Source organism: Amblyomma maculatum, chromosome 1 (assembly GCF_055883805.1).
Source record: "Amblyomma maculatum isolate TAMU_Amacu chromosome 1, ASM5588380v1, whole genome shotgun sequence".
In the NCBI taxonomy this organism is placed as follows: Eukaryota; Metazoa; Arthropoda; class Arachnida; order Ixodida; family Ixodidae; genus Amblyomma; species Amblyomma maculatum.
In genome coordinates this window covers 83,979,055-84,114,414 of record NC_139344.1, presented here as the reverse complement: position 1 = coordinate 84,114,414, position 135,360 = coordinate 83,979,055, and the positions used below count along the sequence as shown (strand labels likewise).

Here is a 135,360-nt window from a genome sequence, read left to right as displayed (position 1 = left end):
CCCTGAGCTGCATCGCGAAAGTACACAAATTTGCACCGGTTAAGTACAGCACCGGATGCCGCCAGGCTACCGTGAGCGCTGCGGCCGACGGCACTCCGGTCGCGCGCTCCCTGGTCGTCACTAGGCCTTGTTTGTTCGCGACATCGAAGCCACGGTGGACGCCGTTTTGGAACTTCTCTTTAATTTGGCCATGGTGCCGATAGCGAAGAAGCTGGAAAGCATACCTGGAATTCGTCACGCACTCTACGCCGACAACATTACGGTGTGGACGACGACAGGATAAGCGGGAGAAAGACAAATTTCAAAGGGCACTGGAAGGCGTTGAAAAAAATTGCAAGAAGAAACAGAATGCAATGAGCCCCTGAAAAAGCCGATTTCATTAGAATACACACACAAAAAAACCTGCAAAGTAGAGCCGATTCAAATCCGACATCAAAACCAAGACGTAAAAACATTGAGGATACTAGGTATGTGGCTACAGAGCCACGGGGAAAGAACGCACGCAATCAAGCTACTGACTCGGGCAACTAGTCAGGTCTGCGGTATGGTCCGAAGAATAGCAAACAGGAACGGAGCGTTAAAGGAGAAGGATGCGATCAGAATAGTAACGGCGATGGTAATCCCCCGCTGGACATATAGCCTCCCGTACCACAACGTCACCAGAACGGAATTATAGAAAATTGAGGCGCTGCTTCGGAAAACTTATAAACTAGCACTCGGATTACCAAGCCATGCATCCAATGAGGCTTTTATGGCAATTGGCATCTCGGTCACCTACAAAGAACACAAAGAAGCAATCCATGGTCTCGCCAAGAACGCAGACTAGAACAAAGTAGGACTGTTAGACACCTGCTGAACATCATGGAACGACCCATCAACGAGAAAACTTATCCCCCAAGAGAAACACTCACTCCCGAAAGCAGAGCTGAATACCAGGTCCTTCCAATCCCCAAAAACATAGACCCGCTACACAACAGTGAAAGACGGCAAGCGAGACGTCGCCACATAGAAAACAACATCGTCAGAAACAATAGCGACCTACTCTATATAGACGCCAGTCCATATCTGGGAAGAAAACAACATCGTCAGAAACAATAGCGACCTACTCTATATAGACGCCAGTCCATATCTGGGAAGAAAAACGGCGGTAGCCACCACAGTTGACCACACTGGAAAAGATGTGACCAGCTGATCGGTCAAGATCAATAACTAAGTAAAAGATGCAGAGGAAATTGCAATCACCCTTGCAGTTAAACACGCCATCAACCAAGGAAGAAAATGCATAATACTCAGTGATTCCTAAAAGGCCGGTCGTGCCTTCCTCCTGAGACACGTATGCAAATAGGCACACCGAATAATATAGCAAGAAAAAAAAGACGGGCAACATGAAGCATACAATCATGTGAATACCGGGAATCGACGGCAACGAGGCTGCCGACAGGACAGCCCGAGGGCATACTTTCCGGGCACCTGCGCAAGCTGCCCCAGAGCCTTCAACCCCTCTCACGTATGGGGAAGTAATACAAAGTACCACGAAATCTGGCCCCCAAAATTCAAAAATAACATATGCACCGCATGCGGCGAAGTCTCGGACATCCTGAGCATGATATAGGACTGCAAAGAACAAATAGGGAAATATGAAGCTCGAACACTCAGCCAAGCAGAGTGGGAGGCACACGGGTCTCTCTGAGCCGCGCAGCCTGCTCACCAGGGGCCGGGAGGCAGTCCAAGCCAATAGGATCCTGGACTAAGGATACCACCCACGCAATTCCGTAAACCAATAAAAGTTCACTCTTTCTCTCTTGGAATCGGCCGCTTCACTGCCCCTCTAGCGCAGCTGCTCGCACGATTCTGTGCACCATTCTTGCGTGTAACTGCGGAAATCGGTGAAAACCTGTGCTGCCGAACTGCATGTGCCGAGGTGCTTTGCTGATGTTTTGCGCTGTCGATTCTGGCTCGGACGATGCTTACACATGAGCTAAAACACTGGTGCAAGTTACGTATTGGCACTTCCTAAACGATGTACGAAACGACTTTAAAAAAAAAAGGCAAAAAACTCTACACTATTTTTTTGTTATTCTCAATTTTTAAAATTGGTAGATGAGTAATTCGTGCTCACATGTTGCATATAAGAGGCATTTGCATGCAGAAAATGCATTGAAGCTTTGGTTAAGGTCTTTGAAAGTAACACGTCTTCAAAAGTGGATACCATATCAAATGATTCAAACAGTGCATGTTCAAATCATCTGTAAAATAGAATACGTTTACTTTTTCTAAGACCATTTTCTAAGTTGTTCAACCAATTGGTATTTGTATTCAGTTTGGTTTTCAATACTAGTCATATTTGATTCAGCAGCAAAACTATGCTACTCATAATAATATCGGTCGGCAAATTAAACTACAATTTGCATGCCTCCAGTATATAATACCACTTTATCCATCTCTGAGCTCAGCACTGCCTATAGTAACGAGCGTCTTCATATCAAGTCCAGCTTAAACTTTCTTTTCTTGATCTATGCCATTTGGTCTTCCTAGGTTTCATGTGTGTGCACTGCTTTTGTCCTTTCAGACACTGAGAGTAGCAAATCAAATCTGGGGATTGAGTGTTAGCATGCAACACAGCTGAAGCTACTCAGCAGCAGCATGTACTCTACCAGCCAAATTTCATGTGAAATATTTGCGCAGTTAGAGTTGGAGGGGGGGGGGGGGGAGCACAAATAAACAACATCTATGGCACAACTGTGCTGCTGCTGAGGAAGAGTTCACAAAGTTTTCGAACTATTGTACATTATGCAGTGGTGCATTGCATTGCATTATGCATTGCATAATATGCAATGACTATTCTCAGTACAAATACGTAACTATTTTATATTTTGTGTGGAATGAGTGTTTTGTTCCTCTGTTGTATCTTTATTTCAGTGTTTTTCATACTTAAAAACAATCCAGCTTCAGAGTAAGCCCTAAAAAGTTGCGACACTGCATGACAAAATAATGGTTCATGGCCGGAGTGGTCAGTTGCCACCAAAAAATATGAAGCCCCACTGCCTTGTATTAGCTAAGGATTCCTACTTGCAGAGATAAACTGACTAGGGGCTAATGATAAAACAGTGCTCAGGTGTATTGGCATGTCACTTAGTTGCTAGGCCAGCATGCAGACTTAATGAAATTTTGACTTGACTCTGCACGTGAAAATTAATACTTTCATGACTTGTGCACTTATTTATCCAACTCATTTTCTTTGTTTGCATAAATATGCAGCAAGCTCATACATCAAGTTCACCATAGAGTGAATACATAGGTCCCCAATACAATTCAAAGAACAGAGACCAATTGTAAGGGCATATAAACACACAGTCCAGTTCTCGAAAAGTCATGACAAAACTGCACCGTCTGGTAACAAATAAAAAATTTCTGAGAATTTAGAAATCCTCTTAGAAAGAAGACTGTACTTGGAACTGTCAAATGAAAGAAAAATGGAAGAAAACGAGTGTGTGTGTGGATGTTAGGAGTATGTACTTGCCACGGGAGGCTAAATGCCTTGCATACCCAGACGTTTTCTACTCGGTGGCTCGTATAAGAAGTAGCGAATGCTAAGATAAGACGCAGAGGCAAATAAAGCAGCATTGATCTGCAAGAGGTTTACAAGGTCAACATTATTATTGCATACAATGATAAAGCTGCTGGATAATCTTTTCAATCCAAGAAAATGCTTTTAGGGACTGTTTACAACCACCTTGCTTGTTTGAGCCTGATTAAAAAATTGCTGGCAATACCCTCCAGCGAACCATTTGAAATTATGGTTACGTTTTTTTATTTACACTTATTCCCTTAATCAAATGCAACTGACAGTGGTTTTTAAGGCGAAAGCCGTTATTGCCTCCTCGTTGTCGGCAGAAAGTTATCGACAGAAGGTTGTCATGATAAAACTGCACCTTCTGGTATGAAATAAAAAATCTCAGAATTCAAAACACCTCTGAGAAAGAAAACTGTGTTTCAACTGTGAACTGTGAAATAAAAGGGCAAAAAGGGCACGGCAGCAGGGCTTGTACGCAGATCGTTCATCTGTTCGTATTCTTTCCGCAGCTAAGAAGACGTTATGGAAAATGTTTTCGCTCCAGTGAGCGTTGTCTCGTCATGCAGCCGTGCCCTACGGTACTTCTCGGTTCTCTGTGTGATACAGTGTATCTTGCAAATTTACTATTGCTTGCCGGAGATGTAGAGCCCAATCCCGGGCCCGGCTTGTCAGACCTTGCCCAACAACTTAGTCAAATTGCCGCAGACAAAAAGAAAATAAAGGAAGAACGACTCACATCTATCGATAAAAAACTAGAACGCTTAGCATGCCTATTGAATAGAATGTTTCAGCCTGCACTGAACAAGTCGCTAGCTTGCAAAAAATTGCAAAAACTTCCTTAGAGCTAAGATTAGACGATCTAGAAAATCGAACCTCATTGTGTACGCGCCATACCGGAAGACGAGGAAGAAAATTACGAATCTCTGGAACGCGCAGTAAATGAAAGGGTCGTTAAGCATACCTTGCAACTAGAGGAAGTATATATTGAACGTATGCATAGGCTAGGAAAACCAATGGCAAACAAAACTAGGCCAGTAATCTTTAAACTGTTAGACTTCCGAGAGAAAACTAAAATTTTGCACAACTGTCGCAAACTAAAAGACAGTGCCTACACCATCAGCGAGGACTTTTCACCGCGCGTTCAAAGCATTAGGAAGAAGTAGTGGGAATATGGAAAACCAATTGGAAGCATTCTGGTGATAAGGAGTTATTAGTGTACGACGAACTAAAGATTAATAGTTGTCTTTATTTTTGGGATGAGGAAAAGAATGACGTGTCATCCATAACGTCAAATTCAAACAACACAAGAAACCAGGACATTGGTGCACGGACCCTCCGTCTGTGCTGTACATCATCATCATCATCAGCCTGATTATACCCACTGCAGAGCGAAGGCTTCTCCCATATTTCTCCAATTTACCCGGTTCTGTGCTAGCTGCATCCACTTGACCCCTGCGAACCTCTTAATCTCATCCGCCCACAACTCGGTTCCCTCGAATTAATATTAATAGCTTACGAACCGGCATTTATAGGCATAACAGAAACCTGGCTAAACAAGGACATCAAAGATTTAGAAATTAATCCCCCAAACTACGTCATTGTTCGCAAAGATCGATCAACGCGAGGCGGAGGCGTTGCTTTACTGGTAAAAAAAAGAAATCCCTTTCATTACACTGCCTGAGGTCGAAGGAGTTGAAGCCGTATTTTGCAAACTTTGCCTCACTAATAGCACCTTCATTGTGGGATGCATTTACCGTAGTTCTTCTGATTTGAATGTGCTATAATCATTGCACGTGTATATGCAGCAGTATGTGAAGGGAAACAAGGTGATACTATTAGGCGATTTCAATCTACCCGATATCAACTGGCACACACTACACCACCGCTCACCTTGCGCAGATATTTTGTTTGACATCATGCTCTTTTAATCTAACCCAGATAGTAACTGAACCCACTCGTGTACAAGGATCCAGCTGTAACGTTTTAGATCTAGTATTTTTAAGTGATCATTTTCCCAGTCATAAAGCTAATATCAAAGTGTCATCCGGCCTGTCAGACCACAAACTAGTATTATGTGCGGTACCATATCACGATTTGCTACCTTCACAATCAACAAATACATACAAAGACTACAGCAGAGCTGACGATACAAGCATCATTGATACACTCTCACTTGAACTGTCGTCATTCAATGAACTCTCACATGATGCGAACACAGACATAGAAATTTTATGGAAGCGGTTCAGATCAGTTGTTTCACATTGCATCGCTAACTTGAAGAATAAGAAAACGCATAAACACAACCCCTGGATAACTCGAACCGTTATCCACGCAAAAAGAAAAGTTCGCCGGCTCAGAAGAAACCAAAAACAAAACAAAAAAAGAACCATCCGCCGGAACGCACAGTACAAAAATTAACTTCCACCACTGACGACTTGAAATCAAAGATTAAGAGAGCCAAATTATACTACTTTACAAAAACACTTCCCAATTTCTGAAGAATGCTCCCCAAAAATTCTGGCGTTATTTAAACCCTAAAAAACGAGATGAAAGACAAACGTCTACCGAAGATAAAAAAAATACTGCGATTACTCTGAACAAGTACTTTTGCTCCATTTTTACAAGTTATAATGGAAAACTGCCCAGAATGTACTCTAGCACAGGCACGAAGATGGAACCTATAATTATAACAGAAACTGGAGTATTAATTCTCTTACTAAATTTAGACACTAAGAAAGGCCCAGGGCCAGATAACATTCTTAACATATTTCTGCATCGATATGCTGAGTGGGTGGCTAAATTCCTTGTTCTACAGTTTAACAAATCATTATTCACTTGCACCCTTCCCAGGGAATGGAAATCAGCAAAAATAACCCCCAGTACACAAATCGGGAAATAAATCTGATCCCTTGAATTTCAGACCAATATCATTAACCAACACAGTATGCAAGCTACTAGAGCATATTATCTTGAAACACATAAATGCCTTCCTAGAGGTAAATGATATTTTAACCCCCTGTCAACACGGTTTTCGTAAGGGCCTTTCCACCATTACTCAGTTATTGAATTAACACATGATATATCCTTGAGCATTAATAACCAGAAACAAATAGACCTCCTATTTCTAGACTTTTCTAAGGCATTTGACCGCGTATCACACACAAAACTTCTGGTAAAACTTGAGCTAACATTGGGAACTGGTCCTGTTCTAGATTGGATTAAAAATTATCTTAGTAATCGCACACAATTTGTCGAAATTAACAACGAGAAATCCGCTTTAACTACTGTTTCATCAGGAGTGCCCCGAGGAAGTGTCTAGTAGCCCCAGTATTATTCTTAATTGTTATAAATGACTTACCAGCTTATGCTTCACATAATAAACGTTTTGCTGATGATTGCGTTCTTTATCAGGAAATTAACTCCATTGATGATCATCTAACTTTAAACAACGCCATAGCAGCAGTATATCAGTGGTGCCAGGACTGGCAAATGAGTATCAATTTAAAAAAGTATGTTATCTATAACAAGAAAAAGCATACATCAGCATTTCAGTACACCCTTAACAACATTCCCCTTGGATCTGTTCATGAGCATAAGTATCTTGGTGTGACACTAACTTCTGACTTCCGGTGGAACTCTCACGTTAACAACGTCACGTCAACCGCCCTAAACCAGCTATTATTTATTAACAAGCGTCTTAAACTAGCACCACCTGAAACAAAGTTACTTGCATATAAAACACTTATCAGACCGATACTAGAATGCGCTAATACCGTTTGGTTCCCGTTTACTAAACAGCTCATTAAAAAACTGGAGGCAGTACAAAGAAAGGCACTAAGATTTATATATAATAAAAACTCCATTACAGACTCACCAACAGAATTACTCAAATGTGCAGAACTTCTAACCTTAGAAAACAGAGCCTATCTTGCAAGACTTAAAATCATATACCAGGTAATACACAATCAACTAAAATTCCTATTACAAAGTACATGCCGACGTCCTCGAACAGATTAACCCGTTATAACCTTACGCAACATTGGGCGAATTTTCATTTCATACTGATATTTTCAAATACTCATTTTTTCCAATGGCAACACGAGAATGAAACAATCTACACACGCGCATGACTAACAGCACGTCCTTAGCTTAGTTTTGTTCCCTTGTTGCAGATGAATTATACCCATTGCAGTAACAATCCGCCTTTTGCGCGAGGATGTGGCGCCATCATGCAGGAGCGGGCGGGAAACACATTGAGCGGCAGTGTAGCAGACGACGCGAGAGCGCACCATACGAAATGGCCACGCCAACGCTGGTAGAAAGCGAAAGCTTCCCCCCTTTTTTGGCCTCGTAGCGGAAAGTAGTGACAGTGATTGCAGCATATCATGTTCACGCAGTATGGGGGAAGGTAGAGCGTTTTCACAATCCACTCATAACGCACGTACGCATATACTATCTTCGTATTGTAAGAGCGTGTAGCGCGGGCCGTGTTCGACGTGACAGAATGAGACGCTCTCAGCGTGCAGGTTTTCGGCAGACAGGAGAGCGTGGGGGCAGAGAGAGAGAGAGAGGGATCTCAAAGGGCAAAGCAGCCAGGGGTTTGTTGATGCTGCAGAGCTAGGTGGAATCGTCTCCTGTGACTTTGAGCGGCGCATATGCGCGGGGTGTCTTGAGTTACCGAGCACAATGCGGTCACCACGGCGCCGGCATGGTGCAATGGGCGTCGCTTCCTCCTCGCGTCATCTACAACCGTGCAGCTATAGGATTTCATCCACGAAGATCGGCAGAGAGTCACATATACACACCCCGTGAAAAGGGCATTGTCCCGGCCGGAATGCACACCTGCAGGAAACGCGCTGCATTTTTCTGGCAATGGATGATTCAGAGCTGTAGCCGGTTTCTGGCCTCAGGAGTCAGAATGGATGTGGTCGCAGTGGTGAAAAGATTCTCGGTGCGCAGAGAATGGTCATTCTGTTGTGAAAGGATCTCCAACGTTCATTTCTGCCTCCGCCGCGATTTCTGCGGAATCAACAACTTGGTGACACATGTGAATCTCCTACATATCTGATGCTCATCTCGGTCAGGAACCAACCCTGTTCTACGCCCAGAGCGATCCACTCTGCAAGTGTACGAGCATGAACCCTCCAGGAGACTCATTTATTGTGCCGGGCGGTTTCCTTGACGTTGCAAACGGTTGGACGAAGACGACGATTATCAAGCTCCCTAACGAAGTGCATCTGATAATTCGTACACCAAAGGAACAAAATCCGGATGCTTTGGCGTGCACGAAGGCGAGCCTTTAATTAAAAAAAAAAAATACTGTGTGTCGTGCAAGTGTCAAGTGCGTCATATGCTCCGAGCGGCAAAAACACATACTACAGGTATGTATGCATCTAAGCGAAATAGACATGATGAAAAGTACCTACTGGAGTTTTCACCCAGGCTGTAGCGCACCAGTGATAGCTGCAATGAGGATTTCTTCGGTGCGTGATTGCTTCAGATGCACCGGGGCCTGAAGGCGATGTATTTTGTCCCTTCTTATCTTTATGTGCGAAAGGGCTAGGTAGCTTAGATATCACAGGCGGCTGTGTGCGCTAGGCCGTAATATTTAGCATGTTTTATCGTGACTGCCACCTCACTAACAAGAAAAAAAATACGGCGTTTTAATGCACTGCCGTTCGCGAGCCTCATGACCACCTCAACCACTCGGCTCGCTAACGGCGGTGCATCACAACAAACACCCTTTTTTTCTTCTTTTTAGTCAGGCGGCAGTCGCGATAAAACATGCTAAATATAACGGTATAGCGCACACAGCCACCTGTGATATCTGCGCTACCCGGCCCCTTCGCACATAAAGAAAACAAACGACAAAATACATCGCCATCAGACGCGCCGAACAAGTGCTCATTGCGGCTATCACTGGTGGGTTACAGGCTTGGTGCAAACTCCGGTAGATACTTTTCATCATGCACATTTCCTTTAGATGCATACATACCTGTAACGAAGTGTTTTTCGCACAGTCGAGAGCACGCAGTCGGCTGCCAAGGTCGCCCATTCACGTCTTGACGCTTGGTTGCCCTACTCCAAGCTTCACGCCGTTGCAGGTCGCGGCTCGCCGAAGGAAACCTAACAAAACGCGTCTTGCATCCCGGCACGCCTCGAGAGTGGCAGCCGTAAGCGGCACAGGTGGTTGGCATCGTTTTACCGAGGCTGTGAACGTACCGCACCTCCAGCCCCCGTGCGTTGGCTATGAGTGCGGCGACGAGAAGCGCCGTCGACGCCTCTCAATGTGTTTTCATCAGTCGCCGCTGGGGCTTCGCGCATGCGCAGAAAACTCGCGCAAAAGGCGGATTGTACCCCTATTTTGTGCTTCCTTGTTCTCTTGTTATTATTACTTGCCTGTTTGTGCCTGATTCAAGTTGTGAATTCATTATAATCGATTTTCTCCTTTTTTAGTATTTTAAACCTTGATTGTGCCTTGACAGTCAATTAGAACTAATACTGATCCCCTCGCTGACATTGCGACTGAGTTTTTTCTTGCCATAAGCCTTTTGTACTAGTTATCATCCGTAATCATGTAATTAATATATGTGATATACCCTGTGTTCTTCGATTGTTGTAAGCTGCATGTAACATTCTACACCATGTATTATTATGTATGCTTTTATGCTTTAGTGTAATATGCTCACAGCCCTTCTTGTTACAATCCCTGATGGGATTCACAGTATCAAATAAAAAAAAAGGAATATGGCAGAAAGCGAGTGTGTGTGGTGTCAGGAGCACATACTTGCCACGGGAGGCTAAATGCCTAGCAAACCGAGACGTTTTGTACTCGGGTGAAGTAACGAATGCTTAGATAAGATTCAGAGGCAAATAAAGCAGCATTGAATTGGAAGATGTTTACTAGGTCAACATTATTATTGCATATAATGAGGAAGCCGCTGGATAATCTTTTCAATCTAAGAAAAATGCATTTAGTGACTATTTAAACCTGGCTTGTTTGAGACTAATTTAAAGAATGCTGGTAACGTCCACCAGTGAACCGTTTGAAATCATGGTTGCATTTTGTACTTATTCTTCTAATAAACTGAAACTGACAGTGCTTTTTAAGGCGAAATCGTTTATAGCCTCATCGTTGTCGACAGAAAGTTGTCAGCTGAGGTGTCACGCTTTCGAGAGCGAAAGTTAAAAATAAATTATTCAACTTTCTCTCCACCGCCAACATAGAAAAAAAACCAGTTGGTTTTAGCTGGTTTCAGTTGGCTTCAGCTGGTTTCATATGGTCCCAGCTGGTAAGCAACTGGCCTTAGTTGGTTCCAGTTGGCGTTCAGCTGGGAGCCTATTGGTCCCAGTTGGTGGTGAAATTGAAGCAACCAGTTAGCTCCCAACTGGGAGTTATCTGGTCCCAGCTAGTAATCAACATCACCTGTGTGTCAATGGGTCCCAGTAGGCGGTCAAGGAAACCAACGGGTTGCAATCGGCATTTAGTTGGGTGGTTAGTTGAGCATTTTATAATTCGCAGCGCAAGCTCTAAAATTAGCGCCAAATGAGTAGTTAAAATTATGTTAACTTTTTTTTTTCAGCTGACGTAAACAACGTTATGTGATATAAAATGAGAGAAGATTGCCAGAGAGTTTCGAACGCAGTGAACAAAGCTGACAGCAACATGGCGTCGCACAGCTCCGGGCGTGCACACGTGCACGTCACGGCGCGTCGATTTGGTATATGTGTGCGTGAACGTTATTTTTTTTTTTTTCAAGAAACTCGAGTTATCGCTTATTATTCACCAACTATTGCTCTAAAGTCGAAATAGTTCATCAGTTGTTCTCTAGGCGAGAGGAATACAACACTTTGGATGTCATCGCATGGCGAAGGATACCTATCAGCACAGCAGCCCGAAGTGTGACCGCACTTGTGTGGTATATATATATATAGGTACTTATTTGTGTTCTTTATATCTGTCCTTTTCTGTAACCGGGAGAGGTTGTTTTATTTATTCGTTAGCTGTTTTATAGTTAAACGAACGCACACTGCCATATCAGCTACACATGACGCAATCAAGATTTCTGAAAAAGGTTTTAATCGCTCAGGTGTTTCCATGACGTTCGAGATTCTTGACCCTGCTTTCCACAGTTCATCTCGAGAGTCGTCCCCATGAAGATGAGTGCGGCCAAGAGCGGTACGGTGATTCAGGTATTCGAGGTCGTCGCGTGCACCTTGCTATGCGTAATGCCATTGCCGAGACCTTATTCATTCCTTTGTTGTCTCGAGTTTGTCAAATCACGAGTGCCGTAAAGGCTTGCGATTCATGTGTCCACGGCATCACCCACAAATATCGTCACTCTATCGTGGCATTAATTTTGCTGTGCAGTTCAAATACCATTTCATTTGCTTCAGCCGGGCGTTAAATTTATGCTGTATCCCTACGATGAGGTACACAGCATGAACTGAAGCAAAATAATTCCCCATCAAGCTAGTCCTCGGTCAACAACTGCAATAAATAAGATGAATCAGTGATCAAATTGTTCACATATGCCGTGCGTTGAACTTATAGGTGATGGTTAGGATGCTCTTAAGGTCGGCTTGTTGTGCATGTGATATGGTGAAAACTTGTGTTTTCTAATTTAATTACCCGCTTCACGAAATGATAGAGCTAAAGTTCTGGTGCGAGTAACATGTTTCGGCTGGTTTTATATTTCAGCTGTGCACTACTGAAAGGCTCCTTGATAGGTGTGGATGGAGTGGCGATGCTGGTAATGATTCCAAAGCTTCGAAGTATACGGCACTGAAGAAGCCACTGTTCTTGAAAGGTTGGTTGGTTTGTGGGGTTTAACGTCCCAAAGCAACTCAGGCTATGAGAGACGCCGTAGTGGAGGACTCCGGAAATTTGGACCACCTGAGGTTCTTTAACGTGCACTGACATCGCACAGCACACGGACGCCTTGCTTTTCGCCTCCATCGAAAAGCTGCCGCCGAGGCCGGGATTCGATCCCGCGTCCTTGAGAACAGTAGTCGAGCGTCGTAACCACTGCGCCACCCCGGCGGGGTTGTTCTTGAAAGGTGTACCTGTCGGTACGAAATAAATGTTTTTGGCGTCTTCAATATTGCTGCCAGTGTGCATGCTATGTTCAGTGTCACTGACTATTTTTTTGCACCTTTTGACGTGCGTCGCACATTAGAAATATACACACTGGCACAAAACCCACTGGCAGGCCCTACTGGTCCCAACTAGGACCAGTTCAACTGGTTTATGGAATAATTCCCAGTTGGGACCTGCTGACAGATGGTCTCAACTGGAACCAGCTGACAAATGGTTCCAGTTGGTCTAAATTTGGACCATCTACCAACTGGTCACCACACTAGGAATTATTCCATTACCCATCTGAACTGGTTCCAGCCGGGACCAGCTCGGACCTGTTGGATGTTTTTCATATGGGCGGGAATCGAACCTCCATCCCTTGGATCCCCGCCCAACTGCGCTCCGCCCTGGATCGTGAAACTCTCCACATAATTCCCGTTGTTTACCATGAGGATGATAGCGGGATTCCGCGAGTGACAGCTAATGCGCCTTTGCTTTACTGTAAATGAATTAAAGAACGCCGGTGAACTTTGGCGCGTTCAGTGAAATGCTGGTTGCGTTCTACAAGGGACGCGCGATGTACCGTCATGACAGGTAATAACGTCACCAGGTGATTCAGCATATACGAAGCTGGCCACGCCGGGCGTCCGATCCAGGCGTCTGTGCGGCGCCTTTCATCTGCCACCTCTTAGAATGCCGCACCACACAGCAAACAGAAGTAGACCCCGACGTCTAGGAGGCGTTAGTACAGCAGGCATCGGCGGCGTTTGAAATTGATTTACAGGATAGAAAATTCGCAGTATCTGTCACAATTCTCCGCGTACACATGTACCATGCCGTAAATGAAGGAAGGAAGGTGGGAGTGAAATAAGAGAGGGAATAGAGGTGTCGTAGTGGAGGGCTACGATCCATCGCGCTATAATGGCTTTCGCCTCATCGCAATTTAATGGCCCAAAGTGCCCTCGAAGTTTTTTTTCCTATACTGCGCCCATACTTAAAACATTCATCTAATATGTAGCTTTAGTGTTTTGGATTGCTCGTTCTCACTGGATGATTTACAGACACATGGAGGCTTCTGATCATTTTAAAATATCACCAATGTGCAGGTGTATCGTAAAGAACACATTGGGAGCTTTAGCCAACCACTGGAGGATCCTTCGTTAGGGAGTCTATCTCTACAAAAGCATGAATGTAAATGTATGGACCAGCATGCATATGTAAAAGCCATTTACAACTCATACATGTGTGCAATTTAGTAACTCAAATAGGATTTGCCTTGCAATGGAAACATGACGCTAGGATGCTGCATGTGTAGAAGTACTTGCTGTAGGGCTAGTTGATTCATACTGACCAATGAAACGGCGCAAGGACATACACGATCACAGGAAAAGAAGAATAGAAAGAGTGCCTTTCTATTCCTCTTATTTTCCTGTGATCGTGCTCCTGCACCATTTTATTGGTCATCTTATGCTGTGTTACAATTACTTAAATGTCTAACAGCGCCCTCACTTCACTGCAACTGGAAGGTTCGAGTTAGCGCCGGGTTCAATAGTCCTGGGTTTAGATCGCCCCACCAGATTTTACTCGCCTGTAGAGCTCATGCTTCATGACATGTGTTAGATGCATGTAGGTTTTTATATGCATTCATGATAGTAATCTTTTGTTTTTATTCTTTTGCCTGCGTCTCGATATTTCTGTTTAGGTGTTTCCAGGCTCGTGTACAAATTCCTGTGAAGCTTTGTGAATGCGTTCCTGTCTGCGCTGTAGTGTGCTCATTTCCTTCTCTTACATTGTCACTTTTGTACTTGTCATTTCCCTTCACTAACTCTCCAGGTGTTAGAGCTGCGTCCAATAACATTGGCCAGCACTACTTGTGCGCCTTTGCTTTTGTGCTTTTCGTTTCGACTTTGTTCCCCTTAAAACTGGATAGAAACTAGTCCATGCAGTTGCACACTTAGCAGAACCTGTCTGTTTTACTGCATAATCTGGTCGCAGCTTCTGGACAAACATGTTTCCCCTTTGAGCAGCGTGGATGACCATATTGTGTGGTTCTTTTCTATCACAAATTGAATAAATAGATGAGTTGTTGGCAAATCACTACTCTTGCTCATTCATTGCAATTGTGTTTCTTCACGCATGCAGCCTTGTACTGTCGTCTCACTCCTCCACACTTGTGAAATGTTGCATGTGCAGACAAGTTCTGTAGAATTTGCCATACAAAGGGGTCCTTGAAATGGCTGTGTAAACAGTGACAGTTTATTTAGGGGGCATATAAAAACAGGCCAGTGAGCTCAACAGGGAAAGAGAAGTACATTACTGTGAGTGGACACATAACATGCTCTCAGGTGCTGTGTTCCGGAGTCGTGAAGTGCACTAAGCTTTTGGTCGGCCAGAGATTGCTAATTAGGTGCATGCTGACGCAACTGCATGCATTGCCAGTTGACAGTCTATATCCGTGGGGTACTTGGAAGCACTCCAGTAAGCTTAGGCGTATGTAACTTGGCTTTCTGAAGTTTCTAAATTTATTACATTTCATACATTACTAAATTGCCAAACCGAAAACGTAACTTATTACATTACAAATTACTGGGAAAAGTAATTAAATTACAGTAATTTCTTTATTGCAATTCAATTACGGCCATTTCTGGTCCTAAGTGCCCTCTAGAATTTTTGGAGCGCAGCTCTTTGGCACCCGTTCCTGAGTTTCGCGTCATCGTCGTCGCCATCGTCGCTCTCAGCCCCTAGCTCAGCCCCCCTCTTCCCCCTTGGCACTAACCAGTACTAATGGCTTGTAGTCACTAACCACATCTACCTAATGATCAACTAGGCATTAACTACTTATTGGTCGTTAGTCATGACTAAATAATCATGAGTGATGACAGATGACTGACGCCATCACATGGTGACGTCATCAGCTGTGGCGTCATGACCGGATGTCACGTCATCATAATGTCAGGTCTGGCCATGTCTAGTAACAGGAAGTGATAATGGCGTCACATCCGGTCATGACGTCATGACTGGTGATGACGTCACCAGAATTGATTCACGCATAACGAAGATGACCCCGCCTAACGTTCGATTCAGGCGTCCGGGCGGCGCCTTTCATTTGGGGCTGCCTCGAGCGACGTACCTTAGAGCATATAGAAATAGACGCAGTACAGCAGGAATCGGCTTCGTTTAAAGTTGGTTGACAGCAAAGCGGTGCAGTATCTGTCAAAATCTGCGCGGACCCTTTAACTGAGCTGAAAAGAAAAGAATAAAGGTGGCAGTGGAAAAAGAGAGAAAGAAGTACCGGGTAGTGGATGGTTTCGGACGACCACATAGCTTCCTTCATGACAGAACTGTTAGTGGAGTGTTTCTTGAAAGATCATGTGTGAAAAATTAAAAAAAGTCTGTAATTGTACATACATGTCCTGCTCGAAATCTTTTCCTAAATCTATCAAAAGTTGAAACAGCTGATGAGCTGCGCTCAAATTTCGCATTAGGAAGTAGCGTAATCGTCGGCAAATTTTTTATACATGTGTTGTATCGGCCCATATTTCAACTTACTGAGTTCAACACAAAATAATTACAACTAAAAATGTTGAGAATGGTCACCTCCAGCACAGTGGCCACTTTTTCGTTGAAATGCAACTCTGCCTCTATATTCTTCCCACAACAGCCCTGGCCTAATTGCCCCAATACAAATTAAAGATGGCATCTTGAGTCTACTCATAACACCAACATGAGCTCAGAATTTTTTTGATAACTGAAAACAAACCATTTTTTGACAACATATAATTGCATGCTTCTTACCAGGCCTCTGCAAGACAGGGCCTAGAATAAGCCGAGGAAAACCTAAACAATGTCCCAATAAGCTCCCAAGATACCCCGAACATGCCCCACGGCGGTATTGTTTGGGAAATCCTGAAGAAATCACTTCTTGTTTCATTTGGGAGATTTTGGGGATTTTTCTGAGACTTCTCCGGGATTCCTTAGGACATCTAAATCTCCCATAATCGGAATCCTTTGGATGTCCCTGGGACGTCTGTGCATTGTCTAGGATGTTCACACCTTGTCGCACTGGATTAAGAGAATGGGGGCCAAGTACAGAGGAGTCCTGTTCTTTGCTCCCAACAAACTAGGAAAAGCTGGGGGAGGGGGGTTGAAAGAAAGCGTGAGTGGCGCAGAAGAAACGTGATCAATATTAAACCTTGAAAATCGGTATGTTCCTTGTAAAACCCGCATTGTAATAATGATAATACTATTATTTTCTATCATGGTGGTGGGGGAGGCGGGGAGAAAAAGACGAGAAATCGGCTTGACGAGCTCTATCACATCCCTCCGTCATGTAGCCTTACCTACATAGGCCATAAAGTTGCTACCCAGACAACACACTGATGTCCGAGGGACATCTCTGGCATTCCAATTATCGGAGATTGGGATGTCGTAAGGAAGTATGGAGAACTCCCACAAAAATCCTCAAAACATCCAAACTGAAACAAGAAGTCTGACTTCCTCAAGACGTGCGAAACAATACCACCGTGGGACATGTTTGGGGTATTTTGGGAGTTTATCAAGACATTGTTTAGAAAATTTTCCTCGGTTTGTTATTCTAGGCCCTGTCTTGAAGAGACCTTGTAAGAAGCATGTAATACCTCCCAAAAATGCTTTGTTTCCAGTTCTCAAAATTATTCTGAGTTCATGTTGGTTATGAGCAGACTCAAGATTCCATCTTTAATTTGTATTGGAACAATTAGGGCAGGCTTAGTGTGGGAGAAATATTGACGCAGGTTCAATGTCAATGGAAATGTGGCACCATGCTGGAGTTAACGATTCTGAACATTTCTAGTTAACATTATTTTATGTTGAACTCAGTAGTTGATATATGGGCGGATTCAACACATTTAATATTTGGCTAAAAATGCAGAAGCAGTATTCGAGGGCGGTGAAACTGCATGCTGCAGTAGGCTGTAACACCGCATATATGCCTTCAGACAATCTCCCTAGGGAATCTTACATACCATGTATAATACACACGCAGCAGAATCGTTTTTATTTATTTATTACCGGTTTATTGACAAAGTACACACTACAGACTGACGCACACATATTGCAAAGCACACAGGAGTCAACATCTTGAGAACACCATATTTCACTAGCACTTCTATATATACTCCTCCACATGGGTGTGCTTGTATGTGCAGGTACTAGACTGCATTTGAGCAAAGCTATATAAAATAATCTCTTGAATAGTTGTTTATTTTGTTTGCAGTGCAGTTGATCAGGGTCACATGCAACATTCTGTTAATTGATTCGCTTCATTTTTTTTGTCGACAATAAAAATAAAGCGATTAGTTAAAGCTATTTTGCGTTCTTCGGAGAAGTTGGGTGCCACGTGCTAGTTGGGAACCATGAAGTTGGACGAAACTGTTCACATTGAATCTCTTATATCATGGTAGGCTGCATGTAATGCAGCATATTTCGAGGCCGCCCTTTATATATTTTCAAAAGAAACCAATTCCCATGCACCAGCTTTGCAATTATGAGCTTACATTCGCTGTTCATATGCTCTCAAAAATCACAGAGTTGCAACCCCCCAACGTAGACCCTTGGAAAAGCGCAACCGAAATGTAGTCAGCAACTGTTGAGTATCGCAGCATGGACGGCGCAAATTTCTAGTAATAATTTCTAGTAGTAATAAAGGTTTCGCAAGGGCAGAGGAACTAGAGACCAAATTGCCAACCTTCGCTGGATCATGGAAAAAGCAAGAGAGTTCCAGAAACCCATCTACTTCTGCTTTATTGATTATGCGAAAGCGTTTGACTGCGTAGATCACAGCAGATTGTGGCAAGCTCTCCAAGAGATGGGAGTTCAAATTCACCTCATCTGTCTCCTAAGGAACCTGTATGAAGGGCAAGAGGCCACAGTCAGAACTGGGCATGGTCTTACTGATTGGTTTCCGATTGAGAAAGGAGTGAGGCAAGGCTGCATACTGTCGCCCTGCCTATTTAACCTATATGCAGAGTGCATCATGAGGAAGGCCGGCTTGGACGAGTCTTCAGCTGAAGTGAAGATAGCTGGAAAACGTATCAACAACCTTAGATATGCGGATGATACCACTTTAATGGCAGAAAGTGAAGTGGAACTCAAGAGACTTCTGATGCGCGTACAAGAAGAGAGTGAGAAGTTTGGGCTTAAACTGAACATTAAAAAGACAAAGATCATGGCGTCTTGCCCTATCAAGTCCTGGATCATCAATGGACAAGAAGTGGAAGCTGTGACAGATTTTCTCTTCTTGGGCTCCAAGATTACCTCGAAAGGAGACTGCAGCCATGAAATTAGGAGACGCCTGCTTCTGGGAAAGAGAGCAATGGTTAGCCTTGACCGCCTAGTAAAGAGCAGAGACATTAGTCTGCCAACCAAGATCCGTATAACTTGTGCTATGGTCTTTCCAGTTGTGATGTATGGATGCGAGAGTTGGACTGAAAAAGGCTGACCGCCGAAGAATTGACGCGTTTGAATTGTGGTGCTGGCGAAGACTCTTGAGAGTTCCTTGGACTGCCAGAAGATCAAATCAGTCGATATTATCGACCATAAACCCTGACTGCTCATTGGAGGGTCAAATTCTAAAGTTAAAACTCAGCTTCTTTGGTCATCTGATGAGAAGAGAGGAGTCTCTGGAGAAAGATTTGATGTTGGGAAAGGTTGAGGGTCGCCGGAGAAGGGTAGGCAGCGAACGCGATAGTTAGATGGCATCCTCGAGGCACTGCAGATGAAGTTATGTGATGTTAGGAAGATAGTGAGAGACCGGAAAGCGTGGCGTGACATGCTCCATAGGGTCACGAAGAGTCGGAAACGACTGAACGACTGAACTGAACTGAATGACGAGAAGTATGCCTTTTGTTTTTGACATTTCAAGCAAATTTGCGTGGTTCTCGTTCATCGCTTTTGTGTGACAGGGCACATTGATCCCTTACAACTGCCCTGGAATGTGTTTAGCATGGTCTTATAAAGGACAAATGAAACGTCCCAAGGAGATCCTTCATTGGAGGTTCGAACATAGCCCAGAAGGGAGATCGCGAGGACATCCTGCGGATTACCTGGTTGGGATGTGGGAGTTAGGGACTTAAACGGAACGTCCCTGGGAGTTGATGTGTTACTTGGGTAATTCCTTGAAAAAGAAAGATGCTAACGAAGCGAAGCATTGCTTCACATGTGAATGCACCCTGTTCTTAAATAATATACTGAAGCGATGTTTGTTTCTGCCGATTGGCGCACTAGACAAGTTGCTGGGGCATTTTTCATTTCTAAGAACAGTAGTGGGTGCGTGAGTATGCCATCTGTTACATTATCTCTTCGCGTAATGAAAATGCTACACAGTGGATTGATGTTCGGCATTCATGCTCGTACCTTTAAAGCGGGGTTTACCTTTTTACTAGTAATTCGTTACTATGAGCATGTACGCTGTTCTCGTTATATGTATATATGACGCGTTTACTTCCTAATAAATTGAGTGGTAAGTCCAGTGCCTGTCTCTCTGTCTCGTCTTTTTCTCCGTCTGTGTCATAGGTAGCGCTGTTGGACCACTAGCAACATAGGTCAGGCCAGTAATATAATGGCTTGTTAGAGCAAAACAAAAAGAAGAAAAAAGAAATCAGCATGGACTACGTTGCACTTGATGAAACGAATCTTATCTAGGGGTGGAAAGGCCCGGCCCGATATGGCAAGCGAACATGAAGGAAGAAAAAAAACTGAGGAGAGGCCATGACGTCACTTTTCGCGACGTCGGCCCGCGACCGGAAAATTCTGTGGCGCCACCTACACATGGGGCAGCTTTCCCCCTCGCACTCCTCTGTGACTGTGTGCCCTTCCCCGTCTGAGCGATTCTCCGCGCCATCCGACGCCGACAGCCATGCTGCCCCATTGCAACGCTGACGCTGTTGCTATTTGCCCCATACGAGGGGGTGCTGAGAAGTTCCTGGCTTTGCACATAAAGAATGTAGTTAGAGTTTTGAAAGTGCACATTTATTCAACATATTACCCACTGAGTCCGATATGCACTTGCTGCATCGTTCTTTCAGCTGTTATACTCCATTTTAAAAACAATTATGTGACATATGTCGTCAAACTAGCTTTCAGCAGCAAGTTTGTCGTCAGTAATGTCGTCGAAATGACGACCCTTCAGATGTTTCTTCAAGTTGGGGAACAGATTGTAGTCAGAAGGAGCAAGGTCAGGTGAATAGGGTGGACCAATTGGAAACCGAGGGCCTTCAGTGTGATAGCCACAACTTTGTGCGTGTGCGTGCAGGTGCATTGTCCTGCAACAAAAGGATTCCTTTGTTCAGCTTTCCCCGGTGTTTAGTCTTAACTGCTTCTTTCAGCGTGTCGAGGAGGCCGGCGTAATATTCTCCACTTATATTACAGCACTGAGGAAGGTATTCCACCAACAGAGCACCAGCTTTGACCCAGAAAATAGACGCCATGACGTTTTTGGCCGTTTTTTTTTTTTTTTTGGCGCGGAATTTCTTCGGTCGCGGGACACACTGTGGCGCCATTCTTTTGACTGTTCCTTGGTTTCGTGATCATAAATGTGGAGGCATGTTTCATCCTCAGTCAATAATCTATCCAAAAAAATCTTTTGCAGAATCAAAATGGGTTAAAACAGCTCTGGATTCCTCAGCTCGAGCCTCCTTCTGTTCACTGTTAAACATTTCGGCACCCACTTCGTTGAAAGCTTGCGCATGTCTAGGAATTTGGTAATAATAAAACCAACATGCTCCCGGAAGATGTGCAATATCTGGGCTATCGTTTTGGTGGATATTCGCCGATCCTCAAGAATCGGCTTATGGACAGAATCGCTTGTTGCCGGGTCTGTTGAGGTTGTGGGGCGCCCACTAGGAGGCTCATCTTCAACAGTGAAATTCCCAGTTTTGAAACGAACAACCCATGTTTTGACAGTGCTGTAGGAAGGGCACTTTTCCCCTAGTGTTTGTGACATCTCACTGTGAATGTCCTTTGCAGACTTTCCATTCAGAAACAAAAACTTCATCACGACCCGTAACTCCACAGGAGTGAAACTTGCTTGTGCCTCTGCCATCTCCCGTTCTACATAAAATAAAAATAGTTATAAAAATCAGAAACATCTGATACTCACGCAGTTACATAACAAGATATCATGCTTTTTTATGGTACCAAACTATTTTTTCAAATCGACATCAAAGAGGGCAAAGCCAGGAACTTCTCAGCACCCCTCGTATCTAGGCTAAAAAAAAAAAAAAAAGAACGTGGCTTCCGGAATGTTTTTCGCAATGCATCTGGGATACATGGGGCCTGTCCTCAGTTTTTTCCTTCCTCCATGCAAGCGAATATGTTTTATTGCCATCAAAAGTTTGCGGGACGCGAGCGTGCAGAAAAATAATTATTTCGGCTCACTTATGTATTCTATAGTCGCCTTGAATTTGTCAAGGTATGAGGGGATGCGTGTGATTTCCACTGCTGGCAATACGACACGGCTGGGTCGCTAGGAAGATCTGCAGTGATTGCGATAGTACGTGCAGTTCTTCAGCCCAGGATTCTCTGCCCAGCTCAGTCGTGTATTGACGAAACGACAGTGGTCGTCGTTAGTAAATATAAATAGCAGCCCAATGCGCACCATCATGACCTTGCCAAAACTTAAACCCCTCCCGATTCTTCAGGAACAGGTACGCAGTGACGCCGATTATTGATCAAGTGACATTACAGACACTCAAGATGATAGACCCCCTCCGAGAGCCTACATGGCGGTAACTACTAACAAGACTACTAAACTCCGTCATAAATTCCAGCCAAAAACATGACCAGCGGCGTAACGTGCATAAATTATACAGGCGCATACGTCATTGAAAGTGGTGGAACGGCAACTACACTAGCCCGACACTTCAGTGTTAATTACGCACCGGGAGTACGTAACAGACCACCCGGATTCGCTTGAATTAGAGCTTTATGTTATTCGTGGTGTGATTAAGTCTATAAATATAATTACGGCCGTCTGTAAGAGGAGCCCATATTTACACGAACTATTTATAGGCGATTAACCAATTCGGAAAAGTTACAAACACGCTAAGCAATAATTAGGAGATACATATGTTCTAAGAAAAAAAAAATTATGAAAGCACGCAGAATCAGAGGAAAGCTGACGTCCTTGCATACCCAGCCCCATTGCGGTGATTTTGTTTTTGTTTTTTTCTCGAAAAAAAAAAAACGCCGGTTTCTCTCTGACTGTGGGGCTTTAGACAATAAGCTCTTGTTGTTTCAAAAACTAATATGGCATCGCCTTCTCTACGGCTTCAAACATTTTTTTTGGTACTAGCAACCTAACTACTTTAATTAGGAAATTAATATATGATATGTATTTAGAAGGGTTTTGCAGAAAACTGTGTCCGCCGGGGCTGAGAGTTTGTTGCTGGAGATATTTTTTTCTACTTTGTTGAACTCCTTATCTTGAGGAATTTTTGAAAATATGTGCTGAAACACTCGGTACATTCTCATTAGCAACCGGCAGAGAACGACTGAGACTGACGTCACCGTGTTGGGACACTGCAGAACGATTTTGATCGTGGCGCAAGCGCATTACAGGGCCCTAATTGGCTCAGGCTTCGCTCGCGATGTGTTCATGTTTTTTTTTTGTTTTTTTTATGCTACCCCATTCATGCAGCTTTCCGATTGCGTGGTCGAATCTCGCGTCACGGTTCACAAAGAACAAAATGCTTGACTTGTACATATCTCCGCCGTATCATATCTCGCTTTGCCCTTTTTTTTACTCGTTTGCTATCAAAGGCTTATAGAAACATGCGTACATAGGTTAGCTTGTACCGGCCGGTCAGCTGGCCGGTGCCGAGTGCATCCTGACATAAGCGCGCTAAGCACGTGCGCGCCCGGTCGCGATGATAGGTGACCTCAGCTTGCACCGGTCGTGGGCGACCAGCGTCCATCTTTGGATGCGGATTTAAGCGAGATGGGATAAGATAGAGGGGAGGAACTGATAAGCAGGTCCCACGTCGCCGCCCATGCACCCCAAGCGGGTCAGCGATCTTCGCCCTTCCGCACTGGTCAAGTACAAACCAATCGAAGAGATATGAGAAAGGGAACGTTTCCTTCCCATGTATGCCTCTTCTTTTCTCGTACACGGCTTCTGTTACGTTTATGACTAGCATTTCGCCTTTGGCACTCCTTCCTGCTTTTTCCTAATGACATGCGGGCTTGGAACGTTGTCTCTATTGGTAGAAAATCCTGGCAAAATTATTGTTTGTTAGTTTTTTTTTTCGCATGCTTCTGTCCTTTCCGCCACGTGTCTAGTTCTCTTGTGCTCCTGGTGAATGCTTTTTGCGAGTATTTATGCAGTGGCGCGGCAGTTTTCTAGAATAAAGTTGATGTTCAGTGCTCATGTGGCGTCCTGTCTTCGTGTATCGTCTTGGTGTTGCTTCATGCTGCTGAAAAGATCAAACAAGCGATGTCGTGTGTAGTAGCTGAATGCTGCAGCCACTCAAGAATTGAAAAGTCAAGCATATAGAAGCTCTGTAGAGTCACCGAGCTCGAGATCATCAATTCACGGGCGAAATACGTGTTCCCTCCGACACCCACCATATGTGTCGTCACGGTCGAGTTCTTGAGACCCCGCGTCGAAGGGCTGGGCATAATTACGACATGATAGATATATCGCAATGGAAACGTGAACTCGGTGCCATCAGAGTGCGTTGTCCTGTGATAAACTGAGAGTGCGCGAGTACGGTCTGCACTGAAAGTGCCAACCCCATTCCTTTTCCTTGCGCGCACAGGCATTTCCTATATAGCAATCGTTTTCGACGCCATATCTGCCATTTGGGCTGGTGCTCGCGAAACTCGTGTCATCACCTCCGTCTCCAATGCTCCAATACCCAGTCGGTCCACTTTCTCAACCTCTTTAGTCGTATCCATATAGTAAAGAATTCCCCCCCCCTTTTTTTTATCACTCTCTCTTTGAGATTCCGCGTAATCTTTGGCAAGGGAATACAAATTTGAACCTCGAATGTATCGACTAGTATGGCAGCCGTTCTTTAATGGCAGCTATAGCCAGATAAGGGTCTTTCTCTGAGTTAGACCGTACCGGGGTCCTACATCCCAACCAAATACTCCATAGCTCACTTGCTGGCCGACACGAGTGCTATTCAGGAAGGGCCCGATTGAGTTATAAGGGACATGTGGTCATGTGGCAGCTATGGATATGGCTCAGGAGTGGGCGCACTCATAAGAAGGAAGGCGATGGGGGTTACCCTCATCGCAGCTGCCGTTGCCACTTCATTATCGCGAGATTAAAGTGAAAGCATTATGTGCCCCATTAGCAAGGAAGCTTGGCGTGGTCGGCCGTCTGGAAGGACGAACACGAGAAATCAGGAGCAGGTCAAAGATACTCGGATTAATACCAAATTCTTTCAGGATGGTTTCTGTGATCAAAGGAGAGGAATTGAGTTGGAAAGAAAATTCACCTAACTTGGTTAGGGTGGGAATTGAAGCCAGTAGCTTCAGATTACGAGGCGGGAACGATAACAACAGGACATGAAGAATCATCGGTCCACGCTGAAGAAAGGTGGACCTAGTGAATGCCCATTGCAGTCAGCAGTTGTGGTAGTTAATGATATCAGGTTGTATATTGACATTATATGACCATGGTCCTTCCCATCGGCCAGAAGGGTGTGTTGAAACGATAATAGCAGAAAATATCTGATGAGCGATGCAGTACGATGCAAATATATATGCCATACATGCTTTCGCATTCACAGCATGTAAGCAGGGCCAGCATTCTTAAGCAGCTTCAAGATTTAAGCAAAACTGTAGAATCAGAACCATTGGTCTGCTTATTCCCTATCTTTTACTTTTCGACCTAATCAAGTCCGTTTGTGTTCGCAAGAACATCAGCGAAATACCATAGTCGTCGCCGTTACCATCGTCGTCATTACCATCACTACCAGCATAGGCTACAACCATTACAGGAAAAAGGCCTCTTCTACTGATCACCAATTAACTCTGTCATGTGCCACGACATATATCCACACCAATTTCAGAATCTCATCTGCCCACGTCAGTCGCTACCAAAAAGTGCTATGTTTACCTATTCTAAGAATTCACATCGTTATCTATACAGCGGCCATCCCCGGTAAAAAGGCTCAGAAGAAAACAACGCCAGAGATTCGCTCTAGCAGCTGGCCTCAAGGTCTTGGAAGGAAAAGTAAGGGGCAGCACGTAAAATGACAAGACTCTATATAGTGCATCGTCCTGCAGTTACTCTTGCGCACGCTTGCTAACGACGGGCGTAATTTTACGGCGCTCCGAGTTCCGCGCGAGTTGGTTGTTTGTTGCATAACAACACGGATTCGAGGGCGGCTTTCTAGTTTGCTGGCACAACTGCGCCGACGAACGTAACTTACGAGCACGCCACTCGCATAGGGCATCCACTTAGATTTGACGAGAGCGATTGGCAAGGCATTTTCAAGAAGCCAAGGCGACTTCCCGAGTTTGCGTGGAAGGTGGTGCGTTGGCCGCGACATCAGCATGGACAGGCATGCTTAGCTATGTATACGAGGCGCCCGTTCGCTTCGCATTTTACGTCAAATTTTCACCGAAAAAAAAAAAAAAATCTCGTTCGGTGCAACGCTACAGAGAATGTCTGAATTACTTTATTTTACAGCGTTTTCGTTCTGCACGCAAAACAACTTAACCGTACAACCCCTCACAAAAGAAGCGCGAACTGTGGAGAAAGCGCAGACTGATATGCTGTCACAAATCCCCCGTTTAAAATAGCTGAGTGCTTCTGCACGCGATTGGTCGCAATAGTTTTGCGCATCACAGTTACTCAACGACATTTTCAGTGCTTTTTCGGCTGATTAACAGTCCTCGCTCCACGCCTCTCGTTTTACGGGCGCTGAAACCGTATATCCCTCCCATAGGATACCAGACAAAAAGGAGCACGTGCACACACGTTATCGATAGTTTGAAAGTGGTTTTTAAATGCTCGTATTATGCAGTGTAAAAAATATTAGTCCTCAAAGGCCAGCCGATAATTTACAAATAACATATTTTTAAAAATATTCACATATATATGTTGTTCGCGACGACATCATCTTCTGCCGGTTTCTTGAGACATCGCCGGGTGTGCGTGACTTCTGCGGTGAGAGGCCGCCATTGGCGCACCATGAAGCGCTATACGTCTCGTAATCTCGATCAAAATCCCAACGACATTTGCAAACGAAGCAGGCGAAATAAGTATGCGGGGAACAAAGACGAACTGAGGAAAAGGGTCATTTTCAATCTCCAATATCACTGCTGCTATATGTGTAAGATAGATGTTTTGTTGTTGTTGTTTTTTTTTTTTGAGGAAAATTAATGGGCGATTACGCATCTATCGGTCTTCCAATTTTCTTATATCCTCGGTGAAAACCATTTTAAGGGCCCTTTAAGCACGGCATCTAGCGCTTCATCGATATGCTTGAAACACAGCGATGCAAAGAAGCTAACCTATCATACACCGAATAAGGATACAGCGATACCACATAATGCACTCAACATGAAAGGTAATGGGTTCCGTTGGAGTGGTTTTGTACACGCTACGGAAAACAAGCAACTGATGACAATTGCTCCGTCTAGAATGTAACTGATTATAGCTGTCAATTACAGCCCCTGAAGAGTACAGCTGAACAAATGCAAAAAAGTATATATCCATTACTATTGCTCTGCATTACTTTCAGTGTTTTATTACACAAATTTTCCCTACTGAAATGAACTTGTGACTTGATATCTTCTTGGTGAGTACTCGGCAGTGGTGTTTTGTGCAAAGAAGCATTAACTACACTTACAAGTACAACCAACCAGTAAACTACCCAAGGAAGCTTTGATTGCATGCAGCGGGGTTCCACTGCTTTTGTATTAACAACCCGTAAAGGTCCTTACGTTTTGCTGTCGTTGACTGTGTAAAATGAGCATATCTTTTGCATCTTACGTGTGCTCCATGAATATACGTGTATGGAGGACCTTGTCCTTTTCTATAATGTGATTAAGCGGGAAGAACGATATGCTTATTGTCTGTGTATACACTGTAATCTAGCGCTCCTTTATATATTTCTCGCTAACGTATGATGCGCAGTCAGCTCCAGTAAAAAGGAATCAATCAATCAATTTGCAAAGAAGAACTAAGTCTATTGTTCAGCGCTGAAGTTGAAAATGCTTGAGGGTGCCATCCGTCCAGAGGAAGAGCATTTATATATATATACTCGTGGGTTCGGTCCCCACCGTCGGCACGTTGTTTTTTCTTCTACTTTGTGTTTAGTTATCTTTCCCCTAAACAGATTACATTACTAATTTCTGTGATTATCGAAGTAAACATTAACAAAAAAAAAAAGAAAAGACAAAGTACCATCCCCAACGCTTTGCTTGGCCTCGCCGACTGTTGGCTTCTTTCCTTCATGTATTATAACGAGCACCCTCATTTCCCCTAATTGATCATATATATATATATATATATATATATATATATAAAGAAGGAAAGAAGCCGACAGTCGGCGTGGCCAAGGAAAGCATTGGGGATTGTACTTTGTCCTTTTTTTTAATTTTTACTTCATAATCACGTAAATTAGTAATGTAATGTGCTTAAGGGAAAGATAAATAAACACAAAGTAGAAAGAAAAACAACGTGCCGATAATGAGAACCGAACCCACGACCTCCGAATAACGCGTCCGGTGCTATATATATATATATATATATATATATATATATATATATATATATATATATATATATATATATATATATATATATATATATATATATATATATATATATATATATATATATATATATATATATATATATAGCCCTGCTTTAGCCAAGCCGTAATTCAAATGGACAACCACAGTCTGAGTAACGGGATGTTTAACGTTATCGCGTTAACACCTGCTTTTTAGTCATAGCAATATGGCTGAATGATGGTAACGTGTTCCCTTACGTGTTGATAGATGCCAGTGTTGCGCCGCGCTACAGCACCGGGGACGCCACTGAGTGTATGAACCGTGAGCGTTCCTCATATATAGTGAGCTTTCACATCTGACGCTGCTTTTTTGGCACATGTTGGGCTTTCGATGAGACATCGCGTCACGCCCAGTTTATTACGGTTCGTCTACTTCGTGCGGGAAGGAGCTCCATGCAAACGCACTCAGTGTGTTGTTGCCGCGTGTGCAGCGCAGCTTTAGTGTCTGCGTCGTCTGTAGGTGCAGACAGCGCTGCTTTCGAGTGAACGAGACAAGGAGCTGAGCGCTCCCGCTTGGTAGGAGAGAGGGGCAGGTATACGTATGTATACGGGCAACCGTTCATAGCTGCGGCCGATGCGCGTCAGTGTGCCCAGGAAAAGGGGAGTGCGATGGGCCTCAAAGGGAGCAGCCACAGCCGCTCCAGCTGCTTCGGACGCAAAGTTTAGAAATTTAATAAATGTGGACGTTTCACGGCTGCTCCTATTCATTCAGAAACGCAACCCCAAAGTACGTGCTGAGTTAAAAATAGAAGAAGAAAAAATAAACGCTGGTTTTAGTATGAAGCATGACGCTGTCTCGCGCACGTTACTGCTAATACATTGTCCCATGCGAGACCGGAAAGCTTCCCTCCGCGATGCCGCGCATGAGTGCAATCACATCATAGCGGCATTGGTCATGCTTAGTTCTGGTACCACACTGCATTACGTGCGACAGTTTCGTTGAACACGCTCGCGGTTAAACACGCCGCTAAATATTGGCATTTAGCAGTCTAGCAGATTTGGCAGCGTCGACGGCGATAACTGTTCGTGCGTGTGTGTGCGTGCGAGCGATGAGTTCATGTTGCAAGTTCCCCTGAGTGAGGATATGCTATCGCGGGGCCATTGTGCGCAGAGATGATGGAGCACGCAGGGTTAATTGAATGCGCATTCAGCGAACAAACTTTATCGCATGGGCATGCCACACTGGGACAAAACTGTTGCTAGAACGCTGATAGAATGAATGCAAATAAAAAAAAAAAAAACCATGCACGCATTCCCGCAAGACCTGCCATCTGAAAACAGTTCGTTCTCTACAAAAACGCTTAGGTGACCTTGTCCGTTCCATTACTGGAGCGTAGCAGTAATTTTTGCTTTCGTTTCTATGCATGCGACACGACGTGGCAGTAAATTACAAGCGGGAGAAAACATCTAGCCCCCCACCCTTGCCCTCCCTCACTTGAAAACAAGAGTAACGTTCACCCTAATCCCCATGGCTCATTTATGCTATGCTACCATGTGTGCTTGAGAGGTTCAGGACACTGAAAAGGGGGGATCGCAGACCCTATACCTTTTTTCAATGAAACTTCCTCTCTATTCGGAGCCTTCTATCTCCGTGGTTCCGAGCAACGTCTGTGCAAAGCAAGAGGTGGTTTTAGAAAACAGTGAGTTTTGTTTGCAACTAGTTTGTACCACCAACGTTCCAGAGGAATCTAAACTATACGGGGTACCAGACTCTGCCTGTTCCTGCCAGGAATGACATCACACATCAGCTTGGAATGCCGACGAGCACTTGATGAGTATGCTGTTCCACAAAACAGAAGCTTGCAGTCACCAAGCAGCCTTCTACCTTAATCAAGCTCGTATCACAAGCTTCTCTTAAAAGCCCCTGAAGGTGGGTGAAGTGTTCTATCCTCTGCTCTCCAGCCGAAGCCGTAGGGATCTGGAGGGTGTAAGTAGGTGTGTGGGTAGTAGGCTCCTCTAATGGGATCTGGTGGGTAGAAGTTTCTGGATAACTGAGGTGGGGTAAGGAGGCAGGTGGCGGGGGAAGAAGTTTCTGGATAACTGAGGTGGGGTAAGGAGGCAGGTGGCGGGGGAACTCTTCGGAAGGGTGAACGCTTCACTCCTTTGCTCTCATAAGCCACAATAGAAATTTTCAGTTGTGAGCATGGGCAAGGGCAAGGAAGTAGTGCGAAGAGAGGATAACCGATGGTCGCGCAGGGGCAACAAATTGGATTTCAAGGCAATGAAAGCACAGCAAGGAGAGGCAGAAAGTCAGATGGGCGAATGAGGTTAAGAAGTTCGCGGGGGTCACGTCAGGACCGGGTTAATTGGAGTAATACGGGAGAGGCTTTCGCCCTGCAGTGGGTATAATCCGGCTGCTGCTGATGATGATGATGATGAATCTATTAAGTGAAAATACACAGGCGATCATACTGTGTGATGCGACAAATATACGTTAGCAGCGCACTTAGCTTTGACATTCATCGCCCTCTCATTCAGCATTTAAAAAGGCCTGAGCCATACATGGAGCCTACCTTGGGCTTTCGTGTGGATGATAGTCCTCTTTATTTGGCGATGGGTCCTGGGTGGAGGCTTCTGGATAAGAGATGCAACATCACCGGTGGGCGGTGAACACACACACACACACACACACACACACACACACACACACACACACACACACACACACACACACACACACACACACACACACACACACACACACCCACCCACACACACACACACACACACACACACACACACACACACACACGCGCACACACACACACACACACACACACACACACACACACACACACACACACACACACACACACACACACACACACACACACACACACACACACACGCGCGCGCATACGCGCGCGCGCGAACGGACGCACGCGCACGGACGCACGCACGTGCGTCTGGAGGGACTGCTTGCGGGCATTGACATTGGTTTTTCTTGAGTATCAGGAAGAGATGATCTGAGATGCATATTTGGTTGTTTTTTTGGACAAGTACGATTTCCACGGCTGCCAGACGGATGATGCTTATTGTAGTTACGGGCGAACAAGTCTTTCGCACATCAGCTGTGTTATGTCACAAAGATGCAGGTCTAAGATTTAATCGCAGGTAGCAAAGTGAGTGCTCGCCGCATGCATAGTTTGCAAGTGGGTTACATCTGAATGCGACGGCGTCGGAGGTACGTCAATATGTTTATAAGATTGTGTTACGTTGATAAGAACTATTGAGATGCTAATTGGGGTGTCAAATTGCGGTTTCGAGTGGAATATGGGGGGGGGGGGGGGTATGCCTGCGGTTTTCTTGCCTTAGGACCTCTTCCTGTACATTCACTTTCTGCGTGTTAAAAATTAAAACTTCTGGAATAAAATTGAATTGAACTGAATTGAGAAAAAAAACGATTTGCACTTCACAAGGCATAAAGGCATCAGCCATTTCTCGCATCGTAATTTCAGCGTCTGCTTAAATCCCTCCTTGTCGGTGTCAGTACACAGCCCAAAAGAATAGCTTATTTACATAGCACGCAGGCGTGCGAAGAGAAAGACCTACTGCAGAGTTGGCGCACCGAGCCAAAAGGGGTCCGGTCTTCTATTGCCGCGCGCGTGCGCTCCTGTTCCGAGAGCATTAGCCATGTTCATCGTACACGCATTTTTACAGCGAGCAAAAATACAATCAGAAGATTCCATTGCACTCCCTCCGCTGATATGCACGCGCTCATCTCTAACCGACAGCTGGCCGTATAAGACGAAGCTTGGCGCGTACGTATACAGATGCGGCGGGACAACCCTGGTGCGAAGAAGTAGTAAGCTTTTTAGTGAGGAAAACAAGAGTTTCTTGCTGAACGCCTGAGTGACAGTCCCTAGTCCAGGAGCCCATTGGAGATGGCTGCAGCCCGGCCACGCGCCACCAGGAAGCGTTGAGCTTCCAAGCAGTGCAGTAGAGCAGGTACTCCTCCCAGACTTCCTTGGTAGGGATGGGACAGGGGATGAGAAAGAGAATGGAGTGGCAGGGCACGAAGCTACGATGTGGAAGGTGTTGGCGAGGAGCTGCCAGTGCGAAAGGTTACCGACTGTGGAGGGGCCAGCGGGAAGCAGACGGGGTCCATGAGCTTTACCGCGCTTTATGAGCGGGCGAGGGTTCGCGTATGCCGGAGGGGACAGCGTTTGTGCGTACCTTCTGTTCGTTTCTCACGGACCCTGGATCGCTGCAATGCCTGGCTGGCGCGGATATTCGACGCGACGTGTGCTTCCCGCAAAACGATCCCGAGCGTCCCGTCCCGCACGTCGGCAAGAGCGAGCAGCTATCTACCCCGACAGCAGGGCTGGAGATCTGTTGCGGTGTGTGTGTGTGTGTGTGTGTGTGTGTGTGTGTGTGTGTGTGTGTGTGTGTGTGTGTGTGTGTGTGTGTGTGTGTGTGTGTGTGTGTGTGTGTGTGTGTGTGTGTGTGTGTGTGTGTGTGTGTGTGTGTGTGTGTGTGTGTGTGTGTGTGTGTGTGTGTGTGTGTGTGTGTGTGTGTGTGTGTGTGTGTGTGTGTGTGTGTGTGTGTGTGTGTGTGTGTGTGTGTGTGTGTGTGTGTGTGTGTGTGTGTGTGTGTGTGTGTGTGTGTGTGTGTGTGTGCGTGCGTGCGTGCGTGCGTGCGTGCGTGCGTGCGTGCGTGCGTGCGTTGGGCTCTCACGTAAGATGAGCAGCGGATGTGACAAAGCCCGGTCCCGTGGGATACTAGCTGCCTGGCACGGCATGACGTCGGCCACGGATTCGAATGCTAGGTGTACGTACGGAGTCGTTTCGTGCAGCTCTACAAGTGCGAGGAGGAACAGTGCTGGAGGCTACTGGCCCCGCCGCAAGGCGTCAACCTCGCTCCTATGCTGGCGTGGCTGGTTGTTTTTTGTTTGTTCTCGAGGTTATTTGTCTGCGGGCATTGTAAGCGGGGAGGGGGCAGGGAGAGAGAGAGAGAGGGAGAAGAGAGACAAGAGGCAATAGACATGCAGTAACCCCGTTCGCCTGGACTCCGAGTAGATCTCCAAGGTACCCTTTCAGGAACTCCCCAACAGATCGCCGCCCAGCGCATCTGAGCACGGTGGGGAAGGGAGAACCTCTTCAAAGGCCAGCAGTGAACAGACAGTCGCCCCTCTGGAAGAGCACGGCGGGTGACAACTCGGATGGCCCCTTCAAAACTTAACTACCGCCGTCATAGAAGTTCTGTTTTTCCCTCTAATGACTAGAACGCCTGGCGCAGAGCAAAGCTTGTGCAAATGACGGGAAAACCTAGAATAGAAATATTTCGAAATGAGTTTATATGTAATAAAAGTACACCTGCCCTATCTTCTGGTTTACATTTTCGGGAAATGTTCACGCTGTCATTATCATCTCAAATGTTTTCACGCTCTGAATCTACTGCGAGAAGGTCGCTGAAACATTCTGATTTTCCCATTTGCATTTGCAACTACACGGCTCACAGTGATAATTTCAGCCCTTCGTAAATCCATGGTGGCTCATATTTCGCTTTGCTAGGGATCTGAGAAGACTAGCGTCTGGTTTACTTCATATTCAAGAAAAAAATTATAAAAGGGGGGAAGGGAGAAATGTGGGTTTGACGAACCACCGACTAGACTACGTAAAAAAAAAAAAAATCCTAACGAGGAAATGAAAGTCGCAGTAATTGTCTCACTATAGGCAAAATCTTCAACCATGCCGTGAACGAGAAGTGAAATAAATAATTGGGAAAGAGGTGCCACAAGAAAGGGCTCTGGATTATTTTTGTCCTTCTGGAGTTGACATCCCACGAGCGTCGTCTTTAATTTTTCTTCATGTTTCAAACGAAAATGGACCTGGAGAGAGCAGTGTCAGTACTTACTTTGTTTTTCATGTGACATTTCGTCGAATATCCTTCCTTTAATAACCTCTTCTTCATCGGTATGCGCGCGTTAACCTGAGCGCCGATTCGAACTTGCCACGCTGTCTTGAGGTATTACTGCACATCTTGTGCATACGACCGAATAGAGGCGACTCGACCGCTAAGCCCACAAGTTGCTAAAGCTCCTCACATCGTCGCTGCTAACTCGCACACGACGCTAATCTAAACTGCGCAGTCCATGTTCTTCCTGAGGTTATTGAGCCCCTCCGCCACTTCCGGCCTGGGGACAAACGAGCTTCCGGCAGCAACTTGCAAGCCTTCCGAGGAAACATACTGTCGCGGTTCTTGCAAGGGTGTCACTTTCCAAGAACGCTTTCGTTTCGTTTACATCTCACGCGGACGAAGCAAACGAACCTGTTCATCCGGATATGGTCTATCTGGTTCGCTGCATAGTGCCTGCTGAATATTTGAGACTTCAAGCAGCGCCAGCCAAACGGCCTCGATGGGTTAACGCGACTGTCAACCAAAAGCATCGCACACAGTGATGTACGTTCAAGTCGGCAGCCGCTCTCTTCTCAGTTCGACGTCGCCGGAGATCATCTGGAATAGCATGGGTCCCTCCCCGCCCTCGCTCTACACTTCATCCCGTAAGATATGCGGGCCACAGGGTTTGCTTATTGGCTATGCCAAGCGGCTCGTTTGCCAGCATAATTGGCGTTCCAAATATCTCAAAGAAGATCCTCAAACCTCAGCAGCTTGAGCTTTCCAGGGGTGCTAAAGAAACACCTTAGAAACGGCTCCATCGGGCTACATATATTTTTGACAAATAATGTACTGCGTGCAGAATAGGTTGAATCAACAGAGACGCTCCCTGGGGAGGGTCACTAGAAATATCTACGGTTGTTGTCACTAGCGCAACATGGAATTTAACGGCGCAACATTCCGCAACAGGGAATTTTGATCATAACCGCGGGACGAATGTTTCAAAGGCAATAGGAACTTTAAGACCGCATGCATCACGCTCAAGCTTCATCGCTCTCTCCATGCATGCGATATCGGCCATATATTAACGTCAGTACAACTTTTCTTTCAAAAAGCAATGAAAATGATCGTCCTTACGATGTAGCGGCTCTGATATACTATCATACACTGGACTGTCATGACGGTTGAGGACAGGCACAAACAATTCGCACGTCGATGGACTTAGAGAACTTTGCGAAAGCCACCAAAGACTATAGTAAGCTAGAGTACAGAAAAGCCCCGTTCTCGAAAAAGTCTAGCGTTGGCGGTGCTAGCGTAGTCAGCATTCCTCTGGCAGGGGGTAGTTGGCAGGTTACACGGTCGGGTACTGATTTATATGGGCACATGGCAGGAGGTGCCGACTCAGGTTACTCCCTTGAAAGGGAAGATCGAGGAGGAAATCGAACCCAGGACCCTGACTCGGTGGATTCTTGGCCACGCAGGCATCCTAAAGTGGGGCTTCATACACATATGTCGCGTGGTCTTGCATATAATGTGGTAGCTAACTGCTGTATGCTAATGAGTATCTGTGAGATAATGCAGGGAGAAATTAAGGGAGTACTGTTTAAACGGCGAAAAGTGTGTTGATTATTATTATTATTATTATTATTATTATTATTATTATTATTATTATTATTATTATTATTATTATTATTATTATTATTATTATTATTATTATTATTATTATTATTATTATTATTATTATTATTATTATTATTATTAGAGCATGAGGGAATTCAGACCATTTCAAGTTTCTCCGCTTCTGTATTCTCACTCCCATCTGGGCAGAATCCAGAGGCTGTTTAATTCACTTAGTGCTCATGTTGATGTTTTTGTAAACTCGGTTTCTTCCTTTTTAGTGGAAGTTCATAGCGTCCTGTTCTTAACGGTCCTTTTTATCACATATATTACTTCCCCTTTCAAGTCATTTGTGTTTAATTGTGCTTTTCCTCCTGCTTATATATATGTCTATGTTCTCAATATTGCTTTTAATCTGTTTTTATTGATATTTTCACTTTAACACTGTGTATTCGTATCTGATTCTTTTTATCGTTTTAATGACTGTATGTATTGTATTTGACTGTATTTTGTTATTTCCTCGTTCGGTTGCTTTTTTTGTGCTGTGTTTTTCAAGACATCTTCCTGCTTATTTTATTCTGTACGCGACTCATTTTATCTAAATCTATTTTAAATTTTTTTCTTCTTCTTTTCTCTTCTATCTGTGTGTGTAAATCCTGCGTGTGCATTTTTTATTCTTTATGTGTTGCAACACCAAGACCATACGGTTGTTCCTGCGCACATTCAGATAAATATTGATTGATTGATTGATTATTCTGTGAGCGAACTATAATCCGCAATGGGAGCCGTCAACGCTGTCGCGTCATGTCCTTACAGGCAGAGTTTGGGTGTCGCCTGATTTTTGTGTTTATTTTCCCTTTGAGAGCCTTTAAACTTTATTTCAAAGGCCAGTGCTGCACAGCTTTGGCACAACTAAAAACAATGGTCATCATTATCACAGTCATCATCATGAGCTTGACTACGTCCACTGGAGGACAAAGAGACCGCGTATTACTCGGGCTGCGGCTACCCTTACCCCCGAAAACTTCTTAATCTCATCTGACCTTCACCTGACCTTCTATCGCCTCCTGTTATACGCTTGCAGTCTATTCGAGTACGACCGACCTCCATACTTCCGCTGACCTCGACCACCGTCAGTTATCTTGCCTTCGCCCATGCCCAGTTCTTCTTTATTTCAACTAGGATATCATTCACAAGTGTTTTTCCCAGACCCTCTGTGCCCTCTTCTTGCTTCTTAACGTTATATCTATTATTTTACTTCCCATAGCTCGTTAAGTTGTCCCGAATGTAAGTTGAACACTTTATTTTTATCCTCCACGTTTGTGCCCCATAGGTAAGTAGTGACAAACTACCGGTGCTATATAATTTCCTCTAGAGAGATTTTGGCACACTGACATTCATTATCTGAGAGTATAGCCCCTGCGAGAGGTACTCCACCCGATTCTTTCTTCACTCTCGTGGTCCAGATTTGCCGTCACTATATACCTTCCTGCCCTAACTAGGTGCATTCCCTTTGCAACATTTCGCTGCCTATAGTAAACAGGCGCTTCCTTCCCGGACAGTGGAACATTACTTTAGTTTTTTTCACATTAATTTTTAAACCCACCGTTCTGCTTTGCCAGTCTAATTAATTTATCACGCTTTTCCATTATTTCCCTCAATTATTTCGCAAGGTGATGTGGTCAACGGAACGGACATAGCAAATAAGAGAGCATTCGTTAACTTTTATCCACGAGGCTTCCCAGTATCGTTCTGGGAATAGCTGGTCTGAATACGCGGTGAACAGTAATGGAGATATCGTGTCTACCTGCCTTACACCCTTCCTGGTTAGTATTTGAGCACATTCCGTGTGAAAGACTATTAGGTTGCGGCTGAGCCAAGTGCTTTCTCGGAAATGCTGTATCTGGACGCTGATTATATTCTGCGCATTTTTATATCTTGCATTTGACAGTGCGATATGGTATTGGCAGGTTTCCTCTCCGAAAGGCAACCCGACTCTTTGCTACACTGAAGTCTGAAGGCTGGTCTGATTTTACTAATGGTGTGCCTCAGTAAATATTGTTTGGACCATGCAGAGTAAGCTCATCGGTTTGTAATTTTTCCGAGTGCTTGATCTCCCCTTTCTCATGGGTCACGTCACGGTGGTGTTAGCGTTCTTCCATGGTTTCGGGTTACGTCCTTTTTAGAGCATACCATTCATACTTAAGAGGTGCGGGGTTCGATTCCCAGTGTCGATAGTTGGAACCCACCTATTTCAGAGGGTGCAATCTTTAATCTTTACACTGGTCTGGCTTCTCAGGGGTGCAATACCTAGAAAATTGGTCTGTGATCCCACCATATGTGAAGCAAAATAGCTTATATCACGGCACTATCTGGCCAAAGCTACCCTTGAATCATTAAAATTCACCATCGCCATACATTACCCGTCAACATTTTGCCGTATTACCCATAAACATTTCTCTCTTCAGGTCCTTTACTGCACTTATTCCTTTCACGCACGATGGCCCACGAATAAAAGCGACCTGGTTACTGCCGGAAGCTACTGAACCAAGCCGTCTAATGATTGCGTGGTCGCTTCTGTTACTTCTGTTCAATACTTTTCAACCTTTTCGATTCGGCAGCTTCTCGGACACGCGCTATACATTTAAGACTGCAGTCGTCAGCACACTATCCTTCTATATGAACACTGAAATTAATGAGCATGCTGGCAAGGTGGGTGTGCGTGCGTGTACGTTTAACTTGAAGACATCGGAACTCAAAAACATTCTGAGTATTCACAATACGTTGCACGCCTATATTTTCAGCGCGTAAGGTTACTTCCGTCTAGATTCAGGCTGTATTTAGCTATAGTTAACCTTAAGTGCTCAAAATATAGGTGTATGCCTTCGTAGACTCTGTAACGCTTAGTACATGGCTACGTGCTCCCTGATAGCGAGACATTCGTGTTTGACGCGTAAATATACAGAGTAAAATATTAGCAGCGTGCTCGATTCGGCCATGTGCGAGCTTGGCGGGCGCCAACGTTAAATACCCTAAGCATTTAGACGTCTTGCACAAGAATGCAAAACTAGGCAAATCGGAGCTGGTGCACAAAGGGAAGAAACGCACAAAAACCTAAGGCTAGCTGGGTCATCTTTTCGAGCGTGTTGCAGTCCCATGATGGCCGAGCACCAGGTAGGAAGCACGCTTGTACGTGCTATTTCATTTTTTTCGGTAGCTCACCAGAGACACCAGAGTGTCCCCAATGTCGTGGCAGATACTCAACCACGATACCATCCGTGAATAGATGTGACTGCGTAAAGGAAGAAAGGGAAGGGGGGGGGGGGGGGGGGCACCCCGTTGAAGAGAGCACTTAAGCTCACCTTCCAGGTAGCCATAAGTTGCCAAGCACCTGGCCGGAGGATATCTGTGCTCATTTATGCCTGTACTGCTCACCTTGTGCGGTAAATAAAGTCTATGCACTGTGGCCCTTCTTCCAAATGGCTCTTTTCCCAAGCCTCTACCTTGGAAAGCCGAGCCGCAGGCGGGAGATGAGCTTGTACACATTTGAAGAAACAGGTCCAGGAATGGGAGTCGAACCCAACACCTCATGGCTACGAGGGGCGCCCTAATGAAGGAGAGTTGCAATCCTGTCAGTTGATATATTGCCTTGAAAGCATAAACCAGTTGGAAGACGAAAGGCAAGGAAGAGACGAGGCACACACGGCGACTGTGTGGCCGATCGCCATGTGCGCCTCGGTCGCTGTGTGTGCCTCGGCTCTTCTTTGTCCTTCGTCTTCTGACTGGTTTATTCATTTTAGAGAAGGGCTCATGCAGGGCCGATTTTGGACACCGAGGGTTCTTTAAACATCCAATGAAATTTAAAACTTTCACCTCGTATAGGCAGCCACGAACAAGTCAGAAATCCGCGACTTCTTCGTCTAAGCAGCAGAACGCTTGAGCCACTGAGCCACCGCGAGTGTTGAATTTGACCTGCTATCACTTGAGGAACTGCTGGACCTCATTTACCTCATTAACCAAACGCTCACGAACCCAGCCAAGCATTTCTTTTGTATAGGCAATGCGAGGTTTTCGTGGCTAATCGTGCTGTGAACGAGGCGAAATGTTGATGCAATAGGAATTCTTCCAGGGCTACACTGAAACACCGGAGATTTAGCAACTGCCGCATAAGTCGCCTGGTATAGATCTCGAGACAATCTAGCAACTTTTCAAAAAGAGCGATCAGTGCTTAGTGCAAGCTGACCAGCGGGCTGTAAGCCATAGAGCCATCTTTCTTCCCGTGCCGATTATATGCATGTGTTCTGAATACGCGCTGCCAACGAAAGGCATGACCGGCATCGAAAGCGTCTCGTTAGGAAACTTCCGTCCCTTTCTGTCTCATCTTTTCTCGCTTCAATTTATTACCTGAAAATCCCAACGCGGGTATCTCGTGCCCCACTTAAGGCGCTCCCAGTGTTTCAAAATTCTTGGCTGTCCAAACGCAGATGGTTGGATTCGATTTGGGTAATTATTGACATGTATATATCCCCATCAGACGTGCAGGCGTAGACTCAACGATCCTACTGTTTATTGTCTCTCAACCTTGAAGGGCGTACTGTCAAGCAACGCCTTTTTGGGTTAAGAGGAGTCGTTAGCTCGGAAAAGAACGCTGGATAAGGTATGAATAGGGTTGATCGTACGCGCGTGCATATTCAGGAGAATTAGCCGGAGTTTAACTTTGCTTAAACCGATTAAGATGTGCGAAAGTACTATTTGCCATGGCTTGATATGCATTTGTTTGACAGCGTTTGGCAAAGTGTTAGTGTCCTTAGTTGGTTTAGTTTTTGGGGAAAGGAAAGGCGCAGTATCTATCTCGCTCTTCGGTGAACACCTGAACTTGCAATTAACGGCGCACAATCGGGGGTATATATGTCGTCAATTTGAATCCCTATCGCAAACTAGCCTTCAACGTGACTAGCAGACGGATGCTAGATAGGAAGCGATATGTAAAACACTGCCCTAAACGCTGCACAATAAATGGTCGCGTCGCAATTGCGATACGAAGTTTGGTTATATCTTTGTTGCCACTTCCTGTCCTGCTCATGCAATTCCTTAAGAATGAAGGCATTCCCCCTCCCCACCACAGCTTGCGCCAAGCTTTCTTTTTAGCTGAACTTTAGGCTATAGATCAAGGAGACACGTTTCGCATCTCCCAGACTACCAACAGCAGACTTCCTGGTCGACGACTGCCTACCTATGCGATGATTACAACAGCCTCGATATTCGGCTGCGCCTGCAGCCTTCGACGGTCAGTGGCAGCAAGCCGCCTTTTCGTTACTACACTGCCGTAATCCTCCGACAGCGTGGAGTGTCGGGCCTCAAAACAGCAAAAGTAAACAATTCGCAGGGAAAAGAATCGACGCGCGCGGAGCAGCTGATGAGGGAGGAGGTAGTCGACCGAAGGATGATGCTCGGAGGCAGAGCGGGGGAAAGCCGTTGTCAGCGTTGGGGGTGGGGGAGACGGAGGGGTCGGGGGGGGGGGGGGGGGGGGCGTGCCTTTGATCAGCGCGGCCATCGGCGACGGCAGCGGCGGCGCCGAGGGTGCTGCCGTTCGGGGGAGCGCGAGTGGGGAAGTGCGTCGCCGAGTGCACGTGCACCGGAGGGCGTCCAGTCATCTCGCGTGCGTCGAAGGGGGCGCGCGTCAGTTCCGCCGCTGCAGCGGGAAGGGGGCTGCACCCGTGGCACGTCGTTGCATTTCAGCGCGCACTGCCGAGCAGGAAAGCGGCCGGTCGACCCCAAGGCCGAAGGTGCACGACTCTGCCGCGTTCTCTCGCCGCCGCATTTTTCGCGCACACGTCGAGCTCGGGACACCGCTCTCTTCCAGGGCCAGTCACAGGAGTCAAAGTTAGAGCAAGTAGTTTCCAGGTGAGTGCTGTCACGGCATTGCTATGCGCGCGCTTGCGTCAGATTGGATCACAAAGCCGAGTTATCTTTTTTCGAACCGCTCTTTAAACCGGTGAAAAAAAAATGTCTCCTTCGCTTTTTTGTTTTCTTTTTCCCTATGTCGTGGCGTCCCTCACTGCGTGCAAGCCATACTGTGCGAGCGCATGTAGCAGCGAACCAGGCAGTTGTTGAGGGCTAATTCCCCACTTTCTGTGACTCCTTGGCTTTCACCTGCCTTGCGTGCAGTTTGAGCGTACTGAGTCAGCTCTGAAACCTGCAAAGGCAGTGAACGACCTGGCTTCTGTGATCCTTTTACACTTCTCTTTTCTCCTTTCGCGTGTTCGTTTTTTTCCATTGATCAAGCTTCAGTGAATGGTGTCGCGCTTGCGTCAGCTTGCTCGAGTTAAAACGAGCTGCATCTTGAACTTAATGCACCTAATACTGAAGTTGTTTGTTGCGATTAGGCCACTAATAAGCTTGAAAATTCTCACTACGTGGATGTGAATGAGACTTCCGAGTATGCTCAAAACTGCAGTCACGGCTTGCTGGCTCTTTCCGCCTATCCTCTGCAGGCTGAATTTTGGGAAATAATATGCGGCAATGTTCGTCCTCTGCATATCACCTACTTGATCATAATATAACCAACATATTAAATGCCCAACACTGTGTCCACAAAGAGCGGCATACTAAAGCATTAATATTTACAGGAAATATTTCAGAAGCAGCTTTAAAAAAGAAAGAGTAGACCGTGCAAAACCTAAGGCAATAACGACGCACTGAGATCAAGAGTTGAACGGATGTCATGGATAAAAGCGCTACTACAATAAAATATATTAACATCGCTCTCTAAATCGACACAAAAGACAGCTCTTTCCGAACAGATCGCATGTTTTCAGCTTGCATGTATCAACTGCACCAGTGCGTAAAAATTGTGCATTGTGAGTGGCCACGGAAAGATTCTTGGGCAGTTTTTCTAATCGTGCCTGTGCAAGGACTTTCCCCATTGGTTGTAATTCCCTAGCGAGAAAACCGTATGAGTCACAATAACCTCATACAGATTTCTCATAATAAACGCATACTGAACTCATACAAATCTCAAACACTCATATACTTCTCATACGTTGAATGATATTTGTATGAGGTTATATGAGATTTATACGAATTTAGTATGAGTTCAGTATGAGAAATCTGCATGAGGTTATTGTGACTCGTAGGGTTTTTTAGCTAGGGAATGTTTGCACTCCGACAAGACGGTGATTGCAAATAACTACCAAGCTATGTGATCTGTGACAGCCCAGCTGTCCGAGCGTATTATACAGCAATGAAGAACACATACTGTGTGCAGTTCGTTCGCAAGGTTCCCTGGTCTAAAAATAGCACTAAAACGCGGAAGTGTTGTGCAAAAGCCTGCAGTGCAGTCGGAAAAAATGTTGTGGTCAGTGACCTGCCTCTAGCAGGAGTGAGTGCGCAGGAGATATTTGAAGGTTTTCTTGATGCTCGCACTGTTTTCCTCCGATGTATCCAAACTATGCGCTCGTTACACCGATTAATAATCAAGGCAGCGGCGTCCCGTTGCAGTGGGAGAAGCCATTAAACGTCAACTATCAATGCGGGTTCGCCACTTTGAGGTTGAGTTTTGTGTCGGAAAAAAATTTTGGCTAGAAAGCGGTGCACCGCCTGCGTCGAAAACGACCGGTTAACGCCGTCCCATTGATTAAGCTGGGATGACGACCATGCCAATAACTTTGGAAGAGTAAACCGTTGGTGATTTGTACGCTGCTAAAAGCTACAAACAAAAAAAATGCGCCTTTGGCTAGCTCTCTCTTTTTTTCTGCGTGCGGGACTTGGTTACCCTCTACATTTACCTCGTAATACTACCGCCCTCTGTAGCAAATGCAGCATTATTGTACGAAGGTCCTCATTTCTTTTCTTACTGCACACGTTCTTTTGCGCTTATTCCTTTTTAGCTTGAAACTGATATTTAACATTTGTCCTCCTCTTGAATAATCTTTCTAGATCGTTAAATGGGCACTATACTCAACTTAATTTACGAATGCATAAGTTATGCGCTTAAGTTTCGGAAAACCACCCTAGCGTAACCATCGACACTCGAGCAAATTAACTGCTTTCATGCCGTATGCAAACTGCACTCAATTTTCATAATGGAAACTTGCATTGGCTTAACCAGCACTTCATGCTGCTAGACAAGAGATTGTGACAGGTACTTATTGTGAGAGACGACTTCTCTGTCACAATAAGTACCTCCAAAATCGTCCATCAAGCGCATTTGCGACGTTTATTCAAGAACATTTGTATTGTGAAAGATGCTATAAACCCATATGAAATCTCGGAAGTCCTCTTTCTTGTAGGAGTGCGTTTTTTAGTGCGCATTGATGCACCAGCGGCGAAGATTATCGCTTTTCAGGACCGTATACCGACAAGTTATGGTCTTCTAGCAAAGAAGTGACTCCAAGGTTTCATTTGAATGTGGCGCAATTCAAGTGAGCAGTGGAATTCAAGAAATATCTCAGTTCCAACTTTTAAATTCTAAGTCTTTCACTTCCGCGTGATGAAACTGATTCTGGGAATGACATCCGGGGGAAAAAGTTGCAGCTTAGAAGGCTAAATTCATAGGACTCCTTGCATACTGGTGTAATCAGTCTTATCGAGAATGCAGGACATACTAACAACTTATTTGAACGAGGCTATTTACTGTTATAAAAGAGAGATCGCCTAACATGTGAAAGCGTAGTGAACGTGTGGTGTGTGAATTGAATGTTTTCTTGATTCAGATGAACGAACATGTTAAACCACGGAGTCCATAACCATGACTAGTGTCCAGTAATGACTCAAGTGCTGAGTCATGAGGCTCTAAGAGCCGCTAAAGAGCAGCCAACGCACATGTTTTCGCATTTGTCCAGTGTGGACCTCTGCAGTGCTCTCAAAGCTTTAGAGCGCAGCTCTTTGGCGCCCGTTCCATGGGTTTCGCGCCGTCGTCCCTCGTAACCAGCTCCACTTTCACTCCCACCTTCCTTCCCTTACGGCGCGATTTAGGTGTCCACAGAAACAAGTGTGACTGATATACTATGCCTTTCCATTCCTGTGAACCAATTATGAAAGGCACGCTTCAGAGCTCAAGTGGAAGACGTAACAACACATGGTACACACTGCAAAGATATAATTCATGGGTAATGTGAGCGCCCACACCGAACTGCAGGATAGCATGTGCAGTAACCGAGAATTCGCACACTCAGAGAAAAGCATGGGCTCACGCGCTGCCTCCCGCAACCTTCCGATAACTTAGTTTCTCTCTTCATTTCTCCGACCACAAAGCTTCCTTCATGACAGTCAGTAACTGTTAGTGGAGTGTTTCTTGAAGGAATACGTGTGAAAAATAAAAGTATGTAATTGCATATACATGTCTTGCTCGAAATATTTGCCTTAATCTATCGAAAAAGGTCCAACAGCTGATGAGCTGCGCTCAAATTTCGTTTTAGGAAAACACGTAATCGTCGGATATTTTTTTTTTTTTCTTTTATGGCGTGAGACTCGTCGGCAGCGATCATAAAGTGGTGACGGCCATTATCTGCTCTGAAGTTGGGCAACAAAGTAACTGCGCGACGCGTTCTGTACTGCCTATTAACGAGCAACTCATCATCAGCTAAGCTACGTTTATTTTCCTCCTGCAGTCATAACCCGTACTCTGCGTCAGTTGCGGCCGCACACACGCGGATCTCGTAATTTCATCCGCCCACCTGACCCTTCCTGCTACGCTCACCCCCTCTTGGAATCCACCCCGCTACCTTACAGTAAGCAACTGTGTTCGCTTAAACTACCCATAGGGTAAGCTGAGGGGTCCACGTTACAGCTGCATTCCTCTCCAGTGCGGAGATCTACGCACATCGTGGCACACGATGTAAGCGCCCTCGTTCTCCATAACTGCATGGTTTCTGGGATGCAAGAAGAAGCGAAGAAAAAAGGGAACTTTCTGACAGGAAAAATATAGGCACGGTCTCGTACAGTGGTGATCGATGTGTACGCGTCATAACGAATGACAAGAAAAATACTTGTAACCATAGCGTTGCCCACTTTCAGCAAGAACTCTGTTGCGGTCTTACATGAGCCAACGTTCGCGTTGCCTGAAGGTGCGTCTGTTCATCGAACGAGTGAAATTTTCGGTGCTAGCTCATTTTATTATAGTTTTGCTTGGCACAGCGTCAGATAAGTTTCCTTCGTTCTTCTGCGAACATACTCTCAAAGTAATTGGCTTTAAGCGTTTGAAACATCTGAGACCACTAGCGCTATATGGTGCGTAATTAAGTATAGTGTATTTGGCGTTTTCAGCCCGCTTACGGCGCCGGGGTCATACACTGAATCAATTTTAAGTCCGCCAGGCTTTGTCTGTTTGTACACGCGCGATCAAAGTTTATGGAACACGACTATGACAAATAAATATAAATTTCGTTTCATGCGCAATGCATTTCTCGAAAGACTTAATGGAATAGTAGCAGCTCGCGCCTCAGGATTCATGCCATCTTTTATCGCTTGCTGAGTGCAAAGCAATGATATTGCGTCCCATAGACTTCTGAATGCGGGTGTACGTGCACTTGACCGTGCGTAGTTCTCTGCACGGCCGTGTGGTGAGTGCGCCTGCTCCGAATCGCCTGGTGACGATAGGCGCGTATCTGGTTGCGATAACGTCTCCGCGTGTTTGAAGGACGCCCCTTCGGGCTGATTTCGAGAGCGGTTGCGTGCGCTGACTATCAGTAGCGTTTGTATATTAGAGAGTTTTAGTTTAGCGTTAGCGTAAATAGCGGAGCTAACGGAAATAAAGTTAGCGTGCCGCAAACGACTCCCTGTCGGACGGAGTTTTAGTATAGCGTTTAGCAAACGCCACACAATCTATTTTGTATGGAGGTATCAACAGCTGAGGATATATTCGAAGTGCTTGCCAGCGCTACCTGGTAGCAAAGTGTTGACTGAAATGAAACAAGGCGGAGCCGCAGGTTGAGCCGCAGCGAGCCGAGACAAGCTCATCTTGAACTCACGAGCAAAGCGAAACTTTTGCGAGCAGACGAACAATTGCGTGCGCTTTCTGCGCGATGTTTGGCCTCTTCTGAACTGTCTACCACTCTGTCGGTGCCTTTCAACTATGCCGTCAAGCATCTTGAATAATTCGCGATATTTATCGATGTTGACATGGGCAGAGATTGACGAACTGCATCTAGGAGTGCGCGCTCGCGAGCTCGCTCGTGCTGACTTGTTCGTGCGCTCGTGCGAGCTCGCTCGTGCTGACAATTTGGAACTCTACCTACAACGCAAAAGTGAGCCGACCATATACCGCTACCGTTCGAAGAAAGGTTTATTGGATATATCTTCTGTGGACCCTGCGCTGTTTAGGTTGCAGTTCCGTTTCGAAAAAGAGGATTTTGAGCACCTTCACAACTGCCTTGCTCTACAAGGCACTTTCACTAGCGCCCAAGGCGTTAAGGTCCCTGGCCGACATGCACTTTGTATTGCACTAAGGCGGCTTGCGTATCCCAATCGCTGGTGCGATTTGGAACCGATCTTCGGTTTGCATTCGTCAGTGATGTCCAGCGTCACAACTCAAACTATCAGCTACATTTTTGGTCGTTTTGGACACCTTTTGAGAGATGTCAACAAGTCTCGGCGGTCTTCGATAGCACGAGCTGTGAACGCTTTCTCCGTAGCTTGTTCTACGTTGCTCGCAATTTCTGGCCATAGCGACGAATCCCTAAATGGATTCAGGTTCCGTAATTCTCGCAGCATTGCGACGTCGTCATGAGCAGTGAACCGTATACACATATTTACGTTGCACCGTGCTCCGAATCTGGCACTGGACATTTTGATTACGGCACTTGTCGTCTGCTTTCGTCTGCTCTGCAGATTGATGGACGTATGCTACAAGAACCTCGCCTGCATGACCCCTTGAAGTGAGACTTTGAACGTAGAAAAGATGCAATGCAAACTTCACAACGAGCTCAATACTCTCGCATAAAATGTAACTATATAATAGCCAAAATTAGTAATAAAATATAGTAACCGCCGAAACGAGCCTTGGTGGATGCATCGTCGCAGGCGACCCCATTAGGCCTAGGAGCATTAGATTCCAGACCGAATCTCCACAACAAAGCTTCTTTACACTTTGCACATCATCGTCGAACCAAGATTAGTCAAATCGAATGATGACAGTACCAGTAGTTGTCCGTAAACGTGCCAACCGGAACTGCAACGACTATTTGTTCGTTTGAAGCGGACGGCTGCCCGATCCATGGACGCCGCCATGTTTTCGCGCTAAATGCGCAAAAGACGATCGCTAAATTCTCAAAATTGCGTGAACGCGCTAGCGCTATTTCTATGCTAGCGTTCAGCGCATGCGCATTTCCGTTCCGCTATTCCGCTAATCCCGCAATCACCGTAAACCCCTCTAAACTAAAACTCTCTATTATCCGCCGTTGCGCAAACGAACAACGCTCTCCGGCATCACGCCAAATTTTGCGTTGTAACGCTGTCAGTGCCGGTGACCGATGAGTGTTGGACGGACGGCGAAGGAAGGTGGCCGGACGGCGCCCTGCTGGTGCCATCCCGCCACTTTTACTGCTGAACCACTGTAATCGATAAAAAGGAACCGGAAGTCGATTCTAGTTAAGCTGTGTTCATTATACAAGCCCGTCAACATCACATGTATTAAAGGAAGACAGTTCGGGCTCTCTTAGTGGTATGTGGACGAGAACGTAGAGTAACTTCGAATAGACGACGTTCGAATTAAGCGAGACTGAACTTCAATAATATGAAAATTGCTTCTGAAGGAATCTCGGCACTTGTGCAGGGCGTGCATCACTCGCAGGTTAACCACCTCGAGCCTTTGTGTCTCTCTCTACGCACACGTGTCCAGCTGCCCCGTTTAGGTTGCGCGTATTGACCATCCAATTAAAGCGCAGTCGGCGCCTGCCTAATGTCAGGTGTGTGGTCGATCGCAGCTGCGTGCAGCGAGTGTTATATTTCCGGCCTCGCTCGACCAGCAATGGGAGCCTTTCAGGCTGCGAGTACGCAGTGCGGGAAAAGACAATTATTTCGTACGTGACATTCAGTACTCCGAATGGTAGACGATGGCCTAGCACAAGTCGTCAGGTTTTTGCAACAGATTGTTTCGGCTTCTTAGTACCTAAATATTCCGAGCGTGGAAACGAGGGCGTCCACGGGTGGAAGTCGCTGAAAAAAAAAAAAATTATATATATATATATATATATATATATATATATATATATATATATATATATATATATATAATTTTTTTTTATATATAATAGAAGGCATATGACGATTGCGGGCCCGGTATCTTTCTAGAACAGCCTACGCTAGAATTTGCAAGGAATGCGTATAGAGCACCGGCTGTACAAACATTCTGGGCTCTTCCATAGCTGGGACCTGCCCACGTGCACTAGGCACTTCTTTAACTACCTTCCCGTGTTTCTTAGTACTCGTTCACAATATCTACCAGGTTGGTGCTGCCGGTTACACAATTTGAAGAAGTGCTTGGGACGACTGGGCTCGCTGGAAAAACATCCTATTAAATTACACAATTTTAGTTACCCCTTCACTGATGGCGTTGTGAATACAGATACAGCGGGCACCGTCGGAGTGAGTGATGTGCTGAAAATGTTAGGTTGTGGCAGCCTTCTAGCAGCAGGGAGAGGAAGTTGCGGCATTCTGGCAAAGCTTTCAGCGACTGTAGAAAAAAACTGAGAGGATAGCGCAGTCATGTTGCCCTAAAGTGAAACACGCTGGTGGGTCGTGTGTTAAGGCCGGTTAGGAGAAGAGGCAGCCGAGGGTTATTTAAAATGCGATTACCTTTATTGACCTTTATTTGCTTGAATTCACTGCTTAGTCATTTCTAACGATGCATGCTCGCGACTATGCAGTCTGCATACCTGGCAGGCACCGACGTCGTGAACAAACACAAGAAACAAAACAAAGTGGCTGGGTAAAATGAGGTTAGCGGTGGGCCGCGCTGCTTCTCTTGAACTTCTACTGATATCTTCCTGGAGGGGGGGGGGGGGGGGGGGGGGGCACTGGCAGATTAGGTCTTAGAATATATAATCAAAAAAAGCAAAGTGGCGCGACAGATAAAGGTTGACGCAAATATGCGCTTACGCGTTGCTAATCTTGTGGGATTTCTTTGAGCGATTCAGGGCGATCGGCCGACGTAGCCGCGGGAAGAGGCGTGCTCCGCGCGATAGCTTATCGCGGGGTGCTCCCTGGCCGCTGCCTCTCGTGTACATGCTTTTTAAGCGCCGTTTGTTTCATACGCAAGTTTGCTAGCGTCGGGGTGTTCAGCTCATCATTTAGCGACTGGCCTGTCATTGAGGTGCAAAAAGCAGACTTTCCAGCTGAAAATTTCATCAAATGAGGAACGTTAGCAAATGCTCGGAAGTAAAGTTGACGCGGCCAGTGCAAGCTCTGGGTGCATGTTTTTTTTTTTTTTTTTGTATTCACGAATGTGGGGCTGATCAATCGCTTAATACACGCGCAGCTACGGCCACGAAATGACTCTCTCGCGCACGCCGTCACACTTCACTGAGCAACGCCAAAGATTGTTCTCAGCGCTCCGATCCTCGCTAAAACAAAGCAATCCCTATGCGACGCATAGACGCAAGCATCAGCAGCGCAATTTCTCCTGGAAACAAGCTACTTCCATTGGGCCATACTCTTATCACGGTTAGATTAAGGCGACAAAATGCGTCGAACCTCGTGAAGTATATGCAGTCGATCCTCGTCACGTAAGAGCATCCTCGTCATTTAGATATGTCAAACATTTGTTTGTTTTTTTTTCCTGCTCTCGTACTGTCCACGCTCTGCAACAAGGATAATTGTGGATATAAAATGCTCATATTGGTTTACATCGGGACGCGCAGTGACGACGCGCGCGCGGCAACACTGTATGGTACAAGATACCCCTCAGTGACTGGAAAATTCGTGCTGTGTGAGATTATTTACGATGTGCCTAAGACGATCGGTCGCCTCTGCCTTGATCACCCAACCCGATGCGCATCGTTGGTCACGGACTACGGCGCTGCAGTGCAGCTGATGCTATAGGGAGCCTACATGCACCGCTTTTGCACGTAGGCTCCCTAGCCGATGCCAGCGAAACCAAAACTTCCGAAAGGGAAACTTCTATGTCGATCTGGTCCAGCATTGCCCCGCGTCCGACGCGGCTGGGGCACCGTGCCAAGTCGGTCGAAGAGGATAGCTTCGCGGACAGGCGACGGGGCCACACGTACAGTGCGCTCTTCCCTCGCATTTTCCTTCCACCCGGCTCGAAACGCGATCCCGCGAGAACGCTTAGATTTTGGTGCTCAGTGAAGAAGAGGCGTGGAGCGCTGAGAAACAAAACCAGCGCGGACTGCTCTATTTTGCGCGAGCGGCGGACTGGAAGTCCGTCGAAAGTAGGGCAAGCTGCTCGAGTTGTAAACAGTATGCGAAGCGGATGGAAGCTTATACTCCAACTTCACGAAACAAACGGGCGGGAGAAGCAAAAGCGGCTTGATCGTCCTCATTGTTCAGTCTTCCCATGCTCGTTTCATTCCTTTTGCCGGAGCCCTTGGCTTTCTCCCACGACATTAGACAGCGGGAAAAGCCTTCAAAAGTGCAATCCGTTTACGTGCGTATACTGCTTCAAAGGAATATACTGCAGTACGATGCTGAGTTGGGCGAGCTTTTTGTAATCAAGCAGTTTCTTTTTGAACCTCCTTGGTTGTAATTTATTTGGGATGGACAAAACAGCGCTTGTCTGTGTGCTTCCTGTTCCTTTGTCCTTCGTCCCTTTGCGCTGTTTTTCAAAATTAACGCTTCAGCGGAGAATGCGTTCGGAAACGCTGTACTGAGTGCCATTTCATCTCTGCGCACATTCTCTGTAAATTGGAAAGCTTCCCGGTTATAGACGCGCTTTCATTTGTGTCGGAGGCTGTCGCCCATGAGGCTTTTCTTGTTGTGGTGTGCAGGGTCGCGGATGCATGTGTACTCAGATGCCCCGAATGCTCGCTTCGATTCAGCGCTTAGGTAACGCGGCCCTGCGGCAGAGCAATGTCTGGCGGTATAAAGCAAGGCTTGCCTTTCCGCTCGCTCAAAACGCCATCAAACTCGCATTCGAAGATACCTGCAGCACTGCGAAAGGCAGAAGGGCTCTTGCAATTGTGCTCCTACTGTCACCCCTGCCGATTTGGCGGGCGAGAGGCGCGTAGGAGCACAATTGCCTATTGTAGTGCGCGTGATCCTGATCGGACCGGGGTGCCTCTTCCTTTCGCGGTGCTGCAAGCGTCCTGTGAGATGAAGTATAGGATTAGCGTATAGATGTACGTACCTGCAAGCCCGATGCTCTTCTTGGTATGCGGAGGGCCTCAATATTACGTCATCGTTTAAACGTAAAGCTTTTATACTTTAAAACTGCTCTGTAACCTCTTAGGATTTCGCTATGCGTGAACTTGAACTAAACACAGACCTCCGCTCGCAAAAACCTTTACATTACATTTGCTTTTTTTTTCCCCCGGGATCAATGAATGAGTCAATACGAGCTGAAGATGCGTATGGCCTGTGCACTGCTCCTTGGAAACCCCCCCCTCACACACACACACACACGCACACACGCACACACACACACACACACACACACGCGCGCGCGCGCGCGCACACACACACACACAGACACACACACACACACACACACACACACACACGCACACACGCACACACACACACACACACACACACACACAGACACACACACACACGCACACACACACACAGACACACACACACACACACACAGACACACACACACACAGACACACACACACACACACACACACACACACACATATACACTCCACTACTACCATAAAAAAGAAATTAAAAAATTAGAGGGTGCCTTAGATGTCTCGTCAGAGGAGATTGGCGAAATCCTACCCTTCCTCTCCAATCGTTTGCCTCTTATCGGCGTTCGTTGCAGCGCTACATATAATTATAATTGATTTACAGGAAAGGAAAGCCACAGCATCTTTCACACTCTATCCGGCAAGTGTGCGTTCAGACGGTACACCATCGCTTCTGTCGTGTGGCGTTCCATGGCACGCGTTCAAGTGTGGCAGACAAGAAATAATCTCGCGGAATATGACAGATCTCGCTCACAACTCTCACTCACGGGATTTCATTTCGTGAGCCTAGAAAGGCCTTCGCCTTAAAACTTGCATTGCCTCCTTTAGCAGAACCGCACGTACACACGTGTGCATCCGAGAGTCTTGATAATGTCAATCCCCACTGCGTAAAATGTTCTTCATTATTCAGTGTAAAGTAGATGAGAGAAAAGGTGACTGTAGTGCAGGGCTCCGATTTAAATTCGTGCGCTGGCGTCGCTCATCGTCAGGTGGACTATTTTGCACTTCGCCTTGAACTAAATTCGACTGCCAAGGCAGGAACTCGATCCAGCGACCTCATGCTCGCAGCAGACAAACGCCATGGTCAATGAGCCACCAGCATGTGTACGCTCGCGCTTGCAACGTGACGCCCGCCCAACGCCCTTCGCGGGCCCGCGGCTGCATTGGAATTGCTGGAGCCTTATTCCCTTTCAGAGTTCCATGGCCTCGGACGCTTCTTTTGCGTACGACGCGCTTCTTGAAGCGAGCCCCGTTCTACCACAAAACTGGGACTCCGTGGCCTTCGTAACTGCACCGTGCGAGAACCGCCACGCGCGCGACGACTCACGCAACGCAGCGCGAACGAAGGCAAGCGCGATTGACACATCGGGCGAAACGGGACATGATGTGGTGGGGGCGGCCAGACTCGGCCGTGCGCGATGCCTGAGGTAAAGCGAGCACCGGACGCACGTTCTTGTGCTCAACGCCCGCTGGCGAAATGCGTGATTATCGAGCCACTCACGGCCGCATTCCTCGTGAAAAGTAAAATAAACTGGTGAATGTTTCGCGCCGCGTAATGGGGGTGGGGGGGGGGGGGGGGGGGGGCGGAGAGACATGGTATGGTATGGTATGGGGTATCCACACCTCTCCTGTGGCGCCACGCACGTTGCCCCGTTGACCGTGGATTTACCACATGGCTCAAGAAACAACGCCTGCCATCATTAGGCCTTTTGTGTCTAGACGCCATTGCGTTGTTTGCAGGTTGTATGATGTCCAAAGTTGCTCATGGGCTGGGAAAGTCGCTGTAATGAACTGGGACTCCAGGTTAAAAAGGCAGATGGCACACGAGCGATTTTGCATCTCGCGTCCATCGATATACGAATGCCGGTGCCAGAATTCGGTCCCCTGACCTTGAACTCACCCAGTGCTTTCTAGAAACAAAAATCATCCACACCTCTCCTGTGGCGCCACGAACGTTCCCCGTTGACCGTGGATTTACCACATGGCTCAAGAAACAACGCCTGCCATCATTAGGCCTTTTGTGTCTAGACGCCATAGCGTTGCTTGCAGGCTGTATGCCCATTTACGGTCTTGTACCGCACGTGTCTTTTAAAAAAATTAATAAATGTTCAAAGTTGTAGATGACCCTAGCACCGATAGCAGGCGATCTAATACCCAACGCCACGAGTTTCTCTTACGTTGCACAGATACTTATGCCGGACGCAAAGCTTCATGACACTCGTCACCATTCTGCTAGAAGGTCCTAATCGCAACTGTGTGGTGTGGCACATGAGAGGAAAGAAAGAGACGCTTGCCCGATGTATAGTCTTTTGATCTCGCTTCTGTGGGTAGCGTTATGGTCTCTATTGTTTTCGATGCTTTTGAGTGTGTGCCGCTCTCCAACCCACATAAAACAAACACGTAGACCGTATCGTGGCTGTGCACATATCCCATGGCACGTCGGCTGCCAGCGTATCGCACCCGACTGATAAGGGGGGCCGCCGTCTCAGTGCGCGACCGGTGCTCCTGGAGCACTTCGACGCGAAACGCTGCCTGGTTCTGAAACCGATGGCATCAGAATCCGGTGCCACGGGTTTGTCAAGTGCCGCTCCACTCAAATCTGAAGGATAAATATACGCCTTGCTCATTACAGTGCCTTGCACGTCGCTTCGTTTTCCTGCGTTCTTGTTTCAGCAGCCCATATTACGCTACTTCGCGATGTAGTACGCCGCACGTCGTGTCATGAACGTCAAATTAAAAAACGACGCTTCTTATAGCCTGTTATATATGTGTGGGTTTCTAGGATAACCTGATGAATGGCTGCCCAGCTGCAAAAAAAAAAAAAAAAAAAAAAAAAAAAACAGTAGCAGAGTGCTGGTGCACGGCGTATCTTCGTTGCTGCGGGACCGAAACAAACCTACTGTTTCTGTGTACGGAGTCAGTACTGGGAGCATTACTGCGCTAGAAATACCTGCAATGCGTTCATATAGTGCCAATTCCGATCCTCAAGTGCTTTGCTACGTATACCTATATTGGGAAGCAAAATTACGCAACAGCATTTAGTTGCTTCTGCGGTCGATTTCATTTCATGGCATGCGGGGAGAGCTTAAGTTGGGTGCACTTTACACTTGTAAACGTGCTTGTATTTGGTGCCCATTTAATATCACGCTTTATCAGATCAGTGGCAGCGGCATGCAGCTGCGAACATAGCTCCGACTCTCTGGCACGCATTCCGCCACTTTGGACGGAGATATCGCGGTCAGATATAGGACACTCGTCGCTCTGTCTTTATCTTATCCTGTACACAGTAACGTGATACATGCAGAGAGGAGGCCAGGCACTCCTATAGGATGGTTTTGTAGTTTTTCCTTTCCTTTTCTTCTTTTTTTCTTTTTTGGTACCACGAACGTAGGCGTGCTCAATGGTGGCCACGCATACTACAATGCACAGTGTTATCGACTTCCGCAAGCTTGGGTTCTCTGTACAGCGTCTACTGCGGCTTTGGGGTGAAGAAAGAACGCTTTAAGAAGAGCAATACTTCTCATTAATATAAGTTTGCCAGAGCGAACAGCTGCAAAGAAGATACATGCATCGTAAAGCTTTCGTATTATTTTTGCGAGGAAAATTATCCGGTGGTTTCTATGTCAACTACGCCCACCGGGCTGCTCCCTACAGCGCAACGTGACGTTCCAGCGAGTCTGGTGGCGTCACGCGAAGACCATTCGCAATGTCTAAGGAGTTTCCCAATGTATACTATGCGTGATGAGAGCCACATTGTACTGAATGCAGTCACGGACAGGGCACATACCGCAGTACCTGATGCGTGGCAGTAGTCTCAACACCGAGGCCTCCCACCGTTTCTATTCAGCAGACCTTACCCTACGAACTGACCGAACAGCCATAAGTGTCGCAGCGGGACTCCTTTCATCGATTGCAGTAGAGCGTACGAGCGATTCCAACACATGTAATATATACCTTAGAGGTCGGCTATTTGCTTTGTCTTCCGTCGTTTCCTTAGAATGTAGCATTTAAAAGCGTTGGAAAGCAAAGTCCTGCACGCGTGTCCCGATGTATTTTGTTGGTGCGGGGTAGAGAAGTTGTACGCAGAGCCTACGAGGATCCACACGGGCCGCTGGCAATGAAGATCTCAATGAAGAGCGAAAAGGAGGGTGGTGATGGATAAGTTGCGTCCTACATATGACAAGCAATTGCCTTTAGTGTCTCCGTTCAAAGAATGACCTCAATTGCATCAGTCGTGAATGAAGCTGCTCAGTGTGACGTGATGCCGCATTGGCGATTGCGTGTCATTCCGTGAGTTTTCGATATTTTTGAATTCGCACGCGACGCTAACCTGATATGCCCTCGCAGACGTGCGTCGTACCACTCGAATTAGGTCCTCCTAGGCATCCACTGTCCGCGCGCAGGGCACTGCACCTCTTTCTCTTATTATCCTAAGCGGACTCCAATGATCCTCCCAAGTTTAGTATGGCCTGTGTTTTTACATGTAAAGATCCTGCAATGGCGATCACAGCTGTCTCGATTGTCCTGAAAGCTCAGCAGGACATTACGGCACATTAGGAGCAACAAAAGTAACTCAGTGCGAGAGGGAATCGGTGGCGTCTGGAAACACCCAATAATATGCGCTAATGTGGTCCATGAAGATTTCAGAGTGCTAGTCCCTTCGCTTCCATTCCTTTTGTCTGCTTTCAAAACTATTCCAGGCTATGACATCTCGCGCTCATTATCGACACGTGGCCACAGCGGCCTTTTTGAAGGTGAGCGAGAAGATACAGAACGACAGAGCGCGGTGCTATGCTGGGGAGCAGCGAAGAGCGGTATGCGCTCACGCCGTGAAGGATGCGTTGCTGACAACTTTCCTCACTGAGGCATTAACGCCGTAGTCCGACGACGCCCCGATGCGATGAGTGCTCCGCCGCGCAGTTCGTTTCGACTGCAAATGAGTTTCTGCCAGCTGTCACTGAACGCAGAAACCCTGCATCACTGCGCTTATTAAGCGATGGTGTGAGCCAAACGTGCCCGTTTTAACGTTCAACGTACTCGCTGTCTGTCTTTAGTACGCGCGTGGCAAATGGACTGAAGAAATCCGTTTCTCGGTATTGCCTAATTCGTGCTATTTTCAAGCTGCTGCAGCAGAAGATGGCTTGAAATGGAGTTTTATGGGCTTAACTGAGGGACTTTCCTGCTACGGCATGAAACATGAGTGGCCCTTGTGATGTTTTAAAGTACGGCTGTTGAATGTGACTCTTCACAGTATGTCGCGCGTGTTAAAATACCAGCTCCTTTTTAGCAAACGTCCAACAAATACAGTCGCCAAACTGCTTTAGTCTACGCTATGTGCGACTGCGGATATAAGCGGTTAAATATGGCGCGTCTTTATTATATCCTTTTTCAACTAAACTTTACTGCATAATATTTATTCATTTAATAGCTCAATAAATGCTCGCGACCTTCACGGGCTTCGCTTTACTCATCCTGGCGCATCTCGCCGCCGTTTAGCAGAAACTCGTGCCGCGATGGCACGAGTTGTTACGACGTTCGATCCCCGATTCCATGGTCGCGGGCTACCGCATTTCGAGGGGGCGTAATACAAAGGCGTCGGTGTGCTGTGCGACGTAAATTCCTGTTGAAAGGAATTCGGACGGCAGTATTAATACCGAGCCCCCCCTTCCCAACTCCCTCCCTCCACTACACAGCATCTCTCAGAGCTCATGTGCAGGTTGAGACTTCCCACGCCGTGCTAGTAAAATTCGTTGGGTGTCCATTGTGAAGACAGAAAAACAAAAGTCGTGCCGGCCAAAAGGGTTATGGCGCATTCGAATCGGCAGTGGGGAGCAAGCGAACCTGAGTCTGTTTAAGTGGAAGACTTGCATCCAGATCGTGGGTGCTGATTCTTGCTCTTTCGCGAAATCGGGGAGCTGCTTTAGACCGCCGATTTCAACGCGCCACAACTAAGCGATACGACTGCTCACTCCAACCGCGATTAATCTCCCTGACCTCCAGCATTTCTTTAATACCACTGAAAACAAGAAAATGAATTTTTCCGTCGCCGTGATCACGCATCCGGAAGCGGTAGTGCGCAGTTTCCCCTCAGCGCCTTTGCCCTTCGACTTCGCCATGCTCGGATTTCTGGACGGTGTCAGAGGAAGGGAGCGGCCGCCGTCGCTTTGCGCTCTCGGACGCATTCCGGGGAACACCCGGAAGGTCGCACGGGCGACCTTTCTAATATCGCTTTTCGGCGAACGCTTTTCCAGCTGACGTTGCTTTCGTCGCGATAATGCGCGGGATGGTTCCGGGACAACTGTTTGTTTGCGCATGCCTCCACGCTTCTGGCCTGAAGAACGCGCATTTAGCTGGAAAGACGAAAGAGGAGGTGAAGGTGCTCGTCGCTGGGCCCTCCTCATTCCTGACTGTAGTACATTAAGCGACACTGCTGGAAACCTCGAGAGCAAAGCGCAAGATAAGCGTGTGTAGCGACTGCCCTGAAGCTGACGGGCAGTGTAGCGCTCTTAAACGCTCGCCCTCCCAGCAGATAAGGCAATGGGGTACGCGTTGCGCGCTTGAACAGAGCGGGCGAACCCTTTGCTGCTCGAGTGGACAGGTGCTGTCATAGCGGAGGGTTTACCTGAGCCCAGGGCTGACGGCGCCATCTGCTAAGGTAAGCGATGGTCGTGCACGAGAACCCCTTACCCCTAACGGTTTCCTAGTGTTCCTAATAATGTAGTATTCAGGTTCCCGTGCTCATAGACGAATGAACGAGTGACTCTGCCGCGCCCCGTTCGCGTCCGGTACACGCCCACCGCTCACCAGCTGCTTTTCATCGTGTATTTCGGGGTTCGGACCACTACAACCGCTTAGCTTTTGTTTTGGGTCAGCTGAGATTAATGTCATTAACGTATTTGCTTTAGACGGCGCATTGATGCCGGGCAACGAAATGAATATGGATTACCCATGAAAGGTATCTTCCATATTTTCCGCCGCCGCTCTGTGGAATGGAATCGTCTACGTCGACTTTCGAACATATCCAGCAGTGTTTCCGGCACGAACTCCAGTTATACATGGCACAGGCTTTCGCCAGACCATCCTTAGCAGCCCCAATTTCACTGCGCGGTCACCCGTATGAACCGCCACCCTAGCTTCAAGCACGGGGCTGGTTGAATCACGAAAAGCCATGCCCAGATAGGAAAGGAATAACAAGCCCTTTCTGCCTTTCAGAATCTTCTACCGAGCGCAAGCACGCGAAGCGCGATGATGTCAATGTGCGCATGTCTATACGCAACGTAGGTGGAGATAGCTTTATTTCTGCTCTGGTTTTGAAGCAGTTTTGACGGCATGTTTAAAACTGCGTCACGCGCACACGCTGCCAGTGAATGGGAATGGCTGGTAGCGGCCCTGTCCCCCTTTTGTTATATTCAAGAGCAAATAAATGCAACGACGACCGCCTGTCTTCGCTGCATTGTTTGCACCGAGAGCCTTGTGGAGTAACCCGCGTCCGCGAACCAAGTTCTCGTTTAGTTTTTCTGGCCATGAACGAAAACGGAGAGCGAAGCAATCTGTTATTAGGTTCAAGGCTTGCACGTCTCGGCTGCGAAGCTAAACCTTGTGCGACGCATCATTTGAACAACTTGTGTCCCAGGTATTGCGCTGCATGCAATGCGCTCTGGTTTCCTTTCTTTCTTTCTTTTTTTTTTTTTTGTGGCATCGCTTTCATCTTCTTTCTGAGCGCGCGTTACAGCTGCTGAGATCGCAAGCCAGGGCTCAGGACACGAAATAAGGAAATAAGAAGGGGGGGGGGGAAGGGGGGGTTATTGTGGGTACTGTATAAACTATTCATTTTCGGTAGCCACCTGTATAAAAACATTGTACGAATCGAGGGGGACGCTTTGAAATGAACAAAGGGTACATCGGAGAAGTACGCCTCTCCTAGGGATTGTGTAGGGAAATCACGGTCGTAAGCGGGCATTCGATTCGAGAGAGTGGTAGTCCTTTAGGCAACCTGCGATTGGCGGCAGGTTGTCTCAAATGCAACCGAAGAGACAATGTTGCTATCGCGCAGATCCAATGCTTGGTCTCGGACCTCGCAGGGTCCTTGAAGGGTTGAAAGCCCCTTTTTGGCCTCCTTGAGAAGCTCAAGGGAATATATTTGCACTTGTACCCCAGTTTTTGCCGAGACATGGGGTAGCAGTTGGACGTACATATACAGTGTCCATGCAATAAGGGCTTGTCATTTTAGCGAAATGGTCGGGGCGGTGCCCTCGGCAAAGTCTTTGCAGCCATGAAATGTTAAAAAAAAAGAAAAAGAGGTTTGATTCAAAGAACACAGGCCAAGTTGTGGCTTGTGTTCCATTTCTGCTGATCGCTCTGTGAGTGCATAACGTGCAGAGAGAGCTGGCAGACAAAGGGTATAGATGCCCGACTGAGACGAGCCTTCGGCTCATATCGGCAGATACAATAGGCTAGTCAGCGCAGCTTGAGCAAGCTTGGTCCGGACTGTACACGCGGATATTATCGGACGCATATTTTCTTGGAGCTCACAATCACGTAGATAGAGCTCTAAATAAGCGTACGTAAATACACGGCGCGTGTTTATCTATGGGTCAATGCAGTGCAAGAATAATGATATGGATTTCTGGGATTGCGTTCTTGCTGCCGACAGTGCGAGCAAAAAAAGCACAGAGATAGCGTCGTACATTTACGGGTTATCAGGGGGCCGTTAGCCCCTCCGGAAAGGATGAGATAGGAAAGGGGTCCAAACGGAAGAGGGCTTTTCCCGGCTTTTTAAGAGAATGACGTCACAGCTGAACGTTACATGCCAGATCACTTTGGCTACTGCCAGAATTCAACACCCGACAAAATTTCAGTGTATGGTCTTGTAAACCTTCACACTCTATAGCTCAATTAAATAACGGCATTCCGCGTGCAACAGTGATGCGGTACATCACGCATATTTGAAAGCTTCGAGTTGGTTTGGGCCTTCAAGGTATCCTTGGACGAGCACAGAATCATTGAGTAGAGGCATTTCTCCTCTACTCAGAATGCAGCCGTGGGCGGTTTGTATCAAGCTCGCCAACTGATCTACCAGCTGAACGCCGTAACCACTTAGTAACTATGGCCGTAACCATGTCAGCTTATAGCGTATATTCGTAAATAAACTTATTTCACGGCTGTATGAGGTCTCACGTGAGCGTCTTTCGCAACACGCTTCCTACAGCGAAATGTCTGACAGTAAACTCGCTCGCCGTATACTGCCTAGCTGTATGCGATCTTTTTTACCGCAGCTTCACGCTTGTATGGCGATCGCTTTCGCAGTACGGCGTACACGCACCGAGGGAGCGTGCGAAGTCTAGCCGCGTGAGAAGCGTAAAATGTAATGATTCATCGAACACCGGCAAAATGTCGCCAAACGAACGAAAACTCGGACGTAGGCTCCCGTTGCGTGCTATCTCGACACCTGTCTGCGAGCCAGAGCGTGCGCCCTGCGCACGTACTTACAACTCCCCTTTGGCGTCCAAAGATTCCTCCGATGAAGCGTCAACGTTTCGTGAATTTCTGCTCGCTCTAGGGTAATTTGCTGTATGCAAATTTTTCTTGCCCATACAGCCACCAACGGGAAGAACGCGAGCGCGCGATAAATGGGGTCTGCAATATACGGCTGATAGAAGTGGCGGCAAGGAGCAAATAACGTGCTGCCCCCGAAATACAAGAATGAACGCATTTAAGTGCTCGCTTCTTCCACACCTGGGCGGCTCGGGCGCTGCCGTTGCGTCACTGTCGTTCGCCACCGAGAAAAGTGTTTCAAGAGCACAGGTTTTGCTTCAGAACGCCTTTGCCATTCTCGGCCTTGGTACTTCGCAGCCTTGCTGCTTTGGGGAATTAGTGCGTGCTCCCACGAGGTTTGGGGTACTTACTGTCGGTATTGCTGTTTTCTTCGCTGGAGGCCTTCGGAAGTTTGACCGTGCTATGTACTTGCACTAATGGATGCTTGTCAATCGCACAGGTTCAGCTCTTGAATGGCCTATGGTTTCGAATTTTGGACCCGCAGTCAGGATAACATTCGTAGCAAACTCAACCAAGCATTTAAAGCTTAAAGGCTGTATAGATCTAACAAGTTCTTTTTTAATGCAGTGCCATTCCGCGTGACAATTGTTTATTGTACTAAGATTTCCCTATCAAAGTAACTCAACGTTAGTGCGGCCGCGTTGCACCTATCATAATTAATTGAACTTTGTAGATACGAACTATGGTAATTCGTTTACTGTAATCGTTATGTGGATGCCGATGGCTTATGAACTAGACTTTGAGCAGCATGCGTAGTTTCAAGTGTCCCGATGAATGGAACAAACGCATCACGGAATCCACTTTTGTGGAGGGAAACACTTCGGCTCTGCCCAGTCAGGGGGTTTTCGGCCCACCAATGTTTAAGAGGGGTCTGAGGTCCCCCACGCTTGAAAGTATGACTGCATGAATACGAAGCAGCAACCCTTTTTTATTCTTTTCGGCGGTAATCGGAACATTTCTTCTCCATCACTTCGACAGTTTCGCAGTGAGTCCTAACATCTATTAACATGTTTTCTAAAACCGAGACGGAGAAAATGACTTCTCCCCATTTGTATAAAACCATGTGGAAAAGAGGCCACCAGCCGCTTTCCTTCTTTCCCTCTTTATTTAATTTTCCACCTGTGCTCGCATCACCGGAGACATCCCTCCGATGGAGCCAGACTTGCTTTGCTCTGGATTTCTGGCTCTAATCCCTAATCTCATTGCATCCCACACATACATGTTAGCCTGCAGTCTTAAGTTGTCCTGTTATGTGAAACACCACTCAACGTAAAGAACCGTTTTTAAGAAAGTCGTACGCTCGAAATCCAACGGTCCCGGAGGGCTCGATTTCCATCTCACTCTTCGATCTCAAAAAAGCTTCCTGAATTGACAACTCTCGCAAACTCTGTCATATCATGTGGCCTCATGACGTCACACAACCATGTCACCTGCAAACTGTCACCTGCTAGAGGCATGCTCGAGAATTTGTGCCCACAACTTCAACGCCGGATTTTGACAGAACGTATAGTATTTAGCCCTGTCGGGTTAATGTGCAGCCCAGCGGGTTCGCTTTCGAATCGTGTGGTGGAAACGGAACTCTTGTTACACCCGTAGAAGGGCGAGGATGAGAGATCATCCGACCTTGGAACGCTGACGCTGTATGGTGGACCAGCTTCCTATAACGGACTTCAATTAAAAGTGGGCACTAGTAGGCAGCATCGCAGGCTACGTCGATTTATTTTACTCGTTTTTTTTTTGTTTTTTTATAGGGTTAGAAATTGGCAGTGGCTTAGCTCGGCTATGCCAGGATATACGTAGCGTTAGCTAAGGTTCAGCTGGTTATTCTTAGCTCTCCCAGCACGTTTAGCGTTCTTATAATAGTTCTTCTTACGCTCAACCGCCAATTGCCAGGCAGCTACTTCGGGATCCGATGAGATAAGCTGCTCTGCTCTTCTGCGCCGCTGGGCAGCAATTTCGCTCTCCTTCTCCACGGCTATACCAAGGTAGATATACAATGGTAGCGAAGGCTCCATAGACGCCCATTGGTCAAAAAAATGGCGGCTCATGGGCACCGCCATATTGGGGGGCAACTACGTATGAGTGACGTTGAATGACGTCACGCACACGTATGTTTTTAGCGCGAATTTTAAAGTGGTCTTTTTATAGAACCCGCATTTTCAAGCCGGTATCTCATGAAGGTTGCCTTTCAGTGCGCATCAACCTTTGCCAGTCAAATGTGCTCGAGTTCCTGCTAGTTATGGTCTTGCTAACGTGCAATTCGGAACCCAATGAAAGTTACTGGCAAAGAAGGCAGCATAGAAAGGCAGCAACACTCAGACGCTGGCTTACCTTGGCTGGCTAAGAATGCAATCACGCATGATTCGTAGTGGAAACCTTAGTGGAAATACTCGTGCTAGTACTTTTGAGTACAAGGTATGATGCACAAAGCACAGGCTCAAGTGCACAGTTTGCAATACAGTGTACGGCAAGTATGGTTTTCATATTCATGGTTTATTACAGCAACCAAACAAATACAGTGATAAAGCAAACCAACAAAAAATACGCGTCACAGGCAGCTCAAGCAGTAGTTTCTTTAAGCTGGCTATTCCTCTCAATGGTCACAGTGCGGACAGAAAAAAGCCCTGCAGTTCCACGAACGTTGCCAGGTAGGAAATTGAAAAGCATAGAAGACAGTGCTAAGACAGCTTCAATTGAGGCAAACATGACATGACATAAGTAGGCGCATCAACATGGGTCGCAGCCTTTTTGACGACAGATAGCAGACGGTTCGAAGTGCTTGGAACAAACCCGCAAGTCTCGCAGCTGCCATGGTGTCTTCTCCAGGCTGACGTTGTGGTAGAACTGCACCCACGCTCGGAACCTGGACGTGATGCAACGTGTACGTTATTCACAATTGCGCAGTAAAAAATACTGCATACTCCAAACGCCAATGCGTCATTATTCCTGTCAATGCTAACTGCAGTACAATATACTTCCACTATATCTGAACTATGGTAGTAAATGCTCGCCCCAAGCTCTCAGCGCCTAAGAGTGCGGTTACGTACGCTTGTCCACATGCCATGCGGGTAGCTATACTTTTCTATGGTTAAGATTGACGAGAATGAAGTGCGTTTAAAGTTACCCTAACGGTCATGCATATGCAGAATAGCAATAAGAAGACAGGCAGTAACTCCTGCTGAGTGAATTCAGTTACAGCACGCTCAAGGCCGCGCATATACACATGGCTGAATTTCGATACTACCAGTTGCGAGGGTCAAATTGGCTTCGCGGTGTTGGGAAACTAATCAGTGTTGTGCTCAGACTTGTCAGGCAGCACAATTGATTTTAAATTGGCCTTCCTGTCAGTGGCATGCGCGTGGTTGCTCCTGAGAGCCCGGTATCAAGTTAACGCTGGTGATAGCCGGCTGCATGAAACTCACCATAAATTAGACAAATGGTGGGCCTCTTTCGCACAGCTCAGCACTTGAAGTGTGTGTCCTGTAGTGTAGTACATAAGTATCCCCGAAAAAATGAAGCCGCGTGCGCACGAACTGGTTACAGAAACAGAAGCGAACAGCCCAACGAAAGCATTCGGAGCATACCTCTAGAGCAGACGCCTTGTAGCAGACGACACTGACAAGAGCTCACCTGTGAAAGTCCAGCGGGAAGCGGTGTAGCTTGTCACCGACGGCACTGTCCATGCTGTCGCAATATGCCACGGCGCATCGTTTCTTCACACGCCGCAAGCTCATCTTGAAATAAAGCGCAAAGCGCTTCAAAAGAACAGCGCGAAGCGTGCAAAGACGGAAAAAGACTTCGCACTGGCCGCACGTCGAAGAAAACGGCAAAACCGAGAAAACTGCCGCAGCGGTGCGGCGGGGTGCAAATTTTACAAAACGGTAACAGAGAAGCGACGCGCAAGGACGACGAAAACTTCGCAAAAGGGGCATTTCGAGACTGGCGATAAGAAACCGCTTCGTGAGCTCCCGCGGCCACTGTGGTCGGGTGCCGAAACAAGGCCTGCAAAGTCAAGCTGCAAATGCACTGCACACTCATCACACTCATCAACAGGGGGCGTAACAAGAACGTTGCAAAAAATTAAAAATGCGGCGTAATGTTTTGCTGAAACAGTTTACCTATTTTATAAAATGTGGCATTAAAATATTTATTTCTTTACGTTGTCTTATAGCGTTTTTATTTGTGCTTTTGAATTTCATTATCTAAGTGTTTTGGCCCCCCCAAAGTGGCTGTGCTGCTGTCACGCTAGACCGCTTTTGGGCCCAGCCTTCGCCACCATTTTACATCCGCCTTGGCTATACCACACTGGCAAACGCCCCGCTGTATCTACCCCCACTGATACCTCTGCGCATGCGCGGCGTTATCTAGCGGCTCTAGCGGAGCGTCAGACTTTGCTACTACGCAACGGAGGCGCACAGCTGGGCACGCGCCGACGCCAGTGCGTCTGCCGCGGCTAGTTTTGAATGGCTTGAATCCGATTGTGTGGAATCTGTGAATGTAACATGGCTACATATTCGGCGTTCTGGATGCTTTCCAGTTTCGCGTGCGGTCAACATGCAATCTGTGAATGTGTTTTGATTGGCTAGACGTCACTCCTCTGGAATGCGCAGACCGGCGAGGCGCGCGCGCTGCGGTGGCGGAGTGTGCGGCTCCGGTGCGCCAGCTGCTTGCTGTGTGACGTCACTGCTCTGCGCGCTTGCGCAGCACGGCTCTCCAGGAGCCACGCGAAAGTACTCAACCTCGGCCAGTGTAGCTAAGGCTACAAAAGCCTCGTTCTCTAGAAAATCCGACGTTGTCGGCGCCGCGTTGTCAGCGAAACATAACGAGCATCATCCAGGTAACAGTTAGCAGGACACATGACCGGGCACTGACTTATCGGCGGGTTGTGTGATGGCCCGTGACCACGTGACATGGTCGAGTTGGCAGGCGCGTCGACTTGGACTTCTCCGTTGAGATCGGAGTCGCACCAGTGACAACTGCAGATCCCGAGTTGGACACGCTGTCCCTTTTAGGACACACAGGCATGTTCGTACGGGTAAGCTAAAGCAGGGCTTTATTTCTGTTTGATGGCCTTTAACATAATGTGGTAGCTTACAAATGTGTGGTATGTGAGATAAGACACACTAATGGATTATTATGAGAGTCTCATAGTGCATATATAAAGAGGATCCTCAAAGGAAGCCGTAGACGGCTGTTGTTATAACGCCGTCCCTTCACAGCCTTAAAGGCGGAGCATAACTGTCTCCAAAACTGTTTGAATAGCAAACTATTTGTTTCGGTGGTTCTCACGGCATTGCTGTGGTAGAACTCGTCGTCTCTGCGCCTGCATTGGCGTGGTGTTGCGAGGGCTCGATGAAGTGCACGGTTGTCTTCCGCGGCCAGGTTCCTAACTCCAGGGCCCGCTTGCACAAAACAATCTTAAGACTGTCTTAGCTAAGTCCAGACTTAACTGGAGTCTAAAGAATAGGCCACTAGCATGGCCGCTTAAGACTGGAGTCAAGACTGGGCTTCAGTCCTGACTTGAATAAGTCGCTTGTATGATTACGACTCTAGTGCTGTCTTGGTTAAGACACAAGGACGCCAGGTGTCTAAGTAGAGAAATTAGGGAAATACAGGGATGCGCTGGCACTGTCCCTGCTTTAAGATGTACACATTCCGTCAATTTTGCGCTGTGTAAAATCCGTGCCATTGCTTTTTGCGGCTTAAGATTGTGTTACAAGGAAAAATGCCCCAAGTGGTTGCTGAGGCCGTTCTGGGAAGCCACTCTGGTGAACATGAACCCGAAGCGTTCGACGTTCGGAACACGAGCCGTCTTAAATAAGCTTGGTCTTTTTAAAGACACCATTTAAGTCTGGACTTAGCGCGGACTTTATCGTGCAAGACGGCCCAGTACAACTGCGCTTCTCTAGTTAAGGGCCTGTCACTTTCGCAAGGCTGACATATAGGGGTGGATTGACAGTGGCTAGTCTTCAGTTACTGCTAGCCCCTTTGTCCGGCCTTCCACCTTGCACTCGGGCCATTTCGTACTCTGTGCTCCCTTCCATACCTTCTTTTCAAACATTCATTCCTTTCTATTGGGCGCATGTCACATTGCCCCTTTGTCGCCTTGGTCATTGACTGTTGTCTTCATCGGCGCTCCCACGCTTCCGATAAGGCCCTATTTTTTTAGTGCGTAGCACTACTAGCCGCAATCACGGATTTCCCGATGTCTGTCCGAAGCCACTCACTCTCTTTTCGTGAACTTGAAGTGGAGAAAGAGAAGTTGGCGACGCGCGCGTCGCGCGGCTCAGCACTGAGGCGGCGGAGCGGCCGTACAGCTGCAACAGAAGCCGCGCTCTTTCTCTTTCTGTCCATCTGTCTCTCCGTAAACTTGAAGAGGAGGAAGGGAAAGTGGCAATGCCCACATCACGCGACTTAACACTGAGGGCGCGGAGCGGCCGCATAGATTCAACCAATGAGAGAGTAACACAGTGAGGGAGGAGCGTGTCTGTTGCGGACGTTGTGGCCGTCACTGGACAGCGTTGCACTAGTGTCTCCGGAGTAAGCAGTCGTGTGTTGTTCGCGCGTCCTCAACTTCGGCATCTCTCTCCTCGCATCAGTCACTCCTCAGACTTCACGGACAGAAGACGTCCACGTGCGGTGCTCCCTGTATCTCGGCTCCGAGCTGCTGGCCGCGTCGTGAAGCAGCTTGTGCTCCCCTCCGCGCCTTAACTGGCGCTCGCCTTCAAGCGTGTTTCCCTCTCTCTCTCTCTCTATGATAACACCCCAGACCTTTCGGCCGCAGAGCTTTGCATTGTATAGGGGGGCTGTTACTGGCCCTATGGGGCCGGGACTGCTAGGTCACTGCCACTTGCGGCGGGGCCTGGCCTGCCACCGAATTTTAATCTATTGCAGGCCGTCATTGCACCCGCCACCGCTTAGATGGTGGACGACGGCTGTTGCGGCGCGCGTCTTACTCTCCCTCTTCTTTTTCTTTCTTCTCTACTTTTTCCTGTCCGCACGAGGCAGCGGAGATGGCTCAGCTACAGAGCCAGTAGCAGGCCCGTGCATTTTCTTTTCCTTTTTCATACAGCCACAACACAACATTGTAAAGGGGTACATTGTGCCTGTTTTCGCTCATTTCTAAAGATGGTGTAAGGACAGCTCGAGACGCGGCTGCGCCGTGCGTTTGCTTCGCGTCGCAGTAGATAAAACCGGGCTCTCTGATACTGCGGCGCAGGTTCGCCGTGCTCGACGTGCTGAAGTGCAACGGTTACGAAGGCAGCGAGATCGTGAGTCTACTGATTCTGATATTGCAGCTAAACGGTGCAAGAATCTAGAAGCACAAAGAGCGAGGAAACTGCTCACGACACATAGCGCCATCGTGAAACGGATGCCGAAGCGAAGAGGAACATTTACGTGCGGTAGAAACTTCAGGACAACGCGTCGCGTGACTGCAAGCGATGGAAAGGTATAGCAGGGATAACCAGTGCTACGCACCTACTTCGCATTTGATTAACCATGCAAATCGGCCGTAATTGTTTTTTTCTCAGACTGTACACTTTTGTCGAGCAATGACGTGTAAACCGTTTCTGAGGTCGTGCACAAAGCCGGGCTCTTTGCCTTATAGAACTGTAGTGGTTGCTGCGGGGTTCTTTCTTTGCAGAACAGTCGAGATTCGAGCACTTGCCCTACAGTGTGCAGGAAAGTTTGGAGCGTGTGAATTTCGAAACCTGACACCGTGCACTCTGTTCTGATTGCAGGAGGCCACACACTACCGTAGTCCATCGCTGATCGCCACACGGTGCCATGGAGCCAAACGGATGTGCCGAGCAACTGCTCGGCCTCAAGACCAGCATTGAGGTATGGGCCCGAGCGCTGCGCTAGTTCACTTGCATTTACTTCAGTTAAGGAGTTGGGGAGCTGCGTTGAAACTGAAGAATGTTTAAGAAAGTTCGCTGTATAACCGGCTTTACGAGCTCACCAGTGCGCGTGCGCGCATAACATATGCTTTTGTTCCTTCCTGTCAGCATAAGCACTTGCATCTGACAGTTATCTTCCCCCTCCCTCCCTCAACCACCTTTTTTTTTTTCGCTTTTGTAGAAGTTCGATCACTTGTCGCCACGACACTGATCAACCTCTAATCCTCATGAACCTTTCGCGCAAGGCGGAGTGTTAGGGGTCTCCGAAAAAGATTAGTTTTCTCTGTGACCCTATCAGAAGAGCTATGTAGGACGCCCACTAGCTGAGCCGACAGTGCGACATCTCAGCTTGGCCGTGCACGCACCGCACAGCCCTGACTCTCTCGGTGTGCGATGTGCAGAGGCTGCGCCTCAGCGTCAACGTTGAACTGGACAACCTGAGCGCGACACTGGATACCCTGGCCAGGAGAGAGAAAGATCGGAACAACCAGGCGCACAGCAAGCCCACCACCGAGGCTCAGCTGCGGAAAAAGAGGTGCGCCTTTCCCTCACCCGGAGAGTACAAGAAGCAGACGGGGTCTTTGATGTGCAGTTTTTGTCACAAATGCACAGGCCACCCGGCGTTCTCTTCTGGACCGTATACAGTGTGGCTCATTCTGTTTCGCAGGCGCTGCGACCCTCTGAGTGGTCGGGAAACGATCGCCCATATTGGTCCGTAGCTTACGAGTTCTAGGGGTGCTACGATGGCCCTATTATGTAGTCCATTAGCCACGCCCGTCGCTTGTACATTGTAGATGTTGGCAAAAAGTGTACATACGTCCACACACTCGTCTTGATTACCCAAAAGAGCTTGCCGGGGAGTGCATTGGTGTCATTTAGGTTTGGTCCAGCATTCGAAACTTCTTATCGTATATGCTCACTTTCTCTATGGATCGTGTTAACTTCTCATGTGTCTGAGAGGCATGTCGGACGTGCGAGGCAGTGACGATTTCCACAAATACATAATGGAGCACGCCGTTCGAACGTTCTAGAAAGGTGTTTGGAAGTCTGTATGTGCACGAAATCTGGATTCTAAGCGACGTTGTTAAGCCCTCCCGCACAAAGCCTGCATGGGCCGTGGACGTTTAGCGCGGCGTGGCGTGTGCCATATAAATGCATGGAAAACTGTTACAGCGATGCAACACACACACTCCCTATATTTTCCTTGCAACGGCGAAGCCGAATCAGCAGCCGTGGTTAACTTGGGAGTATCTGTCTTTAATATTAGGTGTCTTAAAAGACTGCATAACCGGATGCAGCGAAAGAGGTGGGCGCAGCTATCAATAACAATATCCCTGTGCTCGTTCTGCGCCCCATTTTTACTCTATTTGACACTTTTCTCTCCACAACTCCTTGCGTACGGTCTAAGTGAATTATTGGGTCATGCAGAAGTTTTCTGGCAGGCAGGCCTGCAATGCTATTCCTTGCTCAACGCAGTTTCCGAAAATCTGCCTCAGTCTGGCGACTGCCGTCGACTGAGCGGCCTCTGCAGCGAGATATGACGGCTCTGTTCGCTAACGTCGAAACGTGGCTTAGCTGCTTCCTATTCGCAAACTGAAAGAATAGGGCCGCTGAACGAGATGGACGCTCGCAGTGCTGTGTGGGTCCATCTCGTTCATTCATTTTTTTTTATGCGTTCTGTTCTCGTCCGGTCAGCGAGTTCGCGAGTCCGTGAAGTGCTCGAAGATCGTGCGATCGAAAGATGGGCGCATTGCCCGCGACGGAGATGCCAGTAACAAGCCGCGGATGTGCTCAACGGCGTTTCCTGTTTTGCTTCTTCTGTCTCTTTTCCTCGGCCACTTTGCTCGAGCACTTTGAGGTGCGAGCGTCTCGGAAAGGCGCGTGTTCGGTTATTGAACTGCCATTTAAGAAGAAAGTTATCCGCAAAAATCTAGCGTTGGTATTTACTAAGTGGCGCCTTCTTTCGTTTTTGGAAGATTAGCATGCGCATGCTGTCTTGTTGCTATGCGCCGCAGTTATAGTATTTATTTTTCCTGCCACTTGTCTTTCTTTCACAAGCTCTCCTGGGCAGGACCTTCCAGAAAAGTTCTTCGCCATTCGAGAGAGCCGTATTGTGTGAGTAGTGCTTCGTTCTTTCTTAATACGCTGACAGCACAGTCTCTACCATTCGCAACTATTTCGTGGAGAACTTGTTATATGTTGGAGAACAAAAAAAAAAGAAAAAAACGAACAACAACATGCATTTCTCTATATCTGTACATAAGTTCCACCCTCTTCCTTAGGGATATCATGGCCAACGAGCACATCCGGACTGTCTTCAACATCTTCGTGGCCTTTCTATTCCTCGTTACGGTCATATTGATCACATCGTACTTCTTCGACCCGCAAAGGTATGTGACTGCCGCTCCAAATCTTTCTTTCTTTTTCTTTTCTTTCTGTTTTGCTCGTGCGGAACTCTCCGCAGATTCTAGATTTCGCACCGAATAGAACGCGATAAGTTTGCAATTTGAAACTTTAATGCTGCGCTTACATTAGATGTAAATGAGAAATGTTTTGTCCGTGCGCTCCAAAGGAAAGTGCCTAATCCCGAGGTATCTCTCAAGTCCAAGGCCACTGACGCCAAGCTAGGCAGTTGCTGCAGCAGTGAAACCGAACGTAGTGTTCTAGCTTAGTACTCACGACAGTTTGAATCCCATTAGTTCGGTTTGTTCAATTTGAATGCGCATCAATCAATTCGCTCAGTCTAAATCGCACGCGGAGGCTCTGGACAGTGCCAGCATTCTTCTCCACCACTCACAAATCCTTCTAGCTTGATGATTCTACAATTATTTCTGCTATTTAGCGTCCATTTCGGATATTAACTTGTGCAGTCAACTCACCTTTATCTAGGGTACTACCACCCAGTTCAGTTCAGTTCAGTCGTGTCCGACTCTTCGTGACCCTATTGACCATGTCACGCCACGCTTTCCGGTCTCTCACTATCTTCCTTAATTTAACACTGCAGAAGCCCGAGCACTGAAAAATGAGAGGAAGAGTTAAGAAAAACGCCGTAGGTCTCTTGAAGAATTGCTATTGTCTATATGCGGGCAGTTATTCAGAGCAGTGACGTTACTTTCCTTCTGTGTTCAACGCTCCTTCGGGCACCGACCTTGTTTTCAGCGCAGTGGGAGACTGGATTCTCACGGACAAGACTTTGGTTTTCTTGCCCGTGCAATTGTAACGACCTGAAACAAGACAAGAGAGGAAAAGCCTAATGGTTGAAACTGCCCCTTGATGTTTCTTTCGTTTACATTCTTCCGCTGTCATCTAAGGCCACGGCTTGACGTATAGGACTGTCACGAAGGGGAAGCCTGGGTGAAGCGTAATTTTTCATTACTTCTATACAAATGTCATCATAGGCACGCAGGCAGGAGGCATGGCTATAGGGCACTGAAGCCGAACTTCGAGCAGCGCGGCCGCGTACAACTTCTAGGCTTAGTTGAATCGATCGTTAAATTATCGTAATTCACTTAGCGTGTTCAGTAACGGTTCGCTGTTACTAGAGCAGGGTTCTTCTCGGACTATCTTACGTTCACCCTGTTCTGGGCATAGCTTGATCCCCAAGACCCACTTTCGCCTGTATACTTTACATCATGCGCTCGTCTCGTCCCCACAGGCTGCACGACGACATGTCTACCATCGTGGTCAATTCGAAGGGAATTTTGGGCGTCTTCGGCCATATTCTGGCCATCAACCTGGGCATCCTGTTCCTGGTGCACCCGTCACTGCAGCTTTGGGCGCACTGCCGAGCCTTGGGCAAGAGCGGTGAGCGCCTCCACTAACCCGCTCGGTGCATGTATACGGGACACCCTTGCAACCAAGCCGGCATCAAGATTCGCTAGAAACTTATGCGTTCTGGGAAGGGCGGGCACTCGCGCGCACAAAAAGCCGAGCTGAGAATTTCAGGTGCCGCTAAAACGTTTGCGAAGACAGTTTGGTTCAAAAACAAAAAATACCACTCTGTAATTCGCAGTCGGCAGTAATCAGCTCCGTTTTAAATCTGTGAAGGTGGGAGAAAAGGTTCGGCTCGAAAGCTGCGGCCCGTCGAACGGGACACTTGATGGCGTAAGGTCAGAGGGGCGTTTTTGTTCTGAGCGTTCATCGCGCTTTGAATTCAGCGCCTCCAACGTTGGCAGTCATTTGAGTTGTAAACTGTGGCAAAATGCGGCCACTGCCATATGGAAGTAGTGCATGCCGCTCGCAGTAGCCTTTCCTTGTAGCGTTGTTTAGGTAGCTGCGTATAAGTGCCAAGAAAAACATCTAGAGAAACGCTCCATGATAGTCCAACCGAAAATTTCCGCTTCTCTCTAGGTCTGTTTAAAAGACAAATAATTAACCTCCTGGGACTGCGAGACCATATCACTGAGTGCACGCGTGCTATGCGAGAACCAAGAGGAGCACGCCGGCTTATGTGCACTTACCTCTGTATGAATACAGTCAATGTTGTCGACAGCTATCACTTGCGCACGAAGCTTTCAGCGGGACGAGACCACCGCCATGTTTTTTTTTTTGTTTTTGTTTACCAGTTCTAATGCGCTGCATTGAACTGGACCAGCATTCAGCTTTCCTAAAAAAAAAAAAAATCATGAGCGCTTATTCTGATTTTGTATTTGTACGAAGACTCATGAAATTGTATGGCGAGCTTTCGTCGCACTGCATTCGTTTTTGCAGTTGGAATTCAAGCGCCTGAGCCACCGAAGGCGCGACGACGTGTCCCTATATACTATTTCGCGTTCAAATTTTATTTTGTCTTCGACATTCGTGCGCTCTCACTCAGTGTGCTCTTAATTTCTGTTCCAGGACCGGTGGACGCTGTTTTCGGCAGCTTCTTCGTCCTCTTCCTGGGCTGCGTCATCGTGTTCCCTGTGCGTTACATCTTCGTCAACGAGCTTCCGCCTCTGTCTTCGTGTATCTTAGCCTTCGAGCAGGTAATACCATCAGAGTTCACCTTCACGACGCAGTCGCTCCGAAGAGGTAGCTTCAATAACGCGAAATAGAACGCATCCTCATCATTATTTTGCTGACATTCACACCTTATGCGAGTGTGAAGCGCCTATTCCTTTGTTGCGAAAATAGTGTTCTTCACCATAACTGCTCAGATACCGAATTCGTTCTTGTGCGCAGACTGAGTGTTTTTTCAGCTACTTGTACTACATACCCGGCAAACTGCGTGACGCTCGCGCGATGGGGCCGGCGCTGGATGATGGTTAACTGCCGAGCAGACCACTGTCGTCTTGCACAATCGTCGCGGGGCAGGTTGCTTACGAAAACTACACTGAATTTTGCTTCCTCTAACGATGAGTGTGTGTCTCATTGACGAACGCCTAAGTGAAACAGCAGCGGCGTGACGACTACGTGCTGTGCTCGTCTAGAACGCTCGTTCGATGCCAAAAGCGGCGCCTCTCAACGAGACAGCGCCTGGTTTTTCCCGGATGTTGCTTTAATTAATCCAAACACTAACGCGGGAGAGGTTGGGGGGGGGGGGGGGGGGGGGGTGAAAAGAGAGCTTACCCTTGTTTCCATCCCCTCCCCCTCGTTAAACCTCCTATTGGCTCTCGTTTGGCATGCGCGTAGAGGCGCCCCACTCCCTTCCAATACAATATACTATCTTACTGCTGCCGCCCTCTCCACACCTTTTAAGAAAAAACAAAAAATCATGGATACATGCCAACATACCCACAGAGCCCCAATAATACATATATTATACTCCGATTTTTTAATTCGGTTGCAAGTGTGACGACCGAAGGTACCTTGGAGAAGGAAGTTTAGAGTTGCACAACATTGATGGATTCGTGTGGCTTTCATTAACCGTCTTCCCTAGTATGTGGGTCATAAGCTCGATGCCTTTTTTGCATGAAGAGTGCGGCGTAATATATATAGAAAGCTCAGTCGGGCAGTAAAAGAAAAGAAATCCGAAACAGTAATGACAATGCGGTCTCAAGAGAGGGCTAGTGAAACTAGGGAAGTATAGGCAACTGTCGAAGCCAGTGGCGATGACGTTGGTATTTCGTGTTAGCGTAATCTGGCCAGGGCAGAATTCCCCTCTCGACCCTCACCGACATGGAGTTCAAATCGGCCTCCTTATGATGTTCATGTAATAAGTGGCAAGGAAGCATTTCAATCGGACTTCAAGAATATATACCTGGAAGATGCAAAGAGCACTAAGTGCCACCACAGCCGTTTCGACGTTGTGTGCATGTGCAGGTCTCGCGGCGTGGTTGATGGGCCCATTGAAGCTTGAAGTCTTGCTGCACGCGCTTTCACGCGCGTGTAGGCAGTGGGCAGTCCATTTCGACAGCTCGGTGTGTTAGATGCGTCACGCGTGTTCGATTGACTCGCAGCTGTGCTTTCAGTCGTTTCAGTGGATGCACGATATTGAATTGTTGCTTCGTGGAAAAATACCTCCGACCGTATGGTTGCATTTCCATTCTGCCAACGGCCCAACAGGGCGAAAGAGTGTACTTTCGTGACTTCCTTCAGCGAGATGCGAGGCGTCCTTGGGGGTGGCGTCGAGCCTTTCCCAACTCTCCGAGCGCATCGAACGTTGCGTGCGTGTGGAAACCGGTCATCTGGGGAGATCGCGGCGCAAACTGCCCTAAGGCTGTGCTGCGATGCCAATGAGCGCAACGTCTTTGTATGTTTTTGAGCCCGGGAGCCGCAAGTACAATGACTTGTCCCCAGCGTTACGGCCGTGACACGCTCTGAGGCCGGGCCGATTGCATTTGCCTCCGCCCATGCACTAGGCGAGACTGCTTCACATGTACATAAAAATTTCCTCTTGCGCTTCGGGTGTTGTCAGTGGAATGAATTTCGGTGCCACGAACGTACGCAATAAGTCCCAGGGACAACGTGTTCACATTAGCAATTGTTTCGAAGCGCAAAGACAGTTATGAAGGTCTGTTATCCTACACGCGAAATCCACTGGCTGCAAGCGAGGTGCGATGAAATTGGCAGCAGATGACTAGATTCGGAATGCTGCGACGTATTTATTCGAGTCTGCCCAAGCAGTTTGAAGGTTACGAGTCCGGCATAAATTAACAAGGAAGCGGCACTGTAACCTTAACGACAAATAGACAAAAAAAGACATTATTATAGTGCGTGCAGAAAGGGAGCCCGTCATTCTTATGGGCTTAAGTTTCTTAAAACTCCTCGAACCTTGCGAATATCTTTTTGAACGCGTCTGTCCAGAGGGCACACCCCTTGGAATGGATTGGCATTTCATGTGAAGTACATGTATGTCTTGCGGCGCCTTTCGGAGGATGGACATTTGGCAAAAAGTTGGCGTTCTGAGGGTCCATATACATTCAACATTTTACATTGTCTTAGGTGAACTCGTATTTGGCGGATGGATGCATGTGCAATAAAACTCTAAATAAACGTTTGAGTCGAGCATTGGTTCACTAGTTTAATTATTGGTATTACAAAGCACTTCAAACGTGACGCTTCCTGCATTCATGGTGCTTAAATATATATCTTAGTCGCAATCATTTGTCTTTCTTCCGTGAAACGTGCAGATAGAAAGATATATACTTTATTGCGGCGCGGCACTAAGTGGGGAGGATGTTGATATCCTGCACCATAGCCGCCAAGGCCAGCGGGTCTGTCAGGTGATCCGATGCTAGCCAGGACCGGCATGTTGGGAGAAGGGGTATGAGAAGGAAAGGGGGGGGGGGGGGGTTATCGGAGCGTGGCAGATGAAACGGCTGTTCTTCAGTTAGCCGGCACTACTCGCAACGAAATTACACTACAACGATCATGTGAACCTATCTTACCTGCCTTTGAGCAGTGTTTGCTATATTTGCTGTGCGTTTTCCCCCGGAAGCACAGTACACGTATACAGTACACGTATACGCTAAATGACAGGACAGATTAATTGTCCATTACAAAAAGTGGGCTCACATGATCGCTGGAACATAATGTTATGCAAACAGCCCCCCCCCCCCCCCCCCCCCCCCACCGTGTATTTCAAAAATAACCAATATGTGTGACATGTACTGTCGCTATTTTTTATCTTTCAAATGTGCGTGTCTGCCGGGTAGTATTTTTCTCCGCACGTCTCAAGTGCGATATAGTTTACAGTAATTTCAGGGCTGTGACCTTTCTGGCATTTTCGACTGGCGTACTTGCTCGTTTGAAAATTAGCGCTCGAGCGTACTCCCTGCGCGGAGCTATACTATTCGCGCACGGAGCCAGAATTCTGCCACATTGTACCGAAGGGAATTTCCGACATGGGTCGTTTTCTTCTGGGAACTAATCCGAGTCGATTGATCGTGTTCATTTCCTTCCTGCGCGCTCATAACTTCGTAAATAAGGTCGCATGGTCATCTCTGCGCTTGACTGAGCTTGGTCATATTGGCTTAGCTAGCGGCTCATATCTATTGCTAAGGTTTGGTATGGTGTACGGAATTTAACATCTCAAAGCTACTCAGGTTATGAGAGACGTCATAGTGGAGGACTCCGGAAATTTCGAGTACCTGGAGTTCTTTACGTGCACTGATGTCGCACAGCACAAGGGCGCCCTGCTTTTCGCCTCCATCGCCCGCAATCTTGGCTACAGCAGTCGAGCGCCCTGCGCCAGTGCGGCAGGGTCCACCAGGGCTAAGCCATACTGGTTAAGTGAATAGGGCAGAATATAATAGGACTTAGATGGCAGTGAATTATTGGTATGTAGTACATCTTGCTCGGCAATGAGAGTAAGGGTGATAGTCACCCAGTGTTTTCTGTTTCGTGCGCGAAAGTAAACTCAATGAGCTCTATTCAAATCAGATCGCGTCGCATGTAGCTTTGTCTATAAAGTAGACGTAATCGTAATTCGCTTACGGCGTTACCTCGAAGCTGCTTTTCGATTTGCTGTCATCGGCATTGTTCACTGAGGATTATCGATGTTACTCGCGATTTTCATGGTGACAGTTCACATCAGTCCGGCTTTTGTGTAGTGCTTTAGATGATTCTTTCAAACGAAAGTTACACCAGATACAAACCCGTTCAGCACAGAAATGCACGTCGGTGCGGAAAATATGCGGCTGCGTTTTCAAAACATCTGCACTCTAATTGGACACAAACAGGTTACCCTCCCTTAAAAGGCAAACATCGATGGTACTAGTGATGAGTTAATTGAATTATTTGCCTGATATTTCACTTTGCGCTTGATGAGACCAGAAACCGCCCGTCGTAGTTAGCTGAACAGTAGCGACTAAAAAATTCGTTAGTTCGAGGACTTGTATCGACGGTATACGTAAGAGATAAGCAGAAAGTTTATAGCTAGTCCCTCTTAACGAACCTTGCATATCTGACTGTTCGAAGTAGCGGGCTCGTTGACTTGTGGATTTCTACTGCTTCAAAGGCATGCGCAAATAGCCAAGGCTAAAGCCCTTGTTTTTACCTTTGGTCATGTTGCCTGCTAACGCTGCTTCTGAAGCAGTCCAGCTCAGCTTCGTTAATGCGGAGTCTATATTTGCGTGCGTTCCGCGAAAACGCGGCAACATGGTCGTCATGCCTTGCACGCCCTTTTCTCTCCCCAGGTACGACTGCTGATGAAAGCGTACGCGTACACGAGGGAGATCATCGGCCGAGTGCTGGTGCACGCGCAGCTGAAAGGTTAGTCGCCGTCATCTGCGTGCTTGCTTCCGGTGCTATGTGTGGGTTCTGCAACGTCTCGCGCATCTCTAAACATCCTCAGGTGCGTTGCAGCTAGTGCTGCGGGCGCGTCTGTAAGGAAGCCGGTCTGGCTACCAGTGATAAACTGGTACTGCGCATTTAAAATAAATATACTGGGCATTTAATCTGGTTGGGAAGTTTATTGTGGAGAAAGGCTTGGTTTACTTCCTTCTTTATAACATTCTGTGCGTACCGGTGTACAAAGCTACATTTACTCATCACTAGCTCAGCTTTTAAAACCTCGAGGATCTGTATATATTAGGCTTTTTATTGAACACTTTTTCGCCTTCAGTTGTCCTCGTGCCATAAAGCATTCAAAACATTTCCTTCATTCATATTTATTCAAGTTAAGCGGTAACCGCATGAAGCGACAGCCCCTATAGCGATCCGTCGCGCGACGCCGCCGCCAACGCCTGTCGTTGCCGCGGGTGCACACCACACGGAGCGACGGGGTTCAGCGACAGGGAGGCGCGTTTTCAGCGTTGCTCTGTAACCGCCGCCTCGTCATTCGGTCAAGGGGAGTGCAATCACGCTATATCCCATTTCTAACACTAAACAGCATGAAGTGCGATAAAACACTGATGAAATTTCTTGTAACGCATCGCATTTGATCACAGCTCAGCGGTGCGCTACTACACTGCGATGCCGACTTGCATTGCAAGCAGTGACTTTCTCCTGCTCCTTTCGAAAATTATCAATATCTAGCCACACCAACTTATTTTTTTTACTACCCTTCCAAGCTTTCACTAAATTGTCTTGGTGCACTCATATATACACTAATCAGACGAAGTGAGCGTCTGCAGGCACCAGGTTCTTCGTCCAAACCGGACTAGGAAAACAAATTTCACCCGCAAAAAGAAAGAAGCCAGAACGGAAGTTGAGCTCCCCAAAGCCTTCTGCGATTGGCTGCCTCGCGAGCTGCTTCCGGGCGACACACGAAATTTTCTGAAAACCCAAAAACTGGGCGACAGCGACAAGCGGCAATGCTTTGGCGGCCCTCAGCGTCGCGCGGCGTGTCGCCTCGAACTGTCGCCTCATGCGGTTAGCGCTTTAACCCTAAAGGTCCTCCAGAGGAGGGTATTACATAAGAGGAGGATATTAAATGCAGCAGATTTAATCCCAATCATTGAATCTGGTTATGAGTGAAAGTGTTCGAGCACCTCTAATTATAGCGAAGCGTCGTCTCAGCTAAATCAAGTGTAAAAATGTGCTGGATGCGACACGAACACTCTTGTTTTCCACGTAAAGAAATCTATGGGTGTAAAATGTCCTAGACTTACAGCTCACGCGCGAGCTTTATGCTATAATTTCTATTGATCGGACATTCTGCAGCCGTATAATTCCTGCAGCGCAATAGTCGAAGCTACCAGCAGTGAATTTCGTTACGGAACTGTTTTATGCATCGTGCATCTAGAAGCTGGAGCCTACAGCTTGCAGACTGCAGGGTTGATATGTGGCGACTACCTCTTGCTCCGAGTGGCCCTCTATGAAAAACGACCGAATGTCTGCGCAAAATGGCTGTATAGGCATGAGAGCTGAATATACGTTCTATAAGCGAGTGCCAAGTTTTTTTTTTTTTTTTTTTTTTTTTTTTTTTTTTTTTTTTTTTTTTTTTTTTTAGCTGTGTGCCTTCAGGCAATAAACAACGCTGTTGAAAATCATTTCTTTCGCGTCGCCCAGTTTTATGTGAGTTCGCAATGCCTCGTTCACTTTTGACATGCGATATACGTTTATTCACACCGGTAATACATTTGTGAGCAAAAGTACAGCCTTCGAGATTTTTTGATGTAGCGACGCCAAATAAAGGCAGGGCGAAAATCGCTCGAGCAAACGAGCACGCGCATCGGTCACGCTGCAGGAGATAGTGTGTTTGGCTGATCTGATCGGCGATTTCTGATAGCGTTTGCCTTCATGCTGCATCTGTTGAGTGTTTGACAGTTGTTGATTAGTTAACTCTCTCGCTACCAGGTTTCCGTATTAGCTCAATTGTTATATAGAGCGACTGCCGCGGAGAATCGGTGATCCCGAGTTCGAACCCTCATCAGAATTTTTCAACTTTTCTCTGAAATCTGTATAGCTTTGCTTTGTAGCGGTAGAGCTGGGCTTTAGCGGACGCTAATGAGTAATCTCTCCGTGATAATTTAATTAATGCTTCGATATCGAGGGGCCTCTAGTTACTAGTAGCGACTGCGAGTGATTCCTTGGGCATGCTAGGGCTGTTTAAAGCAAATGTGTGCGCTTGACTCCATCATCCACGCTATATGCAGCGGATAAAACATTCAGTCGCAGCTTCTTGGAACCCGGTGCCTAACAGTCGACGACTGGCAGGAGTTTCTTCGCATTAACCAGAACAGCCTACCAAATGACTCTACCTTCAGCCGCGGAAGTTATGGGCATGCGCTTGCCCTCGCAATGCTTCCTCCCCTATTTGGCTTTACGGTGCTGCAGCGCCGGGCAGTCGACGCTCCCGCGATATTGTTAAAAATCCGGAAGGCTGTACCTCCTCCATGCCCTTGCTTTTGTAGATGCATTTCACCCCTAGTCAAGCCCCACCGGAGCCGTTTTGTGTCCTTTAGTGTTTTAAGAGTTACGTCATTTCTATACGAAAAGCTGCAACAGCTGCAGTTGTGGTCACACTTAGGATCCATAATTATCAGTCTTTAGTGTTTGACTTGGTCATGGGTATAGCTAGAGGGGTGCCACAAAGGAAGCAGAAATCACTGAATAGGTCAGCGGGATTTTTTTTTTTTTTCTCGCTTTCAATACGTCCCAGAGACGTCTTGAAAACACGAAGGATCGTGCGTAGTAAAGGTCAGGAGCGTAACTGATGTTGCAGCTCTGGTGAGGTAGAATCCGAGCTGAACATCAATTTCGTCGCTTCTGATTATCCTAGCGAAGAGCGAGAACAACCACGTGGAGCTGACGATGCCGGGGCTATCCTGTGTTATCTACTTCCTCTTTGCGCCCACACTTGTCTACAGGGACTCCTACCCCAGGCAAGTTCACTCTTTCACTTCTATGTGTTGCATGCTGACTTTGTAAGAACTCCTCAGAACGCGGCGTTAATGTACCAGTATTCGTTAACACCACTTCTGTGGGATCACGCAGCGCTTGCAGCGAATCTAAAAAAAATAAAAAATAAAAATGAACTAAGACGAGAACAAAAACTTTCGCAAAAAAAAAAAAAAAAAAATCTGCAACGGAAGCTTCGTATGCATAGTGCGCTTTTGTACAGATAGCTTTTGTCCGACGACTTTTCTCGACTGACGACCGCGTGCTGTCGAATGAACAGTGCATGCTGTTCGGATGCGAAACGTTTCGAATCCAGCCACATGCGCTCGCATTGATTTGGTGCACAAGCAAGCTCATTTGCCGCCTTCCTTCTAGTGGAAGGCCGCCAGAAAACTTGGTAACAAATATAGTGGGACGGGGCGATGCACACAGTTTTCCAATACTTGCGCTCACATCACGAAAGCAATATGGTTAGCGGGTTTTCAAGCACTTTTAACCTGAGACATTGGCACGTGTCCACACCTTAAAATCTGCAAACCACTTCGATTTCAGACACAGGCCGTCTTCTGTCATGTCGCTCTCAGTGTGCGTTCTTCGCACCAGCGAGGTCCTTGTAGCACGAAATTGAAGCGCCGTTTTTGTTCCACGCATGATGCCGAGGACTAACTAATGTGCACCACTGTATACAGAACGCCCAGGGTTCGCTGGGGTGCCGTGCTGTGGTACTTGGGGCAGTTCCTGGCGTGCGTGGCCTTATACTCCGTGGTGCTCAACCATTTCATCAAAGACCTGTTCTGTGACGCCGGCAAGGAGGGCTTCCAGCTGCTGGGCTTCACGCTCACCGGCTGCGCCATTATGCTGCTGGGCAGCATCTCCATGTTCCTCGTCTTCTACGGATTCCTTCACTGCTGGCTCAACATCTTCGCCGAAGCCATGCGCTTCGGAGACCGGCTCTTCTATCTGGTGCGCGTCTCCTGCTTCCCTCGCGCTGATCTGCGTATACCCGTAGCCAACTGTTGCGAGTGGGGCTGGTGCCTCGGGTGCAAAAGTGGCAGTTAGTTGCGGATGCTGCATACTAACGGGAACCGCGTGGGAAAACTTAATTTTTGCCGAAAGACTCTCACGCGCCCAATATTTCGGTGTGTTTGAACAAGCCTCGGCTATCACTCAGAATGTATGCCCCATCCGGTAACTACAACTCGACTTTGTTAGGATTTGATAATTTAGCCCGCCGCTTTTTTTTTTTTTTTTATTTTGCTGTTGGAGCCCCAGCTGTTGGGCTAAGCTGTTGTCGCGTGCGTGCATTTGTGACCTTCACAAATTTGTCCCGGCTGACACCGTCCATCAAATCGCGGTGTTTTGTTGCTAGCTCGAAACGCTACAATCCGTGCGCTTTAAACGATTGGTGTGTGAAGCAGCTGTTGCTCATCTCCGACGAAGGGGCCGCAGCTGAAATTGTTGCTGGTTGTATTAGCGGCATTCCGCCCTCGACAACGAGGAATCCTGGCTTTCGAGCTCGCGTACCGCATGACTGATGATGTACGGACTCCCTCTTGCCCGGCCTCGGATCGGGTTTTCGCCTCCCCGATCGCTGGCGCGTAACGAAGGAGCAAAAGGCATGCGGCGCGTCTGATAACCCGCACAACTGCGGCCGCGTGCCAGCTACCGAAACTGGAGTGTACTTCCGTTTCCAAGCTTGCTGCAATAATGCGCTAACTATCGATCTTGAAGTTGACTACTCAAGCCTTTCTCAGATAAAAGTGTTCGTGACTGGCTCATGCCTCATACTTCTGTCGGACGCCAGGCGGCCGCGACTGTTGAATTTCTGGTAAATCTTGCTTCGTTGTAACGTTTTAACATGATTTAAATATCATTTAGAGATTTGCTGCAGCCTCCACATCAGTGCCTGCGAACTGCAACGGAATATACGAAGTGCGCGATAAGCCGTGCAACCACAACTGAAAGTTTTTCCTTAAGACGCAATACATGCTTTCTGTTTCGCGTCATCTTGTTTCCTCAAATTCATTCTCTCTCTCTCTTTCTCTCTCTCTCTCTCTCTCTCTCTCTCTCTATATATATATATATATATATATATATATATATATATAATTGTGTGTGTGTGTTGCGCCTTTTTGCACCCCTTTGCACAGTGTAGGGTGATTACCTCTTTCCTTATTTCTGTTCATTCGTGCAGGACTGGTGGAACAGTACAACTTACGCCGACTACTACCGCGCTTGGAACTTGGTTGTTCACGACTGGCTGTTCAATTACGTCTACCGTGACGCTTATAAGGTAAGTCCCGCGTCCTTTTACGCTACACGCCCAGTCTGCGCCATCAGATGTGCGTCATGGTAATCGAGCATGAATGAGAAACAAAGTGCCCGTATTCTCTGAGGACGATCGTCGTTATAGGTTCGGGGGCAAAACACATTCGCCCTGCTTTCCCCGAACAGATCTGAGCCTCCCAGTGGAGCGTCGTTATCGTATACGCGTACTTAGACGTCCTTCTGTTCTTCATGCGCGTCGCCTCGTTCTTCTAGTTAGTTCTTCGCATTTCCAAGAAAAACTATCGGGATTGGTCCATTTGTTCGCGCCTCTATTCGTGCCGCGCACTGCAATGTTGCAGCAGCGCTGGGCATCTCGTGAGCACTTGTAAAACGAGCGCGATGAGTTCCCGTTTGAATTAACGAGATTTCACAGCATATCCTCTCGCATCAAAGTAACGCTAGCATGCGGTTGTTCGAACTGGAACTTTTCGTCCTGTGAATATGACTTGTATCAAAAAGGCTTCCAATAATGCGATCGCATTTTCGCCCTATACTATAAAGTTCCAATTGTCAAGAGTCGGCCTGATATGCTACGAATGTATTCACTCCCGTGTGGTGCGAATATGCACAATTGCATGGCTAGTGAACTTCTACGGTGCCAATTTAATACTTTTCACAACGCTCGCCTCGCTTCTGCACAAAGATGCGCGCAAGATATTTTAACCATGCCGGACATGTGAAAAATGACCGCTTCATAGCGAGCTCGGACCGACCGCTTGTGCTGGAATGTTGCACGGCACGGCACCTCCCGCTCCGCCTGTACTCGGCAGTTTTATTTGTTAATTTTTTGCGGGCCGTAGCAACACTGCACGTAGATAGTATGTTATAGTTGAAAATTGCGGACTAAGTTTGGCTGCCTAGTTTTTTTTTTTATTTTCTTCTCCTTTTTGACGCGCCACTCATGGTCTCTCGGTAACGAGCGTTACTCCCTTCTGCCTTCTTCGAAAATCAGCCCGCATTGCCTGGAGTCAGACCCGCGGCCTCGAGCTCCATAGCCCAGATGGCTGCCGAAGCAGGTATAGGTGCAGGTGCTCGCGCTTAAGTGTTAGGTGCGTAAACCTCTTTGCTGTTCTGGTACTACATCTGCTGTAGGCGCTGAACCTGAAACTGCATGGGCTCTCGTAGCTCACCTTGGTTGCACGGCGGCACATGCTTTGACGAAGGAGACGGCTCCAAAACTTGTTTCGTCAGGTCTGGCTCTGGAGTTTCCACTTGCTTTTCGGTGCTGCTAGCACGCTGCAAGACGCTTTGACAAGCCCGAAGCAACAAGAACGTTCCTGATGCCCATTCTTTCACCATTCTCCGCCTTATGTTTTTTTTTCTACGCATGGAGAGACAGAATACATGTACGAGGTCATCGTCGGAACAAAGGAGCCACTGGAGAAGCTTTATTTTTATCCAGTCTAACTAGTTATCATATACAGTGAGAAATGCCACTGATATTGGGAAGGGGCTGACATATGCTGGAAATGATCGAAAACATTGCTTCACGGCAGAAACAGAAAGGTTCGGCCCTAACAAGACATAACATGTATAAGCCAGTTAAGGAAAATACCTTGTACGCGTAGTTTTCAATATCCACAGTCTTAAAAGCGTGTTATGTAACAGCCATAAGTGCTACACATGTTCTGTGTTCAGTCGTGGCCGATGTTCGTGCGCATATCCATCCTAGGCATTTGAGAAAGTCTAAAAACTAGACAGTCACTTGTTTAGTTTCGTTTTCGCATAAGCACTGCGTTCTCGCAACTCACGTCCACGCTGTGCTCGCAGGTCTTCAACTACAACAAGAAACGGGCGATGCTGGTGGTGTTCTTCCTGTCTGCGCTAGTGCACGAGTACATCCTGGCGTTGAGCTACCGCTTCTTCTTCCCCGTCGTGCTGGTCATCTACGGCACGCTCGGTGTGGGCCTCATGTTCGCCACCAAGAAAAAGACTGCGAGCTTCTGGAACGTTTTCCTCTGGATAACGCTCATCGCCGGATGGGGCATGATACTCATCTTCTACACGGTCGAGTTCTACTCCAGGATCAACTGCCCCACAACCAAGGTGCGCGCGCTAGATGCTCGACTAACGCGAATGTCGGGGCTTCCCATTTCCGCCGTGGTAACAAATAATTTGTATCGCTCATAGAGGGCACTCGGTCAGTCAGCGAGGCAGATGTGCTTTCGTCGACAGAGGGCGCTTTGAGCATTGCATGGCGATCACGTTCGTCAAGCGAGGAACAGCGCTCAGCAGGGCTCAGGAGGGAACGGATGACACGGGCGTTGCAGTCCTGTTTTGCGGTGTTGCTTGCTAAAAAAACTTCTCCCACAGGCTTATCCAAACCAAATGTCCCACCAACTGGCCTACAGCCAAGCTCCTTTAAGCCAACTAGAGCTTCAGTTTCTGAGCTATTTGGCGCGTGATTGTTTTTAAATGAAAAATAGAAATGTTTTATTCTTATTAGTACGCACTGCAGGCCTTTGTTGTGGTCCAAGTAGGGTGGGCATACACCATTAAGACTATTGCAGAAAGATATAGAGTACAATCAAAAGAAACATGTATTATAAGAAAAAAAAAACGAGTCTGTTTTCGCGAAATATTGTGTTAGCGAGTGAATGCGATGTCGAATTTATCATGTGGACAGAGGAGGTAAGTATTGAGAAGGGTTTAAAGTTAAATGAATATGCAAGAATTAAAAAAAAAAAGGGACATTTTTTTTTGCACGTTTCAAGTGACGTGAGACGACCACCAGCGCGCTCGCCGCTTTCCGTAAAATAGACCAGATCAAAACGCGCGCGAAAAATCGTCCCCCATATCCCCGCCTCCATTGCAGCTAACTGGTGACTCGTGGTTTAACAATTTTTAGATTTATCCCCAAACTCAACTGTAAAGTCGAGATACTCCATTATGCCATGCATTGCACAAGCAAATGTCTCTGATAACTACACATCTTGATGTATTGCGCGTTGTGTGTCGTGTGCGTTGTGTTATGAGTGTCTACATGCTATTGGCGAACGGCAAACAATGCTCACATTGCCAAATGATATAAAACTTTACATGTCTGCATTCGGTTCTCGCTCTATGGCTCAGCTGTAGTCGAGTGCCGCAACGCACTTGTGCTGACAGTCAACAATGGCCAAAATTCTAGTTTCTTATCACCTGCGCGTCGTCGGAGCTTACAATCACGCGCGTGAATGTGAATATGCGAACGGGACGTAATTCTATGAATCGATCGCGGTATAAGGATGCCCAAACTTTAGCCAAGGATTAAAAAATAAAATGTTTGAGGTAGACCAGAGAAACCACTTGTGTACAGCTGCCAGCCATCTGGCGCACCACAGGCAATGTTTTTATTTTGCAGATTAGTAATTAAGATAGTTTTTATAATTTACTTACTATTGCCTTATGGCAATAAATGTGATTTGCAAAGCTGTCGAGCACCTTCTGAAACTTGCATTACATTTATTTCCTCTAAAGAAAGTCCCACGTGTATCTCCTCTCCCCCCCCCAAAGTTTTAAAGAAAGTCCGCGAAAAAAAAAAATATCACGTGGCTAAAGCATTCACGCGCCACGATTGTGGTGCTCTCATTCGTGGTCTGAGTGAACAAGCTGTGGCCGTGACTCGATAGCCCAGTTCCAGCGGTAGGCTGATATGTTGGCGATGGTTGCAGCCAGCGCGGTGAGCTTGCTCATAACTAGCACCGTCTGAGGGTGCCTCGATGCGCGCCCGCTCGCGCGCCGCGACTGCCTGAAGCGGAAGAAACCATCGCAGACGTATCGGCCTGCCGCTTCAAGGGGGTCGTGGAGCCACGGCCGCAGCTTATTTCGTTCACTGAAGCTCTATTTGTGAGCAGCACGATCGTGGCGCGAGAATGCGCCAGTCACGTGGTATTTTTGTATTTCGCGAGCTTTCTTTAATAACCTTTTAAAAAAGACACATTTGAGGCTTCCTTTATCGGAAATAAACGTAATGCGGGTTTCAAAAGGTGCTCTACAACTTAGCAAATCACGTTTATTGTGTAAAGGCAGTAGTTAGTAAATTAGAACATTACATTAGTTGCTGATTAGTTGTTTGCAAAATCAAAAATTTGCTTTGATGCGCTAGATGGCTGGCAGCTGTACACAAGCGATTTCTCTGGCCTACCTCAAATGTTTTATTTTTTAACTCTTAGCTAAAACTTGGACACCCTGTATACTACATTGTAAACGAGGTGGCAACCGCACGCGCACTAATATACAAGGTTGTTGGCTGGATTTTACAGCAGAAGTTTGTTTGCGAATACTGTTGATGGTGTCCTTTACACTCCCACCATAGCGGCTTTTGTTCCTGCTGTTGCTGTTGCGGTTTTCTACTTGCGAGCGTAGAGTTAAGCCTTGAGACTCGCTTAATGTGGTAGTGCTCAGTTCGGGGCCCGGTAAGCGGGATGAATGTTCGACAACCTTGAATGTCTCAAATGAGCCGTTCCACTCTGTAATAGCCTACACCGGAAACATGCGCCGCAGATGCTACGTTCTCGGCCACCTTTTAACTCAGTGGGGACATTTCAGTACAAGGCACTGTTAATATTTGGAGCAGTGAGTGCGCGAGTGCTTTCTCGTCTCTGCGTATTTGAAGCACTGAAGCAAAACGAGCCGCACTGCATGGCCAATAAGCAGGCCCCGTGCTAAGAAATTTAGCCAAAAGTTGCGCCTTTCGAAGTTTCATTTCCGAGGTACAATATTCAATTTCTTTAGCTAGTAGCTATGCAGGGCCCGACACGTCCGGTGTTTTCATTGAAGAGTCTCCTCTACAGCGGTGTAGCGACAGCACGATAACTCTGTGCGCTCGCAAAGCACTCACACTTTGTACCCATCGAACCGTCGTTGATGATGTCAGTTCTTTGCGTCCGGGGGCCATCGTCCCACTTTCGAGTCCAAGTGAAGAGTAAAACTGAACGCATGGCTGGGCAGCTCCTGCTCTGACGCTTCGAGCTCGCGTCGGCTAGCTGATCGGTCTATGGATGACATGAAAGACAGACGACGTCGCAGCTTTTAATGTGTACTGGCGTGCATATTATCGTGGTCCCGCTTCTTTTCATCGTACCACTCCCGGAGAGTATTATCGCTAGCACTGAGTGTCATCTTCTGCGCGAATTACTCGCGCATGATATGCATTGGGTTGAAGTTTTAAAATAGACTATAATAACAAAACTCGTTAGTAGCTAGCAGTTTCGACCTGTTTTTCCAACGGTTACCTCAAAATGGGTATAGCCTTGTGCCTGATGCACGGCTTATCAGGGTGCATGGATTGAGAGAGGGGCCTGCACCGTCAAATCCTCCCGCTGTGAGCTTGAACAGGTACCTGGTGGAAAAAAAAAGGGGGGGGGGGCTCAGTGGGTGTGAGCACAGTAGACAGAAGGCGTGTAGTTAAACGCACTGAAGTGCGTGCGTACGTGCCTTCCCTGAATACATGCTTTTACTTTTCATCGCAACATGGATAACCTTGTGTGCACCCTCCCTCGGAGAATGTATGCCCATATGCATGCTCTGGTTCAGTCTATGGAGATCGATCGTTCATATGTGCTTCGATAGGGCCTGAAGCACGCAGTGCTGCTTGCGTTTTCATCGTTACTGACCGTACTCTTTCAAAAGTGATTTCTATAAAATGTAACCGAGCTAATACCTCATCTCACTTTCTTTCCTTTCTTTTCTTTTGTTTTTGCGGGGCAGAGAGAGTGTAAAATCAGAATAAGCACGTGGCTCCAAAATTTGAAGCCCGTTTTGTTCGGGCGTGTTTCTTCCGCTGGTTTCGTCCTTCATTCTGAACTGTTTTTTTTTTTTTTTTTTTTTTTTTTCTAGAGACTATTTCAAGCGACTAACTATATACCCTTCATTTTCCCCTTGGCGCAGAGTGCCGTGGCCGACTTCTTCATCCCGCGGTCCTTCTCGTGGTCGTGCAACTCTTTCAGCCATTCCAGCTGGTTCTCATCGTCCTATTACAAGCAGAAGCCTTCTCTGACGTGACGTGTGCCTGCGCCTATAGCTGTCCGTGTGCACAAGGAGGGGGACGCTGGCGACCACCTCGTGTACATTCCCAGTTTCGGCTCGAAGCCGCAATCGTGTAAATATGTAGAATACTCTGGAATGATGATGTGAGAGCGAAAATTTTACGGGGTACAAAGTTTAGTTTTTTGTGACGAATTTTAACAACACCTTTGTAAACAGCCGTGCGTTTGAGAGCGTTTGTGATTATCTATTTTTGGAGGCGTTTTTTACACATGCTGCTGTGTTCGAATAAAGTATTGAAACAATATCATCTGGCGCGTGCTGCTTACTTTATGAACGAGACCCGACGAAGCCTAGAGAGAACGGCGGGTGAAGGGAGGGCTATATTTTACAAATCTGTCATAGCGGCCGACACCTATGAGGCCAAAAACCGTGGCGAAAGTATGGGCGTCTTCCTCATACGCTGTGGAAGCTAGCCTGTACACCTGATTATGGTGCCCAAGACGTAATGTGCATTTCTATCGGGTTTACGATTGCCGCACTGCGTCGAAAAAGTTCGTGGCAGCAGAAACCCTCCCAAATGCTTTCCCTCGCCCTTTCAGTCTCTCCAAACGAAAAAGTGGCAGTTGTAGCTGTACCGCACCCGTCAGCCTCCGCCCCACTGGGCGCCTTGTTCACCAAGGGACCTCGCAGACCGGACTCACGTGGATCACATGATGAAAGGGCTGGCATGGGATAATTTATTGGCACCAAAAAAGTACCTACAGGCTGATCTAAGAACTTTTCAAGCATATGTTCAGAGCTTCTTGAGGTGCTGTATGCATGAAATATGTGCAATATATACTGGCACTTGGTTTCCGGCTTACTTTATTTTTGTTTTGGAATTTGCGCGGTAGCACTCAGGCGATGTTTCTTTAGCTCGATTTGGGTAGATTAGTTGCAGCGAAGGGCAATTTACAAGTCCTAGCTTGTGTGTCGTCAACCTCGCTCCTATTGGCGTGGCTGGTTTGGGTAAGTAGGGAGGGGGGGTGGGGGAGAAGGAAGAAGAGACAAGAGACACTAAACATGCAGTAACCCCGTTCGTCTGGACTCCGAGTAGATATCCAAGATGCCCTGCAGGCACACCCCAACAGACCGGCGGGTGAGGGCCCTTCGAAGGCCAGCAGCTCAACAAACTGTCGTCTTTCTAGACTAGTACGGTGGGTGACAGCTAAGAAGCGGCTTTGCACCGTAACCGCGGGTCGCCCTTACAGACAACCACGTCAGATTATTCCTTTGTTTCAACTCAAGTTTTGCATGTCGCCACGCACAATGTCATCTCTGGCGAAACACTACAGTGTCCAAATGAGGGCTGTCCGACTTTGTACACAACAAAGACTCTCATTCTGCACCAAAGCAACCATTTTAGACTAACCTTCGAGTAGGCGCCGTTAGCCTGGCTGGGCGTACTTGATGCTTGACATGATGCCAGCAAGAAGTCGGCCCTTTCTATTCTAAAACGAACTTTTCAAACTTATCCTCAAATTCAGCCGCGTCAAGGATGAAGTCTCAAAAAGGCTCCAAACCACCAGTTAAGGGATAGTTCAACGTGGAACTCACAGAAAGCAAAAACGACCACAGCCTCTTCTTGAAACAAAAATGGTCGTATTGGCGACTTGGTGATTGAAGTTTGTCGCAATTACTTTTCAGGAAAAAATTCTTGCGTGTGTGATGTCCCGGTTATAGGGCTCTTTTCGGGGTGGAGAGTAGGAATCGCATACGAAATGGGGCCGGTAGCAGATTTAATCGGAGCTGGATGCCCCCGTTCACCCGACTGTCTTGAAGCTGCGCTGGACGCCACTGCGGTGATCTGGTGCTTGAGGTGGGAGATGGCCATAGCTGCAGGTGACGGTTTACACGGCGAGCTCAATATACGCGCCGCCAGGACTAGCGAGCCGTCTTCGTATCTTCAGGCAGTCATCCCTCGGGAGACGAGGCTGGGTTGACCGGCTCTGGAGCGTCTCTCGTTCCTCTCTGCCCCACCGTCCTTCTGCTGCTTCCCTTGTCACATAGGGTCCTTTCTTCCCGTTCCAAAAACCCTCGCAACAGTGCACGTGCAGCTGTTATCAGCCCGTCGTCCCCGCATTCCAGCATGTCGTTCAGCGACCTTCTTCGCATCCGGTTTTCGGTCAAAAGGCGACACGAGCAGGTAAAATTGTGGAGAGGTCGGTGGTTTCCGGATCCCCGCGCAATTCTTATCGCAAGTTCCAGCACAGGCAATTTAGCCATCACATTCGCTCACCATGGCTTTTCGAAAAAAAAAAAATTATCCAAGTCTGTGCACCGTCACTTCATTCTTGTGTCCATAATTTGTTGACCATGAGCTGTATACGCACTGCCACGAAGGCACATCGCAGATGAGTTCAACCGCATCCCCGTCCATACAAGAAGTCCTCATTTCACACACAACAGCGAGGTTATCGAGAAAGCGCATCACAAATGAATTCAGCCTCATCACTGTCCATACAAGAAGTCCGCATTTCACACACAACAGCGAGGTCATCCAGCTCCCTAACAACTGTAAAGAATCAACTGACCCGACTGGTGACTATTTTGCAATGAACAAAAATGCGTGTACGCTTTCTTCCCTTATACAAAGCATTGCAACGGATAGACATTCTAATAGGGGTCTGAAAATGGTATCATAAAGGTTGATATACATATCATATGATATGTACATGATATACATATCATATACATATACATATCATAGCACTCCACCTCCTCTTTATTTGGGTCCTGTTTCAGTGCGGTCGCTACGAAAAACAGAGTATTATTTGGAAAGAAATCATTGGAAGGAATATCGCTTGACAGCCAGGTTTCGGTAACAACTGCGGTATAACAACTGGACAAAACGCTAGATAAAAATTCACACACCTTAGTCCGAAGACCTCGGGCGTTTTGATAATAGATGTTCAAATTAGGGGCCACTGCAATTTAGCGTCAATTCTGAGGGATGCCGCATATCGTCGTGAACCTTTAATAATAATTATAATAATTGAATAATGAATCAATCTTTATTTAATGTGCGCAGGAACAACCATGTGGTCTTCGTGCTGCAGCACAAAAAAAAAAAAAAGGCAATGCCCACACAAGATTTAACACACAGATAGAACACATAAGAAGAAACAAATAACTCATGAAATGAAACTGAGACGAAAAGTGTCACGGAAAGAAAGAAATCAATGAGTAGCATGTCTTATATACACAGTCAGAGAATTGTAGATCACATCACAAAAAAAAAAAAAAAAAAAACAATAGATAGATAGAGAAAAAAAGCAATTAACTGACATTGATTTCGGTAATAAAGAAATATACATAGAATAAACAACCATTCCAGGCACAACAAGTGCGTGGTATTTAAAACACAGGCTAGAAATACAGGGAAATAAAATAAAGATATAGAATTGAACGCGGGACAGTAAGATTCGAAAATAAAGTTTAAAGTTAAAATATAAATAACAAACGGATAAAAACAGTACAAGATACTTTAAACAGCACTGAACAGGAGAAAAAGCAAAACTTGAAGTAAATTAAAAACATTACTTAGGCTAGAAAGTGGAGGTGATATAATAATAATTATAAATTAATAATAATAATAATAATAATAATAATAATAATAATAATAATAATAATAATAATAATAATAATAATAATAATAATAATAATAATAATAATAATAATAATAATCAATCTGTATTTAATTAGCGCAGGAACAACCATGTGGTCTTCGTGCTGCAGCACAAATAAAAAAAAGAAACAAAAATGAAAATGCACAAACATGTTTACACACACAGAGAGAACACAAAAGAAGAAATAAATAACACATGAAATGAAACTGAGATGAAAAGTATCACGGAAAGCAAGCAATCAGTGAGTAGCATCACTTATATACACAGTGAGATAATTTTTGAGCACTTCAGGAAAAAAAAAAAAAGAACGGTAGATAGAAGAGAAAAAAAAAATAACAACAACAAATAACTGACATTAATTATAGTAATATAGAAATATACATAAAATAAACCATTCCAGGCGCAACAAGTGCATGGTACTTAAAACACAGGCTAGAAATACAGAATAATACAATAAAGAAATAGAATTGAACACGGGACAGTAAGATTCGAATATAAAGTTTAAAGTTGAAATATAAGTAAGAAACGGATAAAAAGCAGTTCAAGATACAGACAGCACTGAACAGGAGAAAAAGCAAAAAGTGAAGTAAATACAATATTAAGGCTAGAAAGTGGGAGTTATATGTGATAAAGTACTATTTAGAATACAACGCTACGAACATGCAATGTAAATGAACAGAGCGAGTTTTGGAAGATGTCAAGGTGAGGACAAAAAGAGTTAAATAACCACTGCATCCTGTCCAGAGGGGAGTGGGAATGAAGAGGAGAAACTTGAAATGGTCTGAATTCCCTCATGCTCTTTCGCGGAACGCGCAGTAGGATGTACTCTAAGAGCTGAGGGCACATAATGTGGCTATAAAGGAGTTTGTACAGAAATATGATATCAAGTCTGATACGACAGCAGTGAAGAGAAGGGAGATTCAGTTGGGCGCTCCTAGTGGAGCGAGAGGGGGAAGTTGCGCAAGGAAAGCGATAATGAAATATCCGTAAAAAAATTTATTGTACTCTGTCAACCTTGTCCAAGTTCGATTTGCAAGTGCCATTCCAAACAACCGACGCATACTCCAAGAGCGGCAAGCATATGGACAGGTACAGTTTTAGGAACGGAAGTGGAGTATGGAACTCTCTCGAAAGTCTGCAAACGAATCCGAGTGTGCGCATAGCCCGCTGACCAATGCGTTTAGTGTGAGAGGAGAAGCTGGGGGAGGGTGCGGTCAAAAAGTACACCAAGGTCATTGATGAATAATTTCATCAACCCTGTCCAACAGCACAGAATTCACAGAATAATGGTAGAGAAAGATATGTGTTTTACGAGTAAAGGACACAACCCTAGTTTTAGAAGAATTGAGGGTAAGTCGATTCTTCGCACACCAATCAGAAAAAGCAGATATGTCCGATTGCAACAACAAGCAATCTTGAAAAGGATGTATTATCTTGAATATTTTTATATCATCAGCATAAAGAAGAAACGAGGAGTTCTTTATCGCCGAGGAAACATCATTAATAAAAACGGAGAAGAGAAGCGGGCCTAGTACTGAACCTTGAGGAACTCCACTCGTTGCAGGGTAAACGAAAGAAGTCTGTCCATTGACACTGACAAAGCAGAAGCGATCAAGGAGATAGTTGCGTAGGAGGGCTACGAGTGAGACTTCAACGCCAGAGAGTACATGTTTTTCAAGAAGTAGTGAGTGAGTAGTAGTCAGTAGTGAGTAGTGCAGCGGTGGCGTAGCGGTAGAACATCCGCCTCGCATGCAAGAGGACCGGGGTTCAAATCCCGGTGCCGCGCAATTCTCCACCGGATGAAAAAAAAAAAAAAAAAAAATCCGCGTATCGATGGAATTGCATAAACAGGTTTGGGGTGCGACCTGATGCCGGTGAACACCTCCGGCAACGCACTCCCTCACCAGAACAGGAGTTGGCCACCCTGGTGCAGTAATTAGCCGCAACCTCCTATGATAAGCTCCATAAAACCCCGGCCCTCAGTCACCAGCGGCTGCGGAACAACTGACCACGGCGGCGGTCAGACCTGTGACGCAGCAGGGGGTGCTAAGAAAGCCTGGCTCCGCTGGACAGGCCGCCATTGGAAACTGACCCTGGCAACGTTTAATGCTAGAACCCTAGCTAGTGAAGCTAGTTTAGCAGTGCTGTTAGAGGAACTAGAGGGCATGAAATGGGATGTCATAGGGCTTAGTGAGGTTAGGAGGCCGAATGAGGCATATACTGTACTGAAGGATGGGCATGTACTGTGTTATCGAGGTTTACCGGAGAGGCGACAACTAGGAGTAGGTTTCCTTGTCAATAAGTATATAGCGGGTAATATAGATGAATTCTATAGTATTAATGAGAGGGTTGCAGGCATCGTAATTAGGCTTAATAAGCGGTATAAACTGTAGGTTGTACAGGCCTGTGCGCCTACATGTAGTTATCATGACTAGGCAGTTGAAAGCTTTTATGAAGATGTAGAATCGGCAATGCGAAAAGTAAAAACGCAGTATACTGTACTAATGGGCGACTTCAATGCCAAGGTAGGGAAAAAACAGGCAGGAGACAAGGCAGTAGGTGACTATGGCATTGGTTCTAGGAATAGCAGGGGGGAGTTACTAGTTGAGTTTGCAGAGCGCAATAACTTACGAATCATGAATACCTTCTTCAGCAAACGGAAGAACCGGAAATGGACATGGAAAAGTCCTAACGGAGAGACTAAAAATGAAATCGACTTCATAATGTGTTCAACCCCCGCCATTGTGCAGGATGTAGAGGTAATCGGGAAAGTGCGATGCAGTGACCACAGGATGGTGAGGTCCCGAATTAGCCTAAATCTGAAGAAGGAACGAAATAGATTAGTAAGAAAGAAACCCATCAACGAATTAGCGGTGAGGGGGAGGGCAGAAGAGTTCAGGATCTCGCTACAGAATAGGTATTCAGCTCTAACTGAGGATGGCGACATTACCCTAGAGGCAAGGAACAATAATTTCAGAAATATCATTACTGAGTGCGCGGTAGAGGTAGGCGGTAGGATAGTTAGAGAGGATACCGATAAGCTGTCTAAGGAGACGAAAGATTTGATTAAGAAACGCCAGAGTATGAAAGCTTCCAATCCAACAGACCAGATCGAATTGGCCGATATATCAAAGCTAATCAATAAGCGCTAGGTGGCCGATATATAGAAATATAACATGGAGAAAATTGAGCATGCTGTAAAGAACGGGGGAAGCCTTAAAGCGGTAAAGAAGAAATTGGGCATAGGCAAAAACCAGATGTATGCGATAAGGGACAAGGCGAGCAACGTCATCACTAATATGGAAAAGATAGTCAAAGTAGCCGAGGAGTTCTATACAGATCTCTACAGTAGCCAAAGTAGTCAGGACCGTAATGAGATTGCCGGTAGGGAAAAACAGTCAGACGTTCCACCAGTGACGAAGGACGAGGTCAAGAAAGCACTAGAAACTATGAAAAGGGGGAAATCAGCTGGAGAGGATCAGATAACTACAGATTTGCTGAAGGACGGGGGGGATATCGTGCTAGAAAAACTGGCCACCTTGTATACGCAGTGCCTGGTGTCATCGACGGTACCGGAACCATGAAAGAATGCAAACATTATCCTCATTCACAAGAAAGGGGACTCTAAGGACCTTAAAAATTACAGACCAATCAGCTTACTGTCTGTTACGTATAAGGTATTTACTAAGGTAATCGCTAATAGAATCAGGACAACCTTAGACTGCAATCAAGCAAAGGATCAAGCAGGGTTTCGGAAACGGTACTCTACTATCGATCATATCCATACCATCAATCAGGTGATAGAAAAATGCTCGCAATATAACCAGCCCTTATACATAGCATTCATTGATTACGAAAAAGCATTCGACTCAGTTGAAACCTCGGCGGTGATGCAGGCATTGCGAAATCAGGGGGTAGACGAGCCGTACGTGAAAGTGCTGGAAGATATATATAGTGGCTGCACAGCAACCATAGTTCTGCATAAAGAAAGTAACAAAATTCCCATAACGAAAGGTGTTAGGCAAGGAGACACAATCTCCCCAGTACTATTCAGAGCTTGTTTAGAGGAAGTATTCAGAGACTTGAAATGGGAGCAGTTAGGGATAAGGGTAGATGGAGAACACCTCAGTAATCTGCGATTTGCTGATGACATTGCCTTGCTAAGCAACTCGGGGGATGAACTGCAAATAATGATTGATGACCTAGACAGGAAAAGTAGAAAGGTAGGCTTGAAAATCAATATGCAGAAGACTAAGGTAATGTTCAACAGCCTCGGGAAGGAACAGCAGTTTACATTAGGTAGCGAAATACTGGAAGTAGTAGGCGAATATGTCTACTTAGGACAGGTAGTAACCGCAGATCCGGACCACGAAAAGGAAATAACAAGAAGAATACGATTGGGATGGAGCGCATTTGGCAAGCACTCGCAGATTATGACTAGCAGCTTACCGGTATCGCTCAAGAGGAAAGTATACAACAGTTGCATCTTGCCTGTACTCACCTATGGGGCTGAAACGTGGAGGCTAACCAAGAGAGTTCTACTTAAGTTGAGGACAACCCAGAGGGCTATGGAACGAAAAATGGTAGGGGTAACATTAAGAGATAGAAAGCGTGCAGAGTGGGTCAGAGAAATAACTCAAGTTACCGACATTCTAGTAGAAATTAAGAAGAAATGGACATGGGCAGGATATGTAGTGCGAAGAGAGGATAACCGATGGTCGCTGAGGGTAACAAACTGGATTCCAAGGGAAGGAAAGCGTAGCAGGGGGCGGCAGAAAGTTAGGTGGGCGGATGAGATTAAGAAGTTCGCAGGGGTCAAGTGGATGCAGCTAGCACAGAACCGGGTTAAGTGGAGAAATATGGGAGAGGCCTTCGCCCTGCAGTGGGTATAATCAGGCTGATGATGATGATGATGATGATGATGATGATGATGATGATGAACAACGTCGAAAGCTTTGCTCATAGCACAGTACACAGTGTCAACCTGACCCCTCTGAAGGACTGCTGCAGAGGCATATGTCATAAACGTGACTAGCGAGCCGACATGAAGCCATGTTGATTCGGTACTATGATATGTTTGAGATGGAAGGAAAGTACGTTGTGCAAAGGTAATTCGAAGAGCTTAGAGGTTGCACATAGAAGAGAAATCGGACGATAATTGGAAACATCAGATTTGTTTCCAGACTTGAAGACAGGAAACACGCGTGCGATTTTCCACACGCGAGGAAAGGCAGCATGTTTTAAACAGTTATTAAATATGACAGTCAGTACTGGTACAAAGATATAACTGAAGGCTTTTATTGTGGCGGCTGGAATGCCATCAGGTCCAGGAGACAAAGATGGTCTCAGACGCTTAAGACTCTCAGTTATCAACTCTTCGTCGAAGAGAATGGAATTAGATAGTGCACCAGATGGGAGGCAAACGGAATCACAATGTGGATGTTTGTAAACGGAGGAAAAATGTTGGGCAAAACTGTCGGCAACATCCCGAATTTCCGAACCCTGAGAGTCAACTAGGCTGATACTTAAATCTGATTTAATGGAACGCTTGCGAACGTAACGCCAGAACTGACTAGGACGATTTGAGGCACTCCTCTCTAAAAGACTCAAGATAGGAGTCATAGTCCCGCTTGTATAAACGTTTGCAAAGAGAACGCACACGGCGAAACTCATCTGCCCAATTGTGAAACCCAGGGTGTTCCGCTTTACGATGGGCCCGTTCCTTGAGTTTTAACGCCGTTATTAGCTCCCTTGAAAACCAGGAAGGGAACGTCCTACGCGTAGGAGTATGCAAAGATATGTACCGACGCATACCATCAAGAACTATTTCTGTAAACCGACTGACTTGTCCATCTGAATCATTAATGTCATTTAAAAGGGACCAGTCGACGGAAGAGAAGAAATTGAAAAGACCGACATAATCACCACGTGCATAGGCGAAACGGGGCGAATTCCTCACCCGAACTGAATTAGTAGAAGGTCAGGCAGAAAATAATAATAATAATAATAATAATAATAATAATAATAATAATAATAATAATAATAATAATAATAATAATAATAATAATAATAATAATCAATCTTTATTTAATGTGCGCAGCAACAACTATGTGGTCTTCGGGCTGCAGCACAAATAAAAAAAAACTTGAAAAAAAAAAAAGAAAAGTGCACGCACAAGTTTTACACACAGAGATAGAACTCAAAAGAAGAAATAAATACATGAAATGAAACTGAGACGAAAGGTGTCACGAAAATAAAGAAATCAATGAGTAGCATGTCTTATCACGGCCGGTCTCGAGGGAGAGAGCGCTTCTCTTCTCTTACGGCCTCTCCAATGGGGTCTGTTTCTACCGCCCGCCGCGCCTCGGTGGGGTCGCCACCGCCCCACTGTTGCTCCTCCGCTACAGCCGTTCACGCGCAAGGGAAACGCGCGCTCGCTTTTAGCTTCGCCCGCGTCAGTTGCAACCGGCAAGTCCTGCCATTTCGCCCCTTATGGTTTATACAAAGTCCGTCATCAACATCGAACATTTATCGTGTACGAGGAATAAAATACAGTCAACAATCCGCTCACGCGCGCGCGCGCCTTTGTCAGTGCGGCCGTGCACGGTCAAATGAAGCTTCGGACCAAAAATAAATTTACCAGGCTATGCAACGTGCCTTTGAATGCTGTAAGCAGGTGTAGCGCGACCTGACGTGAGTGCATGGTGAACTGTTGGGTGGAAATTCTGTCAACCGCTACCGTTTTCGTTTAGATCAGAAGAGGCACGGGCAAAAATTCATGGCGCGTCTCAGATTCAGAGTAAAGAGCAAAAATTTACTCATATAGTAAAAATTTCACTTGTCTAGTGGAGTGGGCTGTTCTAGCTGCGTTCAAAACATATCAGTCGGTTGAAAGACCGAAGATGTATATGTAGTCTCGCGACTACTTTTAATCAAGGAAATGGGCATAAACAGTTAAACAGATTCGAAAAGAGCGGCAAACAATAAAAAAAATTGTCCTTCAAAGTTACACGTTGCACAATATATTCATCAATTCACCAAAATGCGACCTGCGTCTAGAAAATTCAGTCTTTAAATCTTCCTGCACGGCTTGTGCACATAAGGAGTTGGCCTCTCGGTCTTCTCTGTCACTTTCCTGGTATAATTAACTCAGAAGAAGAATTCTGAGAAATGTTTCAAATATCAAAGAAGCGGACTTAATAACATAGCTGTTGTCAATTCCTTTCGGGCAACTCAGAGTTGAATTCTGAAATGCTGACTGAATCAGGATCTTAAGTACTTCGAGAACATTTGTGTGTATAGTAGGTGCACGGCAGCTTTTTCTAAAAAAAAAAAAAAAGGTTTGTCCAATAGGGCAACAAGCTCTGGTTTCGGATAATGCAGTCCACTAGAATATTGTCCTCGTAGAAGAGCGTACTACATGGGGCTGCTTCTTTCGCTAGTTTGAAGAATAGAGCAAGCGTCACACCCGAAGGAGGTTAACTAAACGATATATCCAGCGGCGTAAGGTAAACCGGAATATGTGACAGTGGGAAATGGGATGGTAGGAGATGCCATCACTTCCTTCAGTGCCTTGATTTTGCTCTCAGATGAAACGTCTGTCTTGATAATGTAGTCATGTGCCGCTAGCTGTTAGGCCCTCGCATCTAGCATATGTCATTCCCTTCCGCACATTAACCTTACTTTCCCGAAGAGAGCCTCAATGGGTCGCTATATAGAGCTTGAAATGAGTATTCAGTGACTGAGTGTCCATCTTTAACGCTTTAAAGTTTCTTGCATACTTTCGATATAGCTGGTGAACTCATTTTTAAGTCATTGCATCGAGTATCACCTTCATCATTTATTGGCCTCTTTTTACCACTTCGAGCACAAGTGGTGTCATGAATATCAAACCATTTTTAGTGCTTTCATAACAAGCTTAATATCATGTAAAAATTTCATTAAAACAATGTTTATTTGCAAAATTAAAATAATGTGTATAATGCCACACATTGGCTAAAACATTTAAAACTCAACCCTACAACGTTTACTTTGACTGTTATACTAATCTTTCATATCATGCAAGCATTTTGCAATTTACATTACATTTTTATGAAATTATTTTCATCTTCGGTGTTACATGAATGGTTTCGCATCTAGCGCTAAAGACGGTTTTGCTGTAGCAGACGAGTTGCTGTCATGTTAGCCTTGAAGAAGCTTCGATGTGATCACTTCTCTTTCAGTTTTTTTTTTTTTTTTTTTTTGTTCCTATTCTTGCACAGGCTTGGGAAAAATTCGGACTAAAATGGGCAAAAGTAGCTACCATGCCGCAATGTATGCCATGCTTGTCGAACGTTTGCTGAACGACAGTGTTTTTTATATCCGTTCACGTGTGTAGTACGTTGACGACATGCCGCTGCATCATCTACGTTCTGTGTTCTTTAATTTAGGGGCTGCACTAACCACGAAACTCGCGAGCGACAGCGCGAAACCAGGCAAAAGCCACCCGCCGCCGCTGAAGCAGGCGCGGAGCGAACAGTGAGCAGGTCGCGCCTCTTGCGGTGGCGGAGAGCGTAACTCAAGGAGAAACATTCCCATTGTTCCCGCGGCGATTGAGAAGGCCGTAAGTAAGAGCGCGCGCTCTGCCCCGAGACCGGCCGTGGTCTTATATACACAGCGAGAGAATCGTTGAGCACATCACGAAAGAAAAAAAAAAGATAGATAGATAGATAGATAGATAGATAGATAGATAGATAGATAGATAGATAGATAGATAGATAGATAGATAGATAGATAGATAGATAGATAGATAGATAGATAGATAGATAGATAGATAGATAGATAGATAGATAGATAGATAGATAGATAGATAGATAGATAGATAGATAGATAGATAGATAGATAGATAGATAGATAGATAGATAGATAGATAGATAGATAGATAGATAGATAGATAGATAGATAGATAGATAGATAGATAGATAGATAGATAGATAGATAGATAGATAGATAGATAGATAGATAGATAGATAGATAGATAGATAGATAGATAGATAGATAGATAGATAGATAGATAGATAGATAGATAGATAGATAGATAGATAGATAGATAGATAGATAGATAGATAGATAGATAGATAGATAGATAGATAGATAGATAGATAGATAGATAGATAGATAGATAGATAGATAGATAGATAGATAGATAGATAGATAGATAGATAGATAGATAGATAGATAGATAGATAGATAGATAGATAGATAGATAGATAGATAGATAGATAGATAGATAGATAGATAGATAGATAGATAGATAGATAGATAGATAGATAGATAGATAGATAGATAGATAGATAGATAGATAGATAGATAGATAGATAGATAGATAGATAGATAGATAGATAGATAGATAGATAGATAGATAGATAGATAGATAGATAGATAGATAGATAGATAGATAGATAGATAGATAGATAGATAGATAGATAGATAGATAGATAGATAGATAGATAGATAGATAGATAGATAGATAGATAGATAGATAGATAGATAGATAGATAGATAGATAGATAGATAGATAGATAGATAGATAGATAGATAGATAGATAGATAGATAGGTGCAGCGGTGGCGTAGCGGTAGAACATCCGCCTCGCATGCAAGAGGACCGGGGTACAAATCCCGGTGCCGCGTATTTCTCCACCGGATTAAAAAAAAAATCCGCGTGGTGATGGAATTGCATACACAGGTTTGGGGTGCGACCTGATGCCGGTGAACACCTCCGGCAACGCACTCCTTCACCAGAACAGGAGTTGGCCACCCTGGTGCAGTAATTGGCCACAACCTCCTATGATAAGCTCCATAAAACCCCGGCCCTCAGTCACCAGCGGCTGCGGAACAACTGACCACGGCGGCGGTCAGACCTGTGACGCAGCAGGGGGTGCTAAGAAAGCCTGGCTCCGCTGGACAGGCCGCCATTGGAAACTGACCCTGGCAACGTTTAATGCTAGAACCCTAGCTAGTGAAGCTAGTTTAGCAGTGCTGTTAGAGGAACTAGAGGGCATGAAATGGGATGTCATAGGGCTTAGTGAGGTTAGGAGGCCGAATGAGGCATATACTGTACTGAAGGATGGGCATGTACTGTGTTATCGAGGTTTACCGGAGAGGCGACAACTAGGAGTAGGTTTCCTTGTCAATAAGTATATAGCGGGTAATATAGATGAATTCTATAGTATTAATGAGAGGGTTGCAGGCATCGTAATTAGGCTTAATAAGCGGTATAAACTGTAGGTTGTACAGGCCTGTGCGCCTACATGTAGTTATCATGACTAGGCAGTTGAAAGCTTTTATGAAGATGTAGAATCGGCAATGCGAAAAGTAAAAACGCAGTATACTGTACTAATGGGCGACTTCAATGCCAAGGTAGGGAAAAAACAGGCAGGAGACAGACTATGGCATTGGTTCTAGGAATAGCAGGGGGGAGTTACTAGTTGAGTTTGCAGAGCGCAATAACTTACGAATCATGAATACCTTCTTCAGCAAACGGAAGAACCGGAAATGGACATGGAAAAGTCCTAACGGAGAGACTAAAAATGAAATCGACTTCATAATGTGTTCAACCCCCGCCATTGTGCAGGATGTAGAGGTAATCGGGAAAGTGCGATGCAGTGACCACAGGATGGTGAGGTCCCGAATTAGCCTAAATCTGAAGAAGGAACGCAATAGATTAGTAAGAAAGAAACCCATCAACGAATTAGCGGTGAGGGGGAGGGCAGAAGAGTTCAGGATCTCGCTACAGAATAGGTATTCAGCTCTAACTGAGGATGGCGACATTACCCTAGAGGCAAGGAACAATAATTTCAGAAATATCATTACTGAGTGCGCGGTAGAGGTAGGCGGTAGGATAGTTAGAGAGGATACCGATAAGCTGTCTAAGGAGACGAAAGATTTGATTAAGAAACGCCAGAGTATGAAAGCTTCCAATCCAACAGACCAGATCGAATTGGCCGATATATCAAAGCTAATCAATAAGCGCTAGGTGGCCGATATATAGAAATATAACATGGAGAAAATTGAGCATGCTGTAAAGAACGGGGGAAGCCTTAAAGCGGTAAAGAAGAAATTGGGCATAGGCATCCCTTAGCAAAAAACAGGCACATTAAAAATGTACTTCGAACGCATTGTATTTATTTCGTATTAATTTCGCATTTTTTTGTCCCAATGCCATACAAATATGTTATAAATATACTAGGAGTACAACACTGCATATCTTAATATAAATATGTTTAAAATACGCTTTTCGCCTATTGAGCATATTTCTAACATACTGAAAATGTACTTTCTTCAGCTTGGCAGGGTTCACAAAATCTTCCACCAATAGACTGACAATGTACTTTGAAAGTATTACTAATGTACTTGACCAATTTTTCATGCTGGGAGAAAGTACCCTTGGAATGGATTAAAAATATATGAAAAATAGGATGCGCTCATATTTTTTGGAGCATTACAAATATGTTGCAGTTATATTTTCCAAACCAAGAAAAATATACTAATAATATACTAAAAGCATAAATTTATACCATTCTCGGAATGCACTAAAAATACATGAAAAATGTGATGCGCTCATATTTTTGATGCATTACAAAAATGTTGCAAAAATGCACCAAAAATATAGCTGCCAAATGCTGAAAATACGTCCGACATTTTGAAAACTAGCTACCGAGAAACATAAATGAAGGGCAATACCGACAAACACTTCAATGCGACATTTGTGTCCATTGACATGACCCTTTTTCATGCTCCTTGGTTGACAGTTTTCAAAAGTCAATGTTACTTTAGCTAACTTACCGTTATTTCCGTCCGTATTTTACCAACCCAGTCTGAATATATGTGACACAACTTCCTTTATATCTTTATTTGAAGCATTTGAGTACAATGACCCACCGTGGTGGTGCTGTGGTTAGGGTGCAAGACTTCTGTGCCCGAGGATGTGGGATCGAATCCTGGCCGCAGCAGCAACTTTTCGATGGAGGTGGAAAGCAAGGCGCCTGAGTGCTGTGCAATGTCAGTGCACATTAAAGAACCCCAGGTGGTCGAAATTTCCAAAGCCCTCCACTATGGGGTCTTTCATAGTACTCGCAGCAAACAATTTCGGCCATATCATATCACACATTAAATCACAATACAGTCCATGGAAAAGAAATACGCCTATGCCACTCAATATCTATTTACAGAGTTTAATTTTCAAGAAACAGTGCTACAATACACCAATATATAGAGTAACAAAACACTGATCTCGTGCTAAACGAAAGCAAGTAGAAAGTCCGGACCACAGATCTGGATAGGTTCCAAACTTTGGACGCAACGTGGACTGAAAAGGAAGAAAACAAGACACAAATTAAAGTAGGCTTTTTAACATTCCAATTAACAATCATATACTGCTACAAGAACTAGCTTTAGAAACCAGATGGTTCGTTCCTTCTTAACATGGTTATGAATGATGACAAAACAAAAGTAAAAAAGCTGAGCTGGAGTTGGAAACCGCAATGTCTGAAACGCCGTATTTGAAATGTAGACTATGGCAAAGCCACCAACCTGTAATGGAAACCACAATGGGGCATTCTGTTTTTTTATCTGATCCTGACATGAATATAATAGTTCCATTTTTCAGAATAAAGGAGTGCGGGTTAGAATCTTGGAAGCATATTTTTTTTTTTTATCAGAGAATGAGAAATGAAACATACTTCCCGTTTATGCATGAGGTTCCATAGCGTGCATCAAAGAAAGGACCGAACACGAGCGCTCGTGTTCTGTCCCTTCTTTAATGTGCACTATGGAACCTCATGTAGATTACCCACTAGCCCGAACCCTGACCCTTCCTGTTTATGATTCTTTACTTGCTTTCTTCAATGCATTCGCTGCATTGTTGAATTTGTGACGCAAAAAACTCTGGACCATAGAGTAAGGTAGGTGGGGAAATTTTGACATCGCATGAACTGAAGAGGAAGGAAACAAGACACAAATTAAAGCCCTCTTTTTAACATTTAAAACAATCAAATACTGTAACAAAATAATAAATACTGTAAGCTGTAACAAATATGGTAGCCCCTATTTACGCAAAATAAGTGAATAAAATTCTCAAATGCAGCCCGAATCTGGCCAGGTTAGATATACCAGTACCGCCTTTCTAAAAGCCGGTGTCATGATCACAGCTGACCGCATGCTTTCGTTGATTTATAAATGCAAGAATGGACAACTCCCGCAAAAAAAAAAAAAAAAAAGAAGATAAATGTGCCGCTTCTTAACATTCGCATCCACCATAGCTTATACTACTCCGCACGTTCAGACGACAAGGACGGTCGACTCTGGCAAAAAAAACAAGAAAAAAAAAAAAAAAATCTCCGCTTCTTAACGTCCGCCCTAATCCATCCTAATTTACAACGAAATTTTGTTTTTACACAGCAGCATTTATATAAAAAAAAAACCTCTGTTATATTACGAACTTCACTGCATGAACAGTTTGTCTTTTAGCGGTGTAGAAAATACAAAACCCAAGTTTTCAAACCCTTCCCTTTCCGCTTAATCTTGAATGCATGCATTTGTGACTATAGTACAAGCGAATTTGGAAGAAACAGCAAACGAAACAAGTAAAGCTTTGGTAACATACAATTGCATACCTCAAAATATCAGTACAGTTGAAATTTTCTGTGGAGCCAAGCTGCTCCAAACAGGTGCTCTACCATTAATTTTACCCACAGAAAACCTTTTGACCAAACTTGGGACATCTCAATTAAAATCCTGACTGACGGCTGGAGGTACAAACATTGCCATCAAAAATTATCATGAGCTTCATGTGTTGATACAACTGCCATGAAATGGGTGCTCCCACTCAATACGAAACCAATTGGCGCTGTGAATGTTTTAACGGTACCTGAAAGCCTGCAACTGCATTGCAGGTATAATAGGAATGGGATGTGCAAACTGAAAGTCTCAGCAATATAGACCACCAAGTTCAGTTTGATTCTTGTACTATAAGTTCTCAATGGTTTTCTCACATGAATGCAAACTAGCGCCCATATTGTAAACGTGCCTCGACTCGATGCTCTACCACGAGTGCTTGGAGTGGAGAAAACAGCCACTCCTCCACTTCAGGGCCAATTAGGATTCATGAATCCAACTCGGCATTTCCTCTGACAAGTTCTCTCTCTACTCGAAGCAGCGCAAATGGCATATGGGGATGAAATTAAGGCGTACTTTTGGCCCGAAAACTGTGTGCTAAAGTAGCACGCTTAGTTTTTCATGTTGAGTCTTCAACAACCTTCGCAAGCAAGTTCGATGTTAAGAGCATAGTGGAACTTGTTTTGCGGGCTAGATGAAAAGGGTGGCTGTGAAAAACTACCAAAAATGCTTTTGCGCCTGGCAACAGTCGCTGCTGGTGACAGAGTTTTATTTGTTTGGTGTGAGATGTTCTCGCCCTTTGCTGCTTTGCCTTTTTTTTTTTTATTGCCATGCTTTGACAGACATCAAAATACATTTAAAAAAAAAAAAAGTAAAAGCCGGCACTTTCTATGAACATGGCTTTGGCCTTCAGAGGGCTCGGGGGCAAATGGTGAAAACCTGCATGCTGCTTCACAGTGCGTTTCAGCGCATACACACTGAATTCGGAGCCCTAACTGAAAATGTGCTTGAAGAGAATGCCTTCGCTGGCAGCGAATATCCTTCCGTAGGACAAGCACACCAATGCACTCCCTCGACAGCGCCGCGCGTCTGAAGACGCACTACGTACCCTCAGGTGACAGGCAAGCCATTGATGCGTGGGGTGCAGCACAGATGTCCACACAGCCCCACCGCGCCTTCGGTGCACCCCAGCTTATTGCATGTGACATGCTGTTCCCCCACGACAAGTTTGCCGCCGTTCATCAGACAAGGCGAGCTATGGAAGGAGTGCGCCTCCCCCACAGCTCGAGTCCACCTGCAAGCAAGCTCACCATTAACCGTGAAATGCGCGCCTCAACTCTGCACTCAGTAGGCTCCGAAAAGTTGTTCGCTTCATCGGCAACGACTTGAAATGTACCCACACCACAGACGCATAATGCGATAATCAATTACAGTACTGGTACCGGCGGCTGATCACAGTTATAGACCTCCTTCACTCCGGCTACGTCACGAAAATGCGGTGGCGCTGTCGTCGTTAGTGACTTTCGCCTTGTAGGCAAAACAACGCTTCAGTCGCCTTGCATCCCGTGATTGTGAGATGGCTTGTTGCTGCCGGGAAATGCAGAGTACCATGCCGACTAATCGCTTCACTATGACATGTGCTGAAAGGCACACAAGAGGAAGTTTAGTAAGCTTGCAAAGGCTTCTTGCCGACAATGGTCGCCGTAAACAGTTGTGGGCCGCCGCGGTGAAGCGCCAAGGCTGAATACCGACGCCTGCTCATCGAATATGCGGCAAACACTTCGTTACGGCTAAGCTGGAGCTTATTCACCTTTACGCCAGAGCGGTCTACCGGATCAAAGGTCGCGAATCACTCGAGTTTGGCCTTTTTACGACGCGTGATGGGATCTTGGTGTGCGGGCGCGGATGCGCTGGTAACATACATAGACGAGGCAGTCATATATATGTTGTATTGCGTAGGCCTGTTTCTTTGTTGGAGCATGCATAGATGTTTACCTATGTGAACTGTTCCTCGTTTTTTCACTTTGGTAATTGTATGTATGCGCAGTGAGCTGCTACTCGAAAGATCTGTGTTGCACTCCTCGATCTGTGATATATATGTTGCATGGCTAACCTTCGCCACGTTCACGTCAAATTATTTTTATTACTTCCAGATGAAGACTCCCACTTCACGTTAACAGCTAGTGATTTGGATCGGAGCTGCATTTCTTTATTTATGCCGAGCGCTTATATTTGTATTCACAGCGGCTGATTGTGAATGAGAGTTGTGGGGTTTATCCTACATTACCGCGGCCACAGTGGCGAGACCGAACTGGGCCACCCTAACTACGGAACCACGGGTGAAGGTAAAAACGGCCCCTGAAAAGAGGTCCCCAGAAGATACAGCCACGAAACAAAGGCCCCTGGACTATATGGCTCCGGAAAAAATGTCCAGAAAGGTTCCCTCAGGAAGCGGCCCCTAGGAAAAAATGTCACCGAAGAAATTGACTGAAATCTGCCCGGAACTCACTTCGCGAAAAATTAAACATCTTATGATGCTTTTTTTTCTTTTTCTTTTTTTTTAGAATAGATGTAACCATTGTTTGTGTACTGGGTCCTCTGGGTGCTTTACGCTTTTACAGAAACTGGAGAAGACTTAGCATGAAAGAATATCGAAAAAAAAAAAGCCCCACCACTACATAATATCCAGCGAGTATTATGCGGTGCATAGTTTCCAGTTTCCAAGCTGGGAAATATCGCTCTTTAATATAGGTCTAATCACCCGGCTAATATTACACATTCGAGAGACGTGCTTGTCCTCCACCGCACAAATTTCGGTGCCATAATGGTTTCCTTCTTCTTCTTCTTCTTTTTTTTTTTTTTTGCGAACGCACAGCATCAGTACCATGTTTTGCAAATTTCTAGCGGACGGGTAGAAAGAAGCACTGTAGCCTACATTACTGCGGTTAGACTCGAGGAAACTCAGTATAGGCTTTTAGTAAAAGAACTACAGGACGTGAAAAAAAAAAAAAAACGGCGGGGTTCAAAATATACTGTTCAAGCTAAAACCATAAACACAGATGGCAGATAAAAACAGTAAAAGTTGATTACAATGAGCGAAATTTATCGCTGATAAATCAATCACCGGGCAAGGCGAAAGCTCGACTTTGTAGTGCGTTTAATTGCATCTATTTGGGGACATTTTATCCGAGGCCATTTTTTCCGGGACCACTTTTTCCTGGGACGTTTTTACCGGAACCCACGTAACCACATTGGCCGCTGCAGCTCGTAATTGTAATGCAAGCTAACAGCGTGACTACCCGTGATAAAATTGCTAGCATTAACGACGACAGCCGCCCACGAACAGAGCAGATATAACAGACGCACAGCGTTGTGATTTCAGTGAATAACGAAATGATACGCAAGTCCGTGCAGTGTTAAGGCTACTGTTGCCATGCTGACCTAAATCACCTTACCCATACAGCCGCTCGACGCTAGCGAGGTGCTTCGTGCTTACCAAGAACACTCATTTGCCGCTCGGTGTGAAGAATCATCCGATAACGCAATGATGCTTTTAGCGGACTACATAGTACGCGGTTTGCGGCGTACTTGACTCAAAGTAGTTGTAAGCATCCGAAGCTTTGTAATTCTCTATGCGTTCCGCGCTTAATTTTCTCGGAGAAAACAGCAAATAGATGTCAACGTCGCTCATTTTTCCTGGCGGCAGCAACGCTTCTCTTGTGCGCCTTGAACCGAATCTCCATCGGTACGGCGTGCGGGCTCGTACGCTGCACGCCGTGTAGCTAGAGTTTTTCAATGTATCGTTTCTGTCCTCACCGCTGAGGCTCACGAATACTAGCACATGGTCATTTCGTCTGCCAAGAAGGCGCCTACAAATCACAATAACACGGCCTTAACAAGCTTGGCCACAGTGCCGCGGCCGCGTTCGTGCTTTTTGCCTACCATGGGATCGCTGACGATAGCAGCGCCACCTCGATCATCTTGTTTGTTTGCAAACATGAAGGAGGTCTATAAAAGCTCGGCACGGGCAGCAAGAGGCTACGGCCACACCTGTAAAACTATAACGTGCCAGATGTCCTGGGTCGCTGTCACTTTCAGCCAATGCTTTAGAGAAAGGTTTGGTGCATCCTCGTCATATCCACTTTCGTGAAGTTTGGTATACCGGTAGAACAAAGTCCACACAGCGAGCAAACAATGTGATGTCCTCAGTGTTTACAAGTGGAGTGGTCGAGGAGCGGTGCCAAGGCAGCGGCACTGCGGACTAGATTCTTGAGAAAACTCGAGTTCTCTCTGCCACTGTTGGGAGTTATTCGAGTGGAGGTTGTTTTCTGAAACGAAAAACGGGCCTCGGGGGCCGCTTGGAGTAGAAGTTAGAGTGAAGGCGCAGTCGTGAATATGGCGGTAAGACTAACTGCCACATTCACGACATGCCTTCACTGCAACTTCTACTCCAGGCCGCTTGGAGCGGCAGATCTGTTTTTTTTTTTTCTTTTTTTTGCCAGAGTCGACCATCCTTATAGTCTGAATGTGCGGCGTAGCATAAGCTTTGATAACTCTGATCAGCTGCCGGTACCAGTACTGTAATTGATCATCGCATTACACTTTTGTGGCATGGGCACATTTCAAGTCGTCACTGGTAAGCGAAAGTTTCGTGGCTTGCCCTGCGCGATGGCTTCCCCAGACGACGGTGGACTTGCAGGGGAGCAGTGTGTTACATGCAGTAAATTGGGGGAACTGGAGGTGCGGAGAAGCTGTGCGGACATCTGTGCTGCACCCCACGCATCAGTGCCTTGCCCATCGCAGTCGAAGAAGCGCATTCATTTACTCATCCTACAGAGCGATATTTGCAGTCAGCAAAGGGCATGGCTTTTCAAGCAGGTTTTCAATTATGGCTCCGAACTTGTCCGAAAGAGACTGGGCAATCAATGAACAGAAGGGTAAATGAACATCGGGCAGACACAGGCAAAAACCTCCCAAAAGCAGCTTCCCAGCATTTCAATCAGATGGGCCGTAAGGTTATTGAAATTTCAGTAAAACAAGCTTTTGGGCGAGTTGGTAGCTTACATTCGACATAGCGTTGGTCCTTGTGTACGTGTCTTCCTTCTGTGATTGTGTTTTTTTTCGCTGCGGCTATGTCTTATTGAAATTTATTTATTTATTCTCCATGTTGGGCTTTAAATCTTCAAGGGACACAAAATATAGGGTGGCATATCTAATCCATAAATTTAGAAGATTGGAACCAACAGGAGCAAATATTGTTACGTGGAAACTATGTATTTACAGTATATTTACAACAGCCTCAACAAGCATAGCCGCGAGCAGCAACATGGAACCAGGCCCACTTTGTTGTCATCTCCTTGTCCCCTCCAAGAGGCAAGTGAAGGAAACACTTCGTTGTCGTTATCTTGCAACAATATCTTGAAAGAAGCAGTAGTATTCCTTAAATATATTTCCTCTCTGCCACAACTAGTCATGACAACAATCCCATAAAGTGTAAATAGTACACTTTATTCATAGCATATGTACCGTCTTTGCCAAAAGTAACCCGGCTGTTCCGAAGGCTGGCGGAGCAAGCGCGCGGCCGTGTGGCGGCGTTGCGCTCCCTGTGGCTTATTGGCGCTCGTCTGCTCCAAGGGTACAACAGCTGACGTAACTTCGTACCCTCACTCTCGCCCGTTGGATGATAAAAACTAGGCGCGTATGATGTGTGGGCTGCGGTTTCACGCGTGCGAAGCCTGGTTGTGCCCAGCGAGGGCGCTCAGTATAGCGACGGGGCTATTATCTCTTCTCGGCAACTGCAGAAAACAGAAAAGCAGGTGATAGTAGACACGGTGAGCTCTTGTTCGTTTCTAGGACGAATATGTGCTAGACAATGCTGCTCTGAAATAAGGGTTCCGCGAACGAGAAAGCAGTCATGTGCATATAATGGCTAAGCGTGAGGAAGCTTTCATTATCGTTTGTTACCTATACCAAAACTTACCTACAAGCAAATGCTAGAATTTGTTAGAATCAAACATTGATCTTATTTATACACAGCCTCCCCAAGGGACTAGCACAATTTTGCAAGCCTAAAAGAGAGATAAGGTGGCTTGGAAGGGTTCACAAGCTTTCCCTTAACTTTATACCGGAGTTACGGTCCGTAAAATTGCAGTACGCAAGGCACCTCTGAGAAAGCCTGTTGAAATTTCAAGGTGCGTTATCATTCTTTGTGTACAGGCGCATCAAACACGCAGGAAAGCGCAATTCTGCTAGTGTGTTTCAGTAGTGGATTGGAGAACACAACCACGTATAATTATATAGCGAGAAACGCGACATCTGCTTCAGGGCAGTTGCCGAGAAGAGCGAATAGCCCCGTCGCTATACTGAGCGCCCTCGCTGGGCATAACCAAGCTTCGCTCACGTGAAACCGCAGCCCGCACATCATACGCGCCTAGTTTTTATCATCCAACGAGCGAGAGTGAGGGTGCGAAGTTACGCCAGCTGTGGTACCCTCGGAGCTGACGAGCACCGATAAGCCACAGGGAGCGCAACGCCGCCACACGGCCGCGCACTTGCTCCGCCAGCCTTCGCAGCAGCCTGGTTACTTTTGGCAAAGACGGTACATACTCTGTATTTCCGCCCCCCTCCTGTAATAGCAAAAGCTCCAAGTGTTTTTTCAAACATGTTCATTTCTCATTACTTCTTACTTTGGTTCCCCCTTGAATCGTTTCAGATAATGCCATGCTTGGCAGGTATAATAAACTCTGATTTGTTGTTATTTTAATTTTTTTTGTCCTTCTCTCCCCTTTCCAAAACCTCTTGATAGCTGTTCCCATGCAGCTAGCTGTATTGCTCATCAGGTCCCTTTGGAATGCTTGTCCCTTTCAATGTATGAAGGAGCACTGAACAAGGGTAAAAGGGGTACAAAAATGCTGAATTGGGTGAGTTGGTGCGTTTGCATTTGTCCTTGTCTTCTTTGCGCTACGTTTCCTAAAATGTAAAAGGGGTACATCTCAGTTTGCAGGTCGAGCCAACGTTTCGACAAGTGGACTTGTCTTCGTCTGGGCAATGCGATCATCAGTGGCAGGGGTTTAAATACGCTGTTGCTTCCAAAGAAGAAAAGCTGTGGAGGTGAAAGTGGGTGAGAATAAAGCAGGTGAAGGAGTGGGGAGGGGAGGATGGGTGAGAAGATGAGAAGAAAGTAGGTCATGGAGTGAACAAAAAAAAAAAAAACATCTTCAGTATGTATTTCTCAGCCTGGAACCAGGGATCCTGTGGCCAGCAAAAGAAGTAAAACAGCATACCAGGAAAAACTACAATACCGGGTAGATGATTAGTCACCACTTAAGAGAATCCCTTAAGTATATTCCCTATGCAATATAACTATTCGGGGAAACAATCCCACATAGCGTTAATTGTACAGTTTATTCACAACGCATGTACACTCTATTCCCTTCTGCAATAGCATAAGCTGTACATGCTTCTCCAAACACATTTCCCCCTTATCACTTGTTGCTTGAGTTTGTCCTCAAACTTTTTCTTTTGCATGTCATTTGTGGTTCACTGTGCAGTTATTATCCTGTGACTTTGTACTAACCTCCCCCCCCCCCCCCCCCCCCCGCCCACCACCACCACCACCATCTTTGCAGAAAGTTTTAAGAATTGGCCCCTTTAGATATATTCCTTATCAGGGCCCTTTGCAAAGCCTGTCCCTTTGTCAGGTGTATCTGCACCAAACCCTCTTAAGTGGTGACAAATCATCTACCCGGTATTTTAGTTTTTCCTGGTATGCTGCTTTTACTTCTTTTGCAGGCCACCACAAGATCCCTGGTTCCAGGCTGAGAAATACATACTGAAGATTTATTTATTTTTTCACTTCATGACCTACTTCCTTCTCACCCATCCTCCCCTCCACACTCCTTCACCTACTTTCTTCTCATCCAATTTCCCCTCCTAATCTTTTCTTCTTCGAAAGCAAAAGAATATTTAAACCCTTGCCAGTGATAATCACTTTGCCCAGACGAAAACAAGTCCACTTGTCGAAACGTTGGCTCGACCTGTGAACTGAGGCGCACCCCTTTTACCCTTGTTCAGAACTTCTTCGTACCGGGTAAACCATCTTCCTTTCGTTCTACCTGTCCCCTTTCAAGAAACACGTGTCAGCATCGAATCTGCTTTAGGTGCTGACAATCGTTTACTTTGCATATTAAATTTTCTTGCTGCTGCTGCTTTTCTTTCTTTTTTTTTTTTTTTTTTCATGTGATGATGAAAGCACTGGTTCCATGCTCATAGAAATTCATACCCAAGGAAACATTCTTTCACTTCTCGCCCTGCTTCTTTCTCCCCCCCCCCCCCCCTCCCTAGATTGTCTTCTTCGGAAGCAAAACCGTATTTAAAACCTCCACCAGTAATTGTGCTGCCCAGACGAAGACAAGTCCCCTTGTCGAAATGTTGGCTCGGCTTGCTAACTGAGGCTCCCCCTCTACACTTGTTCAGTGCTCTTTCATCCTACAAGCGAATTCCCTACTTTGATCTAATAGATATGCCACCTTCATGGTCCCAACAGCGCAACAAACATTGTTTAGACTTGATGTTAAACTCTTCTGTTCATAGTAAAACTGAAGGTGTATCTGGGATGATTAGATTTCTTACTGCTTAGACTGTGCAGCTCTGTCAGGTCAATTTTCAGTGCCCCAATGAGGCATTTACACTACCCAACTTGACACACAGTACTTTCTGAGAGAATCATGCTTAGCAACGGGTATAAAAAAATAATGAGGAATAGGTGCCTCTTATAAAGGGCTACAGGTTAACTTAATTTTCATTGCATCAGTTGATCAACACTTACAGGACAGCCAAAACACTCAGTACCTCCAGTATTTCCTGCTGCTGCACCAGCCATCCCAGAAGTATTGAAGACGTCAACAAGTTCTGGCAACTCTATAAAACAACAGAACATTACAGAAAGAAAACATGAGCAACACTGCACATTGGAGCTTCAGATGGGTGAAGTTTAAATTTCGCAAACTTATTTAGCTACCGACAGCACAGAGCAACACAAAGATGCTACTCAGCTAGAAATAATTTGCACTATGTCGTGCAGCAACCAACAATGCTACTGAGTAAAACTTATTTGCCTTTGTCTGGGCCTTAGAAAATAACCTTTTTTTTTTTTTTCATTTGCTCCTGCACAAGGTCTACAGACATAATCAGAAAGGTATCACTTGCAGAGTTTAGAAATCGTCCTTGAGGTGGCACCACAAAAGGCAGCTATGTATTGTACAACCAACGCCGATTGAGCTACCACTGCACAGCACCAACTATAAGATTGGAATGCAAGGAGGCAGTGTCCATATTCCAGTGTACATAAAGCAATACCTACAGGAAGAAGGTGTGCCTACATACGCACCCGCCAGCTGCTCGGTTAAGTGGACTCACTTGCTCAAAATAATGCGCAATGGTCTCAACTGCCTCAGATGAAACAGACAAAGCGAGCACTCAGATTAAAATATTCAAGGTGCATTCTGAATGAGTGAGCCCAAGAAAATTTGCACTTTTCTTTCTAGATGCAAGATTTCTGGTTCCCAATTCAACGAAAATGTTTGTACTCTAAAAAAGTAGTCGCATACAGTGCTAAGTCTGAACGACAAGCACTGTATCGCAACAGTGCTCAGATAACAACATTTTAGCACACATTATTTGGATTACATAACTGGTATCAAAGCCTCCCTTGACCTTCACCCACTGGAAATTCCGACGGAAAATTGCACAACTTTGCCCTCATTGACCAAACTTGCTCTTAGAGTTGCCACTAGGCACTTCTTGTTGCCATTATAATTCAATGAGCGTCCAGCGTCTTCATGGTCACACTGATGCTTTCAACAGGTCCTTTTTTCTAGACCAATTGCAGCATGGAATAAATTATCCGAATCAATAGCCTCCAAGCATGACATTTAAATTTACGACTATACTTGCTCCCGATCTAAACGAACAACTACAATGGTTTCCTTTCTGTGCAATTTTTATTCTTTCGAGTTTATGTGATTGTGGTCTATGTTACATTTGTTTTTGCTCTTATACTGCCATAGTCTGTTTTAGGAGTTTTTGAATTGTGCTCAGGTACAATTTATGGTATTCTTGTATTGCTGTTGTATTACTGCATTGTAGTGCCTGTTCTCGTTTTTCATTTCCTGACCGCTGATACATATGTTATCGATCCCCCCCCCAATGTAATACCCCACTTGGGGCCTTTAAGGGATAGAAAAGGATGATGATAATGATGATGAGACAGACTATTTGGCTGGCAGAAAATGTCTGCTCCTTTCCAGCTCTTCAACACAGTAAAGGTTATGTGAACGCATAACTTTTTCTATCACGCAAACAAGACAGGCAGTCTTGTGCTCGTGCCAATAACTTTGGCATGTAATTATGCGACATAGTACAGCTAGAAGCAATATAAGAGAGAACACAGGAGCACGTGGCCTCCACACTTTGCAAAGTGCTGCCACCGACATGTGATCAGAATCAGCAGTAAAAGCGCACGCAAAGTAAGCTTGGACGGCTCCTTTTTCCGAGGATGCCCTTTACATTATTTCTTTAAGCAAAGAAATAAGTGGTCAGTGGTACCATATACTCATGGATTGACCCATAATTTGATGAAGATTGGACACAGACATGGCATCCGGATTGTGTCCTGCGACATAAAACAGAGCCAAAGGCAAGTTTGCTCGAGTGAATAACCAGGAGTTTAAGTCTAGATGCCAAACTGCGCACCAGACAAGGTACTCCGATTGTATCCAGGGGATTGTCTACCAGATTCCCTTACATTGTGGGAAGCAATACATTGATTAAAACTTCCTGCTGGGCGAGTTGGTAGTTCATCTTGATGTAGGGTTTTTTTTTTTTTTTTAGCGCAAACGTCTCGCCTTTGTCTTTGTTTGCGCTAAAAAAAAAAAAAACCTACATCAAGCAGTACATTGGACAAACAGGAAGATTCATTAATGACAAAATTAGAGAGCACGCTGCAGCAATATCGGAGAAGTCAGACACCAACCTCGCAGTGCACTGCAGAGGCTGCTTTATTTGTATTTGCAAAGACCAAAAATGTCCAGCTGACCTTCACAATGTGAAGGTTTTGAGAAGGAATAAGGACAGGTTAACAAGGGAAATTTTCGAAGCACGTGCAATCAGGAGCTCGGAAGACCAGTGTGTTACCACGCCTTCAGTGGTACTGTTGAAAAAGGAATCAGATTACGCTTGTTGGCAGGATGTTAAAGATAAGGAATAAGTTAGCTGCAGAGGTAAAGTGAAGGGAGAAAAGATGCGCGGGTTCAGATCAATATAGTTGTCAGTGCAGCGTTGTCCTTGTGTCTGTGTGCGTTTCTTCGGTTTTGTTCCCCTGCTCTGCTGCCTCCTTCCAAGATGTTACACCAATTAGCTCAACATTCTACTCTATTATTGTTCAACTGAGTGATTTCATGTGAAAACCAAAGCCTTGAATGTACACGGCATTGCGCTCCACTGTTTAGGGCATTTAAAAGGCAATAGATGAGAAATGTATGTGACAGTCAAGCACAGCAAAACTGAACATGCCGCGCCTACATTTCTTGCCATCACTCCCTTGTGTTTCGCCCTGCAGCTCGGAAATTTCTTTCTTTCCCTACTTCTTGTTACGCTTTTCCGCTCTTTTACTTCTGAGTGAACTGCACCACCTTCCTTCCATATTCATAGCCAGCTTTACTTTTTTATCCTATGCACTGCATTCTTTCCTTCACGGTTCTAAGGCTTATGTAAAGTTGGCTCCTTAGTGTTGGTGAGCCTGATGATAAAGCCATTAAAAAAGCAGTTTTGCATTTTTTGTTTTTTTTTTTTTTATATCTGCCCTTCGATTCTAAGTAGTGCGTGTGCAGTGATGTAATTTCAAGGGAAGTACATCCCCGTGGCCAGGTGCACTTTACGACAACTGATTGTTACCAAAAATGTTTTTACCATTTAGGCAAAAGATGTCACTTATGGAAGAGGAACTGGGACTTCAGTTTCATTTTACTATATCCGAGTTTACTATAGTGGGGTTCCACTGTATTAGCACTGCGCTGCGTGTTCGTTTATTGTTAGTTTCGCTGAGCTAAGACAGTGCACTCTTAGACAGGCCCTCCAATGGTTAACCGGCTTCAAGACATAGCAATAAATGAACCAGCTGTGAATGGACCCCTTTCTAAGTCAAGCCAGAGCTTTGAAATCAATACTGGGTTGCAGGCAGTCACAAATTTGCAGTGATGGCAGATAGGACTGGGACAGGCATTGAAAAACATTCCTCATCATATGTCTAATTCTGCACATGCACCATGCCAATCATTTATAGTGCCAGAGAGTGCCATGTAATGATTGATCACAGGCCTTTAATTGTGACACTCAATTGTACCGTGAAAATCCTTCCCCATTTACAAAAGTAATCATTAGCTGTAACATGACCTGTAGAAATTGACACAGAGAGCTGAGGCTGTGTGATCACTACATGCATAATATGATGCTGCATTCCCAGGCCATTAAAATTGCAAACAAGCCATTCATTTCTCCAGTAGACACAATATGAAAAATTTTTGACTGATTTTAACTCTTATTTATGTGGAGGATCATAATATTGCAAAAGTGTATTTAAATTGCCAATGACAATTTTTTATTCAATATGAGTTATGCATAGATAAGCCTTCTAACTACTTCAACATAGCCAAAAACATGTAGTTGCTTACCTTTTGATCTAATTCCAGCCTAAGATGCTGTGTCCCCCTTTCGTTTTCCTGGCTTCTATTATACAAAAAAGAAACACCATAATTTTTTTTTCAAAAATGAGGTTTAACTGCTTAAACACAAACAATTTAGAACTGATTCCTAGCTTTTAACAAGCAGCAGTCATTCATCAATAAGAGGCCTGGAGGAATGTAAGAGACTAATGGTATAATGAAGAATGCAATTTGAACATTATTTTCAATAGCAATCTGTGGTACTTAAGAGAATAGTGAAAGCTTAGCATCAACACTAAGGCAACAGCCACCAAGCTGCCCATTAAGGCTCAGAAAAATAATTTATTTTGCCAATGTACTGCATGTTAAACTCGCTGAAATTGGTGTGCCAGACTTACTGAATAACATAAAAAGCTTTCTGCTGAATAATTTGACAATCTACCAGCTCCAAGATGCTGTGGAGCTGGCCGATACACATGGGGTTCACGACCACCCTGTACAGGATTTCTGGCTCAAACAGGCTTCTGCAGCACACTGGTAACTCGAATAAGGAAGTTGCTACATGATGATCTTAAAACATACCTTGATGGCCTGCAGATCTATTTAATTTCTGACTCTGTCTCAGGGATTAGATTGCAAACGTAAGCATTTTATGCTGTTGTCAAAGAAGGAAAACAATACATTTTTACAGAAATCTAAAAAGCAATACAAAACATTTTCTCATTATGGCCTATAACACACGAATGGAAGGTACAGAAGACAGAAACCTTGCTGGTCTTCAGTCGATGGGCATCACCATATCCCTCCTCTTCCTCAAGCATTGCATTCAGTAATATTTCCAGATTGCTGCGCACAGCTAGGAAGAAGAAAACCTATTAGCAGACATTCTCATACCCGTCTTTGCTTCACTCTATATTATGGCTTGTGAATGACATCACTTGCCTTAACATACAAATGGCACAGTTCAAAATTGAGCTCTTGCTCTGAAAAAGCAATGACTATGTTCATATTTGTTTTTACATATCGAACACCCTGGGCGGGGACACTTATATCCCCACCCACGGTGTCCGATATGCAAGAACAAAAATGTTGAAGCAGACATTCACCACTTGCTGTGGGACTGCCCAGCACTGAAATTGACACGAATCCGGCACTTGGCGATAGCTAGCCTACCAGCAAACAATCCGGCCTCGTATATCACCTGGACGGAGGGACATCATTGCTCACTCCTTGACTTCATAAAATCACCCAACCTTTTTCCATTAATTTAATCATTTCTTCATTCTTCATCTCATACCCTACTGATGCCCTTCGGCAGTAAATATCGTTAAAAAAAAAAAAACAAAAAAAAAACAGACGGCACAAGCAGGCAATGTACTTTCCGGTTCTAACCAAAAAACATTGATAAACATTCGCCGGTAAAAAAATTACGGCATCTGAAAAACCCAATAACGCCGGTTTTTGGTATCTAGGACCAGTTCTTGACGAAAAACTTTCCTCTTCCGTCCCTTCAGAGTACAGAAACAAGCATAAAGTATTTTAACCATGGCTCCACTTGTTTACGACACTGCAAAATCCGGACACTGCGATATGTGCCAAAAGTCTTTCTGTGGCGTGACATCGTATTTTTTTCTCCCTTAATACCAACGTTGGGGAAAAAAAATTACTGCACTGTCGACATGTTGAGTACTACGTGCATGCCCCTTCTCCCCAAGGAGGGCCGTAAATATAAATAACCAAAGAACCTGGGAGACCCTGCACAGCTCTGACCCTGAGACCCAGCTGGGCGCGATCAACCTGACCGAAGAACAACGCGCACCAGCCAGCATCCGAGGCGAAGCGCCAGACGCGGGTGGAGGAGATACGCGAAGTCTATTCCTCCTTCTTGATAAACATGCATGCATACCGCCACAGCGAAATAGCAACGCTATCTGGCTCAATGCAAGGGCGCCAGTTCTACATCTGCAAAAAATACAATAACAGTCTGTATACTTACGGCTGAACTTGACAGCTTGCGCAACGAGCAGCTTTGATGAGCCAGTTGCCCGCCGTTTTTTATCCTCTCGGGCCAGGCAACGTTTATCCGATTGACCTTCTGTGAAGGGCCGCTGAACGTCGGCAAGGTTTTTGAGTTACGTTTGACGACTGCGTCGTGCCCCTGAATTACATTAACATACTCTACAGCAAAAGACTCATCGGGAAATTGGAACAGCGCGAACTTGAACAAGGTATCACATGTCACCAATGGATCCCAAAATGGCCTAATCGCACGTGTGTCGCACCCGCCACCTATAAGGAGTAAATAATGTTTCTGTCTCTTCTTTTAGTAGTAACTCACACCATTTAGCCCAAATATAGCCTTTGTTATTCTATTTTAACGATATTTTTCCTAATTTATTTTTTTTTCACTTATGACATCTTTTTACCATGTATACAAGCATGGCCTCCGAGATCATCGTTTGGTGATCTCGGAGGCCGTAATACAAGCAACCTTTTTATATATTTATTTTCCAAATTTTATAGGCCTACACGACACATTTTTGTCTCGCTTGACATTGACACACACAATGTTCTTACACAGCTCCTTCTGCATCTGCTTTTGTGTCTGCTTAGGTTTTGTAACGCGCCATAATGTGTACAGCTTCATATACAAAGGCGTAGCAATTTCATTATCAACTCCATTCTTATTTTATTTTTATTTTTTTGTCAATTAGCGGTCGCCGTCGTCAGACAAGTACTGCATGTTGCTCCTTTTGCCCGGAAGTTAACGAAGAACTCGTCCGCAGTGTTATGAGGACGATTGTTCGAGAGGATAACAATTCGGCGTTCTCGCTGTCTCGGCATCATTTCACTAGAACTGCTAGCTGAGAGGCGCACACGACCACAAAACATCAGTCATGATGTATGTGCACCCCTCGAATGTATTCAGGAAAACAAAAGGGACGCAGGAGGTTTAGGAGGTATGATCTAGTCCTGAAAGTGGTATACGTGAGTCCCTCTTAATCACTTGAGTAAGAGACAGAGAAGATCGGCATCGTGGCCATCGTGGCCACGGACGTTCCGCCACGCTATGCTCTGTGGCCATTTCAACGTGTTAGCAAGCACATCGCAAGACATCGTCGCTGCCGTATTCAGCTGATTGTAGTGCATATGTGAAAGAGCATATGTGTGATCCGTACTAAGCTCGCCATACGTGTCTGACACGACGTCCCGTATATTTGCTTGTGTTATATACGTGATCGGGATTGGGGCAGGGGGTCGGTAGAACACTGCATGGGAACGGGCCGCGGGCCGGGGCTTTCTGTGTATACAGCTTCTTTCGGAAATGAAGGAAACCTGCCGCTGAATTTGGTCCAGTGATTTATTTGACGCCGAATAAAAGAAAGCGTATTGTAGACAAAGGAGTAAAATGTCTTTCCAAAACTATCTCGACGAAACATTTGCTTCTACAGATACTACTGCCCTTAATTCTCTGTTGAGAATATTATTACTGTAAGCTTTTTTTTTTTTTTTTGTCTCATCTTGGCTTATTTTTATGTACTGGCGGTAAGCAGTACATTTTTAAGGCGTCTGCGCATGCAGACTTTGTCGGGCCTGGGGCGGGCCAAGTGGAAACGCGGGCCAGGTACGCGCCTGGTTCATGTGTGCATGGGCCAGGCCCAGTCCCGGGCTTGGAGTTATGGGCCCGGGCTGGGCTCGGCCTTTAAACGGTGGGCATGGGCCGGGCCCGGACCGGAAAATCAGGTGCAGTGCTCTAGTCATGGGGTCGAGCGTGTGTTAATGCTGGAAGCACGTAGAGCATGAAAGCTTGCAGCGCGAACCCAGGACCCTTTTTGTAAGAAATTTCTATAAGCCATCCAGATATATCAACTGGGAATTAAGTTCTATAAACAAATTAGACCATGCAATTTACCATATGGGCAGTATCAAATAACTATATATGGTCCTCGAAGAAAAAAACTATGGCAATTAGACCATAATCGTTCAGCGGTTCAATTGTGCAAGTGCGTTACTGCAGGAAAGCCAAATTCAATTTCGAGCGACCCGGGAATTAATCTTGTGCCCTGAACGTCCGTTTCAACTTGGATACCGCGGCTGCGCTCATGTACCCATGCATGCATGTTCAAAGGACAGTCCTTCATGCTCTTCAGCGTTTGAATTGTTATCCCGAGAATGAAAACAAGTGAATTAAAACGATGTAGGCCAAGGATTCTGTGGCTTAAAGGCTACTGTTGCAAGGTAGTTTTCACAAAATACAAAAGGCAGGTGGCGCATAGTACCACTTAATTTCAGTGGTATGTACATTTACGTTCATGATCTACACTATTCACCAGATATGTGGCAGTTATCTATTTAATCACCACACCAACCACACCAAACCATAGATCCATAGAGTTAATCGACAAACACACACCGCTTTGCCAAGGGAAGGCCTAGGCCTAGCTGTAAAGGCAGGACGATTTCTGGATACGTTTTATTGGACTGATTCGTCGATGTGCGTTCTGTGACAAAAGGGGGACTGTGGAACCTGTGGAACGACGCGCGCTATGCCTTTAAGGTGCAAACGCCACCTTGAGCAAGATATGTGCTCATGCACAGAAAAACAGAAAATCGGCGGTTCAGAATGCACATGGCTGCCGAGACCTCTCATGCCTCTTCGAGCGGTGGAGCTTCTGACTTCGACGCCCCCAGTTTGGCGAGATCTACGACGACGACAGTTCTACTGACCACTCTGCAGTAGTACAAGGCGGCCGGAGAGGTAAATATATACGTTCGAACTCGGTTGGCTAAAGACGCGCGGACTTTACTCAAATCTGGGCTTGCTTTCATGGTGTTAATTCATTTCATTTGAAAACATAGAGCCGAGTCTAATAATTGTTCTGGGGTCGGAAAGCGCGATCTTTGAGGAGCGTCTCATTTGCATAAGTGTGTGCGCAGTCGAGATCTCTCGTAAAAAAAAAAAAAAAAAAAAAAAAAAAAAAAAAAAAAAATTGGCGGAGGGGGGGGGGGGGGGGGGGTTATAAGTACGCCAAACATCCCGGAAGTTGCTACTTTGAATCTCTCACTGCCTGGGCGCTGGACATTACACTGACGCCATGTTTACTGACCTTTTACAGTAATTGGCACGGTATTCCGTACAGCACCTTCATAGACTAAGTGTCATCTTAAATAAGCTCTCTGCTCCCAGTGGGCTGCAACCTATGAGAGTAGGAGGAGGGGGAGGGAGGGGGGGGAGGGGCTTTGTTTTAAGCTGCATCATATATGCAATCACAAATAATGGAGCTTCCAGCAACAGGCACTTAGAGAGAAAACCAGAACCCCGCATAATCTTTGTTTAGCTGTTGAGAGACCTTGTCGAGATGCAAAAACAGGATTTCTAGGAGGTCCCTTTTTGTGAGGTGATCTGCACGTGACTGGAGAAGTGATTTTAATGGTTTACTGTGAATCTCACAGTCCTGTGGTGATAGACAACATTGAAAAAATGGAACTGCACAATAAATGAGATAATGAGGAAAATATTTTTCTGCCACCACCGTCACAATTACCCTACATCTCTCAAATAGTTCCATCAATGTTTTTCTGCCGCTTTGGAGGAGGAAAACAGGCCATATCAGTGTGAGTCCAGGACTAGTCTTTTATGCATTACCTCCACATCTGATTGTTAAATAGCTTGTGCTTGGATTCTGTGAGCTGAAATTAAACTAATGCATCACCCTTGCCCTAACTCTACTATTTTAGTTCCATGCGGTTAACATATGAACCAGGATATATTATTTACATTATTAGATATATAGCATAGTAGGAAGGGCCGCTGTGTGTGTGTGTGTGCGTGTGTGTGCGCGTGTGTGTGTGTGTGTAAGGGGGGGGGGGGCACATGCACTTCAGCACGTTGCATAGAACTCTGCATTCGAAGCTTTACTTGAATGTATGTTAACGGTGTGCCCGATGTTTCATGAAAGTCGGCTGATTTATTGTCTAACATCTATGCTCTTTGTTACCAGGTTACACAGAGCATTGATGAAGACGAGGATAGAGAGGTGCCCCTGGATTGATGCCAGGTATGAAAAAGGCTTTTGGCAGAGAAAGAGAATGCTCATGGCACAAAGTTGTCAGTGTTTAATTACATATTTGTTTCAGTTGCCCCCACTACAAGGAACTTCATATTCGCACAGTACGAAGTTACTCGATTTATAATCTGGTATCTAATTTTCAGCACAGTTCAAACTAAGCACAGTTAGCATAGTTTACACATGACATCTCACACTGCATTCTTTCCTTGATGGTCTTTATTTTGAGATGTTTCAAAATACCTTTTATTTCTCTGTTGAGAAACTTGGTGTCCTATTAGAGCTGCCACTAAAAAGTGATAAATGTGATAACCAATAACCCTGCCTTTCTTACACCAGGCCAAAGCAAGATATTGCTTGCCAGTAGGCACAGATGTGCATGACACTCTCCTGGAGCAGCCGGCAACAGCACATGTAAAATTGTAACATTTTAGTTTGGCCTGTCCCAGAATTTATTATGGAAACGTTACAGTAGCTCTTGTGCTTGTTTTTTTTTTTTGTAACCTATTGTGCTGCAAGTAGAAAAAAAAAAAGAAGATTGAGGTCTAAAGATCCAAACTAAAACTGCAACCAGGGTCCAAGATTTCAATTTTTTTTTTTGTCAAGTTTCAAGTTTATTGCACTTCATATATGATAGCATTACATACATAATAAATAAATACAAAAGGAGTCCCATAGTGAAATATACTGTACTGGGACCTCCTCAGCTAATTAAAACGAGTTATGAAAGGGAGCAGTGGTTACAGCAAATGTACAAAGTAAAAATATAGTATGTTATAACAATAATAATTTTTTCCCTTGCCTCTATAACAAATGAATGTTATAGAGGCAAGGAAGAAAAATTCATTCTGAAATTATAGAATACCCCACAAAGAAGTAGCCGTAGACAGAACGACAAGTAGTATCATATCATAAAAAAAAATGAAAGGAAGAACAGCAGCATAGCGTAAAGTAATACAAGAAAATACAAGTATCCATTATTCAAATATTAATACAAACAAGTGAACATGTGCAAGAAAACAAGTTTTAAAAGTAACTTTTTATGAAGTGTGTATGAAGTATTTCATTAGTTGGTGGCACTGAATGATTGAAGAATTGAAGAACAAAATGAGCGCCATTAAACAAATGTAGCAAAAGACTTGATTTGATGTCCGGAGGTATGTTATTCCATGCTTTGACTGATGTGAATCCAACTACGGTAATTAGTGCACACTCTTGGCAGGAGAAAATTACTTCTTGATGAAAATCTAATGGTATTGGGGTCAGTAAGATCTTGACGATATATAAACTAGAGAAGATTGTTGTTACTAACAAAACAATATGTGAAAGTGCCTAAGTTATACGTGAGTAAGGCAGAGATGGGAAGAATGTTAAGTTGCTGAAAAAACTTGGGAATATTGGCACGGTATGGGCTGAATGTAAATATACGTAAAGCTTGGTTTTGTACGTGTTGTAGTGGTGTGATGTCACGTGTGAAGGATATGTGAAATCCCAAGTCGTAATGCAGTAATTAAGATGACTATATATGAAAGCATAGTATTATGCTCATATTCATGGAGAAAGGACCAGGTTTGCAGGTTTGAAATCCATTTATCGCTCTGAACACTGATAGCCTCAGGCAAGAAACAGGAATTAGTGGCTGAGTTGCTGCTAACGCAAGGAAATGGCTTGACAAAAGCTGAAAAATGAGAGCACCTGTAGGAGGACAGGGTTTCCAATGTCACCAAGTTGCAGTTTCCAAAATACACAGTGTTATCAAGTGTGTTTACCATGCTTAGGGGACACCCTATCTGAGGTTGGTCATCAATAAATATAAGGTCACTCACTAAAGTCTGTTAATTTGCTTCTGTCAAGCTTTATTGATGACTTTAAAATCATAATTTTAATGCCAATGACACCTATAGTTGTATGGATGTACTGAAAAGTCAGTGGCTCTTCAGATACTTTTTATTTTTTTCTTTCCCATCTTTTAATACCTGACCCATATCACAAAACAGCACTTTAAGCCCTGGTCACATTGTTGCATAAACAGGGATGTGGCTTTGATATGCACCACGCTGAAGGTTTTTTAGTTTTCTTTCAGCTTGAGTGTCACTCGCGCTACCAAGAGTGAGACTCTGTGATCAGTAATGCCTGCGATAATTATGCAAAAAGCAGTTCAGTGACTTGGAGAGGTATGTCACTGTGATTTTGGAGGGAAGTGGATAAACAAAAATATGCTTCAAGGCTTAGTCAGGGCTTTGTCACCTTCTATGCATCAAGATTGGTAGGGCCTGAATTACTCTTTTCTCCTCTAATTTAGCAGCTGCGCAAGGTGTAAGCAAAGAATTGCTAAATATATACTTAAATATTGTTTAGCAGAATCAGATCTATGTACGTATCTAGCCTGACCATTAGGAGGAGCCATGTGTGGCTCTGGAAGAAGCAAAATCATGGTCAGTCAGTGCTACCACGTGCATCTTCACGTTTTTGCTGCAACAAGAGCACGCCATAATTACCCCTCGCAGCACACAATTACTCGTGTCTGCCATAGGATGCCGCAATGTTAGGAGACTCAGGTTATCATAAAAGACATAAAAGATGAGTGCTTGACCTATGGCAATGTAGTTGCTTAAGATTTACACTTTTCCAATGTACATTTAGTTATTTAAATGTTTAGTTCTGGAGAATTGCTGATTTTAACTCTAATGCCACTAAGACTACTAAAAAAGGTGCTCTTCCTGGCTGAATATCGTTCCAGATACTGAAATTACGAACACTTTTTGGCTTGCAGTTGGCAAGCGGCCATGTAGCAAACTTGGCCTTCCAGCGTTCACCATGTAGCATTTCTCCTTTTCCTTCCATTGACTCCCCTTAACATCCAAAGTGTTTACATATACGGCTTTAGGTGGGCGTTTCAATCAATTTCAGTTATAACAGTTGCTTTTAAAATTATAATTGCCATATGAGCACTTAAGCCTTTCACATGCAAGTGAGAACTCCAGCAATTTCTGCCGGAGTAACTAAACAACTTATTTTGAGCTGTCACGGCAGCTCGAGCTCTCCAGTTCCAACCTGTTGGAAATTTTTTGCTGTGTCGATGCCGCTCACCACTGAGTTCACTCAATTGCTTGCATGTGAACCAGCCTTTATGTGAAGATTTAAAAAGTAATTGAACAAATTTTAGTTAAATAGGAAACTAGCAGAGATAGCTATTGTCTCTTTAAACGTTTATTGAGCCTCATAAACTGATTATAAAAATGAATTGCATGTAGTGGCCATCTTCTCTTTTTTTAAAGAATTGGTTCTGTTGTGTCCACTTTTCTGCTCCCCCTCCTTGGTTTAATGAAACTGCCATGCAACATTGATTAATATGCTACTGTCATATAATAGTTGTAAGTGGCGTGCAGTGCTGTTCATGAAGCTTACCATGATATGAATATTTTAAGCTTCAGTAATTTCAGAAAGGAAAGCTGGGCTAAGTTCTTATTGAGTGAGGCAAGATTTTCTCCTCTGGACTCACATTTTTTTTTATCAAAGCAGGAAGAAGTGCCAGTACCTTATCCTGTGCCAAGTGATGCAGACAGCTCAGGTTCTGATGAAGACTGAGGTCCTCAAGTGAGCATGTTTCTTTTTTTCTGAAATGCTGAAGATTTAAATGCCAGATAATTCCATCTTGACACCAAAAGCTTTGAATGAAGTGCAAATGTTAAGCATTTTGGGCAGATAACCTTTCTCTGGCTTGCATGTTCAGTACATGCTCACCTTTATGCTGACCCTAACAAATGTAAAAAAATAGAATTTATCATGCAAGGAACCATATCGCACTGTTTGTCAGTAAAATACACCTGTCATTGTATCAGTTAGACTCTGCTATTTGGCACTTATGTATAAGTGGACTGTAGGAAAATTTGATGTGAACTAACATTTTCCTCCAATTAATATTTGTGGAATATCTCATTTATTTTAAGATGCTGACTGCAGAGCTCAACAAAGTACTCTGCAAGTTGCTGATGAGAGGACACAAGTTGCAGCCCTTCTCATGTCCTATGTGATGCGTCATAAAGTCAGCGACCAGGGGGATGACAGACCCGCTGGACCTGCTGAATATCATCTAGTACCCAGGAAAAGCTCAAAAAATTGAAATATACTTGCTTTTCAAAGCTTTGGGTGTACACATTCCTGAAGCTGAGAACCACTTCTATTGTCTTGATTGTACCAGGTACTTGGGTAGTACAGCTCAGATTGAGATTCACTGCGAGAACTGTGAATGGGATATTGACATAGCCTTTTGCTCTTCCTTCCTTGTAATTCCTTTGAAAGAGCAGCTTCAACGAATTCTTGGGCAGCAAAACTTGAAGTTGCTTCCGCAAAGAATCAGAGGAAGTGTGATGACGTAGTGGATGGCATAGAACATGCCAGGCTGTCGGCTGATTTTTCAACTCACAATATTTCACTATTGTGGAATACAGATAGAATTAAAGTGTTTTAAAAATTAACGTTTGACATCTGGCCAGTTCAGTGTGATATTCTTGAGCTGGACCTTGCAGTCTGAAAGCAGAACAGGCTTATGCCTGCTATTTGTTTTGGTTTTTCAAAGCCAAACATGACCACTCTTTTTACACTCTTTGCAAAGGAGCTACAGAAGCTTTCCTTAGGATTTCCATTAGTTAAACATGGAGAACAGGTCCAAATAAGGGTATTTGCAGCTGCATATTCAGTGGATGCCATTCGTTCAGCAGTCGGAAACTATAAACAATTTAATGGTTTTTATGGGTGTGGCTGGTGTTACTACCCCGGGGGCTCTTCGTACGAATATTGAGATCCTGCTCCAGTGTGCAGGACTGCTGTGAAGCATATTGAAGTGGCTAGAAAAGGCACATCTTAAGTGCCTGTTTATTAATAGAGTCAAGGGACCTTGCCTTGCCGTGACCTCGTTTTGATGTGGTGGATGGTTTCATCCCCGATTACCAACATTGTGCCTGCTTTGGTGTCATGTGACAATTACTCAAACTGTGGCTAGAAAGCGAGTATGACTGCCCTTAGTAGAAAAGAAACAAATTGACTCAGCTAAATAGCCTGGTGTTGACCATCTCACCTCCAATAGAGATCACCTGCACCCCAATGAGGTTTGAAGACTGAGCTAGGTAATTGGAAGGTGTCAGACCCCCTGCAGACCCCCTACCATGCTCTGTACAGAGGAGGGCTCCTGCTTCTTTGTCGAGCAAATAGGTACTTTGGGCATACCACTTCTTTCTTTTTATTATTATTTCTTTTATTTTCTATTATTATCATTTTTTTGCTGGAGGTGCTGCGATGTGCAGGTCTGAGTTACTCCTTTAGACTGAACCAGCTCTGCTAGATGCTTTAACAATAGTTACACGAGTTGTGTCGATACATTTCATAACTCCTCTGTGGTGCACTGTTATTCACTGAAGCTTGAGCTCCAGAAGCCTGCAGTATTGGTGCAATAGGCATTACCTTTAGTAAGTGTCGGTTTCCTCTTTCACTCCTTGTTTCCACTTGTGCAGCTTTATCCATTTTGGAAGTTTTCCAGTCATGGATGCTTACTGAGTTTTTTATTGCCTTTACTTTTACATTTGTCATTTTTGCTCATTCTTTTTCCAATTGTATACATACATATATATATGTACATTTTCCTTCTCCCTGCTAAGTGTTTTGCCATTGTTACAAGTAAGCTTGTTTTTTTTTTCTGTCATGTGGCTTCTATGAGGTATGTATTTATAGTTGTGCTTCATTTACCCTTTCATACATCTTTCCTAATTTTGCCTGCTTGGCGAGTATTTGGGTACAGTTTAAACCTGATGTAGTGAAGGATGTGTTCTCTGTGCATCTTCTTTTTCCCATTATTTTTTGTCTCTATGTTTTTTTTTTTTTTTTTTCACTTTCTGGCCTTTCATTTTTTTTTTCTTTTGCACCTCTTACAATTGTAGTCTAACGGGCCTGGAGGAAAGTGGTGGCACATGGAGCACTGAACGCAGGGCTCCACTTGGGAAGAAAGAGATAAATGAAATAAAAGTTGTTCCTCCCCCTAAATCTGCTACTAATATATCTTTGTCAGTTAATGAGAGTGGGCACGTTCCAGATATCTTGTCTTTGGTGAAGTGAATTCTTCGCTGCTGGCTTACTCAGGCACATTGACAAGATCTTGCCTTTATAAGAAAAAGTTGCTTGCCGAACTGCACTATAAGCACTTGCTTCCACTCTGATCAGCTTTTGAAATGGTAATGAAGGCTTGGAGCATCATGCTTTGAAAGGGTGATATAAAACGGGAGAGAGGGGGGCAAGTGATCTGAAAAGGCAAGCTGTTGGGTATACTTATGTTCATCTTGACATCTATTCATTAATAGCTTTCTGTTGCCATTGAAAGTCACAATCAAGGAGTCCAGCAAGGTCATATAACATTCACTGCTCTTGTGAATGCTTGAGGCAGCGAGGCTTGCCGATTCTGAAAGTCGACAGTTGGAACTTGCATGTTCTGTGCAGGGTCGGTGCCAAAGTTGGCTAGAGCTGTTGTGTCAGTGACAGAGTGGCAGGGTCAGTTGGCGGCAATATCAGTAAGAATATTGTAGATTATTTTGTCTTCATAACAATATTGTTCAGCGATTACGAAGCCAGCGGCTTCCTCCCATTTGTTGAGTGTTATGGCAGCAGTAATGGGGCAAAGGGGGCAGGTGGGCATCAGCTTCTTAGGCTTTGACTGTCTAGGCTTTTGGCAAATATGGTCAGCTACGAATGGGCAGAATGCTTTGAAGTTAGTGTCTTTTATTGTGCCTTATGTGAGCATGAATGTATTTAGCACTAATCCAGCGGTTCAGGGCATAGCCAAATTGTCTAATGCTTGTGTGTCTGCTTGTAGTGCTTTCACACTAAAAAGAAACAATGGGGACATAGTGGATTCAAACCCAGGAATTACTCATGGGAAGCAAGTATGAAGTGCTGTAGCTATAACTGCAGTGGATCCCCCCATGTGCAGAGTGCAACACACTCTTGCACTGTGCACTGGATGTCCTCGTCTCCATCAACTGCCACCTGTGCACAAAAGCTTTCGCACGTCTTACTCGATTGTTAATTTTTTTTTTTTTTTGATGCTCAAACAACTGGGTTACAGGGAACTACATAGGATGGCTAAAACAAAGGCTCATAACGCAAGATGAAGCCGTGGTTGTCTCTGGCTTCGTGAATGGGCTAAGCTTATTGTTTTGACTCCATTGCCCTTCGGGTGTCACTTGGCTGATTCTAATGGATGGCTCGTATTCTCACTCATTTCATTTTGTAGAACAAGTGCTGTTATATTTTGATTCTATTATTTTCTTTGTGCAGTCACCATTCTTTGTTGGTTTAAAATGTGTAATAAATTTTTTGAATGTCTTGCAACCTTTGTGATTATTGTCCTACAATGATACATACATCACTGAGCAGCTCATAAGTTGCAAAGGGACACATGAGTCATGATTTTCACTTTTTCTGTGCTTCCATATATCCGTAAAGTTTCAACACATTGTTTAAATATGATTTCAGCCATGCCTACTTGATGAAACAGCGAGTCTAGAGCTCGAAACTTCATAGCTTTTTGCAGATTCATTAAAATAAAGATGCCAGATAAGGGATTTCCTTTTTTTTTGCACAGAAAGGAACAACTATAGATCACAACAAACACTTGTTTGGAAAGTTAGAGGGCATAAAGAAAAGCTGTTTTCTTTTACCATGATGAAAATAACCACATTTTGCTCAGCCTGACTGGATTTTGAGTGTTAATTTTCTGTCTTTTGCAGAGTTAAAAAATAGCCCTGGGCTAAAGCGCTTACCTAAACACCCCCGCCCCCCCCTTTTTTTTTTGTCCTTACTCACTTTTATCCTACACTTCTGCAATATGCCCCATTTTATTCTATATATATTAAATTTAAGAAGGACAAGATGTGATTATTGCAATTAGTGCGAGAGTGATGCATTAGTTTGGCACCACACAGAACAGAAGCAAAGCCATTAACAGTCAGACATGACTAGTCCGGCACTCACTCTGACATAGCCCATTTTCCTCTCCTAAAGAAGCAGAAAAGAACAGACAGAACTATTTGAGAGATGAAGGGCGATAGTGATAGGGATGAAGGTGGCGGTGTAAAAAAAAATTACTTGCATCAGCTCTTTCAATTACATTTTTTTATGTAGTCCACTGTCACAGGATGGAAGCCCGTTATACTTTGTGGCACGGGCAGAGGCTCTTTATTTTTCTTTCCTTTTGCATGCCTCAACATAATATATGTCACAGGATGGAGGGGAAACTATTAAAACTTCTGTGATAATATAAGCAGGTGCAGATCACCTCACATGAAAGGGGCCTCCGAGAATGGTGGGGAATCCCTGCTTTTGCAGCTCGACAAGGTCTCTCCTGTTGCTAAACAAATCAGTCGGATTAGGCAGGGACCCCGTCTCATTCTTAGTTTTCCTCTTTATACCTGTTGCTAAGTTACGTTATTTGCCGTCCTATATATGAAGCAGGTTAGAATAAATTGG

General features: G+C 45.5%; 1 protein-coding gene and 2 long non-coding RNA genes across 8 annotated transcripts; 2 read left to right on the top strand and 1 right to left on the bottom strand.

Annotated features, from left to right (window-relative positions):
* Positions 1-41,602: 41,602 nt before the first annotated feature.
* LOC146202988 (sterol O-acyltransferase 1) lies at positions 41,603-91,044 on the top strand. 2 transcript variants are annotated; one of them, XM_084588481.1, is made up of 13 exons: positions 41,603-41,806; positions 69,573-69,672; positions 70,133-70,266; positions 71,790-71,846; positions 72,014-72,121; positions 73,387-73,535; positions 74,571-74,698; positions 79,292-79,367; positions 82,321-82,423; positions 83,129-83,402; positions 84,634-84,732; positions 86,538-86,813; positions 90,639-91,044. In XM_084588481.1, the coding sequence occupies exons 2-13, from the start codon at positions 69,619-69,621 to the stop codon at positions 90,750-90,752; spliced, it is 1,572 nt and encodes a 523-aa protein (XP_084444607.1). In that variant the 5' UTR covers positions 41,603-41,806; positions 69,573-69,618; the 3' UTR covers positions 90,753-91,044. The 2 variants fall into 2 exon arrangements, with proteins under 2 accessions (XP_084444607.1, XP_084444606.1); XM_084588480.1 differs by lacking the exon at positions 41,603-41,806 and adding an exon at positions 58,635-58,930.
* Positions 91,045-106,282: 15,238 nt separating this feature from the next.
* On the bottom strand, positions 106,283-123,089 carry LOC146202987 (uncharacterized). 5 transcript variants are annotated; one of them, XR_014703804.1, is made up of 6 exons: positions 122,775-123,089; positions 121,546-121,634; positions 120,788-120,842; positions 116,887-116,978; positions 109,168-109,353; positions 106,283-106,752 (listed from the first exon to the last, which is right to left on the bottom strand). It is a non-coding gene; the product is annotated as an uncharacterized LOC146202987 (long non-coding RNA). The 5 variants fall into 5 exon arrangements; XR_014703805.1 differs by having other exon boundaries at positions 116,910-116,978; positions 122,775-123,088; XR_014703803.1 differs by lacking the exon at positions 109,168-109,353 and having other exon boundaries at positions 122,775-123,075.
* Positions 123,090-124,754: 1,665 nt separating this feature from the next.
* On the top strand, positions 124,755-134,236 carry LOC146202986 (uncharacterized). The gene is made up of 4 exons (XR_014703801.1): positions 124,755-125,537; positions 126,781-126,837; positions 130,366-130,443; positions 130,797-134,236. It is a non-coding gene; the product is annotated as an uncharacterized LOC146202986 (long non-coding RNA).
* Positions 134,237-135,360: the final 1,124 nt, after the last annotated feature.

Coding starts and splice junctions, on each gene's coding strand:
- LOC146202988 (XM_084588481.1), top strand. CDS start 69,619: ATGGAGCCAAACGGATGTGCCGAGCAACTGCTCGGCCTCAAGACCAGC. Junction 70,267..71,789: donor GCTCAGCTGCGGAAAAAGAG/GTGCGCCTTTCC, acceptor TTCTTTCACAAG/CTCTCCTGGGCAGGACCTTC. Junction 86,814..90,638: donor TCAACTGCCCCACAACCAAG/GTGCGCGCGCTA, acceptor CCCTTGGCGCAG/AGTGCCGTGGCCGACTTCTT.